The sequence below is a fragment of the Passer domesticus genome, chromosome 2 (genome assembly GCF_036417665.1).
Source record: "Passer domesticus isolate bPasDom1 chromosome 2, bPasDom1.hap1, whole genome shotgun sequence".
In the NCBI taxonomy this organism is placed as follows: domain Eukaryota; kingdom Metazoa; phylum Chordata; class Aves; order Passeriformes; family Passeridae; genus Passer; species Passer domesticus.
In genome coordinates this window covers 126,664,392-126,784,531 of record NC_087475.1, presented here as the reverse complement: position 1 = coordinate 126,784,531, position 120,140 = coordinate 126,664,392, and the positions used below count along the sequence as shown (strand labels likewise).

At 48.4% G+C, this 120,140-nt stretch overlaps 3 protein-coding genes and 3 long non-coding RNA genes across 8 annotated transcripts; 3 read left to right on the top strand and 3 right to left on the bottom strand.

Annotated features, from left to right (window-relative positions):
- Positions 1-833: 833 nt before the first annotated feature.
- On the top strand, positions 834-3,736 carry SOD1 (superoxide dismutase 1). The gene is made up of 5 exons (XM_064411171.1): positions 834-956; positions 1,337-1,430; positions 1,793-1,862; positions 3,091-3,205; positions 3,460-3,736. The coding sequence occupies exons 1-5, from the start codon at positions 882-884 to the stop codon at positions 3,568-3,570; spliced, it is 465 nt and encodes a 154-aa protein (XP_064267241.1). The 5' UTR covers positions 834-881; the 3' UTR covers positions 3,571-3,736.
- A 2,004-nt stretch (positions 3,737-5,740) lies between these two features.
- Positions 5,741-35,053, bottom strand: SCAF4 (SR-related CTD associated factor 4). Of its 2 annotated transcripts, XM_064411169.1 has the most exons (21): positions 34,895-35,053; positions 28,088-28,171; positions 27,452-27,496; positions 26,890-27,051; positions 24,659-24,794; positions 22,312-22,451; positions 21,633-21,809; positions 21,318-21,418; positions 20,788-20,835; positions 19,592-19,700; positions 19,085-19,252; positions 18,378-18,463; positions 17,525-17,715; positions 16,357-16,457; positions 15,287-15,400; positions 14,500-14,656; positions 13,732-13,886; positions 12,814-12,976; positions 12,644-12,724; positions 12,373-12,561; positions 5,741-6,887 (listed from the first exon to the last, which is right to left on the bottom strand). In XM_064411169.1, exons 1-21 carry the CDS (start codon positions 34,922-34,924, stop codon positions 6,061-6,063), a joined length of 3,264 nt encoding a protein of 1,087 aa, XP_064267239.1. In that variant the 5' UTR covers positions 34,925-35,053; the 3' UTR covers positions 5,741-6,060. The 2 variants fall into 2 exon arrangements, with proteins under 2 accessions (XP_064267239.1, XP_064267240.1); XM_064411170.1 differs by lacking the exon at positions 20,788-20,835 and having other exon boundaries at positions 34,895-35,052.
- Positions 35,054-39,695: 4,642 nt separating this feature from the next.
- LOC135295657 (uncharacterized) lies at positions 39,696-41,561 on the top strand. The gene is made up of 2 exons (XR_010357796.1): positions 39,696-40,604; positions 41,450-41,561. It is a non-coding gene; the product is annotated as an uncharacterized LOC135295657 (long non-coding RNA).
- Positions 41,562-46,351: 4,790 nt separating this feature from the next.
- On the top strand, positions 46,352-85,457 carry HUNK (hormonally up-regulated Neu-associated kinase). 2 transcript variants are annotated; one of them, XM_064411167.1, is made up of 10 exons: positions 46,352-46,703; positions 58,673-58,965; positions 66,128-66,183; positions 70,226-70,361; positions 70,588-70,715; positions 73,893-74,028; positions 76,454-76,622; positions 77,134-77,217; positions 81,459-81,639; positions 83,805-85,457. In XM_064411167.1, the coding sequence occupies exons 1-10, from the start codon at positions 46,455-46,457 to the stop codon at positions 84,431-84,433; spliced, it is 2,061 nt and encodes a 686-aa protein (XP_064267237.1). In that variant the 5' UTR covers positions 46,352-46,454; the 3' UTR covers positions 84,434-85,457. The 2 variants fall into 2 exon arrangements, with proteins under 2 accessions (XP_064267237.1, XP_064267238.1); XM_064411168.1 differs by having other exon boundaries at positions 46,354-46,703; positions 81,576-81,639.
- Positions 85,458-100,420: 14,963 nt separating this feature from the next.
- Positions 100,421-104,444, bottom strand: LOC135295656 (uncharacterized). The gene is made up of 3 exons (XR_010357795.1): positions 104,307-104,444; positions 101,507-101,925; positions 100,421-100,777 (listed from the first exon to the last, which is right to left on the bottom strand). It is a non-coding gene; the product is annotated as an uncharacterized LOC135295656 (long non-coding RNA).
- A 5,786-nt stretch (positions 104,445-110,230) lies between these two features.
- On the bottom strand, positions 110,231-115,576 carry LOC135295655 (uncharacterized). The gene is made up of 3 exons (XR_010357794.1): positions 115,264-115,576; positions 111,206-111,264; positions 110,231-110,355 (listed from the first exon to the last, which is right to left on the bottom strand). It is a non-coding gene; the product is annotated as an uncharacterized LOC135295655 (long non-coding RNA).
- Positions 115,577-120,140: the final 4,564 nt, after the last annotated feature.

Sequence of the window (120,140 nt, the reverse complement as noted above, 5' to 3'; positions counted from 1 at the left end):
TTAACTCCTATAAAATCTCACTTAGGAATTGCTCCCCCAAGGGCTTTATCCTTGCTCTAGGCCACATTTTACAGGACCTAGGGGGTTGGGATGTTTTGCTACTTTGTCACATTTTGCTGAAAAGTTAATTAACTTTTTTCTACGTAGCTTTGCTTGTTGTTAACCTCCACCACACAGAAATTATTTTATCCTTTAAACTGGCAGACTGGGAGAGAACCAAGATGCTTTCTCTTCTCCCCTCTCAGCTCTGACTCTGACACTCCAAACAGCAAAACAATCACGTCACCATTTGATGTGGCACGGTCAAACGATGATTTTTGTGCTGTCAAAATCAGCTGCACTGGGGGGGTGGATTTTCCCTACTTTAAGAAAGGGCTGTTTATTTTTTTAAAATCTCTTCTTGGCGAGATTTAAGAAAATAAAGGAGTTAAAAAGAAGTGTGTGGGACAAAACATAACCAAACCTGCCCAACCTCCCGATCCCAGTCCCTGTCCAGATCCCGATCCCGATCCCGGTCCCTATTCCTATTCCTATTCCTATTCCTATTCCTATTCCTATTCCTATTCCTATTCCTATTCCTATTCCTATTCCTATTCCTATCCCTATCCCTATCCCTATCCCTGTCCCTATCCCTATCCCTATCCCTATCCCTGTCCCTGTCCCGATCCCGATCCCGATCCCCGTTATGCGCCTCCCGCCGCTAGAGGGCGCCTCCCTCCGCCGCGCGCCCCGCCGCTCCCGCCTCCCCGCGCCGCGATTGGCCGGGCGGCGCGCGGCGCGCAGCGCGATTGGCCGCGTTGCCGGCCGCCCGCCCTATATAATGGTATGGAGGGCGGGGCCTGCCGGCAGTCCGCGGGCGCTGCGGGCGGGGCGGGCACAAGATGGCGGCGATGCGGGCCGTGTGCGTGATGCGCGGCGAGGGCGCCGTGGAGGGCGTCATCCACTTCGAGCAGCAGGTGAGGGCGCGGCCGGGCCGCTGCGAGCCCCGCGAGGCGCCGCTGCAGCCCCCTGCCCGCGGGCGGCGGGGCGAGCCCGGCTCCAAAGGGCCGCGGGAGCCGCGCCGCGCCGTGCGGCCGGCCCGGGAGCCGCGGGTCACTGGCGCTGCGCCGGGAAGTGCGGGATCCTTCTGGAAGGCCCGCTCAGAGAAGGGGTCAGAGAGCGGGTACTGCTTGCTCTCAGCGATAAGAGAGGGGCAGGAGCGTGTTGGAGCGCGTTAAACGGCCGCAGACGGGCGGACAGCGCTGCTCGCGGCGGGGCCTTCCCGTCACCTTCGCTTGACACGGAGCCCTGTCACGGCAAAGTCCTTGTGCTGATTGATAAACGCTCTCCTTTGAAGGGTACCGGACCGGTGAAAGTGACTGGGAAAATCACTGGCTTGGCCGACGGAGAGCACGGCTTCCACGTGCACGAGTTCGGGGACAACACCAATGGTAAGGTGTGCCCGCGGGCCCCGGGCTCTCTGAAGAGCCGCTCGTGGGTCTCACGGCTGCAAATCCGTGTGAGGAAATCGTGGCCATTCCCGAGGATCGCTTCCTGGAGCACACTCTGAGCGTGTTGGGGCTGGTGGTCAAGAGCCGGCATACCGAGCGCTCACCTGAACGCTTGGATAAGTCAGCGTTATGAAATAAGCAAGCTCCTGGCTGAGCCCGGGACTTGCAGGGCTGCAGCAGGTGATTTAGCTGCAGGGGATTAGCAGGGCTGGCACGGAGAGGAGCTGTTTGCTGTCGCTGGGAGCGGTGTGGGAGCAGCAGCTCCGTCCTGGGGTCCTGCTCTGACGCTGTGCTCTTTCCAGGGTGCACCAGTGCTGGCCCCCACTTCAACCCGCAGCAGAAGAACCACGGCGGTCCCAGCGACGCCGAGAGGTGAGTCCGGGCACGGGCACTGCCGGGGCTCAGGGCGTGCCAGAAAATCCATGGGAATTCCTGCAGGGTTCCCTTAGCCACTCTTTGGTAACCCCGGCAGCTTGTTCCTCTGAGAGCGTGCTGTGAAATGCTCTCCTGGGGGCATTTTGTGGTTCTGTCACGGCTTGGGTGGAGGGGACAGCGAGGGCCTGATGCTCCTGCTGGGTATCTTGAGAGGGGTGTGAGACCTGGCTCTTCCCCGGGAGCCCGGCTCAGGCAGCCTGGCTGGCACAGGGACCAGCCTGGCATCGGGATCACCCTGAGAATGCTCCTGTCGGTGGCTGGTAACCCCACCTGAGCCACAGGCCGGGCAGAGCTGGATGAGGGCCAGCTCCTGCATGACACAGCATGAAATGTGTGTTGGGGCCCTGGCTCAACTGCTCGGGGCTAAAGGTTGGGATTGCACGGACACCGGGGCTTCTGGAGCCTTGGCACATCCTGCTCCTGCTGCTGTGGGCAGGGGAGTTCCTTAGAGGGGTGCAAGGAGTGGATCTTGCTTCTATCAGTGTACAGAAGCAACTGGACTGAAGCTTCCTGGAAGCTTAAATCAAGAAAATTCCTCAGGGGAGAGCTGCCATTAACCCGGTTTTGTAGGACTTGATTAAAAATAATTTTTGTAGAAAGCTGGTTGTCAGCCCTGGGCTGGCTGAGCTGGGATGTGTCAGTGTTCCAGGTTCTGCATCTGGACACTGGACCCTGACAGAACAGGATCATTTTGAGGGAATGCTGTGCTTGGGGCAGGTGTGCAGGACACAGCACAGCAGCACGTCCAGGAGTGCTGTGAAAATTCACTGCTCGAGGCTCAGCTCTCGAGGGAAGCCTTAGCAGAGATGCAGCTCTGATAGAAGCTGTGTGGCAGAGCAGTGTGCCAAGTGATGGGGCAATGCCAGACTGGAATAATCATCCCTGGTGCTGGCTGGAAGAGAGCAGCTCCTGCATTGCCTTTGACCTGCTGCCTGACAAACTGCTTCTCCTAATCCTCCTTAAACCCAGAGCCTGCAGCTGCCTGTGGAATAGCTGAGCTGTCGTGGACAGCCAGAGCTCAGAGCAGTGGCAGTGTTCCACCAAATCTGCAGGAAAGGTTGTTCCACTGGATTTGGGAGCCTGTGTTGTGTTGTAACCTAAACTGCCAGCCTTCCCTGGGGAGAGCCTGCAGCCCAGGCCACTCTGTGAGTTTGTGTTTGTGCAGGCACGTGGGAGACCTGGGCAATGTGCTTGCCAAGGGAGGCGTGGCCGAGGTGTCCATGCAGGATTCCGTCATTTCCCTCTCGGGACCACACTGCATCATCGGCCGCACCATGGTGGTGAGTGAGGGGACCTCAGGGATGGAGAGGGATGTACAGCCATCCCTCGGTGTCCCAGTGTGGCACCTGGCTGCCAGCCTTCTGGAGATGGCCCTTTTTAACTCTGCCCCTTCCCGCTGTGGGTGCCTGAATGGCCCTTGGGCATGTCCGGCTGGAAGTTTCCAGCATGGAGATGGGTTTGGCTTTGTGTAACTCGTCTGGTGTGCTGCTGCTGCCAGAGCAGTGAGGACTGGACCAGTTCCATTCTCTTGCAGGTGCACGAGAAGCGGGATGACCTGGGCAAGGGGGGCAACGACGAGAGCCTGAAGACTGGAAACGCGGGGCCCCGCCTGGCCTGCGGGGTCATTGGGATTGCCAAGAGCTAAGCGTGGTACCTGCCGTGCTCTTCTGCTGCTCTTGCCCTTCCTCCTGCAAGTTCAACATGTGTCATTAACCTCCTGCTCCTCTGCATCCCGAGCAGCACGCACACGCCGGAGACTGACCGAGTTTTGTATGATGTACATTCAATTAAAGTGTCCCTCATGGAACGGCTCTCTGGTCTGTGCTCACGCTCCTGCTGCCACTATTCCGTGTCACATCCCTGCTGTCAGGGAAGATGTGCTCCTGTCCCAGCCCCTGGATGAGCTCCCCAGGCTCTGGCAAAGAGCAGCAGCCCCTGGGTGTGTCAGGGCTTCCTGCTGGGGCAGGGGCAGCATCTGTAGCTTCACACTTGTGTAATAAATGTTGTGGGCAGATACACCCGGGTCTGGCTGTCTGTGGACAGGGAAGCATCCCAACCCTGCCCCTGCTGGGAAAGGGGGCCTGGGCTTCAGCAGCTGCGTGGGTAAATTCCATCCAGGAGGTTCCAGGCAGTGTCCCAGGAGTGCCCACTGTGTGCCAGTGCCAGCCTCCATCCTGTTCTGGCATGTCCTTCTGAAACAGAGTTCAGGGTCTCTCTTCACGGAGAAAATGTCATTTTAATGAGAATTTGTATCAGTGTTCCTTTCTTCTGCACTTGAGGATGGATATTCATGGAAGGAGCAGGCTGTAGTGGTAACCCCACTCCACTGAGGCACAGTGCTAAGGGCACTGGGTAGCAGAGCAGGAATACTGTAAAAATACTTTGAACTTACGTTCCCTGTGGCTGCCAGAGCACTGTGTGAGTCTTCACCTCCCTGTGCCTTTCCAGAGGGTTGGTGCTGCTGCTGCTGCTGTGAGGGTTGTGCACAGGCACTGCTGCAGACGGTGCTAGAGTCATTCCAGTTTTCCAGGCTCTGAGGCAGAGAAGAGGGGTGGGATTTGCAGGAACAGAGCAGCCCTGTGTCTCATTGTCTCCAGCTCTTTAAGGAGGTGTTCTCAGTGAAACAAACCCTTCCTCCTTACAGAGCTGGGGCAGCTTTTTCCAAGGCTCAAACCTCGATGTGTGGGACAAGAGAATGTCCTGTGGGCCCAGCAGGAAACAACCAGTGAGGACACGAGTTTTAACACATGGAAGTTGAGGTCACTACAATCTGTAAACAGGTTCTTTCTCTCTTTATTCTGCTATTGCAAGAACATAAAAATAGATGTCCTCTCCCCAGTCCAGAGCTCCAGTGGCTCTCCCACCCTCTCCCTCCCCCAGAGACAATTCCCTCTGCTGCAGGGCAGCTGTGAAAAAGGGCTGATGTAAGGAAGCAGCTGCCCTTCCCTTGGGGCAAAATCCCCAGCTTTAAAGGTAGAACACACCTATAGCAAGGAGAAAAGAAACCACTGAATATGCACAGGATTCATACACTGGCACTGCTGGGAGCCCTGAGCCACGTGGGGTGGGCAGAGCTTCCCAAAGCGTCCCTGCCCCAGGGAGCGGCCTCGGAGAAACTACAGCTGCCAGGACATGGAGGTGCTCTGCAGAGGAGGTGCCACGACACCCAGGAGCAGCAGGAACACCCTCTGTGCCCAGCCCAGGGGAGCACAACCTACCTCTGGCAGGGTGAGGAGGGGCCGGCGTTCCCGCAGGAGCAGCCCCGTGTCCGTGGAGGAAGGGCAAGTCCTTGTCCAGCCTGCCTGGAGAGCCAGGCTGGAATTGTGGTGCCTGCGAGGTCTCACTTCCACCAAGTACAAAAGCTGTGGAGCGGGCACTGTCCAGCCTGGCACGCACTCTGTGACCTCAGAGCAGACCGTCGGTGCCTGAAGGTGTCACTTCTTAAAAAAAAGGCAAATTAAAGGCAACAGGAACCACAGAACCAATTGAGGGGGGAGGAAAAAAAATAAAGCAAAGAATGGATTGCATTGCAAACACTAAAACAGTTAACTCCGCAATTAACATCTTAAAACTAACTTTTACCCGGGGTGGTCAGGTAGCTCATTAAAACGCAGCAATCTAAAACTCCAGAGGACTGTTACAAATAAAAATTCACTTCTGTGAATCGCTACACAAACAAATGGATTTCCTTTAACAAACAGAACCGAACCAGTCTAATTTAGACTCCAGTACAGCATTAACAGTTCCAACTTTAGGCTGCTGAACACTCCTTTTCCACTTCAGTGCAGCGTAGGAAGAATAGCACACGTTAAAAGTTTGTTACGAAAATAGAGTTTATTAAAAACACATCCCTATTGTTTTGAGGAGCTTTCACCGTTACCTTTTCTTAAATTAAAAAAAAAATAGAAAGCACTTCTACTTCTGATTCGTAAACTTTTTAAAGTCAAAACTTTAAAAAAGTTACAGCAAAAATGGGTAATATTTTAATCATCTCTTCAGTATTTTATGTTATGTGGTGGCTATTTTAAATAGAAGGGAAGCAATCAGATTGCTCACAGTGCCCCGCGTCGGGGGCGCAGGGGCGGAAGCGGATTTACAGCACTGTACAACCAAAGCTCGGCGCCGGGCCGCGGCCCTAGCGCGCCTCCGCCGAGCCCGTGTCCTTGTCCGCCTGTTCCAGGGATGAGGTAGCCTCGGGCGCTGGCTCTGCCGCGGCTTTGGCGCCCGCGGGGTCGGCGTCTCCCGCAGCGAGTTCTGAAACAAGTTCCGCGCCCTCCGTTTTGCTGCCGTGCGACTCGTGGTTCTTGTCGCCCTCCGCCCGGTCTGTCACCTCCGGCTTCTCCTTGCCGCGGCTCTCCTCCTTGTCTCTGCGAGACTCGCGATCCCTGGAATCCCTCTCCCTGTCTCGGTGGCCGCTGGAGCGCCTGCCCCTGTCCTCCAAGTCCCTGTGCCGGTCGCGCTCGGGGCTGCGCCGTCCCCAGTCTCGCCTGTCGCGGCCGCCCGGCCGCTCGTGCTCCCGCTCGTCGCGGCCGCCGTAGCGCTCCCGCTCGTTCTCCGCCCGGCTCCCGAAGGATCTCCTCCCGAAGCGCTCCTGCTCCCTGCTGGGCGTGAACTGCCTGTCGTTCCTGAACTGCCGCCCGTCGCGGTTCTCCTCGGGCCCGCCGCCGCCGCCGGGGCCGCCCGCGGGCCGCACGAAGTGGCCGGGCGGAGGGAAGGGGGTCTTCATTCCGTGCGGGGGAGGCATCCCGAAGCCGCCGGGGCCCGGCGGGGGCCCTCGGTGCATCATGTGCGGCGGCATGTGGCGCGGCGGCAGCATGGGGAAGCGCGGCAGCGGCGGCGGCGGCGGCAGCCCCGGCGGGCGCTGCAGCGGGATCAGCCCGGGCCGGGCGCCCAGCAGCCCCGTGGACGGAGTCTGCAGCCCCACCACGGGCGCGGGCGGCGGCGGGGCCACGCCCTGGGTGCCTGCAGGAACACACAAGGGACAGTCAGAGCGGGCACCAGGGACGCGGAGCATTTCCCCAGCCTCGAACCCCACCTGCGGTTATCCCGGGAAAGGAGCATCCCAGAACCTGCAGCCGAGCTTGCTGGGCTCTCCACCTGCTGTGTGCCGCTGGCAGCAAGGACTGTGCCCAGGGCACCGACTCATCCCTGATCCCAGAGGCTGCCCTGGGGACAGCCTTTGCCCTCGTGCAGTCACGGCTGCCCCTCAGCCCCAGCTCAGCCTCCTGCTTCCTCAACCCAGTGCAGCCAAAGCCCCTTCCTGGGGTTGTGCTTCCATCTCACCCCCTCCAGTCAGATTCAAACATTTCCCTCCAAACAGCAGCTGAACACCCCACAGCTGCACCAGCAAGAGGCTCATGCACACAGGCAGCAGAGAGGAAGCTGGAACACAGCTGGAGCACAGCTCTCTGTCATTCCAGAGAAAAGGGACACCACAAAGACACATTTCAGTAGAATAAACCTTGCAATGTAAACTAAAAGGAAATGCAACAGGCCGTTCCTGGCTTCTTTTTTTTGTAATAGTGTTTCATCCTTTACAGCACATATCCAGCACCAACTATTTTCCAGTTTTATTCCTACGCTCTTCATAGGAGGAAAAAACTCCCTCTCCAAAAATACTGTCAGATAAAGCTCAGCCCACAGCTCCTGGACACCAACACAAAGAACCAGAAAGAAGGCTTCTGAGAAGAATTCTGAGCTCCAGCTGAGCCCTTCCCACCAGCCCAGGGCAGATGCCTCCCCAGTCTGAACCAGGAACATTGCCCGGTGTTCCCGGAGCCCTTGCACTGCTGCCCTCTGCTCCTGCTCACCAGCACCTCCTGCCCTGGGAACACAGCCCTGCCTGGGTAAAACCAGGATGAAATACTGTGGGAATGGATGCTGGAATTAGTGTCAGCAGTGAAAACTGCACTTGGGTGCAGCAACACAAGCAGTGACACAAGCAGTGACAGGAGCAGGTCCCCTTCAGCTGTGGTGTTCATCCCTCTCTTGTCCAGCTCTGGCACCTGTCCCCAGCTAGAGCTGAGCCTTCTGTGCTGCCCCCTCAACAAAACACTGACTTTGAGGGACATCTCTGACAGAAACCTTTTCACCTGAGTGCTCCTTAAATTCAGAGTGGAAGGAAGCTGTATTTTGCCAGTGAGAAGACTCGTGTGACATCTCCAGCCCATTATATCCTCTTCCCAATCTTGGAGAGAAATGGTCCAGTACCAACAGCATTTTTTCCCTGCATTTTTCCCTTTCTCTAAAATTCAGAGCCTTCTCTCCTCCTGGCCAATCACCCAGTCTGTAATCACCCAGTTTAAACTCCTCCTGTGACAGAAGTACAGATCTGACAAGACAGATTCATAGCTAATGATGTCTCCCGGGAATTCTGAGGTTTGGGGATATTCTTGTTGGTAAAAACATCTTTTAATCTTCCTCAGAAGATTAAAACAAGGCAGAATAGAATAACTGAGAACTAAAGAGCTGAAGTTAAGCCTGTGCTTCTGCTTAGAAGCAGCAGAGCAGATGTGGGTTACAAGGGCATGAACATGAGGTGAGGGAGGGAAGTTTCACATTTAATAAGTACAAGTCATTTAATTTCTCAACCTTATTTCCACACAAACTGCAGCACTGAAGCAACATAATTGTACCTGGAACTCCTTCACTCTGAACTGCACTGGCTAGAGAGCTGCATGCTTTTTATTTCAAATTTATTTCAAATATCAACTCCCTTCAGGGCTGAGGCTAAAGCAACTGTAGAACTGATGGAGTTTCCTCACTCTCCTGAAAAATCAGGCACCAACTAAAAACCTAAAGAGCTGTCCAGAAACACATCCCAGTTTACTCAAAAGATCGAGAAATTCATGGTACAGACACTCACACCAGGTCTGGGACAAGTTAAAGTCCTCTTTTGGTTTAGGAAGTACCTGACATCCAGCAGTTTCTTGAACTGGGTATGAACTCCCTGAGCTCTGAGAGAAACCCTGAGGGGATTTCCTGACCCAGCTCGTCCTACTGGAGCCATTCCCTCACACCTGACACCTGCTCCTCTGTCCCAATGTGCAAAACCACACCCCGCCTACACAACAGATTTTATTGGTTTCGGAGGAGCAACCATCACACCAAAGTGTCCCAAGTTTCCTCACCTGACTCCTACAACACAGCCCCAAGTGCTCAGGCTGGCCTGAAGGACCTCCTGTCCAGAGAGGGCACAGGAGCCATCCTTACTGCTTTGATAAATTAGCTATGAAGCCAGATTTCCACGTCACTGTGATCCAGACCTGCTCATCTCCCCCAGCTGGACAAAGCCGACATTCCCTTGGGATAATTCCCATGTCACCAGTGCTGCCACACCTGATTAACTCTTACATCAACTCTGCTAAGTGATTCCAGTAACTCCCAACCCCTGAAATCACTTCGCAGCACGTGGAGCTCAGTGGTTTCTGTCTGCCTCAGGACACAAACCTCCTGGAAACACATGGAACAAGCCAAAAGCTCACGGATCCAGCACAACAGCAGCAGTTTCACTCCACCTTGAATCTCTGCATGTTCTCCAGTGGGGAATGTGGCATCCTACAGCCAGAGCATTAAATACTGCCCGGGAATTCTTGAGAGAGGGACCATGTTGTCAGTCTGGTGGGTTTGTGCTGGAGTTTGCTACAGAATCTTTCACAGCAAGTCAAGACTGTAAAGAAAGAAGCCTGAACTAAAGGGCCTAAATGTGGAGTCACAGCTGTAAAATCTTACCAAAATCCCAGTCTTTTGGGACAGTCACACTCTGAGGGGCTCAGAGAATGGTGTGTTTGTGATTTATGATTTAATGAGATTACAAAAATCACTTCAGAACAAACCATCAGTGGAGCAGAGAGTAATATATGTCCTTGCACTACCTAAAGTGAATGCCAAATTCAATGGGAACTCCAGAATAACTTAGCTTTGATTACATGTTATGATCCTTGTAAGAATTTGGATAAAAAGAGCATTAGATCAAGACTTACAACTGCAATAGGGTGTACTTCATCAGGAAAACAGATCACAGAATCTGAGTATTCCAAACACAGCATCTGCAGCTTATTTCTAGCCAGAGCTACAGCATTTGCTCAATGCAGGGAACACGTGGGCCAATCCCAAAGGATTTAAAGGCTGTCATTTCCTGCACAAATCAAAGGAGCCTACAAATACCTGCTCTGCAGATCATTTCAAACTCCCTGAGCACACACTCACCGAGCCATCACAGCCTGGACTGTCCTGTTTCCATGAACAACAAGGTGTAGAGGCAGACAGTGAGGTCAAGGGCACAACTAAATCACAACAACCTGAGGGTGGGCTTAGGAAAAAAGCACAAAAAAATCCAGACCCAAAGTCCAAGAGGCATCACTCCTCTGAAGCACAACCATGTCCTGGCTGGAAGGGATGGAGGAACTACAGTGGAGGCACAAAGGAAACCAGTGGAGTTGAGACAGAACTTATGAAAAGGTATGAAAGGCTGCAATAATCCCTTCAGAATTACTTTGTAATGTGTCCTCCACAGAAAACTGCACCAAGAGAGAAGAGGCATTGTTTGAAGTTACAAAAGTTATTGAAGAGCTCCTGTGCTTTGTAGGGATTACAGAAGTGCTCCCAAGCCAGAAGTTTGGCTCTCACAGCCTCTTCCCAGCAATCTTCATCTCGAGTCCAGCCTGCTGCAGGAGCTCCCCCATCCTGCCCAAGTTCCCAGAGAACATTTCCTCATCCTTCCAGGACACTCTCTGGCCTCCCACATGCACAGCTACACTCAATGCAAGAGTGACTCCAAGTGCTTTTCAGAAGAGTGTAATTTGTGCTAACTTACTGAAAGGTTTTAAAAAACCAGGACAACTGACAGTACCCTTCTATCTTCAATCACATAGAATATTATCATCTGTTTCTTCTGGTTCTCCTCTTTTATCAGACTGAACAGTGCTCTGAAACTCCAGAATGCTCAGGATGGGTTTTACATAACCCTTTAATTATGAATAACTTCTTGACATTAGACACTCCCCAACATCCAGTGCTACTGCTTTTAGGCAAACACAGATTTCAGGACTGCTCTGGGAGCTCTAAACCCTCCCCTCACTGACACAAGTCACTCTGACCACACAGAGAACTTTACCTGCCTCAACCTCTCAGTGAACAAGTTAACGAAAGCAAAGGCAAGTTCTTGATTTCCAGCTTCTCAAACTCAGCTTCCTTGGATTTTAGAGAATAAAAAGCAGCTGCTGTTCAAGGAACTGATCTGGGTGTCTAATTTAGTTCAGTCTTCATTTTGTAAAAGCTTTTTGTTATGTGTGCAGAGATACAGCAAAGTGTATCACACACATTCCAAAGGCCTGGAATATGAAGTGCAGGTTATGCTGTCCAAGACACAAAACTCCAAAACTCTGCTACCTCCACAGAAAGTGTCATTCAGCAGGAAGGTGTGAATTTCTGAAATTCCTAGCAAAATTCCCTGACTAAATGGTGTCACCACTGAGTTTCTTAAGCTTTTATCTGTTTTGAAAGGGTCTTCTGTCAAGTTTTCAACATGCAGGATTCATAAATCATTAGTCATGGATGGAAAATTTAGCCCTCACATCCAATAGAGCAGTGAGCTCTCAGGAAGACAAATCTCTGATTTTCTTCAGTGATCACTGAAAATTCTGGGCAGAGACCCACTAACACAAAATTAGCTTTTCATTAATTTCTTAGGCTCTTATAAATGCAGTAATCTCAAAAATTTGTAGGTAACAAGTCTTTGGAGTAAATTCTTGACACTGGCTCACGCCATCATAAAATAAACATTTAGCAGAGTTCTGTAACAGTTCACACTCCCTTTCAAAACCTGACCAAGTTTGTATCCTATTAGGAAAAGTAATTTAAGCAACATACTCCCATTACCCTGGGTTTGCTAATCAAAAAAACATTTGGTAATATTTAAATAATATCTTCTTACAAAGGTTTCAAAACCCGTCCTACTGCAGGGCTGCACAAAAGCTTTTGGTTTTCTGTTCTATTAAAACAATTTATTCCATACCTAACAAGAATGTACCCCATCCTCAGAGATCTCAAAAATACACTAAAAATAGTTTTCCTGCATGTTAGTTTTATACATCTAATAGGTGAGTCCAAGAGCTAGTTCCTATCACACACATGTGTTGCTGTAAGTTCACTTTCTAGACTGTATAAACCTTCACTTGTTAAAAGTGGACAGCATTTGAATTTGTAACTTACACATCATGGTTTTGTTTCTTCAGAAAACAGATCTTCAGTATCAAAAAATACTGTTTCTTCTATGCAAAACTAGGCCTTTAATATTGATTTCAAAGCCAACAGTAGGACAAAAATTTCAGCAAGTTGAGAAGAATGTGCTTCCCTTTCCCCTGGACTGTAAGTCAGTAGCCAAACCAAAATGGTATTAAAATGCAGGGAACGATGGAGTGCAGAACTTACCCAGGAGGGAACTTACCAAGGAGTGGAACAGCCTGGGTGACGGGAGCAGGGACATTGGTAGGTGCTACAGGAGGTGGAACAGTGCCATAGATTTTGGAAGTGTCAGTACTTTCAGCATTCCCTCTGCCTCCAGAAACCACTGTTGGGATGGGATTTCCTACAGACGACTCCTTTGTAGTGTCCTCATTCCCACCAGTTGCTGTAGCTGAGGAACAAGGCAAGGACACATTGAACACCAGCCAGCAATTCCTGCAGCATCCCTGCCTTCCATGGGGCCCAGCACTTACAGTTTGGGATGTTCACTGCCGGAGTGTGCGGGACAGAGACTGGAGGAGTTATGGGAGGCGGTGGCCCGGGAGGAAGGAATCCTACAAAAAGCAGAGCAGAGCCCTGAGTGCCCCCCTGCACAACCCCCCGTGCAGCTCTGGGCCCAGCAGGGCTGGCACACCCCACAAACCTGGAGGTAAATGCAGCGGGTTGAAGCCGGGCCGGAGGAACGGAGGCGGCGGCGGTGGCGGCACCCCGGGGGCAAATCCAGGAGGGGGGATTCCTAAAGGTGCTGTGAAAGCAGGGGGCTGGAGTGCACCAACCACGGGAGGCCCTGATGGATGGGGGGGAACCTGGCAAAAAGGAAGGGGAAAGATGGGTTACCCCAAGAGTGCCCCAATGATTCTGTGTCCCGCTGGGAATCTCTCTCCAGGACATCTCAGCGACCTCAAATTCCTCTGCAACAAGGGGGCACCTGCACAGAAGATGCAGGAGCACCTCAGGAACTCCCATCACTGGAAATACCAACACCAGCCCTGTCTGCCTTTGTACTTAGAGAAGAATTTTCCTCTGTGCCAAATGGGTATTAATGTGTGTCAGTAACTCACCTCCACACACCCCTCACACAGTGCCTGGGATTCATGTGCACCCAGCGTGATGGATTTCCAGACAGCATCCACTGCAATGCTCACAACTTCAGAGCACTTAAAAACCTCTGCTTGTCTCCTTCTCACTACCTGAGTTTGCACATTAGAGTGACTGGTGTTTCCTTTTCCTTTATTTCTGATTTGTATCAAACTCTCAATTTAAATTAGCTCTGATTTAAGGGATTCTACTATTTTAACACTGACAAGAACTACTGATATAAAAGTAGTGGAGTATCTGCGAATAAGAAAAGCTTTTAGGGGAACGTTAATTAATAAAACAAAGAACAAAAAAAAGCCAATTACAAAACCTGAAGATATAATTCAGCCCTTCTATAACAAAGATTCTACTGCAGTAATTTCTCTGTGACTGACAGAACGGAGTTCCTATTCATGGCATTCCCTCCCTCCCTGAATTCTTATTAAAAGTGAGTTTCTGTTTGTTTCTGTGGAACAACTCTCACCTGTGGAGGAGGTACTGTAATTGGTGCAGGCATGGGAACAGGAATTGGGACAGGTAAAGCTTTGGGAATAGGTGACACTGGTTCATTGTGTGCAGCTTCTGCGCCTCCATTCTGAGCCACTTCATTTTCAGACTTCTTGGGAATTCCCTTCCACTCTGTCCAAAACAAAATCCCAACAGACAGGGGTCAGACAAGCAGTGCCACGTGAAACATGCTTAGTCATGTTTACAAAAATACTAATTGGAAATATTCAGGTAATAAGCAGCACAGAGCTAAGAAGCATTTATACTGTTTCTGACAATAAAAATTCCAAATTCATTTACACACAGCAAACACTGAAACAGCAAATAAACTTGTTCCTTTCAGTAGGCATGTAACAATCCTTTGCACTGACAGTGTTCATACACACCCAGGATTCTGTTACATTATCTATGACAAAAACTGTAAGGCTCTTTGGGACAAGCTTTCAACAGGTTCATTCTATTGCTCTCGGGCAAGAAGGCAGCAGCTTTGCCATTAATTTGAGAATTCATTTCTAAAAAACCCAATACCTTCAAGTCTCAAACAAGGAAAATGAGCATACAACTATAAAGAATTGCAGCAAAATAACAAAAATGTCAGATATAGCTTCAAACTTAATTTATGGAAGAAACAGCTCCTAGTGTCTGTCAGAACTCCTGGGAAAAGGCAGCTAAGCACAAAGAGGGATCAGTGAGGGGGCACTTTGGGAAGACAGGTTCAATAACAAAACATGCAGTAACACTGTACCTGGACTGAGGGTCTCGTTGTCCAGCATTCCTCCTTCACAGAAACTTTCAAGATCTTCAGGTTTGACTTTGTCCCATGGTATGTAAGTCACACCCAGTTCTACATCCCAGTACTGCTTGTAGTCTGGCTTTATTCCTTTATTCAGAGCCCAGGCAATCTTGGGTGGGGGAAACACAAGTGGTCAGCAAAATATTTCCATTCTAATGGATTTAATACTCCATTCTCACAAAACAGCATTAGAGGGTAAACAGTTCCTATTTCTTGGCTTGACTCTTGCACACCATTTGTAAAAATGTATAAAGCCAGCTTCTTCTGATGATCCCCAGCCACCAAGATTAATTCCATTTCCCTTTGGAGGACAGTGTCACACTAATTTGACATTCTACAGAAGGAAGAACTTCACTAATTGAGGCATATTTCCTTATTCATTAGTACTCTTTGTAGGATTATCATTTGTAATGAAACTCTGTTAGGAGACAAATAACAGGCAACAAGAAACACACAGTGCCAGTCCCCTGTAAAGAGCAAAAGGGCACCCTTTCTGTTGATTAAACAGATAATTATTGGCAATCTTTCAGGAAGCTGACACAAGGTTCCACTAATCCCACTACAGACCAGCAACAGTAATTCTTTCTCAAAAACCAGTTCACTGATTCATTTTTTCAGGATTTTAGAGAATATCATCTCCAGAACCCATGTAAGTCTGAAATACCCCAAGGCCCAGCACAGATGAGAGGATGGCAGTAATTACAGCAGCTTTGGAAAGCCTGATGCTTTCAAGCAGTACCTTGATGGATTTCTGGTTGACTTTGAAGTTGCCTCGGCTCAGCTTCTGCAGGGCTCTGTTGGCATCTTGTCTGTGCACCATGACAATGTAGGCACATCCTCTGGGCGGTATCATCTGGGTGGGGTTTGAGGGAAAAAGTTCATTTTGCAGGAAACAAACAGTGAACACACACAAATGCTCAGTTACAGCAAGCTGGGACATCAGGGGGTGTTCCAAAGGGGCTGTGGAAGCATGGAAGGAAATGTCAGTTTAGGAGGCTAAGAAAACCAGTATCTTCTGGAAATTCATACTTCTAGTGAACTGAAACTTCCACAACCCCTGAAAACCTCCAAAACTCTAAAATACAGCTGACTTTTGCATATTTAATCCTTTTAAATTGCTAAACAATAGTGTTCATGTAAATTCTAACATCTGGCAATTAGTTACTTTGTGGAATGCACAACAGTATTCCCCTTCACTCTGCCAGCTGCACCTCCACATTCAGTTCTAGCTGCAGATTTGGCATAATTTTTATTTGTAATGAATTTGAGGAAAAAACTCCTATGGTCTTTCACAAAATTTGGGAATAGGAAGAAAATTAGTCACTTATTTTTGTTTGAATGAATTAAATTTTTGAAGTTACTGGAACAGCTATAATTTATACATAAAATATCCTTAAATACAGCAAAATAAAACAATAGTTCTCTGTGTTTATGGCTGAAATGACAGAAGAGCAACAAGAACACCAGCTGAGAGTCCATGATTCTATAATCAAATAAAATGAAGCAGCCAAGGAACTCAGAAGCATGGGATGTAATTCTGCAGCCATCATCCTGCAGGGAAAGCAGGATTGTTATGAAAATGGGGTAATCTTCTGCCTTTTTATACTGCAGGAAACCAAAGCAGCTCCCTTCTTGTTTGTGTACAAGTCAGCCACATGATCTGAGTGCCCAGACTGCAAACACAACGCAGAGGAGATGAGAGGCCAGCTCTCTGGAAGGGATCAGAATAACTCTGCCTCAGAGCAGCCTGGAGAGATGCTCTGCACCCAAGCACACCAGAGCAGCTTACCCTGCACCCCTTCTACTCACATTGATGGACTCAATGGGGCCAAACTCCTCCAGGAGACTTCCCACATCCTGCTGAGTTGTCCTTTTGTCCAGCTGTCCCACCCAGAGTGTGGTACTGCAAACTACAAGCAAGAGTTAGCACAGGAGGCCAGAGCTCCTTACAGCACAGATAACCAGCACCCATCCCGTGCTGAAGCCAGGGTAATAACCAGGAAAGGAGCTCAAGGTATCCCCCAGGCTGCAGATTCCTGCAGCAACATTCAACACTCAGCCAGGTTTTCCACCTGAGAGATACAGAAGTGCAAACTTTGGCAGCCAACGTGACAGAGCCTGGGAAAGGTGCTGGCAGCAGCACATCTCACAGCATTGCCAGGGAGCTTCCACTGAGCAGCTACCAGGGCTCTGCAGGCTCTACACCTCTGGGACCACCACTCACCAGGTCTTGGCTCTTGAAACACCTCAGGTTTTTGTCTCCCTTATATAAGAGAGAATGTTTTTATTTTACTTGATGACCCTGAAGAAGATTCCACACTTCCAAGGAATATTCAGAATACAACTACTGTGTTTGGTCTATAAACACTGGCAAAGCCAGGATTGTATCAGAAATCCAAACTTCAGCCTGTGTGCTTTCCAGGTCAAATCTCCCCTTCGGGTTGGAGAGATACACAAGACTGAATACTTACAAAAATTGTAATAATTTACAATTAACTCAAATTCATTTTGTTCAATCTCCTTCACTTTATATGTCTTGAAGGAAAGAAAAGAAAAACACAGGGTTTCAGCTTTTTCATATTCTACAGCCAAAACATTTCAAACTTGGGAGATACTCCAGAAATGCTAAATATGAGTAAAGAAGCACAGGGAAGTGTGGCGAAATTCCTACTGGGAATCACAAGGCCGTTAATTTCTGTTCTGTTTGGATGAGCCTCAGAAACCACAAGAAGCAGCATTAAACCCAAGGAACACAGAAATGGTGAAAATACTGGGCATTACAGGAAGGTGCAGAGTGATCTAAATGAGAGGGGTGGGGACAGAAGAAAGAGAGAAGAGGAGAAAGAGAGAAGAGGAAGAGGAGAGAGGAGAGAGGAGAGAGGAGAGAGGAGAGAGGAGAGAGGAGAGAGGAGAGAGGAGAGAGGAGAGAGGAGAGAGGAGAGAGGAGAGAGGAGAGAGGAGAGAGGAGAGGACTCACCGCTGACAGTCTCTGCCTTGATTTGGGGCAGCCCCTTGGAGCGGCGCTCCTTCTCCCGCTCACGCTCGCGCCGCTCCTGGGAGCGGGACTTGGGCGAGCGCCGGCGCCGGTCGCGGGAGCGCGAGCGGGAGCGGCGGTGCCGGGAGCGGCGCGAGCGCGAGCCCGACCGTGAGCGTCTCCTCTTGGGGGACCTGTGGGAACCAGAGCCACGGTGCTCAGCGCCCGGCAGCCCGGCACGGACACGCAGCCTCGGTTATAGAGCACCCAAAGAACACATCAGTCCAAGCTCGTGAATTACTGCAGTAGCTGACTCCTTTCCCATTTCTCATCATGGACTAATTTTGTCCTGAAGTTGATCATCAAAACTGCGTCCACTTCAACACGGGGAAAGTCACACCCGCGTCAACGAAGCAAGTGTTTATTGCTTTTACAATTTATAAATAAATTCTGCCACTGAAATTGTATTCTGCATCGTGTTCCAGTTCTAACCCACTCCAGGTGTGGAAGACCTTCAGAGAAATCGTGTGGAGCTTGTGAACAAGATGACTGGCAACTAAACAGAGAGTGAAGCCAGATCTGCTCGGTCAGCTGGGATGTGACACATGGACTCAGTGGCACACAAAGTCACAGATCACAAATGTTTTCATAAGATAAGTGTTTTTAGAGCACAGGCAAATTAAACTATCACATTCTGCATCCCTAAAATTTACTCTGGACTGAAAGGCATGGAAGTCGCTCTCTCCCAGTGAGAGAGAACTGCACAGATATCATATTTTCCTCAGAAGGGAGATGACTTCAGAGGTTCATTAATCTGCTTTTCATTGCTGCACAAAAAGAACTTTCACTCATTTACCTTGATGCAGATCTAGACCTTGATTTCCTACTGTCAGAAACATGCCGTTTTCCCTCCTGAATGGGTGGCTGTTCCACTTCCATATCCTAAAACGTGAAATTGACAGGTGTTATGGGTGAGCAGGACAAGCATTTTATTTCTTTTTATGCTCAGACTAAATTAACAGCACTGAAATACACTGAATATTCAAATGTGTGAAATTAAAGAGTAATGTGACTCAAAAGCTTCACTCTGCAGTCACTAGCAGGGTCCAGTTCTGTGTGTACTTAACACAGCCACTGAAAAGGCACCATAGAAATAATTTACACAATTCCCATTTTCAATTTGCAAATTATTGGTTTTCCACATTTCAGCAACACCTGCATCTCCACAGAGTATGATTCTATTCCTTAAGATCAGTCAGTGGACCATGCTCCATCATCAAAATCCCAGGCAAAGTGAGATCTGCTGCAAGTTTTTCCCAAGATGTTATAAGGAACTACTTTAAGCCTGAATTATGCTGGAGACAGGAAAGGGCTGAGTCCTGGAGCTCTCCAGTGTCTCCCAGCAGAGCAGAGACAACTGGATGTCAAGGACAAGGATGTCTCCCCTCACAGCCAGCTGTGTCCTGGTCACCCTGACACTTTGCTCCAGGACAATCCACACACATTTGGGACAGACACGTTTGAGAGCATCTGAGTGGGTCTGTTCACTGCAAGGCTGCTCACCTGCTGGTGGGGTTTCTGCAGGTGTGGCTCAGCCTGCACTGGGAAGGGAGACTGGAAAGTTGGCTGCACTGGTGCTGCTGGAGGCATCACTGGCTGAGCCATGGGTGGGAACTGGGGGGTAGGCAGGAGACCAAAGCCTGGCATCTGCCCATTCGGAGGAAGCGGCACCTTGGGAGAAGAAAAAACACAGAATTCCAGCTAGGAGAAGGAATTACCTTTGCTTTCCCAGCAGGCTCAAGTAAAGCTTTATGTCTGCTCAGAAGTCACAACAAAAGATGGGGAAAGATGAAGCGGGCCAAGCATTTGGGTGTAGAAGTAACAATCTTGTCCTTCAAAGCCTGACTAGGACAGACACCAAAAATATTTATAATGTTTCTTTGGGAAGATGGAGGGCTAAGCCACACTCACTCTTCACCAGCAGGAAAATCCCCTCCTTCCTGCTGCACCACAGAAAAGAGCAAAGGATGGAAACCACAACAGGGGGACAAGGGAAAAGCCTGGGGTTACCTGGTGCCGCATCGGATCCTGCTGCATTCCCATCATCCGCTGCTGAAAAGGATCCATGTTTGGGAGCTGAGGAAATACTGGCTGCTGCATGCCTTCTCCTGGAAACCCACTAAAACCAGGAATATTTTGGTGAGACAAGTCAGTAGACGCACAGATTTGTCTTTATCTTACAGATTTCTATGCACATTGACACATTCTTGCTGTTATTTTAGACAGAACAATTATCTTTACTATGATCCTGTTTCCAACAAAAAAAGAAAAGGAAGAAAGCGTGGCTTCCTGATCTTTTCTCCACTCTAAGAGCAGTCCATTCACATTTAAAGAAATGCTACACAAAGGTTAGAGCCTCTCTCGCCCCTGCAGATATATGAGCTTGCTGCAGTTCTCAAGCCTACAGAAACATCTCAGGAAGGTTTTCTGCCTTGGGCTCATTCTCTTCCTTTGCAGTTCCTCCTTTGGGAACAAAAGAAGCAATGCTTTTCTCCTCGAGGAAAAGAAACTGGCTGTATTTTGCTGCAAGAAAACACTTTGGTTTGGGAGGAAAGAGGGCAGAGTAGAAGGGGGTGGGTATCACAGGAGGATTATTACAGGGATGCCCATCACTTCCTGATTCAACACACAGAATGGACAGTGCTCAGGGAATTCTGGAGGTCTGTGCAGGTAACAGGACCTGCTTGCAGGATGCAGCCTGTGCAAGAAACTCAGCAGGATTTCAGGGGGATAAAGCAATTTGCTGGTGATGGGAAATGGAACTTTGCAGTGTCTGAAGACAATTCTGAGAAGATTCTGGACAGATCAGTATTTTACAGAGAATTACTGAGCTTGCGTGCCCCAGACGGGGAACACTGGAATGCCACCCTCAGGGACACCTCACACAGCTGTGAGACACTGCCTACAGAACACAAACATGCCCACAAGCCTCCAGCTGGGCAGACCAAGCAGTGCCTGTGACCTACCTCATCTTTCTGCACTCCAGAGCTCCATCTGCATTCTAAGGCAAATACTTTCCATTTCCTTCAGAGACCCTTAAAGGAGCTACTACTCGTGGACATAAAGTGCTCGAGGTGAGAGACACAGTCAGAAAGCTGATGACAGAGTTAGTGGTTCTGGTTTTGAGAGCAGGGTTTAGATGCAGATACAGAGAGTAAGACATGGGGCCACGTACTGAAGCAGGGAAAAAAGAAATATGGACTAACCCCGGCATTGAGCACCATCCAGCCTGTGCACTGAATGAGAGAGAGGTCCTGTGGAAAAAACTGGGATGTGGTCATGTCATTCCAGACTTTATCATAATGCACAGCAAAAGGGAAACGGGAGCCTGAGCTTGCTTGTGTGGGGATGGAATGTTTGCCAACATAAAACTGTAAAGCAAATTTTCATCTCTTGAATACCATAAACTATCACAACGTTTGGGATAGCAGCTTTTTCCCAGCCAGTAAAGCAATCCAGCTGATCCAGTGATGCCCTGACACCCTCAGATGTACTGTAAAAACATGGAACTCATCTTGCAACCAAAACTCTGTAGAGTTTTTCTCTACAGAACACAGTCCTCCACCAATGAGGCAAAACCAGCTCACCAAAGTAATGAGACACAAAAATCACCCCACCAAAACCTGTTAACAGTGTAGCAGTTAAACTGAACTAACTTGGAATTTTAATCTAATTTCTAACCTAAAAAACGTTTTAGGACAAAGATTTCTTAGTTTTATTGTGGCACAGAACTTACAAAGCTGGCTGAGACACAGAAGGGGAAGGAGCTGAATCTTCTTTCTTTGCATCTTCCACAGCTTCTGGTTCATCATCGTAGTCAAACCGATCTAGCAGCTTCTGAAAGAAACCACATGAGGACAACTATTTTTTCTGTGTCTTACTCACTGGCAGCCAAAATACCTTTATTATTGCATTCTTACAACCAATGTAAGCTCTGCAACTAAAGACAGGGTTAGAATTGGGGAAAAATAGAAATCTGTATTCCAATACAAAATAAAAACAGTCCAAAACCAGATTTCTTCAGCTTCAGGAAATGCAAACCAAGACTTACTTTGTCAAATGATGTTTTCTGCTCAGGTGCTGTGAAAGCAGCTTTCTGCTCTGGGGGCTGTGCTGCTGTGGTTTTCAGCTGAGCAGTAATAGCTTGAACCTGAGCCATCACAGTGTTGTCTATGACCGGTGACTGGGGCTTCTGAGGCTGTTGGAAGGTCTGCAGGATTTGCTGGAGCTACAGGAACGTGAGACAGTATGAAGTGAATGTCCTCATATAAACACCAAGTATTGAAAGAGTTGTAGGACATAAATTTTATGTCAATATAGATTGTGGCAGGGGATGAACACAGCAACAACCAGACTGAACTGTGGAGCACTTACAGCAAGACCAAGAGCCCCTTTTTAAATACTTTGGTGGCAAAGTTCAGTAGATCCCAACATTGCAGTGTTCAGGTCCTTCAACACAGCAAACATTTAAATGGACTGAACAATAAAACTCCTCATTTTCTTTAAGATATTCCACCTGCTCCAGAAACCCTGTTACTGCGTCAATTCATAACTAATTACTTAGGGACATAAAGCTGAGTATCATCAAATATCACAACTACTGGATGGAAGAATTTAAATACTCTATCCCGCTGAAGACCTTTGTGAAGCTTTTGCTTCAAACCCAGGCTGTCAATCCCAGCATTCCCCCTCATTTCCCCAGGAGCTGCAGGGGATCAGTGAGCAGTTACCTGCTGTCCTTGTGTTGTCTGGAACAGCTGGGCTACAGCTGCAAAGGCGTCGGAGCTGGGCAGCTGTGGCACGGCGGGCACCGAGTTCGCGGTCACTTGCGGCGGCTCCGAGGGAACCTTGGCCGGGGGGGGCGGCGAGCCTGGGGGTTTGCAGGACACAGGAAGGGCTGTGTGACTCCACAACGTCCCTCTTGCTCCCCACAACAAGTGTCTGCTGCCTGCAGCCCCCTATTTATCCCAGAAGGGCCTACTTGCAGCACGCCAGCTGCCTTTTCTGTTCGTTCTGCCGTGAACTGCTTTGCTCACTGCTCACACCTGCACTGAGACAGAAAAGCTGGTCCCACACGGAATTTCAGCTCCCAGCTCCATGTCTGTAGCTGAGCAGGTTTAGGAAAGCTCTCACCACTCAAACAGCATTGGCAGTGAGCTTCAATACCCTGAACATGGTGGCTCTGCTTCCACAGACCTGGGCTCATCCTTTTGGATCAACACCTCATGGCTCACTGGAAGAGCAGTGAGTTTCTCTCAGTATTTTCCACCAGTAACTGAACCTTTGCAGGGAAGTCTGGCAATAATTAAAGGTTTTTAAGGATTACTTCAGAGGTAGTTTTCTTTGACAAAGTTTGTTCACATGTCCCTTTTGCACGTGCACATGCCACACCTGCAGCTGATGGATAAATCCTCCTACCAGGAAAATTATATTTACTCATTTTTCCAGGAAAAGACTCACAATTGTGAGATCACAATTTAAGACATGCTATTAGTGTTCCCATTCTCCCTGCCTTACAACACCTTTTTTAATAAACATCTTGCCAGTACCAAGTAAATTAACAATAATCCCATCAATTCCTACATACTGTGAGTAACTATTGTTCACCAGATCTGTTTTAATGGACATAATAAAGCTGTACAAGGAGTGAGTTAAAATAAACCTCTACAGACAGAAATATTTAGTTTGAAACACTAAGCAAACATGTTTGCCTTGCAATAGCAGCTCCTTTAAAGCCCTTCCTCTGTTTGCACTTCAAATAACTCCAGTGTTGACAGGCAGCAAGCACAGGCAAATGTGTTGAATAATACTTTCCCAGAAGTGAAATGAAACAGAAAAATAAAGCAAAAAAGGTATATGTTGTTTTTAAATATAAAGTAACTCCCCAATTATTTCCTGAATGCATTCAGCAGGATATATGCTTGCTTAAGGGAGAAAATTTGCATTTCTCTCTGTCTTTATGGGTGAAACAGACTGTACTTCACATAATGCATTAATATATTTATTATTATTATTCATTAGCATATTTATTGCAGGGCCAAATTAGCCCCTCTGTTGCATCTGAATAACCTCACTGAAGATCTCTGCAGAAGGCAGCCAACCTGTTCACCACTACTGAGGAGACACAGAGCTGGCCAGGCAGTGCCCCTCACCTGTCCCAAAACTCAACTGTACAGCCACCATTGTGCCCCCAGGCTCGGATGCCAAGGCATTCCCTGGCCCTGCCAGGTCCAGAAACCCTTTAATGGGATACACTTCCCTGAACACAGCTGGAATGATTTCATTGTTTTGCTGTCTCTCACCACACCTCACTCCCTCCGCTCCATTTTCCCAGTCCTGCTCCATGAGCACAGTAAATAAGGAGGTTACCACAGCTCAGTGTGAAACACAGAATGCAGAGCCAAAAGCTGCTCTCTGGAGAAAGAAGGAATTGTGGAATGCATATTCCCTGGAACCTGGCTCCCAGCTTTGCTGTGGCACTAAATAGGTCAGTGCAGGCACTGTGGGCAGGCTGGCACTGCTGGGCTCTGCAGGTCTGTGCTTCCCAGCCAGCAGCCCGTGCAAAATCCCAGGCACAAATGCTCTCTCTGAGAACCTGCATGTGAAACACCAGCCCAAGACTTCCAGGGCTGCACACTCAGACACTGACAGCTGCTGCTTTCAGCTACTAAGATCACTGAAAGGAAGATGAAACTATTTAACATCTAAGATCCCACTTACTTACCTGGATTCTGGCATTTAAATTGACATCAGAATCAGAAAATTGAGAAATCACATAAAAATATTCCAAACCAAACAGAAGAAAGAGTATCTGTTTAAGAGGGCACCTGTATATAAATGTACACATGCATATATACATGATAAACATTTAATATATTTCCCAAGTCAGTATTCACACACTGATAATTTCTGAAGTACAGTATCAGTACTTATTTAAAATGAGTTGGCTGCTCACTGTGACAAAGCTGACTTCACTGCTATGTCACTGCTGGAACTAAGAGCAGGCACTTGGTGCTGGAAGCAAACAAGCTGTTTCCATTTGCCCTTTGAGAGCAGAAGTTGAAATGTCATTCCTACCTTCATTGTTAGTAGCATTCTCTGCCATGGGTGCAGTGGCACTGGTTCCTGCTGCCATATCCAAGAGAGGCTGGATTATTTCAATTTTAAATACTCCATTTTTCTGCCAGAGGTTCAGGACACGAACTATTTTACTCTGTTGAAACAAAAGGAAGCACCAATGCTGAATCCAGCTTTCTTAAGTCACCGTTTTATCTTTGTATGCAGAGCAGGTCTGAACAGCACTTGACATAATCACACCAACTTAACAAACCCTGTGTCATCACAGAGGGCAGCAACACCTTTGAACTGGCAAGGATAAAAACTGCTAACTTATTTTACTGTCAAAGCAAGCCGTGACATTTCCCTGAAACTCTTCTGGCCAGTCAGAAATCCAGGTGTGATGTACAATCCAGGACATCATTTCAGCCCCACGTCCACACAGGGATGAAACAAGCAGCCCACGTGACCAAAAAGAGAAAAGGAAGATGAGCTGGAAAGCCTTCAGAAGAGAGTTAGGCCAGAAAATGCCACCACAACACTCTAAAGTCAGATTGAGGGTTCCTTGCTTGGTATTATCCCTAATTCTATGCTGAGGCCAGAAACTGCATCTCCATCCTTACCCAAAAGATGAGGAAAGCAAGTGAAAAACATGCTCACTGATCACTGCAGGATTAATTTAGAATCTCTGATTGTCAGCTGTTATTTTAAGCTCTATTTTTTTTTTTTTTTGACGTGAAGAACAATGCAGCTTCCAAGAACAAGCTGGAAATTGGCCTTTCCTTCTTCAGCCCAGCCTTCAAACAAAAATGTCTCAGTAGTTGTGCTGCTTCAGCTGGAACATGCAAGCAGGTAGAAGGCAGAACACACAGTTGTATGGCTGTCCTTTCTGCAGACTTAGTCATTCACTTGCACACACAGAAGCTTTAAGCACCTTCAAATGAATTGATTCTGTTCTTTCACTGTGACTCACTTATATACACCCATGTAATTCCACCTCTAACTAAGTGATTAAAGAATTTTACAAAATGTTTGCTAAAATAACATCCATTACAGAGAAACTTGAAATGTCTATTTTTAAGTAACATTTTGGTCTGAAAAACAGTTAACATTTTTTTTTTTTGCTCTGGGTATTCTATCTCTCCAGAAAACTTGAAAATCATTCAAAGGCCAAAAAATGGGTAAATGTAATACTCTCATTTTCAGTCACGTATTAATTTTACAGAAAGGCTGTTTAAAAATAAAAAAAAAGGTACCATTATACTCTTCAGATATCCCCCACATTTATTGAGAATCTGCAGATCAGGGTATTTTTTTTTTTTTTAGGAACTAGAACTTCATCAAAGCAAGTGTGTTTTAAATAATAATATTCCCTATTTCAAGTAGTTCCATGAAGGAGATGGACAATCTCACTCACTCAGATGAACCAAATGGTAATGCAGAAACAGAAAGGAGAAGGGACTGCTCTGTTTCACAGGCCAGCAAACCCAGGAGCTCCTAAATATCAGATTCAATGCCTGAAGGTCTAAATGTTCCACATTAGAAAACTGCAGAGCATCCAAGCCTTTCAGGAGCTTATTTAGAGAGCTAAAGAGGAAGTCAGGTAGAAAAGGAGGATTTCACCCTTACAGGGAGAAAGGGAGTAGCAGGTTTTCTGGAAACCAAGTGGCAGCTTCTAAAACACACTGTTCTTGGGAGTCTCAAAACGGTTCTGACAGAGGTCACAAAAACCATCTTCTCTGGACCATCAGGAACTCACACCACTTTCTGAGCCTCTGTTCTACTAAAAAGTACAGCAGAACTAAGAAAAATGAGGCCTTAGACCAGCCCTGACAGTGGAGAGCACCAACAAAACTCAAGTATGGGACTGGAAAAGTCTGAAGAAACCAACATGATGATTTTCTTAGAAAACATTTCTGAACAGAACAGTCTCTGCCCAGAAAACCATAGCTACTCCTGCAATGCTTTAGTGTTGTGGCAGACACTGCTTTCCAAAGGAAGTTCTGAAGGAGCCTCAAGAAGAACTTTTGGCACACTAACACGCACTGCTGAAGTGTGTGCATGGGCAAAACAAAACTGATAAATAAATAAATTTTGAAGTTGAATTTGCATTTAGCTGTTGCCTTTGATAAGTAACCCTCAGCAGCAGTCACCACCAGGGTCAGAGAGAACCCCGAACCACTGCCACAGGAGGGCAAGCACCACGGCAGCACCCATCAGTGCACAGCAACATGAGTGCAGGGCTCTCCTACCTTGTCTTCAGAGGGACACAGATACAAGTACTGGAATGTGGCAGTAATGTTCTTGGAGAACCTGGGCCCGAAGACGTCCTTGTCGGTGCCGAACTGGTGCCGGGACTGCCGCACGATGGAGTCGATGACGTACAGGCCTGGCACCTTGTACTCCGGCTTGCACTGCAACAGCACAGAGTGCCACGTGAGCCAGGGGACAGCCCCGAGCCCCTGCACGCTGCCCTGGCCTCAGGCACTGCTCTGCACAGCCCCTGCCTCTGCCGGCCGGGCAGGCATGAGCATGCATCCTCTGGAACTGTCTGCTGTCCTAGTGACGATTCCTTCCAAGTTCAGCACCTCCAGCTTCCCCCCCAGCTGCTGTGTAGGGAAGGTGGGAAATCCCACAATTTACTGCTCTCCTCCCCTTCTAAATGTATTATGGAAAACTACAATGTGGAACCTAACAAACCAGAATTTCCTCCCTCAATCCCGAAGTAACAGAAGTCTTTCTGCTTATTTACTAGCCTTATTAGCAATATCTAGCAAAGCATATCAATACATTTCTTTTTTTTTTATTATTTACCTTTTTGATAAACTTCTCCACAATCTGGACAACATGCTTGTAGAGCTGGAAAATAAATACATCCATTCAGTTATCATCTCCTCAGCAGTGGCACATAATTTTAGAAGCATTTTAACTCTTTGTGCTTACTACCATTTCAGAAAGGCTACAGAACATTGCAGTCACATGCAATGTGACTTTTTTTTTCCAAAAAGCAGAAAGTTCCCAAACAGAAAAATATTCCATGGGGAAACCCAGACAGAGCCAGAAGTGTGTCAGTGTGCACACAAGGCACAGAGCTTGCCAAGTATTAGTGAAAGCTTTCTGGATTTACTTTCTCTGCAATCCACACTGCTTTCACATGTTAAGGCGCAGTTGCATCCCGCAATATTTAGTTTTATTACACAAAATCACAACACTCGAGTGGGTGTAGCATGAAAAAGCAACGACTCAAAAAAATCAAGCTGGCATTTTGCTCCCAGTCCAAAACCAAGGGATGATATTCACCACCCACTTGTTTCTAGACAACAGCCTTAACAGCAACTAGAATAAACCATCCCCGAAGCTGAGGTTGGGAAATCCTGAGTATTTACTTACAAGCGAAATAATAAAACATTGCTGCTGTTACAGTTTCGTCTTTGTTCTGTTGTACTTTACCTTAATAGCTTTAATGGCAGCTTTTGTGATGAGAATCATCTTTGCTCGGGAAATAGGAGGTTTCATCTCCATCAGCGAGAAGAGCTAAACAGAGAAAACAAACATTAAAAACGCACTCTGAAGTTCAGCAATTAAGCAAAAACAACATTTCGGGTGGCTGATTTGATTAGTGCCACCCCACACTGTGCATGGCCACGCTGCTGGCTGGCCCTGGGAGAAGGGGCTGCTTCACAAAGCCAAGGAAAGCAGCACTGACCAGGGTACTGCTAAAAAGAAAGTAAAAACAAAGAAAAGAAAGTTAACTGCTCTGCACACTTGGCTGCCTTACCCTCCACATGGCTCCCAGGGGAAAAGTTCACTCCCCAAGGAGAACCTTTGCAGAAGTTATAGGTATTGTATGAAGTTTATAGAGGTTTATATGAAGTATACAGTGGTTATGTGTCATCTTTATAGGTGACACTGGCCATAACTGAAAATAAACATTAGCTCCACGTTTCAGAAACTGAGGGAAACCAGAACTGCACACAGAGATGGACACAGAAACCTGAGCACACACACACATAACTGTTTTTACCTTGAAATATTCCTCACAAATCACAGAAAAAAATGGTTTGTGTTACATAATTTCCTTTTTGTCTTCATCATAAAGAAAAAATTGAGCCCTTGAATGTGAGTAAAAAATGTCATCCATTATTGGCCACACAGCAAAGTAAGAGAATCAAAGTGTCTTCATTTGTCAGTGTAATGGAAAGTAAGATGTCATTTAAAACTTTGTCTCTTATGTTATTAATTAAAGTTCCAAGATATTGGTGAAGTGACCAACTTACACAGATTTATTCACTGTCTCAGTTAAGGAAAAAAAATCAATGAAGGAGATAAAAAATTGGCCACATACTCAGAGGAAAGGAAAGTGCTAACAGGGCTTTGAGCTGTACAAAAGGAAGCTTTACATCTAGAAAACACCAAGAGCAGGAAATTTACTTTCTTATTTTGCATTTACTTTCTTAATTTGATTCCTATTCCAGGAGACAGGACAGAAGAAAAACTGTCCTTGCAGACAGTGGCAGCCACACGCCTTTTCCAACACCAACACAAGACCGTGACTTTTCATTATTCATCCCCACAAAATGCAAGTTCCTGTGCCAGAACGTTGGGGTTTTAAAGCCATTTCAGCTGTAAGAGATACTTCAGCTAACATCACTGCTTGCTGAGAAATCACAGTATGGACAAATAAAAACTGCCAAATAAAACACAGAAGGAGAGAGGGCTCTGTGAGCTGATATGGGTTTTTTAAAAAATTTTGTTTTAAGTGCTTCAGAATTAAGTGCAGAAACTCTTGATGAACAAAGTCAGTGCTACCATTAAAACTCAGGAAAATCTGTCTGAAGAGGTAATGAAAGGGGGGAAAATCCAAACCCCAACACCCACAAACAAACCACTATAAGGCTCAAAAACTGAGATGGGGAGGACGAAAAAGAGCATTACAACAGGCACTCCATATCCCCTCCTTTACCCACGAAGAAGCAACTGGTTCCTCCAGGACAGGATCCAGTCCCACAGAAAAAGAACAAAGGAGCTGGTGTGGAAGCACTGCTTTGATGTTTGTGTTCCAGGAACACAAGGAGAGACCCCAAGGAAATTGGGAGAGCTCAGAGCAGGGCCCAAGGTGACAAGAAACGAGTGCAGCAAAGTAATAAAAATAAATGTCTTTAAAGTATCCCAAGCAGGACATAAACTGCCAGGGAGAAATAAGGCACATATATATGAATGTCCATATCTATCTATCTATCCTGATCTTTTCACCCCCTCCCACCATCTCCTGTAACTTTACCTCAGAATTTTGCTCTTCTTTTTGAAATTACCTAAGATCTCAGAACACCAAATAACTATTTTAGTCAATTTTTGTGTCATTCTAGTGAGTTACATGTGTCAACACCATGTTTTAGAGATGGCTACAGCTAAAATTCAGCTCCCTTCCTAGTTCCTCGTGGCTTCTCCCTGTTGGAAGGGACAGCCAGGTATTTCCAGTTGCATTCCTTCAATCAGACCTGGATCTTCTTTCACCCACACTTCCCAAACCAATCACCCAGCCACTATTTTTAGAGGGCTGTTTCACAATAATACATCCAGTTTCTCAAAGGACACCATGATCAGCTCAAGGAACAACTTGGACATGAAAACTTATGCTCTATTTACGAAAAAAAAAAAAGAAGTATGTTACAAAAGCAAAGAAAATTTACAGCTTGAGAGGTTTCCAAAGTCCTGCCTCACAACAGGAACCTGTGCCTGGAATGCTGAGACCTGCTAGAAATGACTTTCTGCTTTTACTGCCCCTAATTGCCTGTTTACAGGATGTTGGTACAACAGAAGCAGAGGTGTTAAAGGGTATTTAAGTCGAAATATGGATTTAAGAATATTTCTGGGTGCTCCTCCCAGCAGGATGGAAGTACACGGTGAAGCTTCTATAAAGCCAGGGATGCAAAAGGCAGGAAATTCACCTGCTCAGTTTCAGGCTAAAAAGGCTATTAAACCACAGCAGCACAGAGTGAGTGTCCCCAGATGCAAAGGGAGTGTGAAACACAGGAGCTCCACACCTGGCAGAGTGAAAAGAGGCCTTCAGCTCCCAGCCTGCCCCTGCTCCAGCCCAGGAGCCCTGCGAGTGCAGGTAATGGCACAAGGAACAGGGTGCTGATGGCCTTTACTTCTCAGCCTTGTGAGCAGCAAATTATTAATTTCTCTCATTCTATAATTAATGCCCTTTGCTGGTTTAGTTTACATGGAAATTTGAGAACCAGGGGGTTTGGAAGTAAAAAACTTTTGCTACTTTAAAATTTACCCAGCCTGATGTATGATCTGAAGTCTGTTTTAAGTGAGGTAACACAGTAAAAGTACCTTTTAGGACTTGAACTGACTTCCTTGGCTTTGCCCTCTTGCTCAAGTGTCTGTGCCATAAAAAGGTGTCTTTATTTACAAATAAAGAGCTGTGAGCCCATTTTGTACACTCACTAAACACACCCCAGAGCACAGCAGCTGCACACAGAGGAGCAGGAGCTACTGAACCAGTCAGTGGTTAGTGATCAGTGGGTGTCAAGCACCCGGGTCATTGTCAGGACACCTCATCCAACCTCCCCTTCTCCAGTTCCCAGAGCAGTCTAACACGCCCTCAACCATCCCAACACACCTTAGGTGTCCACCAGCCCTTCCCAAAGCAGGCTCCACATTCACCCACTGTCTTTTGGAATGTATTTTATTCATGCACTCAGACAGCATCCAGCCCAGCCAACCACCAGTGACTTACAGACCCAGCTGCAGTTTCTTGTTCCTGCACAGAAACAAAGGGCTCGTGGAGGACATGATACTGCACTATTTCGTTTACAAAACACCTTTATTGTTAACGCACCACCAGACCTCTGAAAGGAATTCTGCCAGCTCTATACATTTTCCTTGCTTTCCTCTCCAGGCCCCGTTCTTCCTCAAGGGAAGGAGAGGGATCTGTTGCTAAGCTGTATCTATCTCAGAGGATCACTGCAAGTTTGAAATGCTTGACCACCAGCTGTGAAGCACAGCGAGTGTAAGGTGCTGCTGAAGGTAAGAGAACAGGTAACATGCAGAGCTGTCAGGCTGCATTCTTCGGGAAATACAGTGAGATTTGATTTTGACCAGCTATGACCCCCAGGCAATGAAGCTCAACAGCACTTCATCAACTAAGCTACTTCTGCGGCCCAGAAAGACCATTCACAAATCCCGAGCCACTGGGGAGAAACATCTCCACAAAGACACTCATATGAAAATGACATCATGCGAGTGCACAGAATGGAGCTCTGTTTTCCACTCATGTGCTCTGGAAACGCAGATCTGGGAGCAGTGCAGGCTCTCCTGTCCAGCACATCTCCTGGAAAGCTGCTTGGCTCACTGCTTCTTCCCAGGAATCCCCACCAGAATGCCACAACTTCCAGTGCTGCTGGAAGCCAGTTCAGAGCAGAGGAGAGACTGCAGCCAGGCACTGGAACCGTGTCCTTTTCCTTTTCTGTGCGCGTGGAGCCTCAGTGGGGACCCCGAGCTCCAGTGAGTGCTGGAGAAGCACTGGGAAGGATATCCTGCTGAGCTCTATTTATAGCTCCTCAGGATGGAGGGGAAGGCTGTCACCGAGGGCCAAACAAAGTCCTGCCAGTGGCAGGAAACAGCCCCGCTGGATGCAAACCTCAACGGTGCAGCGCCCCAAGGAAGGGCACACAGCACACAAGGAACGTGCAGCTCCAGCTTTAAATAAGCAGCCCCCAGCTCCTCTCATCTGTGTCCCCAGGCACGTTTAGGTGGGGTACCAATTGTTTCAGGGGTGCACATTAATGACTGAGACGCGGGACTAAGTGAATGATGTGCATTACTCAACGCAAATAAAAGATTACAAAACAGGAAAGTTGACTTATTCTACTTCCAGCAGCAAGATTGTGAAAAAAATCTTTATTTCTAACTTTTACAACCAGTGAACTACGCCTCAAGTTTTCCAGAGTGAAGAAAAAGACAGGCATCCTAAACTAAGACATGCCAAGGATTTATATGGCAGATGTGTGGGTTTGGGGGGGCTTTTTTGTTTGCTTGTGTTTTGGGGGTGTGATTTTTAAATTTCTTTTTTAAAGAAAAGGGTTTCTTGCTTTCTTAAAACCCTAAGAAGTTCTGTCCCATTATCCAGCTACCTTCTGTGATTTATTTATACTGTATCATCACTGTAACATAACATGTACACCTAAGAGCTCACGGATTCTAACTGGTGAAACTGAACTCCCCAGAGGGCACACACTCCACCCCAGACCTGTCAAACCCCACCTGGAACCCAAACTGCAGCTGCATGGAAAAAAAGCAGCCAACACAAAACCCCTGCGTGCTCCTGTGGAAACACCAGGGCTGGGAAGGGGACCTTTGTTGGCAAAGCTGCGTTCAAAATGCAGGTCCAAAGAACAGGATTGGCACTGGCACCACAATAAATTACGTAACCCAGGAGTTCCCACCCCCTGCCAGAGCCAGGATCACTTCTCTGCCTCCCCAAGCCCTTCTGCCAAGAGGGGACACCAACCCCACAGCTGTGAGGACACCAACCCCACAGCCGTGGGGACACCAACCCCACAGCTATGAGGACACCAACCCCACAGCTGTGAGGACACCAACCCCACAGCCGTGGGGACACCAACCCCACAGCTATGAGGACACCAACCCCACAGCTATGGAGGACACCACGTTGAACTGTTACAGCCCCACTTTGAACTTTTGCCTCCCACCATGTTTGGGAGCAATTGCCACCAACCCCAAACCCTCCCAAACACCCCAAGTGACAGGACCACCCGAGGGAGAGGGTGGCATCTCCTGTTCCAGGCAGTGGCCAGGAGCTGGCAGGTGCCACCTCCAGCAGCCATGGCAATCCAGCACCGGACTGCAGCTGGATTTGCCATGGCAGAACCACAATTCTCCCTGGCTGCTCCCCTGAAGTGATTCAGGTGCTGCTCCGCACCCCAGCAGCTCCAGGGAAGCACTCAGGCATACCAGGAGTGCAGAACAGGGATTTTAGAGAGTGCTCTTCTCTCCCCCAGGGCTGAGAGCCGACTGACACCCCTTCAGCAGCCCCACGGCAGGGATTCCTGACTGCATCCCTCTCTGTTCCTGCATAGAGAGGAGGAGGCAGGATCCAAACACGGCGTTGCCAGGCCACGGGCTGCCAGCAGCACCAGCGCTGGGGTCACTGTCTGACAGGCCTGCAGCACGGCTCTGCCACGGCCACCGCTCACCACACTGAGGCAGGAAACTCACAATACTGCTGCTCCCTCTTCCTAGCAACACCCAAAATGGCACGCGGGTGCTGTTTTAGTTCTTGGGGAAGGTGGCTTTGCACCCTGCCATCCCCTGCTTCAGAGCTGCATAAACCCCCGAAGCACTGGCAAAGGAACCACTAACAGGAGCTGCATGCAAGCTGTCCACCTTGCACAGGTCTGGCAGGGACGAGGGCGCTCCCAGGTGCGTGTGTGACAAAGCCCAGCAGAGAGTGAGCCTCGCACAGCCCCGGCCCATGGCGGGGAGCGGCTGCCACTGCTCCTGCTTCTGTTCAACAGGCACGGGCAGCCTCCAGCACGAGCCTGGCCCGGCCTCAGGTGACTTTCTGTGCGCGGAGGGTCTGCAGAGCCGCGCTGCCCCACCGAGCCACAAGCACAGCTAACGCTAATTAACAACCACATTACAGTCACGTGTCGAAAACTTTACACAGCAGGGGCCGAACTGAGTTGCTGCATATCATGCAAAAAAAAAAAACAACCGCGGCCCTCTTCGCTCCCAACTCCTCTCGGCTGACTAAGAAATAAAAAAAAAAAAACACAGTAAAACCAGGAGGAGACAGGGAGGGACGTTCCGCGCGGCAGGGAAGGCGAGCGAACGCCTCCCGACCTGCCGGGTCCGGGGCACCGGGGCCGAGCCCCGGCTGCCACCGCGGGCAGGAGCAAAGCGAGGCCGCAGCGAGCGGAGGGAAGCACCGGGGCTCGCTCCACGCCTCCCCCGCGCAGGCCCGGCCCGGCCCGGCTCGGCTCGGCTCGGCCCGGCCCGCGCGGGGCCTCGCGGCGCGCCCGCCCAACGGCCCGGCCGCGCTCGCCTCCATTTTGCCCCGCGGCAGCGCCCAGCCCCGCAGGCCGCGGGCGGCGGCGCCGGGCCCGCCCGGAAGCGCGGGGAGCCGGGCACGCCATGGCGGCCGCCGTGTGTGTGTGCGCCCCCCCCCCCGCCCCGCCCGCCGCGCCGCGGCCCGCGCTCCGCCGCCCGCTCCGCGGCTCCCACCTCTTGGTTGAAGGCGTTCACGGCCTCCATGTCGGCGCTGGCGGCGGGGGGCGGCGGGAGGCGGGCGGGCGGTGCGGCGGGGCCGGTCGGGGCCCTCAGGGCGCGGCCATGATGGCGGCGGCCATGGCGGGGCTCGCGGGCAGCGCGCGGCCCGGGCCGACCGCGCGACGGGGCGGGGGCGCGGAGCACGCCGGGAGCGGCCGGGCCTCCTCCCGGCCCACGCGAGACGTTGGGCGGCAGCGATGGCGGCGCCACGTGACCGCCGCGCTCGCGCCGGCGCCATGTCGGCGCCGCCCCCGCTGCGGCGGGGAGAGAATGGCGGCGGCGCCGGTGCCCTCAGCCACCGGCACCGCTGTGGCGGCACGGCCCACAGGCGCCGCGGGTCCGCCCCTCAGAGCGGGCCCGGCTGAGCTCGGCTCGGTTCGTGTGAACTCGGCTGGGCTCGTGAGGTCGGACCGTCTCGGTTCGGCTCGGTTCGTGTGAACTCGGGCGAGCTCGGCTGGGCTCGTGAGGTCGGCCCGTCTCGGTTCGGCTGGGCTCGTCTAGGCTCGACGGGTTCGGTCGGACTCGGCTCAGATCGGCTCGGCCGAACTCGGAGCCGCTCGCTGCGTTCGGCTCAACTCGGCTGAACTCGGCTCTTCTCGGCTGAACTCGGCTCGGTTTAGCTAAGCCCGGCCCGGTTGGGCCCGGCTCGGTTCGGAAGCGCGGCCTTAGGGCAGCCCCGTGGGTGCAATAAAATTGAGCCGTGAAATGCCGAGCTTCGGGTCCTGTCAGCGCTTTTCTGTGGCGTGTAAGCGCGGGGTACTGAAGCCCGAGGAGGAATTATTGACTAATTAACTTTTTTTTTTCATTTTTTGGGCTTGCAATACGCCGGTTAAAAAAATTAAAAAATAAAACACAAATAAATAAATAAATAAATAAATTTTACTTTTATATATAAAAATGAAACACAAATAAATAAATAAAAAAAATTTACATTTATATGTAAAAATGAAACACAAATAAATAAATTTTACTTTTATATATAAAAATAAATATATATATAAATATATATGTATAAAATATATATATATTTTATATATATAAAAATATATGTATATATATATTTGTGTGTTTATATATATACACATACATTATATATACACATACATACATTTTTTTATATATATATATATATATATATATAATGTATATATTTGTATTGTATTTGAGGGAGGGAATATAAATCCCGTGCAGAAGACATCTCTTAGGCCAAAGATCAGAGATGATAAAGATGATTTCCTTGCTACTCTGGTGAAGCACCGACCAAACCCTGACCTGTGGCTTCTATTAAACATTCCGGGTATTGGGGAGCAAATAAAATAATTCCTGCCAGGCTTCACACCTTCAATTTCAAAGCTTTTTTTGTTTTTTTTCCCCCATTTTCTGCTGCTCCGCCGGTGCCCGCAGCCGCCAGGAGATGGCCCTGATGTCCGCACTAAAGAGGGAAAATACAATTTTTTCTCCCCAAACTGTGTCCGAGCAGTGCCAGCAGAAACCCGGGGCCGGTGTGTGAAAGAAGGCTTTGATCAGACTTCTCTGGCTGAAGAACAAAGCCCAGAACTTTTATTTTAATGCTTCTGTTTCCTGCTCAGGACAAATCAAATCAAACAAAATCCCCCGGTGTTGGGGGGACTGGTTTGTTTTTAAAAACAGAATAATCCCAGCGGCAGTTTGCAGAGATGGGGAGGAAAATAAAGATTATTTCTCGCTGGAAAAGTACTAACATCTATTCCAAATATAAATAATTCATAATTGTAATTATACACCAAATTTATTTAAAAAAAAAAAAAAAAAAAAAATCAAACTTTTCAACCTTTACTTTCCATCTTCTCCTCTCAATCCGTTACATCCCTATTAAAAAAATATTAAATTCCCCTAAATATTTAAAAAAATCTTTCTAATATTTACTCTAATAAACTTTTTCTGTACAATCTACAAATTTTCTAAAATAAAAACTAAAATTTCTAAAAAAGCTAATAAAACCCCTAACCCAAAAATAAACCCCAACATAAAAAATCCTAAATAATATTTTAAAAAAACATATAGATATATATAAACCAAATCCTTAAAAAATTCTCTAGCCCTATTATCTAAAACTTTCCATATAAACAAATTCAAAACTCAAGTAAAATTAAAAAATAACTTAAAAAAAGGCTTGAGCACCTCTGGGTTTTTTTTTTTTTTTTTTAATACTGAGCTGTCAGTGCATGACACACAGTAATGCATTTATATAATAATATAATATAATATAATATAATATAATATAATATAATATAATATAATATAATATAATATAATATAATATAATATAATATATATAATTAAATTATATATATAATATAATATAATATAATATAATATAATATAATATAATATATATTATATTATATTATATTATATTTAATTATCTATATAATTATATTATATATAAAACATAATTATATATTATATATTATACATTATACATTATACATAATATATATATTATATATAATTAATATAATATACAATATATAATATATATTGTATATATTATATATTAAATTTATATTATATTATATTATATTATATTATATTATATTATATTATATTATATTATATTATATTATATTATATTATATTATATTATATTATATTATATTACATTATACAGTGGTGTCAGTAATTACACACAGTGCCACGGTCCCTGCCCACAGCACCAGTTTTTATCCCTGCTTTACTTCCAGGATATTTTTCAGACCTGTTGCTGTGCTCTCAGCAGAAGCAGCATCCAAAATTCCCCAGCCTGTGTTCCTTTCAGTCAGAAAACCTGGTGAGAACGCAGAAACCTGTTCCATTTTCTCATTTAAAACATCATTTTTATATATACACACACACATAAACGCACCCACACACGCACACACTGCACCACGGCCACCAGGCAGATTTTTCCTTTGTGGTGTGCACAAGGATTCCTGCAGAGGATGATCATTTTTTGGGATTCAGGGCTGAATTAAATCATAGCAAACTGCAGAATGGCCTGGGAGGAACTTTTAGAGCCCATCCAGTCCCATTCCTGGTGCTTTCTGTGTGTATTTATATATATGTGTGTATATTTTTATATATGTATATATGTGTATATATATATATATATATATATATATACACACACACACATTCATATATAAGTATGTATATACATGTATATATATAAAAATATATATATTAAAAATTATATATATATATATATATATATATATATAATGTTTCATTTGCAAACCTCACTGCTTCAGCTCTGGTTGGGTTTTGGTTTTGGGTTGGGTTTTTGGTGTTTTGGTTGGGGTTTTTGGGGGGTTTTTCTGGGGGTTTTTGTTGTTGTTTTGGGGAGTGTTGTTTGTTGGTTTGGTTTGATTTTGGGGTTTTTTTGTTTGGTTGGTTTTGGGGTTTTTGTTTTTGGTTGTGTTTTTTTTTGTTGTTGTTGTTGTTGTTTTTTGTGTTTGTTTGTTTGTTTGTTTGTTTGTTTGTTTGTTTTCCCCAAGACATGCATTTCTGTGTTCTGATTTCCTGTGATTCCTCCATATCCACAAATATGGGTCATATTAGGAAAACATAGGGAAGCCTAGAGTGGATTCTAGGAAAAATACCTTGATGGTATTTAATAATTATTTTTTATTATTATTATAATGCAAGTACAGCTGGGAACATATTAATGCTGAATGCATGGGCTTGTAAATAAGATCTTTTATTTGGATATTTTGCTCAGCGTGGGGATTGGAACATGCCTCAGAAGTCATTCCTGCCAACATTTTGGGAAGATTCTTGGAGCTTTTGTGTATTTTTGACGTTTCACAGTTTGGAAAGCGACCATTTGGCATGGGCTGGGGAGATGTGTGCTCTGCTCCGAGTGACCCTGAGGCCTCCTAGCATCTTATTCAGAAGATTTAGCAGATGAAGCTCATGTAATTATGCCTTTTGTACACATTTTTGTGTTTTGGGGAAATGAGGCCTGAATCTGGCAAGGGGGTGGCTAATTTATTTACGTTGTTATTGGTTACCTGACTGCATAAAACCTTGGCTTTTGGTAGTCCAAACATTTCAGCAGTGGTGCTCAAGTGTAAAAATCATCCTGTGGCATTGCCAGGGTCACTTCTAAAAATAAACCTTTGTAAAAATTGACTGGTTTTAGATGTTAGGCTTTGTTTTTGTGCGGCTTTGCTCTGCCTAAAACCCACTTTCTCCATTTGTTTTAAGGTTCACTTAATCCACTTTTCTCAGCTGAGCTGTCTCTTATCCTGTTTTAATGTGTGTCAGGGGGCAGACTGAAGGGGTGCTGGTTCCAGGAGAGTAACTGGCTGGTAGAACTGGTTCCAGAAAAATAACTGGCTGGTAGAACCGGTTCCAGGAGAAGAACTGGCTGGTAGAACTGGTTCCAGAACAATAACTGGCTGGTATCACTTGTAACTGGCTGGTAGAACTGGTTCCAGAACAATAACTGGTTGGTAGAACTGGTTCCAGAAGAATAACTGGCTGGTAGAACTGGTTCCAGAACAATAACTGGCTGGTATCACTTGTAACTGGCTGGTAGAACTGCTTCCAGAAGAATAACTGGCTGGTAGAACCGGTTCCAGGAGAATAACTGGTTGGTATCACTTGTTCCAGAAGAATAACTGGCTGGTAGAACTGGTTCCAGGAGAAGAACTGGCTGGTAGAACTGGTTCCAGGAGAAGAACTGGCTGGTAGAACTGGTTCCAGAACAATAACTGGCTGGTAGAACTGGTTCCAGGAGAAGAACTGGCTGGTATCACTTGTAACTGGCTGGTAGAACTGGTTCCAGAACAATAACTGGTTGGTAGAACTGGTTCCAGGAGAATAACTGGCTGGTAGAACTGGTTCCAGAACAATAACTGGTTGGTAGAACTGGTTCCAGAACAATAACTGGCTGGTATAACTGGTTCCAGAACAATAACTGGTTGGTATCACTTGTTCCAGAAGAATAACTGGCTGGTAGAACTGGTTCCAGAACAATAACTGGTTGGTAGAACCGGTTCCAGAACAATAACTGGAGCTGCTGTCTGGTCCTGCTCCGTGGGTCCCTGTGGTCCCCTCCTGCTGACCCTGCTCCGTCCTGCTGGCCCCCAGAAAGCACATCCGAGCTGCATTTGGAGGTTTCCAGAGCTGGCTTTGCCACGGTGCCTCGCTGTGCTGCTTAATGACCCTCACTGTTAAAAATGTGTCTTGTTTTAGAGGCTGAATTTGTCTGGATTCAGCTCCCAAGCCCTGGATCTCATTACAGCCCTGTCTGCGGGCCTGTGCTCAGGCACACGCTGGGAGCAGGAGCCTCCTCCCTTTGCTGGACCAACGTCCTCCACTGGAAACTTCATTATTTAAATCTTCTTTTTCGCTCTCAGAGCTCTTTCCTGAATTTTCTGCCGTTTACCAACTCCTTGGCTTGTGGAGGTGCAGTTTTCCAGCTGGGGTTGCAGGAGGCTTGGATCCTTTAGCAGCCTTTTTTGTCTTCTTTCCCTTTTGAGAAGAAAAAAAATCCTTTTTCTTCTCGTTTTGCCTTAGTCCAGGGACCAAGATGTTATTTCTGACAGGCAGGAGGGCCCGCCCCTGCCTGAGTCACGTTATCTCTTCTGGCCACTGCCAGCAGACAGGGTCTGGAAGTGCTGTCAAAGCCGGAGTCCTCGTGAGTAATTCCTCTTCCCTGCCAAAGATTTCATGGCACGCAGTGCTCACCAGCCAGGTGGGTCGGTGCTGGTTCAAGGGGGAATGTGCTTGCTACAGAAACAGGTGCAGGAATGAAAAAACCCACTGGGTTTTGTAATAATCACCCTGGTGCTCAAACACGTCTGCCAGTGAGTCTGTAACCGTGTAAATATGCAAACCCAGAGCTGTATTTTTATCTCTCCTGTTTGCTTCTTCTTCTTTCTAGAAAGTCTGTCAGTAAAATATAAAAAAAAATAATAATTTGGATCATTCAGGAGCTCCCAGTTTTCCACTGAAGAATGTACAGGGATGTGTGGACTGGAACCTCTCTCCCCCTGAGGGTTTGAAGCAGTTCCCCCTGGAACCCCTGGGATCGGAGCCCAAGTGCCTGCAGCAGCAGCAGCCCAGTGGGAGCTGGGGGCAACAAACCCATCTCTGAACCCAGGGCACCAGGAGCAGAAAGAGCAACAAAATCTCACGGGAAATATGATTTCACCAACATTTTTTTTTTCTTTTCTGTTGAGGGGGAAGTTGGAACAATGGTCCCAGAGTTCCTCCTGCTTTGTGTTCCTTGAACCAAGGTGATAGGGGGCTTGAGATTGTGGGTAACTCTCCTGAGACTGAAAAACAAGCAAGAAAGGGAAAATTAACTTGGGAATAAATGGGAGCAGGGAGCCTCTGGAGGAGCTGCACCCCAGCCAGGAGCAGGGTGTGGAAAGGGAAAGTTCCTGGGCTAAAACACAGTGGGATGCAAAGGAGCTCTCTTGGTTTCTACAGAGACGGGGCAGCTGAGGGGCATTTTAAAAGGTTTTATTCCATTTTCAGCCTCGGTGAACAGTGAGATTCGAGAGATGTAAAACTCAGTGCCATTCCATCAGAAGCCAACTCAACACTCCTCACCGTTTACATACAAATATACCAAGCCATATAAACTTCCCATGGACTTTAAAGATCCTTCACAAGCCCAGGTCCCACAGAGCCGTGGGAGGGGGGCTCTGCAGCGTGGGGAGCAGCCCCAAAAAGCAGCAGAGTGTCCCTGTGAAATGCACATTCCGGGTTTGTTTCCAGGTTTGTTTCCAGCTGGGGGTTCCTGTCCCGGCTCTGATGCTGCAGCCCAAACCCCCCCTTTGGAGCAGAGAGGCAGGAATTTGCTCTTCCCCTCCTCTGGGAGCTGTCCTGACAGCTGAGAGCAGCCAGAGAGCTTTTGCTGACACGCCCTGAACTGGAACATCTGGAGAGCAGCGTGGCTGTGCTTTCCCTGCGGAGCATCCCCAGCTCAGGAATGTTCTCCTCCTGCAGCCAGCCACAGGCACTGACCCCGGGGCACGGTGCAAGATGTTAGCCAGGCTCGGGATAACTCATCCCGGGGGAGTCTGGGTGGGATGGTGCTTTTAGACCACGGCTGTCTGTCCGGGCTGTTACACAAACCGAGCAAAACCCTTTTACAGCAAATACATGCACTGAAATCAATAAAACTCTCAGATTTGGTGGCTGTGCCAAGGGGGTTCTCCGTGCTTTAGAGAGCAAGTGAGCTCTGCCAGGCCGCCCCTCCTGGTCCTGCAAGGGAAGTGTGGCCCAAGTGTCCCTGTCCCAGCAGACTGGCACGTGTGGCACCCTCAGGAATAAACCAACACTGAATTTTTTATGTGGAAGTGGTGCGGGTGACAGAAAGGATTTCGGTGTAACTAATAAGCACATTTCTCCTTTTTTTTGGGGGGGGGCGTTCAGCCCAGTTAGTCCTTCTTTTAAGCATGCCAAGGAAAAACCTTGAGATTAAATACTTGTTGATTGCAATATGTGTGGAATAATGCCAAGGGCAGGGATTCCTTCCACTATCCCAGGCTGCTCCAAACCCTGTCCAGCCTGGCCTTGGACACTTCCAGGGATCCAGCCACAGCTCCCCTGGGCACCCTGTGCCCACCCTCCCAGCATTCCTAATTTAGCACTGGATCTGTTAATTTGGAGCTGGTATTGCTGCAGAAATGCTTCATGGGTGAACAGAGGGCAGAGTATTCACCTGTAAATAACTGCACACCCCACAGCTGGGCTTGCCAGCCTTGGATGTGGAGCCCAGAGCAGGGGAAGGTGCACCCAGGGACCTGAGTGCAGCAGGCTGGCTGTGACTTGTGAATGAGCCTTGCAAACCTCACCAGCAGCAGCTCTGTCCCGGGCACACAGGAAAACGCTTGGAAAACGAATGTTTTCATTCTGCAAAGCACCCGGATGGATTTTCATAGCTGGGTACCAGACTGCGTTCATGCCAAGGATTTTTAAGCTGATTTTCCAGCTGCTCGTTCAGCCAAACAAAGTCTCTTGTGCTTAAACAAAACGTGGGGGTCTTTGTTCAGGGGGGAATCCTGCTCTGGTCACATTTCAACAAGGTGTTTGGAATATTTCTTGCAAGGAAGCATGTGAATATCTGCTTTTTTTTGGATTGAAAAAAAACACCCCTTGCTAGAGATGCAAGCACACAGCCAGTCCTGGGCTGGGCTCTGAGGAATTTGGATATTTTCTCACCTGTTGCAAGAAAAAGGAGGAGGGTAAGGAGACAGAACTGCACATTTTTGGGGTGTCTTGTCCCTGTGGTGTGGCACTGGCAGGAGGGTTGGGAGCAGCAGCAGTCCCTCCTGGGGGGTAAAGCTGTGTTTCAAGCCCATCTTTACCCTCGCCAGACTCCTGGACATCCCTGGCACCTGGAGAGGGTTCCCTTCTCCACTGCTGCCCCTGTTCTTGTGGCAGGGCCAGCAAACGGATTCTCCTCCGCCTGAGCTCAGGGGTTCCAACACCACAAACCCCTCAAAAATTATCTAAGAACAAATATACTCTCACTTCAAAAAAATCTCCTTTAAATTAATTTAAACTCTTTAAAAATCTGAACCCCAAATATTACAAAATTAAACAGCTGTCAAAACAACCCCCCCCAAAAAAACCTCAAACCGAAAACCTGCAAAAAAACACCAATTATTTTAAAGCAGGATGAGATAACCTGAAAAGCACAAGCACCAACATTGACTTTCTCTTTTTTCAGCCTATCAGCACCAAGTCAGGGTGTCATCTCCTGTGACCTGGCTGAAGTCAGCATTTACCCACTGCCTGCAAAAGGCTGATGTGGCAGGGAAATGTTGAATTGCCACCTTTAATCTGACCAGGACAGGATGTACTCCGTGCCCTCCTGCAGCAAAATTTTGAGTTCCCAGCAAGGATTCAGGGGATTGAGCCCAGGGGCCTCAGCCTCCCTCTGTAAAACTCCCAGTCCACAAGCCAATAATCCATTTTACTGCAGGGTTCTGAAAGGCTGGAGATGGCAAAGGACAATGCTCTCGGGGTGACTCTGAATTTCTCTGCTTTCCTGGGAATAAATCAAGCCCTACATTATTTTTTAGCAGCTTGTTATTACAGCTTTTGCAGCCCGAAGACAGACTACTGCCTTTAATTCATTAGTAATTTCAACAGTTAATCAGGAAGTGTCATTACCTAGAAAGTCTGCAGCTCAAAATAAAGCGTGCTGGAGTTAAATTTGAATCGGAGCTCGGCCAGAAATGAATGCAGCCTTTGATCCCCCTTTCATCCAGACTGCACCCTGATGGGCACAGCTGGACAGGATGGGAATGGTGAGGAGGCAGGGCTGGCCTGCTGAAAGGATACTGGCAACTCATTAACTCCTGCAGCTCAGGCAATTAAAAGGAAATATTCGCTGGCTTCTTTCAGAGCTCTCCTCCTGCTCGCTGCAGTGGAGGTTTCTCGCCAGTTTTATTTTTGAAGGAGGCTGGTTTTCAGGTGTTTGACTGCAAAGCACACCATTAACATCTGTTTCACCCTCCCCAAACCACAGTTTTGTCAGCCCAGACAAAGGCGCCCGGCGCTGCCTGCCTTCCTCTGAAGGGATATTCCTGTAGGCAGGGGGAGAGTCTGGCTCCAGACCCTCTGAGCACAGCCGTATGTTTAAATAAAACAGGATGCAGGCTCTTCCCAGCTCTGGAGCAAGCTGTACTTTCCACTCTCCCAGTGTAGCTATCTTCAGCACAGCTTTTTTTTTTTTTTTCCCCTTTTTTCACACAGAGCAATGTTGTTAATCCCCTCCCATGTGCCCTGCTGGCCAGAGGAGCGGAGGCACAGAGCCAGGCTGTGCACAGAGCCACCCTGCCGTGCCACTCTCCTCACCTGTGCCAGCCCCTGCTCGCCTTCCCTGCAGACACAGGGGCAGCCCTGGCACCTTCCCTCTCCAGCTCTGGTGGGGGAAACCTCACTGGGGCTCTGTCCTGGACGGGTCCTGCCCGATTCCAGCCCAGCTGCCATCTGCTCGGGCAGGGGGCATGATCCCGTGTCCCTGCTCCTTGCCACAAGGCACAAACCAGGCCAGGCCAGGTCAGAGGAGATCCAGACTCCTGCTTTAGGTGGCCGTGTGCTGTCATGCTTGTAGATGTACCCAGAGCACGCAGTGAGAGGCAGTGTCCTCTGGGTGGCAATGGCAGTGTAAATGGCAGTGTCCTCTGGGTGACAATGGCAGTGTGCTCTGGGTGGCAGTGTGCTCTGGGTGACAATGGCAGTGTGCTCTGGGTGGCAGTGTGCTCTGGGTGACAATGGCAGTGTGCTCTGGGTGGCAGTGTGCTCTGGGTGGCAGTGGCAGTGTAAATGGCAGTGTGCTCTGGGTGACAATGGCAGTGTGCTCTGGGTGGCAGTGTACTCTGGGTGACAATGGCAGTGTGCTCTGGGTGGCAGTGTGCTCTGGGTGACAATGGCAGTGTGCTCTGGGTGGCAGTGTGCTCTGGGTGGCAGTGGCAGTGTAAATGGCAGTGTGCTCTGGGTGACAATGGCAGTGTGCTCTGGGTGGCAGTGTACTCTGGGTGACAATGGCAGTGTGCTCTGGGTGGCAGTGTGCTCTGGGTGACAATGGCAGTGTGCTCTGGGTGGCAGTGTGCTCTGGGTGACAATGGCAGTGTGCTCTGGGTGACAATGGCAGTGTGCTCTGGGTGGCAGTGTGCTCTGGGTGGCAGTGGCAGTGTAAATGGCAGTGTGCTCTGGGTGACAATGGCAGTGTGCTCTGGGTGGCAGTGTACTCTGGGTGACAATGGCAGTGTGCTCTGGGTGGCAATGTGCTCTGGGTGACAATGGCAGTGTGCTCTGGGTGACAATGGCAGTGTGCTCTGGGTGGCAATGTGCTCTGGGTGGCAATGTGCTCTGGGTGGCAATGGCAGTGTAAATGGCAGTGTGCTCTGGGTGACAGTGGCAATGTGCTCTGGGTAACAGTGGCAGTGTGCTCTGGGTGACAATGGCAGTGTGCTCTGGGTGGCAATGTGCTCTGGGTGGCAATGTGCTCTGGGTGACAGTGGCAGTGTGCTCTGGGTGACAGTGGCAGTGTGCTCTGGGTGGCAATGTACTCTGGGTGGCAATGGCAGTGTAAATGGCAGTGTGCTCTGGGTGACAGTGGCAGTGTGCTCTGGGTGGCAGTGGCAGTGTGCTCTGGGTGGCAGTGTGCTCTGGGTGGCAGTGGCAGTGTGCTCTGGGTGGCAGTGTGCTCTGGGTGACAATGACAGCGTGCTCTGTCCGCTCCGCTCCACCCGCCGGGCTCTGAGCAGCGGCGGCAGCGCGGGTCACCGCAGCTCGGCCCGCTCCGCTCCGCCCGCCCAGCTCCGCTCCGCTCCGCCCGCCCAGCTCCACCCGCTCAGCTCCGCCCAGCTCCACCAGCTCCACCCGCTCGGCTCCGCCCGCCCAGCTCCGCTCGGCTCGGCTCCGCCCCGCCCCGCGGTGCCTCAGCCGCCGCCGCGCTGCAAGTTCGGAGCGCGGCCCGCGGGCGCGGAGCGCAGCGGGCGGGCGGGCGGGCAGAGCGGGCATGCCGGCGGCGGCGGGCGATGGGCTCCTGGGCGAGCCGGCGGCCGTGGCGGCGGGCGGGGAGGCGCGGCGGGCGGCGGCGGACGGCGGCTCCTTCCTGGCCGCCTGGCTGAGCGCCGCCGCGCCCCGCGAGCGGCTCCGCGACTTCCAGCACACCAAGAGGGTCGGCAACTACCTGATCGGCAGGAAGCTGGGAGAGGGATCCTTCGCCAAGGTCCGCGAGGGGCTGCATGTGGTCACCGGAGAGAAGGTACCGCCGCCCCCGGGAGCCCCCCGGGGCAGAACGGGGCAGAACGGGGCAGAACGGGGGGCTGGCTGGTGAGCGGGCTGCGCTCAGTCCCTGCCGGCCGGGAGGGTGAGTCCCGGGAGGATGGAGGAGCCCCCCAGGGAGGATGGTGGAGCTCCTTGGGCAGGATGGAGTAGCCCCCCAGAGAATGGAGGAGCCGCTTCTGAGGTGGAGGAGCCCCCCAGGAGGATGGTGGAGCTCCTCCGGCAGGATGGAGTAGCCCCCGGGAGGATGGAGGAACGCCCCGGGAGGATGGAAGAGTTTCCTCTGAGGTGGAGGAGCCCCGCGTGAGGTGGAGGAGCTCCTAGGAAGGATCGTGGAGTTCCTCCGGCAGGATGGAGTAGTCCCCGGCAGGATGGAGTAGACCCCCGGGAGGATCGTGGAGCTCCTCCGGAGGATGGAGTAGCCCCCCGGAGGATCGTGGAGCTCCTCCGGAGGATGGAGGAGCCCCCTCGGCTCCCGGCGTCCCGCTCCTGCCGTCCCCAGCTTCCCGCGGCTGCAGCCTCGCCTTCCTCTTGCGCTGCCTTGTCCTGTCTGCTTTTCCTCCAATTTCAACATTTCCCCCCCTTTGTTTGCTCACTTTTCCCGGCGAGAAGAGCGGGTTTTGGCGGCGCTGGTGCTGCTGGTGCAGCGCTCGGCAGATGTGCTCGGAGATGCAGCTGGGATGGCTCTCCCCGCCGTGCTGCTCGGCTCGGTTTTGGGCTTTATCCAGAGCCCTTCGGCAGAGCCTCCTGCCCATCAGCAGGACAGGGTGGCAGCGGTATCAGGGCGGTGAGCCCGGCGAGGATGAGCCCCCCGAGCCCCCAGCACAGAGTTGTGCTGCTCTTGTTTAGCCTCACAACTTCCAAGTGATGCGAGGAGCGGCTGAGGGAGCTGGGAAGGGGCTGGAGCCCCAGGAGGGGCTGAGGGAGCTGGGAAGGGGCTCAGCCTGGAGAAAAGGAGGCTCAGGGGGGACCTGGTGGCTCTGCACAGCTCCTGCCAGGAGGGGACAGCCGGGGGGGAACAGGGACAGGAGGAGAGGGAACAGCCTCAGGCTGGGCCAGGGTGGACATCAGCAGGAATTTCCTCATGGAAAAGGGTTTTAAACAGTGGAAGGGGCTGCCCAGGGGAATTTGGAGTGCCCATCCCTGGAGGTGTCCCAGGAATTCCTGGAGGTGGCACCCAGCGCTCCGGGCTGGGACTCGGTGTCTCTTCCAGCCCCGGCGACTCTGGGATTCTGTGGGCTCTGGGATTCTGCCTCTCCTGTATCCTTCACAGAGGATTCCCTCCCAGCAGGGTCGCTGCTGGAGCCTCCCCGGGGCGGTGGGGCTGTGCTGGTGTCGTTCCCTGTCCCTGATGGCATTCCTGCAGCTATTTTTTCATTCCGGTAAATTTGTCACAGAGAGGAATTTAACACGGGGCTCTGAGAATCTCATCGTGTGAAAAAATGATAAGGTTTGTGAATATTGTCGTGTAGGAATGCAGAAAAAAATAATAAATAAATGTTGCTGTGCTCTGTTACCAAGCGTGTGCTTCTCCTTGGTAACAGAAGCATCCAATGATCCTGCGGTTGATAAAAGGCACATGCACACACACGTCCTCCCCACCTCCACGTTTTGGGTTTGCTACATTTATCTCAGTCTGTTAGGAGGGGAAAAAAATAAAAAAGAGCCACCACACACCCCTCAGTCTCAGCTCCCAGGTCTGCTGCCTGATTCGGGTTTTTTTCTCCCTCGGTGTCTCGAATAGCACACGCTGTGACAAAGTGACAAGCAGAGCTCAGCCAGTCACTCTTCCTTCCTTCCTGCCGAGCCCTGTCCATCCCTGGGGGCAGGCAGGGACATCTCTGAGCCCTGTCTGACCCGACCCTGCCCTGTGGCACTTCCAAACTGTCCCCCTCCCAGGAATCCACCTCCTCCAGCCCAGCTCTTTGTGGATAAGCTGGAGTTAGGGGTGGGAGAGAAGAGTTATTCAGGATTTGTCCCTCTGAGCGAGGTTCCTCCCTCTCAGCCCTGGGGGAGTGCTTCCCATCCCACTGAGGATTCCACCCTCTGCTCTCCTGGGCACATTTCATGGTGTGGTCCAGTCAGAGGAGCTGGGATGAGCCCCCCATGGAGCCCTCCACAGGGGGAGAAGGGGAACATCTGCTCCTTCCTTGCAGGGCAGGAGGCTGAGCCTCCAGGGCTGGGCATGGTGGCATGGGGACACAAGTGCCTGCTGGCCACAGAGCAGGGGTGGCCTCCTGGGAGGAGGCTCTGGGGGCACAGAGCCCTGCTCCTGGCTGTGGATTTCAGCCATTCCTTGGGCATTTCCACCAGAGCATCCTCCCGTGCCATCCATCCATCCATCCATCCATCCATCCATCCATCCATCCATCCATCCATCCATCCTCTGCTGCCAGCAGAGCATCCCTGCTCTCCGGCACCAGGCTCTTCCCTTCCTGCTCCCATTCCCACCTTGCTCCTCCCAGGAAGGGAAGCTCACTCCTGAAGAGCCTGATGCTGTCCCCACTTCCATGGCCCGGGGCAGATTTTTGTCTGTAAAGCCACTGCTGAGATGAGGGCATTGCCTAAATCCAATAGGATTGCCCTAAAATGAGTGCAAAGCAGAGTTTTGCTCATGCTGAGCCAAAGGCATTGCCCAAATCCAAGAGGATTCCCTGAAGCAGAGTCTTGCCCTACTGTCTGTTCTGGCAGAGCCTGGGCCCTTGGGGTCACTGAAATGTCACACTTGAGTCGGGGGGGCCCAACAGGTTTGGATTTGCAGCAGACTTTAGCAACCCTGGAGGAGCTAATGCCTCAGAAAATGGTGTGTTTGGGGAAGAAATCCGTGGATTAACATCCCCCAGCCAGGCTGGGATCCATGGCCCTGGCTGCAGGCATTGTGCAGGCTCCAGGTGATGCCAGGCGGGTGCCAAAAATCTGCCATGCCCTCCCCCTGGCATTCCTGGGAGCTGCAGAGGATGGGAGGGTGTTCTGGGGGCCAGGCTCCTCCAGCAGCTGCCCTCGGGGTGACCTGTGTGGGATGGGGCTCAGCAGCTCCTGCCAGCTCAGGAGGGTGAGCTGAGGTCAGGTTTCTAAACCTTCCCTTCCCAGGTTGCTAAACCTTTCCTTCCCAGGTTTCTAACCCTTTCCTTCCCCAGATTTTTAAACCTTCCCTTCCCAGGTTGCTAAACCTTTCCTTCCCAGGTTTTTAAACTTTCCCTTCCCAGGATTTTATCTCTGGGCTCCAACCCACACCTCTCACGGTGCTTCTGGTGGTTTCTGCTGCCACAGTGGTATTTTTTTTTATTTTTATCTTTTTTTTTTGGCATGTTGTCGTTTCCTGGGCTTGGAAAAGCCCTTGGTGGGGCAGGAGAATGTCGGGCAGATTGTTCTTCCCGTGGCTTTGGAATGGAGCACAGCAGCTGTGATCTGACATTTTGGGGTAAAGGGCTGATTTGTCAGCTCCACTCAGGCAGCCTTCAGTGCTAATCCTAAGGCAGCACAGCTCCTCTGTGCAGAGTTTGGCTTTAAATTGTGAGAGAGATGTGTTTGGGTGACTTTGGGAGCCTCTGTACTCTTGGATTGTTCCAATCATTCTCTGGGTGATGGGGATCTGGCAAGGAGATCTCTCTCCTTTAGAAAGAGAGATATTTTTTATAAAAAGAGGTGTATTTTTAGAAAAATGCACTCATTTTCTGCATTCTTGGGGAGCTGAGAGCAGTGGTGGGGTGGTGTGAGGCTGTGTTATCACACTCTGTTATCTGTCCTGTTACCCCAGTGACTCTGAGCAGCACTGTGGAGTGGCAGCACACTGACAATCCACTGAGCCAAAGTTCCTGTAAGCAAACCTGAGCCAAGATTATGTGGAACTGCTTTTAGGTGTAATCTTTGGCACCACAAAAAAGAAAAAAAAAAAAAAAGAAAAGAAAAAAAAAAAAGAAAAAAAAAATCACTGAAGCAAATTGACTCATTTGATTTCTCATCCAGGGAAAACTTTGTTTATAATTTCCTTCAGTGCTATTGTTGAGCTGGAACAAGGTGCTTTTTTAGTTACACTTAGTCAAGAGCCTTTCAGCAACAGTGGGAAGCAGTGGCTAAAAATACAATTTACCAGTTTTGCTATGGAGGCAAAGCAATTAATATTAAAAGTGGCCTTTTCACTGAAGAGTTCACGTTCAGAATGCATTTCTTTATTAAAGAGGCAGAGAAAAAAATGCAAAGAAAAGGCACATTTGAGCCCCCCCCCACGAGGTGCAGAGCAGCCTCCCTGCAGGGACCTGGAAATGCCTCTTTGTGGCACAGAGTTAATTTTGCCAGGAGTAAATTGGCCCTTTCCCTGCCTGTTTCACCACAGGTTGTAGGGAAAGGAGACTTGCTGGCTTTGGGGTACATCCCCACGTACAGTTCTAGGATCTGTGCCTCTGTCTTCACCCTTCCTGAGTTTTGGGGTGTCACTTTCAAACCATCCTGCCAAGCACCTGGGTCAGCAGGCTGCCTCACTGCAGGCAAAAGTTGATTTTCCGGTGTGCTTGCAGGCTTTTCAGTCCCACCTTTTCCTCCTCCATCCCTCCCTCCCAGGGGTTGTGAGCTTGCAGGTGAAACTGTGAGACCTTCGTTGCTGTCAGGGCATCAGAGGATTGCAATTTGAAATTTGATCTTTTCCTTCCTGCAGTGGTACTTGTACATCAGCTTCCTGGATGGGTTTGTTGTGTTTAGTTTGTCATTTTATCTTTACCTGTTCCTCAACACATTTTCTCTCCATCCAAAATTTTTTTTTAAATCTTATTTTGAAAATCTCTGTCTGTGAATCCACAGGGTGGCTTTTTCCAGGATCTGTTCCCCTTTATTAAACAGCTGCCAGCTGTGGCACCTGCCTGATGTGCCACCCTCCATCACAGGCAGCGAGGAGACAAAGCCAGGCTGTTCCTGCAGCCTGCATCTGGGCATTCCCTTGCTCCTAGGTGTTGGCTTTCGCAGCTTTTCTGGTTTTTGTGCCGGAGTTTGTGCTCCGTGCAGCCCTGCAGGAAGGTTCTGGAGAGCAGGATGTGTCACTGTGGCGTTCCTGCCAGGTGAGATGGAGCAGAAGGCACAGTGGAGCTGATGTGCTGCCAGCTGCTCAGTCTGGGGAACAACCAGGTGAAAATTGGGTTTACAGCCGTGCTCTTCCCTCTGTCCCTGTCCTGTGAGGAGCAGGAATGAGCGGGGCTGGGCCAGGAGCCTGCTCATTTGTGCACAGTCTGACTTGCAGAAAGGTTCCCTTCGTGTTTTCCATCAGGCAGCTCCTTCTGCAGTGAGCTGAATGGATGCACATGTGGCACTTCCTTATCCTCTTGAGATAATCTGCTTCCAGGTTTGCTCTCAGCAGTTCTGAGGATGCCTCCTGTCAGCAGTGTGCTGCTTTTTTTTTGTTGCCCTTGCAGGATGGAGTGGTTTGGGGTTGAGCTGACACCGGGTGACGCTCACATCTGGATCCCTGCATTTGTTCCTGCAAGTCTGGTGGTTTTAACTGGTTTGGTGGAGCTGTGTGCCCGTCTCCAGAGGCACGTGCTGCCTGTGAAAGTCCTGGCAGTGTCTCCTGTGGCAGCAGTCAGCTGCAGGCTGCAGCTCCTGGCGTTTCAGCAGGCGCAGCATCTCTGCCCCAGGAGCTGGGAAAGGGGAGGTTATTGAGGATGTAACCCTGGCAGGGGGGCAGTGCTGGCAAACCTTGTGCTGCCTGAGTTGGGGCAGCCTGCCTGAACCCCGAGCTGCTCAGAGCAGTGGCACAGAAATGAGCTGAACGTTTCTGAACAGAAAGGAGCTGGGGGTTCACAGCTGGCTCTGCTGCTCTTCCAGGGCATGGAGAGGCATCCAAGCTGCCCAGGGCTACAGATGCTGCTGCTTTGGACATGTAGGACCAAGGAAAAATGTGTTTTGTGGGGTTTTCTTCTCAGAGAGGCTGGGCAGGGGCACTGTGTCAGCCCACCTGCCCCCAAAGCATCTCCTGCTGGTCCCTGAGCTGTGATCTGGGCTCTGGCAGAGAGCAGGGTCAGACCTCATCCTCATGGAGAGGGCCTGGGAGGAGCCACCCCGGGGAAACCACCCTGGAAAAATTCACAAAGGCTGACCAAAGTCTCCCTTCTGTGTCAGTGTTTGCTCTGGGTTCAGCACCTTTGGTGCTGCACCCATGGTGCTTCTCATGTGCCATGTGAGATCAGAGCACAGCGAGGAAAACCACTGCAACAAAGAGAACTAAAAAAAGCCAAGTTATATAAAATAAAGTTCCTTTGCTCTCTGTCTGTTGTGGAAGATTGTCATGGAAACATTTTTTTTTTTCAGAGAATAAATTCGTTTTCTGTGAATAATGTCCACAGAGCTGAGGGAGAGAGAGCGTATTATTTATGTAGAAAATCTTCACTGGAGACACCTTTTTCCTGGCTCCTGACAGTTGTAAATGTTTTATCTGCTGTGTTCTAAATCACTACAAAGGAGGGTATTACCTGGGCCTCAAGAGCAGGGGCTCAGGGGATGGGCTTGTTGGTTTTTTCTCTTCCCTAAAGCCAGAGAGCTGAGCTGGCATTAAATCAGGGGCACTTGGCCTTCCTTAACTCAGGGGTTTTTAATGGGAAACACACCCCACGAGCAGGGAGATGGGAAGATGTTGGCTGCCACGTTAGGAGGGTGAGTTATGGCTCATTTTCCCTGAGCAAAGTCTGCTGCTCCCACCTTGAGTTTAGAGCTTTCCTGCAGTGCTTTGGCCTGTCAGTCTTTCCTTAGGAACAGGGGTCAAAAAGCTCTTTTTTTGAGAAAACAGGGAGATTTCTGCAAGGCAAACCCATCTGTCCCAGGCACTTGGAGACAAGAGTGCTCCTTGCAGGAAATGTCTCCGGCCTGGAGGCTGGTTTTGACAGGGATCTGCAAGGATTTCTCCTGGAAGCTCTCCGTGCATCCTCGTGGATGTCTGTGCCTGGCTTTCTGCCACCACTGCTTCCATCAGCCTCTGCATAATCTCTCTTGACTCGAGCAGATATCCTGAGAGGCCAGGGAGGCAGAAATGTGCAGCTCTCCCTCAGGGCTGCCCCATTCCTCAGCTGGCCAGGAGGGCACTGGAAGGTTGCTGGGAGTGATTTCTTTCTGCCACAGGCCAGACAGGTCCCCAGCGTGACCCCCTCAAGATAAGCCACAGCCAAGTTCCTCCCCATGGACGGGGCTCCTGCTCCCCAGGCAGTCTCTGGAATCTGTGCCTGGTGCAAATTCTGCTGCTTTGGACATGTAGGACCAAGGAAAAACGTGTCTTATGGGGGTTTCTTTTCAGAGAGGCTGGTCAGGATATGTCTGTCTGTCCCTGTTTGGACAAGGAGGAGCAGAAGATGAGAGGGAAAGGCTCTATGGAAACAGGGAAGGATAATCACCATTGCCCATGGAACATGGCACAGAGCTCCCCATGAATGTGATGTGAGGTAACAAAATGTTGAAGAGGAGCAGCCTGAGTTTGCCCAATTTACCTTTTGGGATGTGCATTTTCATTTTGTTCAAGAGCTTTCTCTTACCAGAAATCTCTCCCCCATGCAAGTGCTTGCAGGAAATCATCAAGTCAGTGCTTGGCATTCTCTTAATTAAACATTTTGAGCTTCAGTCAGTACAGCTAACAGCTCTAGGACCTCAGAGTGTTCTGAAGCTCTTCTCAGAACTCTTTCCAAAACTTCAGCATAATTTTTAATTGCTGGATACACCGGAAGTGGATAGAGCACCCTAATAATAGCCCCCAGTGCCTTGGACAGGTGTGATTAATACCTTCCCTTACCTACCTGGCACATCCTGCTTATGCTTTTGGGGATTATGTTTCAGTTGGCTGTGGCACCCAGAGGCTTTAGGTTCATTTGCTTATCTGAAGTCCTCCTGAGTCCCTTTCTACCCCTTTCTGTCGTGTTTGGGCTGCAGGGCATTGGTGGGATGCTGTTTTCATCCCCTGGCAATCGGATTCTTTCCCTCCAGGCTAGCAGGACTCCGAAGCACATGAGTGAATGTACTCAGAGCTGGAGGAGTTTCTGTGTCTCCAGGGGCTGATTCCCAGCTTTCCTGGCTGGCTCTGCCTGCTGGGACATTTGTCCTGCCTCGTCTGCAGCAGCTGGGCTCGTGCACTGCTGCACCCCAAACTCTTGGCTTAAAAGAAAATATCTCAGCAGCGGTGACTCCTCCCTGCCTTTCCTGATTGCAGATTTTACTACAGCCAGAGCAGATGCTGAAACACCCTTTTCTGCAGTGCTTTATTTCCTAAGATGCTGGAACTTGCTGTATAAAAGCCCCACATTCCTTTACTGCTCTGTAAAATTTGCTAAGCTGTAGCAGTTAGAGAAAAGAATAAACTCTACCCAGAGAATGAAATTGGCATTTTCTAGTCCTTGGATTCGGTTGTGATGAACAACTTGTTCTGTGCCTGGCTGGGTGATTGCCCACAGTGAGATGTCCTTGGAGGGGTTGATTTTGGGACTGTGCTGACAATTGTGCAGGCTCCAGAGTTAGGTCTGTTTAGTGTGATTTGAATTGGCCACCCAAAATCACCAGCTGCTTTTGAAAAGGGAGCTCAGATTCTTGTGGCGAGAACAGTGGTAAACACAAAGCGAGCTGCAAGTGAAGCCAGACAGCTATGGCTGGAAATAAGAGAGGAAAGAAACTGGATTTATTGCTGCCTTGGGCAGCAATACAAGCCCAAGAAGAAGAGCAAAAAAGAAAAAAGCTGGAGATGGACTTGCAGCACTGATGGCTGCAAAATATCCCTGTGGTCTGGCTCTTTGTGTCGTTCTCCTGGCTGAGGTCAAACTGGGCAGTAAAGGTTTGTGATTTGGGTGCAGAAGCCCAAGTTTGTGATTTGGGTGCAGAAGCCCAAGTTCTCTTTGCCTGTGCCCCAAGCTGCAGCTCTGAGCTGCCTTGGCATGGGCAGGATGCTCCAGGTCCTGGCACCATGGCAGGCAGCTCTGCCAGAAGGAGACCCTGGGGGAAAAAGAAATAAAGGAAAAAACAGGAGGAAAAAGGCAGGGGGCTGTCCCTCCAACAGTGAAATAGTCCCTCTGACAGTTGGAGTTGCTTCTCTGGTGCTGTGCTGGTCTCCTGGCCAAATCCCTGGGTTCTTTTTCCAGCCAGTTCCTCTCAGCTGAGCTGAGCTCCCTCTGGCAGGAGCTGCCTCCCTCTCCGGCTGAGAGCTCGCAGGAGGGAACAAGCCAAGCTGCTGGGTGAGTGGGGAGAGCTCTTCCAAAGCCCTCCAAATGTCACACCCCGGTTTTGCAAGGCCATCCCCTGTTCTCTGCAGGGTTAAACCTGTCAGAACATTATCAGCCGAGCTGGGGCCACTGCATGGAAGTGCTCCTGCAGCTGTTTTTGCAGGAATCTGACCTGGGCACTGCTCAGGAGCTCAGAGAGTGAGGGAAGCAGCTGTGCTGCAGAGCTGGACTGGCCTCTGGGCAAGCAGATCCCTGCAGGAGCACGGCTGGGATTTTCCCAGGTGTTGCTTGGATGGCTTGGACTTCTTCTCACTGGGCACCCGGAGGTTCCTCCTGCCCCCAGCAGCAGGTCTGGGAGCTGCCCAGCAGGAGCTGCTGCCTCCTGCATGGCCACAGGCATGGGGACACCCCCAGGACGAGTGTGACCCCCTTCCCTGCCTCGTGGCAGCTCCACACTGCTGACAGAGGGCATGCAAGAGGTGTCATCTCTGCTGGCAGCGGCTCCCAGATCTCTCCAGGCAGCGCTTGGTCCCCGAAGCTGTCTCTTCCCAGGTTTATTTTTTCCCCCGGGGGCCTTGCTGTGAGTGTTTCTGTGCAGTTTGGTGGCAGGCAGCTCCAGCCTCCCCAGCAGGAGCTGGCAGTGTCCCCGTGCCCGTGCCTGGGGGACACGTGCTGCTCCCTGCCTGGGCACACGTGGAGCTGCTGGCCCTGCCCTAGCCCAGGCTCCTGCAGGCTCTAGCCCAGCCTGGAGGGCTTTTTGGAGAGGAGCAGCAGTTGCTCATCTGATGTGTCACAGCAGAACCTTCAGGAAAGTAATTCATTCCAACAGTGTAATTCTAGGACTCAGGAACCAAAAATATGGGCTATTACTCATCTTTGTATCTCATAACACAGAATAACCTGAGCCATTTATCTATTTACACAGCAGAGCTTTAGCCAAAAGCAGAATGTCAAGAGCCACTGTTGCTACATATTGAGAGTAATTGCTTGCTTTATCATTTATTTTTTTATTTCTGTGCCAGTGTTGGCCAGGAACTCAAGTCAGGAGACTTGAGTTAGGCATGATGCAGAGACAAAGAGCCCCTCCGTGGAGCTTGGGAGAGCAGAGCTGAGTAATTGGCATGTCTTGAGTGGGCTGTGAAAGCCCCAGTGTTTGTTTGATGATTACCCAACATCTACAGTATTTTCTCTCCCAAATGCTCTTCCCCTTCTGCATGAATGAAATTTCCAGGTGCTTGCACACACATCCACCCTGCACAGGAGGCTCTGTGTGCGAAGTGTGTCTGGGCACATTTGCTCCTCTCCTCCCTTGCTCTGCCTGTGGATGAGCTCAAAATCAGGGATATTCAGCTCTGTCAGCCCTGGGGTTCCTCTGTGCAGAGCTGGATCCCTAGAACAGGGTGTTGCTGCAGCAGATCTGCTGTTCCCACCTCGGCCAGCTCTGCAGGAGGATCTTTGGACCTGAGGGAAGGGGGAAAGGTGGCTCAGAGCTGGTGCTGGGATTCGTGGGGTGCCTGCCAAGGTTTCTGTCCAAATCAGGGGAAAAGTTTGTCCTTAAGGCACAGAAAGCTGATTCTGGGTGGTGATGGAGGAGTCCTCCATGGCTGGCTCTGGCTTCTGTGTGCGGGGGGTTCTGCACCTCCTGCAGCACACGTGGACATTATAATGTGCTTTTTTCTGCCAGTGAATTAGGGGTGCCTTGCAATGTGAATAATAGATTGCTGCTCCGTACTGCTGCCACTCCATGAAGCAGTTTTGTACCTTGCAGCTGTGATAAATGCCAGCTTTTAATTTATTTTTAAACTTCCGCAGAGATTTTGTTGTGCTGCCAGCTGTACAGTGTGGTGTCTCGTGTTTGTGTGACCTGTGAATCTGTTTGTCCTCACCAGAGTGACTCCTCTTTGCTGCCTAAACACTCCATGCGAGCCTCTGTGCTCAGTCCCATCTCATTAGCTGAAAGAATGTACTAATTTAAGTCTGTTTCCTTGGTGAATCACCTGGGGCTCTCACAAGGGCTGAAATCCAGCTCTGGTTTACCTGGTGTTTTGTCTGATGGATAAATGATGTCTCTCCAAAGTGAGTAGTCAGCAGTGCAGCTGCCAGGTGCAGAGAGAGGGGAGGTGCAGGTGACCCTGAACACTTCCAGGGATCCAGGGACAGCCACATCCTCTCTGGGCATCCTGTGCCAGGGCCTCAGCACCCTCACAGCCAGGAATTCCTTCCCAATATCCCATCTAGCCCTTCCCTCTGGCATTTTGGAGCCATTCCCCTTGCCCTTGTCCCCAGCTCCCACGAGAGAGAAAAAGCAGAAATGTGCCAAGATGGTTTTGTTTTTCACAGTACCTTTTTATGCAAATCATGCAAAGCCACCACTCGACTGTGGTTTAAGGAAATTGTAATGAGAGGATACCATCTCCAGTTGTGTGTTGGAAGCCAGGAAAAGCCAAAAACAACGCTTAAAAGTTGTAAACACCAGCCTGGAGGCTTTCTGAGTAAGCAGCTGCAATGAATGCCCAGCCTGAAGCTGTCAAGTGTTCGTGGGTGGTTAGTGGGACTGTCCCCTCTCCTTTGCTCCTGCTTTCCCTGCAGGGATTTTGGAGTGTCATTGTGCAAGGAAGTAAGGGATGGAGCAGTCAGTGGGGTTGGAGGAGCAGCTCCTCTTCCTCTGCCCAGCGTGCCAGCTGGGAGGGGACACCCTTGTGACTCCTGGGTGTTTCTAGTGGCTGTTTATGCAGGCTGTGGCAGCTAACAGCCCCGTGTCCTGCTCCCTCCTCAGGTGGCAGTGAAAGTGATTGACAAGAAGAGGGCCAAGAAGGACACGTACGTCACCAAGAACCTGCGGCGCGAGGGGCAGATCCAGCAGATGATCCGCCACCCCAACATCGCCCAGCTGCTGGACATCCTGGAGACTGAGAACAGCTACTACCTGGTCATGGAGCTGTGCCCTGGCGGCAACCTCATGCACAAGATCTACGAGAAGAAGAGGCTGGAGGAGCACGAGGCCCGCAAGTACATCCGGCAGCTCATCCTGGCCGTGGAGCACCTGCACCGCGCCGGGGTCGTGCACAGGTGAGCTGGGAGAGCCCCTGGAGCTGCTGTCAGCTCCTCTCGGCGCTGCTGTGGGAGTGCCTTGTGCTCCCGAGAGCCTGGGGGCTGCCCCTGGTGCTGGGGTTTGGGTGCTGTTCCCTTGGGTGGTGTTAGGCTGTACCTGCAGAGAGCGTCGGCAGCTCCTCAAAGGCAGCAGCTCCAGCATCCTCATGGATCCCTTCCAGCCCAGGGATCATCCAGCCCAGGGATCATCCAGCCCAGGGATCATCCAGCCCTGCTCAGGACACCCCAAAAATCCCACCCTGTGCCTGCCAGCATTTCCCAGAGTTCTGGGCAGAGCTGGGGGGTGCCACACGGCCCAGAGTGCCACAGGACTCCTCATGTGGCAGCTGCTGTTTGATGTGTTGCCTTTGATAACAAGATTGATTTGAAGCATTTTCCAGCCACTCCTTGAGCTCTGTGCATGAGCAGGATGTGTGTCCATCTCCTGTGCAGCTGGGAGCTCACCTGGGCTCCAGGGGGAGCAGGAGAAGCTGACAGAGAGGAGTAAAGAGTTCCTGAATCCCCTGAGCAGCAGTGGGGAGGGTGCAGGTGGAGATGCCACGTGTGACTGCCTGTCCCTGCACCTTTCTCCTCTCTGTGCTCTCTGCTGCCATGGAGACAGGAGGGTGGTGGGCTGGCTGGACCTTTGGAGCCAGCATCTCTGCTCTCCCGCTCCTAGGTGTATTTTTAGGGAGCTGTGCTAAGAAGGAGGCTCTGCTTTCTAAATTTGGGCCAGCTGGTGTTAAGTCTGGACTCCCACACAGTTCCCATATGATGCTGAGCAAGTTGTGTGGGCCCCATCCATCCTCCTGGGCTCTGTGGGCACGCTGCAGGAGCCAGACATCTGAATGCTTTTCAGGATCTGCCTCTGCAGCTCCTGGGCTCCTCTGGCTGCTCGGGGAGCTGCCCGCAGCCAGCCCCTCCCTCCAGCTGTGCCCAGCTGTGTGCTGAGCTGCCCACCGCTGTGCAGCGTGGGCGCAGCTGCCTGCCTGGAGCTCCGTGTGCTCTGGAAGCTGCTTTTTCCCCATCCTGGGTCTCTGTGTGCTCCCTGTGATCCATCAGGGATAATGCCATGAGCACAGGCTGCCTCTGCTCTCACCTCCAGCTGCATTTCAGGTGCCACTGTAACAGAAATATTTGAGCAGCCACCGGGCTCTCTGTCAGCCTCAGAACTGCTGATCTCTTTAAATTATTAAGCCCACAGCTTGAGGCAGGGACAAGGAAGGAGTTTGCTTGCTGCTTTCAGGGATCAGTTGACACCCAGTATTTAAAGAGAGGCAGAGATAAAGGAAATAAATCAGGTTTCTGAGATGGGCAGAGGAAAACAAGGCAGGAACAGATGAACATGTTTTAAGAGCAGGACTGGGTCAGCAGCAGCAATTCCTCTCCCTGCAAAATTCACCCTCTGCACAGTGGCCAAGGCACTTACAGGGGGCTGGCAGGCTTGGCTTTGCTCCTGTTCTCTTTCAGAGAGGACTCAAACCCACATTCTGTACAAAAATAGCCCGTTCCCTAAGCACAGGCTGGAATCAACAGGCTGTTGTGGTGAGAAGGAGGCAAGGCTTTGGGGCCAGGGAGAGAGAGCCTGGGTGTCTGAGTTGATCCTGAGTTCCCCTGTGGATCCTGAATTCCTGAGTGGATGCTGAGTTCCTGAGTGGATGCTGAGTTCCCCTGTGGATCCTGAGTTCCCCTGTGGATGCTGAGTTCCCCTGTGTGATCTGGGCTTCTTCTCCTGCCTCTCCTTGAGCAAGTGAGGGAGGAAAATTAACAATTACCTCAGGAGTTGTCCTTCAGCATCTCGGGCCTCTGACTGTGGCAGCTCTAAACACAGGCTGCTCAATCAGCTACTGAGGGAGGGAGAAAATAGTGCAGGAGTCTGATTCATTCTCTGCCTGGCTGCAGTGGCAGTGTTCTCTTGTTGTTGTTGTTGTTATTTTTATTTTTGCAGCAGGTAAAAATACCAGCACTTCCCTGTGCCTGGTGATGCGGGGGTGCTGGGCTTGGCCACGTGTGGAGCAAACTGCAGCATCCCCAGCCAGAAAAGGGGCTGCTGCTCGTGCCTCCAAATGCTTCCCATGGAAGGAGAAAGGCCCTGGAAAGCCTTTTGCTGGCATTTTTTATTTTATTGCAAAGCAAAGCAACCATGGGTTTTGTCAGCATTATTTGGGGAGTGGTGTGGATGGCTTAGCCTGTGGGGTGAAAAAGCCCCGATGGAATGAGAGTTCCCTGAAATTTGCCTGTGTTATTGGATGGGTGCTGCTCAGAAAGCTGCATGGCTTACAGCCCAGAGGAGCACTCAGATCACTGCTCTTTGGACCAGGGCAGGCACCCACAAGTCAGTGGAAATGCTTTTGGTAAGGGGCACTGATGTGTGAGCAGCCAAAAATTAAAGAACTCCAAGAAACCTCGCTTTTATTTAGAGGTGTAAAAATACCCCCCCAAACTAATTTTTGACTGCGTAGATGTATTTTAAAGTTCTAAATATGTCATCTGCTGAGGTGGGTGAAGTCTGCAAGCTCCAGAGTGCAGAAGCTGCTGCATCTTTGGAGAGGGGTGCCCAGGGTTCAGAGCTCACTGAAAGCAAAATGCCACTCTTCTATTTATAATTCCATGCTATCATTTGGGTTGCTTTCCCTCTATCAGGAGAGCTGCTAAAAATACGCCTGCAACGAGCTCAGCTGTGAATCAGGTAGGAATATTTATCTTTTCCTCTGCCAGAGGAAAACAGAACCAAATGGCAGGGTCTGGTGGAGCTTTCTCTTGGCAGAGGGTGTTTACACAGGTCCCCGTGCTGTCAGAAAGCAGCGTGAGCAATGAGCCCTCTGGGAGCACAGAGACAGCAGGGAAAATGAAGTGAAAGCCTCGGTGCTTGCCTCTGCATCCCACAGGAAATTCTCAGCCACCCTTTTAAGTCGTTTGAACAAAACTCAGCCCCATTCAGTGCAATTACTGTCAGGCTGTCAGAGAGAAGCGTTGCATGGTGTACTGGTGGCAGAGCTGGCTTGCAGCATTCCCCTTTTCCTGCCCCCCTGGCAGCAGATTTTGCCTTCCACTGCCATTTGGTGATGAGAAGCAGGTCGGGAGCTTGAAGGAGATGAAAACCCTTCAAACTGTGGGCAGAGTTAGGGGATGCCACGCGCTGCAGTTTGCTCAGAGTGCCACAGGGTTCCTGGTTTGGGACCTGCTGTTTGACATGCTGGCTTTGATAACTTGCAGCCTTTAATTGCCAGTGCCAGCAGTCTGCCTGCTGCTGCTGCTGCAATATTTATGACAGATCCTGCTCTGAGGAGCAAACTCTCCTTTTGAAGCACAGAGCTGGTTCCTTCTCTGCTTTATCTCAGATCTCTTTGGCCATTCTCCCTTGGAGTGCTCTGGTGTAACAAACTAAACATGATTTTAGTGAGGACAGTGGGCCAGATCCCTCTCTTACAGAGGCAGCCACGTGGAATCCAGTGGCAGAAGAGCTGGGATCAATAACATTTTGATATCAAAGCCTTTGGTACATAAATGTGGTGAGGAACCCGAATCTCTGCAGCCTCTCCAGCTCTTGCACAAGGCTTGGCCTTGAGGTTTGATGGCTAAGAAGTGATTTTCTGTGCTTAAAAATAAGATTCAGGAGAGAGCAGCCAGCCACTGCTGCTGTGCAGCTGCTTGCTGGTGAAACCTTCCTTCTCATCCTTCCTCCCCCAGACAAGAAACAAAGTGTGAAATGCAAAACTTCCCTTTTGCAGTGGAATGAACTGCTGTGGGAGCAGCTGATGGGGTCACTTGCTCCAGGGATTCACTTGTGTTCCCCTCTGGGGCCACTTGGGGTTTCCAGGGTGGTCCAGAGAGATAAACAGCCCCAAGGACAGCAGGACAAACTCCCGAAGGAGCTCAGCCCACAGAGATGGTGTATTTTAAATCCAGGGAATGCCAACTGTGTGCTGCCAGCTCCACGAGCTGAGGAGACAGAAATATCTGCTGTGGGAATGCAGCCTGGCCTGCCTTGCCTTCATTATTCCCAGATTTGACTGATTTGTCCCCTAGTTAGACACTCCCTTAGGCAGAGGTGGCACTTCTTGTTCCTTTTGCCTTTCATGCCTGAGACTGTATTTAAGTTTTTCAGCAATGAATGCTGAGAATTGGCTTATGGGGGGAAACCCAGAAATAATCCTGTAGTCATGGGGGGATACTAGTTAGTTAGTTAGTTTGTTTGTTTTTTGGGGTTTTTTGGGGGTTTTTCATTGTTTGGTTGGTTGGTTTTTTGTTTGTTTGTTTGTTTGGGTTTTTGTTGGATTTTTTTGGGTTTTTTTTGTTTCTTTGGGGTTTTTTGTTTGTTTTCATTTGGTAGGGTTTTTTGTTTTGTTTTGTTTGTTTGGGTTTTTTTGTTTGTTTGGGTTTTTTTGTTTTGTTTTGTTTATGTTTTTTTTGTGGAGTTTTTGTTTTGTTGGTTTTGTTTTTTTCTTTTTTTTTTTTTTTGAGGAGCCATGGCAGTAAAGGAACCAGATGAGATTTACTTCAGGGAGGGAAACTGGAAGTGCCCAGACTTTCTGCTTTGTTGCAGGGAAAAAGAAACACCATTGCCCCCAAAAGTGTTTGGAGACCTGCATTTCATGCAGTGTGGGATAAAGGGTTTGGGACATGAAAGGCAAATAAGACTCAGTGAAAGTTGGTGAAGGGTCTAGGAGCAACTCAGGTGAGCCTCCTTTTGTAAAAGACAAAGTTATATATTGGACAGAACTGACTTAAAAAGGCATTTGGGACGTTCAGGGAGATGGGTCCCAAAGCAGGAGTGCAGCTGGGCTCTGCCACCACACAGAGAGCTGTGGCAAAGCTCCTGGTGGTGCTCCAAAAATGAGAATTTTCCTGTTGGGGTGGACAGAAGCTGTGGTGCATATGGCCCATTAGATCAGTTACCACTCTGGCAGATCTGCTGGGAACAGACAGATGGGTAAACAGCTTTACCCAGGCCTGACTGCACTCTGTGCTCAGGCAATATTTACTTTTCTATCTTTTTCCTCTGATGGCTTTAAGATGCCCTGGAATATTTACCTTTTGTTTCTTTACCTTGACTCCTTTAAAATATCCTTTCTGGTGTTTTGGTTAGCCCCCCTGTCACTCATTTGTCATTCTGATTGCCTGCATGTCTTTCCTCCTTAACTTGCAGCTTGCTTTTTTCCCCTTTCCTTGCCTTTAAAGTCTTGCTTCTTCTTAGCTAACATTTCATATACTCAGAGCTTCCAAATGCTCTTTCTCTTTGCTCTGAGGTGCTGTACTGAGCACTGCAGTGCTTCTGTTGATTCCAGTTTAATTTGGGGTTTAGAGGTGGGGATGGGGGTTTGGTTTGGACTTTTTTGTCTTTCCCAGACTATTTTTTTTAAGTCTCTGGTGTTCAGCTCCCAGCCCTGCTATTTTCCTGGATCCCAATGAGATGGTTTGTGAGAAGCTCCACCTGCAAGCAGTGAGGATGGGAGAGGTGAAGCACTGAGCCCGTTTTAGGCAGCAGAGGGAAGCAGGAGGGGGTTGAGTTGATCCCAGTCCATCTGGCAGGGCAGGCTGTCCCTGGATTGAGCCCTTCCTCAGCAGCCCTGCTTGCCCTGCCAGGGAAGTGCCTTGTGGAGGATGTGCAGGAAGCCCTGGGACACTGCCAGGGCAGGGAATGGAACCTCAGAGGGGTTGGAATGGAACCTCAGAGGGGTTGGAATGGAATCTCAGAGGGGTTTGAGTTGGGAGGACCCTTAAATCCCACCCAGTGCCACCCCTGCCATGGCAGGGACACCTTCCACTGTTCCAGGCTGCTCCAAGCCCTGTCCAGCCTGGTCTTGGACATTCCAGGGATCCAGGGGCAGCCCCAGCTGCTTTGGACACCCTCTGCCAGGGCCTGCCCACCCTCCCGGGGAGGAATTCCTTCCCAAAATCCCATCTGACCGTGTTCTCTTTCTCTTTGAAGCCATTCCCCCTCCACATCCAGCAGCTCCAGGTCCTCCAGCTGTTGGACCCAGGGCTGGGGCAGCTCTGCAGGTGGGGTCTGTCCTCAGAGGGGCAGAACCCCCCTGACCTTCTGCCCTTCATGCAGAAAATCCCTCCTGTGCAGCTCCTGATCAAGCGAGGGTCATCCTGCCCACTCCTCTGCCTGTGTTTGTTTGAAACCCAGCCTGGGCAGAAAATGAAACAAAGAGGAACATTTTGGAAAAGGCTCCCAGTCTTTCTTTCACAGGAGATCCCTCCTTGTGGAAGTGCTTGGCTTGCTTTGGTTGGGCTCCTTGTCTTGTTTCATTAAGCCTGATATCTCCATCTGGGATGGAGGTGTCTTTCATCACTTACAAAGGCAAAACACCACGGGTGTCACTGACTTCCCATGATTAGAGCTGATGGCTTTATTATCCAGATTTTTCCCTTTTTCTTTCTGCTGGGAGAAGCATCTCTGTGGATATCCCAGCGTGCTGATTGCTCCAAATATTTCCAGTCTGGATGGGGGTAGAAAATCAGTGTGGTGAAGTCTGCTACACAACGAGCTGTGCAGCAACCAAAATCATGTTTTTCACATTGTGCTTAATGCTCAGGCTGCACAGCTTGGGCTTTTGGGGTGATTTTCTGGGTGGCATTGGACAAACCATCCCTCAGCCTTGGATTTTACCTGTGGAGTGTGGGAATGGCTGTGGTCTATGGGAATAGCTATGGGGACCATTTCTGCCAGGAGTCTGGGTGCTCACAGCAGCCTGGTTCTGGTCTCTCCTGTGGACACAGGACATTTGACTCCTCAAATCTCAGGTTTATCCCTCAGCTGGGGCCTTTGGCTGAGAGGAGCAAGGAGAAATCGACCTCCAGTTCCCAAAACATGCTTGAAATGTTTCCAGCTTGTAAGTTTTCTGTAAACTTCCAGTGCTTAAGGAACTCGAGGAGCCTGGTTAATTACAGGATGTACTGACAAGTGCTTGTAATGTCACTTTGTGCCTGAAGAATAGGTGGGAAGCAGAGTGTGAAAGCACTGTTAATTTTGGGCAGGATGCATGGGGCTTTCTGCTTTCACGGTGGAACTGTGTGTGCTGCTTTCATTGTACATTTGATTATAGACAAGCCCTGTTCATACCCTGATGAGAGCCAGGCAAAGCTGCTTCATTATTTTGGAGACTGACTCAAAATATTTTCTTTCTTTCAGAGACTTGAAGATAGAAAATCTGTTGCTAGATGAAGACAACAATATCAAGCTTATTGGTATGGAACCAGTTTGGCAATTCCAGTAATTAAAATTGTTGGTTTTATAAAGAGAGTTTTTGAGGCTTCATAATCCCCCATGTGACAACTGCTAATGTTGCTGCAGAGAGGAGCTGAGAGAGTATAGATAGCAATCAAGCTGTTCCTGACAGCATTTTGTGAAAAAAAAAATGATCCAAATAATTCAGATTTAACTGGGTATGGGAATGATCCTACATCTTAAACCCACATCTTTCATACTCAAATCGGGAGCTCGGGAAAGAATTTAAGAATTGACACCAGAGAAGTGGTTTATTTTATTATCATGATCATTTCTTGTTTGCTAGGGGCTGGATTCTGCCCCCGTGAACATATGCTTCCACTGAAGTCAGTGGGAGTTGCACACATTTTTAGCAGCTGGCAAAATGTGGTCCTATATTTGTATTTGTTAAATTTGCTTCCAGCACCCAGGACAAAATTGGTTTAGAGGGCTGTTAAAGAATAAAAAAGATCAACGGTGGAGCCTGGATTGTGTTTAGGTATCAGTTGTCTGTGGTGCTTGATTCATTCAAGCTGTGCAGGCATTTCAGATTAATCACTGCTGGGGATAGTCTCTCACTGCCTTGCATAACTCCCATTAATGTTAATGTGGGCATTGAAGAGAAAATATTCCTTTCATGAAAGAAGTGCCAAACATCTGTTTGTGTTTCTTGCCCTGCCTACACTCCTGCCAGCAGCAGTGTCTGTGGCTGCAGGCTTAAAAAACTCAACTGGCTCTCCTCAAAAAGTTCCATGGGCTGAGAAGTGGTGAGGAAAGCACTTGGCATTCAAACAGCCAGGTCAGATGGACACTCACTGTGACTCTGCAGTGCCTGCACCTCCCAGCAAACAGGGGGAGGATGATCAGTGAAATCTGAAATACCCAGGTCTCACTTTGGGAATTCAGGTTTGGAAATGCCACCCCGACTTCCAGGGGTTGCTGTGCAGCAAATCAACCTTCTGGCAAGATAAGAGCAGAGAGAGCTCTGTGTTGCCTCAGCTGAGGGTCAGGGGGCACTGAGAAGTGGCCATGAATCATTCACCAGGGCTGATGGATAGCACCCCTCATCCTGATCTAGCAGATAAGCCAGACCAGATGGAACTCCACCAACATCTGATGGATTGTGGGAGCTCACATCACTTCCCTGTCGCTGGGTGTCTGGTTAGAGCTTGACATCCAAACCAAGCCCTTCCCAGATGATGCATGTGCAGTTACAACCCAGGTGCCAAAGAAAATGACTCCAGGCCTGTTCCTGCAGTTTGCTTTGGCTGCAGGGAAGAGGAGGGGGAAGGATAGAGGAAAGAGAGGTTTGGTGTTCCACAGCCTCAGTGAATTGTTCTCAGCTCTACAGCCTGATGTCCAGGCAAGGCAGATTGCAGGCAGTGTGTGTGCTCAAAGTAATCCAATCCCACCACCCAACTGGGGGGGTTGTAGCAAAAGAAAGGTTGCAATATTTGGTGCAGCCTGCCTCACTAGAAATGATCACATCTCATAATCCTTCCCAGGAAGGTTCTTCAGGAGTGTGGAACATGTTTGGAGGGATTAAAGTGCTACAAAGCCATCTCACGTTACCTACTGTGGGATGAGCTTGGTCTCTGGGATTTCTACAGCAGCAGACAGGAGTAGCTAGTGAAAATAAAAATGTTGTTCTTGTAAGAGCTGTGCAAGGAAGACCAGAAGGTGAAGTGAAGGTTGAAGATGGGGTATTGAAGTCACTGCTTGTTCCTGCACTTCAGGGAGGCCTGGGTGCCTTGAGCCCTCAGCTGCTCCCAGGGCACCTTGGATTTGTTCCTCCTTTTGCCTACCTGACAAGGTGGTTTAGAGCCTGCTCTTAGATATTCTTCTTGGGAGAATTCCCTTTTGGCAGCCTGTTAATCAGATTGAAGGACACCAGGGTTGGAAGGAACTCACTCCCTGTTGTGTCCCAGCCCACGTGGTGGGTGTCACAGAGCACGCAGAGCTCCTGCTGGGACACCCAGCTCTGCTGAGCCCTGTGGGGCTCTGCTGCTCCAGGAGCTGGTGTTTGACAGCTCCTCCCCTGTGCTGACTGGCAGAGCTGCAGGGATGGCCCTGCATCCACAGCTTGGTGTGGATTCCCTGGAGGTGCTGAGGAGGAGCAGTGATGCTTCATGGCACAGCAGCGGGGGTGGTGGAGCTCCCATGTGAAAGGATTTGCTTTGGGAAACCAGGTGTGGCCTTTGATCCGAGTTCTGTCGTTTGCTGGGCTCCTAGAAAGGCAGAGGCAGGCAGTGGCAGTGAGGTTATCAGTGCTGGTGGTCACAGTGTTCTCCTCGAGATCAGCAGTGCATCCTTAACAGAAACAACAAAAGCCACGCTGTGATCACCATGTGCTGACAGTGTTGATAGCAATATCCTCATCTCCATGGCTGTGTCCCCAGCATGCTTCCATTTGCACACATTCTGCATTTCAGCAGGGAAAACAAGGCAGAGCAGCTGAAATGAGTGAGCTGAAGCAAGTGAACAAGGGGCTGACAAGTGAAGCAAATAAGAGAATGAAAATTGATAGTGGTGAAGGGCTGCTGACTGACCCCAGCACAGAGCACAGCCCTTGTACCCTGTGAGTGTAAAACATCCCAGTGCAGTCAATTGGGGCTGGCATGACACAGCAGGCTAAGGACCAGGAGCAATAATGTGTGGAGATGGTATTTCCAGGAGTTTTTAAAAGTATTTCACAGCTGACAGAACTCCTCTCAGGCCACAGCTAATGAACACGTTCATTAAGGTAATGGATCCTCTGCAGTATTTGTGGAAGGCCCAGGGATGATTAAGCAGTGCCCAGAGAGAATTGTTTTCCATCAGAGGCAAACTCTCCCTTCAGTTTTGACAGTGTTCTCCAGGAAAACCCCTCTTCAGCTGTGAAAGATGGGATTCCTGTCCCCCTGAGCCTGCCTGGCCCTCAGGGATGCAGAGATGCAGTGCAAAGCACTGTTGCCACCTTTTAGGCACTTCCAGTCACTGTGATAATTGCAATTTCTTGTAAGAATTTTTGTATCTTTTCCTGGTTTCATGGGGGAATGAGGCTTTTGTGTCTGCCCTGCTTCTAATCCCTTGAGGAACCTCTCAGATTTCAGCCAAATTTGGTTTTCAGCGGGGTGAAAGCTAAAAGGACAGGCCAGCACTGCAAATCCAGTGCAAGTAAGTGTGCAGGTGAGGAAAAGGGCCACAAATTAATGCCTGAGAGAGGATATGGAGGAGCTAATCAGATGTCAGTGTTCTTAGCAGTGGTGGTTTCCAGAGATTCACAGAGTATTCTGACTTGGAGAGGGCCACACAAGGACCAACTCTTAATCAATGGAATTTGTTGTTCCCTGAACCCATCTGAGCCTGCAGCCACACCAGACAGGAGGGAAATTTTGGGAACACCCATGGGCTGCCTCAGAGACCTTGGGAAACTGCAGCTTCTCCTGCTGAGAGGCTTCCTCTGGTCTCCAGTGCCAGCCCTAGCCAGTCCTTCCTTTTTATTGCCACAAATAGTGCCAGATACACCCAGGAATACAATAATTCAAGGCAGGATTCAGGGAGAGAGCAGCCAAGTCAAAACATTTCCCCTTCCTGCTCTGAGACCTCCATGAGCTGAACCCTCTGTGTTTGTGCCTCACCCAGCAGCCCCCCAGCAGATTTTTCCATCTGATGGCTGATTTGCACTCAGATTTTGAAGAAATCCCCCTTAACCTTGTCCCCTGCACAGCATCCTGCAGCAGTGTGGCAGCCTGAGGTGGCTCAGGGTCTGAGACCATGCAGCCATGAAATGGAGCTGCTCTGTGTGTGAAATGGAAAATTGGGCATGTTCTAAGGCTCCTCTTATTGTTTGTGGGAACCTCTGGTTATTTAGCACCTCGTGGAAGCAAATTACATCCAATTTTTGCATGTGGATGAGTTGTTTTTTTCTCCTCGGGTAGTTCATTGCTTTTGGAAAAAAAGTTGTTCTTTCTTTTTAACTTCTGCTTTAGCACAGTTTGACTGTGTCTCTCTTTCATAACTGTGTCTCTGTGCCTTTCACAGACTTTGGATTGAGCAACTGTGCAGGAATTTTGGGTTATTCTGATCCCTTCAGCACCCAGTGTGGGAGCCCAGCATATGCAGCCCCTGAACTTCTGGCAAGGAAGAAGTACGGGCCCAAAATAGACGTTTGGTCCATGTGAGTTCCTTCTCGAGTTTATAATTGTTATTGCAAAGAGCAGGGCCATCTCCAGCTGGATCAGGTGGCTCAGGGCCCTGCTCAGCCTGACCTGAAATGTTCTCAGAGATGGGGCATCAACCCTGCAGTAACTGCCAGACATTAAAGATGAAGTGCAGGCTGTAAAAACTGAATTTTCCCTTGTTCCTGATCGTTTTGGTTTCTTTTCCTGCCTGTTTTCTTTCAGTGGGGTGAACATGTATGCCATGCTGACTGGAACATTGCCCTTCACTGTGGAGCCATTCAGCCTGAGAGCCTTATACCAAAAGATGGTGGACAAAGAGATGAACCCCTTTCCCACCCAGCTCTCCTCAGGTAACGCTGCTCCGTGGGATTGTGGCTCCTGACACCACTGCTGACGTGTTGTGCTGGTTGGGAAAAGCTCCTTTCTTTTCATTTTGGCCTCTGCAAGACCTGCAGGAGTTGCTGTAGCAGAATTCCTTTTGCTTTGACTCCTGGAGAAGCACCAAGTTGTGCTGAATGTGAGAGAAGGAGCAAATCTGTGAAATTCTGCTTTTGCAGAGCAGTTGGTCAGTTTTGCACATCCAGAAGGTTCTAGCCTAGGGAAAGGATGGATGAACAGGTTATTTTGGAATAACTGATTCCTGGGCATTATCATGACTGGGGTTGAGTGACAAACTGCCTCAAATGATCTCACATTTATTATGGAATAATTGCATGCATTCAGAAAGTTATTTTGGGACAGCCACCTGGGATAACCTCTGTGTGTTCACAAAATGCAAACTAGTTGATGTATTAGTATTAGAAATATTAATTCCTGCTTTAGAGCCACGTCACTAGGCAACAGAATCACTTTGCAGCTTGCAGCAAGGCCACTGTCAGCATTTGGAACAAGCTGGGTTTTATTTTTCATGCCAAATTTGTTGTCTGTGGAGAGCTTCTGTCTCCTTCCCTGGCAGCCTGTTTGCAAAGGGCTTTTGATAAAATGAAAAGATCCCAAATAAAAAAAAAGGGAATGGAAACCCTTGGGAGTTGAATCAAGGTGAATTCTCCAAGCACAGATTTAGGGTTCCACCTCCCACCCTGTACAAGGCCAGACCCTGAGTAGCCAAAAATACAACACTGCTTTTTAACAGGCTTGGTTTTGCTGTTTCATCCATCCCCCCATTTAGCAGTGGAGAGCAGATTTTCTCCATTTTCAGCATCTGTAGCTCCCTGGACACTGTGGTCCTCAGGGAAAACAGGATTTTGTTTATCCTGTGAGAGCTCCAGCAGCCTGGACTTGCAGAGATGATGGCAGATTAAAGGACTAGATTTAAAGATGTTAACCTTTTCCCAAAAGGTACCCATCAGTCCCTGACCCCAGCCAAGGGCCTTGTGAGCCCAGAGATGTGGCACAGTGTGATTTATGGTGACATTTCTTCCTGCCATGTCAGCCTTTGGGTCACTGGGCAGGAACTCTGCTCTGGGAATTGCAGTGCTTGTTAACTTCTAGGGTTTATGGACCTTTTATTTCAGTCAGGTCTTCACTTCTGTAAATTCATCTGTAAAGTAGAGAATTTTCACAGCCCAGGACCTTGTCTTTCAATATTTAATTTCCTGGTTACTGAACACACAGCCCCACCACACAGTCTTATCTCTGAGCAGAAAAACACTTTCATTGGTGTGACCCACAATGCTGGCTGACCGTGGGCACCCAGAACAGCCTGTGTAGCAAAACAGGGAAATTTTGGAGCTGGTGTTTGATTTTCCCATTGGGAACCTGTTTCTCATTAAGCCTCTCGAACAGCAGCTCTCTGGTTATTGATTTTAGCTGAGCAGAGGTCAGGTGCTCAGGCAGTTGGTGTTCACCTTGCATATATTCATTTTCCTTCCTGTTTTCTCCCTGGGGAAATCGTTTTGCTGTCCCAGCTGTGTGGCTGAGCTGGCAAAGCTCCTTGTGCCATCCCCAGGTGCTGCTGCTCCTCTCTGCTGCCCAGCTCTGGGAGCTTCCAGGAGGGAACCTTCACCCCACAATGAGTTTCCCCCAGGCTGAATCTGCTGATCTGTGGCACTTCACAAGCTTCATTTAATTAGCTGGCCTTTTGGCAAGGGTGGGGGTGGAGAAGTAGGATTTTTTTTAAGGAGAATTTGGGTGATTTGGAGACCAGGCATGGTGGTGCTGAAGGAGGGAGTGTGGGTTTGGGGAGAGGGATTTTTCTGGCTCAGGGCCAATGGGATTGGAACCAGTGTGAGGTTTCTAGCACAGACACTGGAGCAAGAGGGGATTCAATGGGAGAACAAGGGTTTGTTGTTTGCTGGGGTGGGCGTGGAGAAAGGGCACACAGAGAGCAGCTTCCAGCAAGTTTGGGAACTTGGATGTAGGCTCTTCCTGCTGCTCCTGCCACATGGCTGCTGCAGGATAATAACAGAAATGCTGGAGAGTATTTAAGTAAAGCATCTCCCTTAAATCAGTGGTTTGTGAAGAGAGGCATTAGAAAAAAAACCAGCTGAACTGGTAAATACAGAGTAAGAAGCCTCTCTTGCACGTCTAAGCTTCTTGACACAGAGTTTCTCCAGCTGAAACCTGATTTTTGCAGCATATTGTACATTGAGGTTGCTCAGGTTGGTGGGGGTTGGCACCTGTTGGGTCTAACCCTGATTTATTTAGGGAGAAACCCTCCCTTCCTCATCCTCCACCTTCCCCATCCTGTCCCATCCCGCTGTGGTGTCACCAACAGGAGTTTTATTCTCCTCAGATTGCACCTAGGAGCAGTGAAATGCAGCCTTGATAACTTGAGGAATAAAGGAGGAGCAGACCTAGTTGAACAGAGTTTATTTTCAGCTCAGAGGGGCACTTCTTGTGAGGCTTTAGGTAGATCACTTGATTTCATTGCTCCTAATCATGTAAGAAGCACATGGCTTAAAAACTGAGCATTTTTGCAGGAAACCCAGGCGGAGTGGTTGAATGTCCTTGGAAGTTGAAGGTTCAGGAGAACAAAGCAAAGCCTGTTAATTTTGCTGAACTCTTTTAATTTGGCTAAAACATTCTGCAGGTGATTGTAGGTTGGATGGGAGCCAGGGAATTTATCCTTATCATGTAAAAGGGAGCCAAATTTGCTGTGTCTTCCTCCCCTCCACTCACCCCTGGTCCATCTCCTTTTGCTTTGATCCACAGATTTGTTTCTGACCTGGCTCCAGCCTCTTGCCCTCACGTGGGAATTAAATGAATTAAATGTTGGCTCACCTGCTCCAAAACATCAAATGAGCTCTGAGCCAAAAAGTGCCTTTTCTGTTATCCTTTCTCTATAAAATAAATACATAAATTAATGTATATAAATCATTGTGACTGTAAATCATTGTTTGTTTCAATTGCTAATCCCTGATCAGTTCTTCCATTTTCTCAAGGACGTGGGAGTGTGCAGTAAGGAAAATGTTCCTTTTCAGTGTGCTCTTGCTCAGGCTGCACACCTGCATTAACTCATCTCCTGTGCCAGTCCTAGAGCAGATGACAGAGCTCTTTTTGGGGGTTTTCCCTCGATCTCTTCACAGCTGCCATAAACTTCCTGCGCTCTCTCCTGGAGCCAGACCCTGCCAAGAGACCAAACATCCAGCAGGCCCTGGCCAACAGATGGCTCAATGAGAACTACCCTGGAAGAGCACCACCCAACGTCACCTACCCCAACAGGTACAGCAGGGAGGGGACAGGAGGAGAAAACCTGCCAGCACGGCCCTGGCGTGCCAGCTCCACTGGTGTCGCACATCCTGCAGTTGGGAATCCTTCCCAAAGGTTATGGAGATGGGCCCTGGGCTGCTTGAAGTGGCCAAGAGCAATCCCTTGAAGCTGGGCTGCAGTTGCAGTGCATTGTTTGCAGGGTGGGCTGGGATAGGTATTCTGATTCATTCTGATTAATTCTGATTAATTTGCTGCAGGCCTGGGAATGGGGAGGTGTGACTGGCAGTTCTGATTGATCCCTTGGGAAGGCTGAGCTAGAGCAGAGGCTGGGCAGAGTTAAAGAATAAAGTAGGGATTTATTAGCAGTCCACCTTGGGCAGCACAAGAGCCCAGCCAGGGCTGCACCCAAGACAAACCCAAATGGTCACAAAAATGGATGACTGCTCACGGAATATCTCTCACTTTGATCAGTTCTGCTCCATTTGCATATTGGAGTTAATTGTCCAGTTACATCTCCAGCCCATGAAATCCCATCCTTCTTGTTTTTCTCTCTTCAGGCCACGTTGTTTGTGCTCTTGGGCCTGGGATTTGGATCATTTGTCCTTGGTCCCCAGCTAAGAAGGAATTGTTTTGTCTCTGTGAAGAGAGCTCACCATCCCCTAACAGGGTATAAAGGTGGACCCTGTGATGAATTGTTTCCCAGGGGATGAGAACAGGCAGAGCCATTCTCTTGATATCATTCTTCCAAATTCAGGGGACATGTGAAGCTGTATAGGATAAAAACCTTTAACGGGATTCTTTCTTTAATTTTTAAAAAATAATGTTACTTTTGTTTCATTAGTTGATATCCCAGGCTTGATTTACCTAGACTTTGTCATACTGGAGCTTTATAGGGAGAATAATCTCCAAAGTTTTAAGTATTTAAAGGTGTGGCTTGGCTCCTTTTGAGCTTGTCTCAGAAAGTACCACTGGAGTCAGCTTCCATGGAATTTCTCCAGTTTTTCCTTAGTGTGCAGACATGGATAAGGTGTGGTGAAATGGTGTGTGAAAAACCCACTGCTGAATTTGCAAAGGATTAATTCCTCTCTTAATCAGCACACCAGGAGTTGTGTGATGTTCTTGCAGTGCCCTTCCACTCCTCTGGGGGTAACACCCATTGTTCTCAAGACAGGAGCGTGGCAGGAAGGGAAAAGAGTGGAGATAAGGTGGGAGAACAGCAGAAACTGCATTTTCAGGAGAATATTTTCCCAGGCTTTTTTTAGGCTTGCTTTTGTTGAAGAAATTCCCTGAAGGCAAGCAAAATTTTCCCATTTTGCTGAGCACTTCAAGTCGAAATTGCTTGAATTTCTTTTGCTGCCCAGATGTCTCAACGTGCAGTGGCCAAGATAAGTTTTGCTTTTGAACTTGTGAAAAAAACACCCAATCCCAGGCAGAAGGAGTGAACACTCCCAAGCACAGGGAACAAAGGGAATGAGTTATTTGAGATTTCCCAGACTGTGTTTGACATTTTGTCTGAGTCCTGTCCATCAGAGCCCGGGCAGGAGTGGGAAAGGTGGGGAGTGATCCCTTGGGAGGGGGAATCCTGCAAAATAAGCTCCCTCTGATATTGGGCTTGGTATTAGGAGTGAGGAATATCCTGTAGAAACAACTGGGACCCAGCATTTCTCTGGAGATGGGTACCTCTGGGAAGCTGGCCAGCCCATTTAGAAGTCTAAATAGGAGCAGAGTGCTTTGGAAAAATCTGGTTTTAACTCAGGCTGAGCCAATGCTTTGGCATTTCCACAAGACCTCTGTTCTGCTTTTCTCGCCTTGGCTGAGGCTGTTCCAGACTTTATAGAAGAGAGAGACATAAACATGGCTGGTGCTTGTGACAGCAGGGGAACAGCAGCGTTGCCATTCTGAGCTGCAGGAATAATCCTGTGCATCCCCTTTCTCCAGCAGGAAATTCCCTGGCTAGTTAGGGCATGGACACTGTGCAGCAGGTGAGGGGGTGAAGCTCAGAGCAGTGCTGTTTGATTATGAGGAAAGGGCTTTTCAGAGAGCCAGATGTGGGCTGGATTTTTGCCTCTTTTCCTTCAAAACCAGCTCATCTTCTTGATTTTAGTGCTCAGGTGTAGGGGAACAAATGGTCATGGTGCCATTTCCCATCAGAGATGGACACAGTGGAAAGAATTCTGTCCATTCAGCTTCCTGCAGCTCCTGTGCTCCCAGATATCTGTCCTTTCCCTGCCTGGCTTTCCTGGGTCAAAACATTTGCCCTCAGGTCAAATGCAGTGTTCTCTTGGGAGTCAGAGCCTGTCAGCACAGAAAGTGAAAAAAATTCTCAGTAACCAAGGTTCCAACAGCTCCAAATTACTGAGCCCTTGGGGCCTCCTCTTGGGTGTTCTGCCACGGAGAGGACAGCCCAAAAATCCTGCTCTGCCTCTCCCCTGTGCAGGATTCACCTGGAGGACCTGAGCCAGAGCGTGCTGCTGCACATGACCGAGAAGCTGGGCTACAAGAACAGCGATGTGATCAACACCGTGCTGTCCAACAGGGCCAGCCACACCCTGGCCATCTACTTCCTGCTCAACAAGAAGCTGGAGCGCTACCTGGCCAGCCTCAGGGTGAGCCTGCTGCCTCCTGCCACTGCTGGGGACAAAAAGGCTGCAAGTGGCCTGGCTTGGTGGCATTTGGTCCTAGGATTAGGAATATCCCAAGGATTGTGCATTGGGAAGTGCTGTGCCCATGTGTTGGGTTGGTTCTGCTGCTTGGAATGCCAGTAACACAGTTTATTGAGTCAGGACATCAAGAAGAAGCTTAAGAGCTCTTAAACTTATTTAGGTTTGAAGTGAAAACTCAGCTGAAAGTTTTAGCTGATGGAATGTCCCTGGCCCCTGAGCTCAGCCTTCCAATCTGACAACAGCATCCTAGTTTTTTTCTCCCCTCAGTCCTTTCCACATTAGTGGTGATGCCACAATGATATTTAAAATGTAATGGGCCAAATCCATCATCTCTGTGAGCTGATGCTCCTCCACTGAATGCCAAGAGTGGGTGCAGTCCATTAAGCAGTAATTAAACCTTAGTGTTCTCTAATTATCTTACATATTTTACTTTTCTGTGCTTTTCTCTCTGCAGAAGGCTGAAGGCCAGGACAGTGTTTGCCACAAGAACCAGCTCTACCAGATAGAAAAATACAAGGCCAGTAAAGACTCCTATGAGGTAAAGCTCAGCAAAGCTTGTTGCAGTGCTTTGGAAGCAGATTGAATTTGAGCATCCTTGGTGATGGTGATTAAAGTGATGGGTTTGTGGGCCTGTGGAGAAAAGAAACACCTGTGGTCTTGCCTGTGCAGGACAAATACCTCCCTTTATATCTTTTCAAAGAAACAAATAGTAACCCCCAAGAGAGGAAATAGAAAGGTGATTTCCAGGGTTTTTAAAGAAATTAAATGTTTTAAAATCTCTGTTTAGCAAAATGATGCAAACACAGGGGGTTCCATAGTTTCATTCTGGAGTGCAAGCTGCTGGTGTTACAAAAAGATGAAAACTGGGTGTTCTGGAGGCTCTGAGCCCGTGGTGCTGCAGGACAGAGAGCTGAGTGACAGCCAGGGTGACCCTCGTGGTGTCCTGGGCCAACCCTGCCTTGGCTGCCAGGAGCAGTGAGGCTGGATTAGCACAGCACTCTTCAAAGTCCATTTGCTCTGCTCCTTAGCAGAAGGGATGTGGGATCAGCCTCTGCATCATGAAGGAATTCCCCTGGGCAGACAAAAGATTTAACCTTTTGCTCTGTTGGTCTCCAGTCTTCTTGCCTGCAAGCAGAGAAGGTATTTTGTATTAAATCCTGGCTGAATTTCTCTTCCCTGGCTGATTCTTTGCCAAGCACTAAAATTACAGGAGTAATGTGAGCTGTGCAAGTCTTCCCTGCCAACACAAAGAGCAGCATTCTTGGGGAAGCTGCCTGTTCCAAAAGCTGCTCCTCAGCACTGGATTGATTATCTAATTGCAGGGGCAGATTTGTGTCGTGGCTGGTTTTGTTTATTATAAAGGCTGCTTGCAAGACAAGCTGAACTGCAAGCCAGATGGAAATATCAGGGCAAAGTACTTATTCTTTTCTTGAATAAATCAAAACCTTCTTGCTTGGAATGGACCAGCAGTGGGTAGACTCGATGAATGTGACATTTCACAAAGCTCTCACAACTTCCTCAAGCTGTTCCCTGGAAACGGGGTAGGTACTGGGAGCTGAAGGCTTCAAATCCTGTGTGGAGCATCCTGGTTCTGTCTGGTCAGCTGCTGGTGTCACTTCCCTGGGCAGTGACAGAGCCACTGTGCTCTGGGATTCTGCATTCTCCAGGGATCAGCTCACAGCTTCTGCTCCCTTCTTGTGCAGGGGGGGCTGAGCAAGGCCTGCCTGGAAAGTTCTCTTCCCTGAGGAAAACTGGGAGCTGACAGCAGTGCCAGGGTGTGCCCCAGTGTGGTTTGTAGGCTTGCTTAGAGAGGGAAGTCCCTCCAAAGCCTCTCCTGGACTCAGAATTAGTCCCAGGGGAGCTGTTTAGGGAATGAGGGGGTGTCATGTCTTTCTTGGAATACTTACCAGGATGCACTCGCTGTGCAGACACTGCAATAATAATAACAATAATAATAACAATAATGATGATAACAGCCTGCTCTCCCACTGCATGGGCACAGCGTGTGGAAGTGCAGGCCAGCTTGGGCTCGGGGAGGGTGTCCCTGCCCATGGCAGGGGGTGGAGATGGGCTCTGAGGTCCCTTTCACCCCATTCCCTAGTTCCACAACCTGGTTTTCTGTCACTTGAGCTGTACTCAGACAGGAATTGGGAGCCACTGGTCCCTAGGGAGCAGAGCTGCAGGTTGCCATGGGAATGGGAGGGGGAGGGATGGTCAGCTCCAGCTTCAGCAGAATTTCTCCCACCTCTCTCCAGCCATGGGAAATGAGGACTGGGCTTCAGGAGGGGCTGCCAGCAGCTGGGGCAGGCAGGGGCACAGGGCAGTGCTCGTGTCCTGCCCCTCTTCTCCAGCAGGTCTGCTGTGGGTGTGAGGTAGCCAGGCTGGGCAGGGGCAGGCAGGCAGGAGTCTGTGCTCTCTCCATCTCTTTCTTTGTGGAAGGGGGCTCGGGACGAATGGCTGTCCCTCCAGGGGAGCTCAGAGGGCTCAGGGGTGGAATTTGCAATTTTTAACAACTGGCGTCCTTGTCCTATCACCGTGTCAGACATGGCCAAGGCAAATACCCTTTCAAATCCATTGCTGGGACTAGGAGTAGATTTGAGGGTCAAGGTCAGGACAGGAAATAGCAGAGGATGATGTAATTCCCAACCTATTCAAGTACAGCATACCGGTGCAGCTCCTGAATTATGGGGCACAGCCTGCACTCTGCAGTGCAGGGGGGACTTTTGTAACTCCCCTGAATGAAATCTTCCTTCCCTTTTCAAATACGAGTGCGTGGCACCTTGGGAGTTCAGGTCCTGAGCCTCTCACAAGCAATGTTAGCACTTTCAGAAATACTCCTAAGACCATTTGCAGTGCTCATCCAGCGTGAAGTAATTAATTGGCAGCCCCGGATATGTGAGTTTCCTTTGCCAGGGCTGCTTTAATTGTGTGGAGTGGCTGTGTTGCTGTGGCTGAGAGAATGTGCCAGCAGGGTGAGGGCAAAGGCAGGAGCACTTGGCAGGTGAGGAGCTGCAGCTTGGCTCCTGCACCATCAGGCTAAAAATCCTGCAGCCCTGCAACAACATCCTGCACACGGACAGAGGCTGCAGCAGCCAGCACACTGATCCTCCCCACCTACCCAAGAGAGCTGATAGCTCCTACCAGTGTGGATTGGCTCCTGAGGCCTTCATACAGTCACCACGTAGTCTCATCCTCACCAGCACCTGCAGGAAAAGATCCCTGGGAGCGGCTGGTCTCTGCTGAAGGCTCAACAGCAGAGTTTCATGGCCGTGGGAGGAGAAGCAGTGTGGTGGGCTCAGAATCAGCTGCACACCTTCCCCTGACTGCTGAGGCAGGTGACACTCCCACAGCACTGTTAGCAGTGTTCTTGCTGCTGCTGGTTTTGCTGTGGTTGGCACTTCACCCTCACCAGGGCCTGATCCACACTGTGGCTCCAAGCACGGCATGCACAGGCACCTCCAAAGGTGGGCAGGGGTGTACAGCTCCACCAGTGACGAGGATCTCAGGTTCTTCTTCTCCCAAGTCAACCATGTTGGTATTAAAACTAAAAACTTTGGTTTATGAGTCACTGAAGGTCTTCTTTCCAACTCTGCATCTCCTGGAAGGTTGGTGAGCCCAGCAGTGCCCAGACATGCTCTGTAAAGGGAGCCAGGCTCCATCTGAGCTGGGAGTGTTCACAATGAGACCAGATTTTTGCCTCTTTGTGTCTGTCTTGCTTCCAGAGCTGTTTAGTGGTCCAGGAGAATCCAAGTTGTTTTCTGCATCTTTCTTTTCCTCTCTCATGTGTTTTTGTGCACTTTACTTTGAGGGTTTTCATGGACTCCACGTCAGTGAGCTTGCAAAAGAAAATCAAGAGCGGCAGTGCATAATTACCAGACAAAACAGGCACATAATTGGGGGAAAGAACTTTCCTTCACTTTTCAAAAAGACTTGTACTTGCAGTGACCTTTTAATCAGATGCAGCAAAACATGTTGCCTAAATGAGAACTGTGACCACAACAACAACCCCAAGCCAACCAAAACATCTTTTTTAATGAGAAATAAGGCTTTGGACTCTCCTAGAAATCAGTGGCAGGTAAAGAGTGTTAAGCAGTTCGCTGAATCCAGTGACTGAAAGAAGATGCAATGAATTTTCACTGTAGAACAGTGCTTTGAAAACTGGCTTCCTGTTCAGAGTCCTGCTCCCAGGGTCTGTTTTTCCTCTGTCATCACTGGAGATCAAACCTATCTTCTTCTTGCAGTCCCACCTTCAGCTGCCTTCCCCATCACAGCCAGGAGTCAGGGCTCAGGGAAGGGATAGCTCAATAATTTCCTCCCTCTTTGTCTCTTCTGCAGTTGCAAGGGCTGTGTTCCTCCAGGTCTTGTCTGGACAGAAGAGAAATGACTCAAAGGCTTTAAACTTCTTTAAAACTTTGCAGCTCACCTTTTTAAATCTCAGAGGGAGTGGAGTAAAGAGAAATCAAAGGCTTTTTTTGGTGCTTAAGTAGGGTATTTCAGGTATGGAGAAGCACAAACCTTCATCTGCTTTATCCAAGAGAAAAGCTTTCCTTTTCCTTTAATTTTCCAAAACCAGCTTTCACACTGCCTGAGTGTCAGAGCAGATGGGAGCCATGAAATCAAGGCAAACTGATTGGAGGAAAATGAGACATGGAGGGTTTGGTTACTCTGAGAAAAGTTCCTTGTAAATACATGGTGATTAATCCACCTTATAGGTCTGGGGGTCACTGCAACTTCCCTTGAGTAAACCAGATTGTTCTTGTTTGTTTTACAACCTTAAAGGACAAAAAACTCAAAGAGCAAGAAAAGAAAGGGGAGATCCTTCACCGTCAGCTCCCAAAGAAAACTGAGAAAAGTCCAGTTTCATATAGACAGCCTTCTTCCTGTCTTATCTCACAGATCCAGAACACCAAGGCTCTGCTGAAGGACCGGAAGGTCGCCAAGGCCGGGGGTCCCGACAAAGGTCAGTGGGAGAAAGAGAAAGACCATGGTGGGTCTGGCCTGTGTGTGCATGTGGGGTGTGGTGGTTTTGAGCCTGTCCTGTCCTGTGTGGTGGTTTTGAGCCTGTCCAGTCCTGTGTGGTGTGTGTTTGTGAGTAAAAACTCCGGGTTTGCCTTCCCTGTCGCTCCAGGGGTGGTGTGGGAAAGGAGCCTGGATAATGTCAGCACACGTGGAGTGAAATGCCCTGAGGAATCCACGGTGGTGCTCAGCAGCCAGGAGCCCTCCCTTTCTGTGTTTGACAGAATTCCTGCAGTGCTCTAAAAAGGCAGTTTCTTCCCCTGTTTACACGTCCTCACACAAAATCATCCACGCTCACGCTGCTGTTTTGAAAGCATCACCACCCACCCTGGATCACTGAGGAACCAGAGCTGGTAGCCAAGCTCCTTCCTAGCAGCCATTGTGTTTTCCTGAGAGAGGGCTAAGGAGAATCCCTGACCTCCCTGAGGAGTCTCTGGGAGGAGTGGGAAAGGGGCAGCCTCAAGGAAAGGCAGGTGGGACTGCCAGCCTCAGCATCAGCAAAAGGATGGGGGGGAAAAAATGAGCAGGGAAAGGAAAAGATGTGACAGCCAGAGGAGAGCAGAGCATTAATCACAAAGGGCAGCCTGAGAGGCTGGGTGAAAACTGCTGGCAGAGAAAGGAGTGGAGGAAAAGGGGAGTCAGCAGGGAAAATGGGATGTGGGCAATGCACACCTGCATGGGACACACTGAGCAGCAAGGTGATGTAGCCTCTGTTAGAGAGGGAACTAAACGAGGGGAGATCCAGTGATGGAAAACATTTACTGTGGTGTCAGGGGGTTATTCACAGTGGTGGCTTGTGATGCTTTCATGCTCATTGTCGTGACTTGATAATTTATCATTTGTTGTGCTCAAAGTGAGAAAAAATTGTCCAAGTTGTGTTTGTCTGGCAGCACAGGAACCTCTGCTGCAAGGTGGCAGGAATTCAGAGAGCTGGTCAGGAATGGGGCATAGTTCCTTTAAAAAATGTTAAAAAAAATTAAAATGCCCATTTTGCTCATATTTGCATCCCTTTTGGGAGGAAGGCACAGGGGGAAGAAAATCTATTTCATTTTTTTCCCTCTTTAGGTTTCTCCCTGCTTTTTTGTTCTGAAAATCATGCAGCTCTCAGCTAAAGCATTTCTCTGCTTATGGAGACTATATTGTGACACATCTTAATTTTGGCCAGTTTTAGAAAGAAGCTGGTTGGAATGAACTTCTTTCTACTTTTCCCAGACAAGTGTGAGATTTCATCCTGTTCATCCATTCAGGTCTCAACCCCTGACAAGACCATCCCTCCACAGGAAATACATGTGACATTTGTGGCTGGGACCTGAGTGCTGGCAGAGCTAAATTATTTCAGATCCTTTTTAGATGATTTTTAGGGAACTGATGGAATAGCTACCAGTTAATTCAATTAGGAGGGCCTGGCAGTCAGGTTCCTTGGACAGCTTTCCATCAAGGCAGCAAAACATGCTTGCTTGTGATTAGCTTGGCATGAGGCAGTGCCAGCGTTCTGTAGGAGCTGAGCAGATCTTCTCCACGAGATCTGTTTTGTTTGACTGGGCCAAATCCTGCAAAGATTTTGTTCCATTTATTTTCAGCCCTTGCTGGAGGAAGGTTCTTGCTGAAGTTGATGCAGCCAATCTGTCCAAACTATAACAGCTTGAATCTGGCCAGTGCTTCTCCATATTTACATGTGTGAAACTAGGAACAGATTTTGTTCCAAAATGCAAGGAGAGCCATCAGGGATTAACTCACTGTGCTCCCCTAGGTGTGTCAGGGAATACAGGCCCAGCAAGAGCCACACAAAGTGGTGCTGGGAAAGGAAAAATGTGAGGTTTCTCAGTGTGTTTGTGGTGTTTTGGATATAATTAATACAAACAGCTGGAGACAACTGTGCTTTTCCTTTTCAAGTCCCTGTCTCAGTTTAAGCACTTTTCCTGCCTGTGAGGAAGAGGGCAGATGAATTACCTGGGAAACAATGGTGTTAGTATTAAGTGAGGGTGAGGGAATTGGGGTGTGAGTGCATCCCAGACTGTTTCTTGCAGCTGGTGCACCACCAGGTTCCTGTGTTTGAGGTGCTGGTAACTGCAGTGTGCTCTTCTGCTTCCCTCTCCCATTGCTTTGCAGACTCCAGCGTGAGCCCTTTGCACGAGCCCCTGGCACCCAAGACAGGCTCCAGCTCCCTGGAATACCTGGAGGTGCAGCAGCCTCCCCCCAGGACCCCGCGGCTCCTCAAGAGGCAGGAGTCCCCACAGCCAGAGCCGTCCCGGATCGGGGGCCGGGCCAAGGACTCCCCTCTCATCCTCAACATCGTGCACTCCTTCGAGTCAGTTGACAGAGAGGACCAAATAGACCAGGTTTCCCCCTCTCACCAGTACAGAATTTTAGGCTCCCCAGTGAATTTCCCTTACAAAAGCTCCAGTGAAAGGACACTGTCGCCGCTCTTTCCCCCGAGGAGCACGTCCCCCATCCACCCCACCCAGGTCTCTTTCACCTATGAAGAGAAAGCGTATCCGGCAAAGGAAGAGGCGGTGTCCCCTACCCAGCTGGTCCCCAGCAACCCCCTGGGCAGCCCAAACTGTGTGAAAAGCAGGGGCAGGTTCCCCATGATGGGGATCGGACAGATGCTGAGGAAGAGGAACCAGAGCATGCAGTCGGTGAGCGAAAAGCCCCTGGAAGCCAGGATGCCTCAGCTGCAGCAGATGAGCCCCACACAGATTTCCTTCAACACAGAGGCTGTCAGCGGCCAGTGTTAGCCTGACATCCTGGGAATTGCACTGCTCTTCTCTGGGATCTAACCTTTTTCTCCTTTAAGCAAGAAGGGAAAGCCACTGGCGCGTTGCTGTCACCACGTGATACCCCGCGGTGGTGCAGCGCAGGAAATCGGAGGTTTGCTTGCAAGGAAGGCACTGTCCTACGTATTACAGTTGAAAGAAAAGGGCTCTGCTTGTGCTGTTAAGAAATATTCACATTTGGCATCTGACTGTACAGTAAAACACCCTGCAAGAGCTGCGTGGATCTGTATTTTCACTGCTCTCACCCAGGTGGGAGAACCACGAGCGCCGAGGGTTTGGTTCCTGCAGGGAATCAGTGCCGGGCCAGGATCTGTGCTCAGACTGTCCCTGCTCCACCTGCCTGTGCCACACAGCCCGTGCTGCTGCTGCTGCAGGCATTGTTCCTGGGGCAGGAGAGGGGGAAATGCCAGTACTCTGTCCAAAGTGAGCTTGCTGACAAGCCCTGCCGAGAAGATGAAGGTGGTAGAAGCTTGAGTAAAGGCACGAGTGGTCTAGCTCAGAAAAAGTGGCAGTATTGGAATTCAAAGCAGATTTTACTGTTAATTACATAAAGTAGGTAATAACACAATCATTTTTTTCTCATGAAGAAAACTCTGATGTAATGATGTCACAAGAAACAGGATTATTTAAAAACAAGTGTCATCATGTGGAAATTCACTGCATTGGTCCCTGTTACACCAAGGCAGCATTGGACACACCTGAAGGCTTTTCTGAGACTGCAGTGAATTAAAAAGACTAATAAAGGACACATGAAACTGTACCAAGTCCATTTTATACTCCAAGATTGGTAATGTAGTAGTTACCAAAACGGGGTATTGTTACAAGGAGTGGAGATTGACTTTCTTAAAAGACACCACGTTCTGTATACCAGTCTTGTTTTTCTAAGTAAATGATACATCTGACAGGTTGGCAACATTTTTTTTGGTTCTGTTTCTGTCCTCAAACCATTTTCCTATAAATTAGAAGGTTTAGCCAAAGACAAAGACTGCTCTTTTCTCTCGTCTGTACCCCCCGTGTACGTGTTTGTGTGTTCAGAGCAAAGCTTGTTCCAGCCTGGTTCTGCTGCCACCTCTGAATGGCATTTCAAAACCCAGGAAGCAGAGGTGGTGACTTCTTGTCCTTAGAAGATGGGATTTTGCCACTGGTGGGAATCCAGGCCCTATTTTCATCCGTAATTTTACAAACAATTTCATTGCCCCGTTGGTGTCCGTGCAGATGCTGAGGGAACTTCCCTGTTTGGGAAGTTTTCCTTCCAGTTCCAGGAGCAGGATATTCAGAGCCTGGGTCAGGAGGGGCATAGCTGAGCCTTTTACACGCCTGACTCCAAAACCTGCAGGAAAAAATTAATTTAGACATTAATCCAAATACTTAAAGATAACTGGGCTGCTCAGTGTTGGCAAAACCAGCAGTGATGCCCAGAGCACCCATCTCATCCCTGCAGGTGGAACCTTCCCTTCAGCACTGGGGTTTGGCCCTGGAGAGTCCATCAGCATCTTGGACCCTTCAGTGGAGTGAGGACTCCCACCTCTGAGGGAGTTGTGTAAAATAATACACATGAAAACCCCAATGTGATGAGAAAAGACAGCCCTGGAATAATTTTATCAATTTTCAGATCAAGAAGTGTTGCATTCTGTTTGTGGAGAGCACCTGTTCATCCCTGGGGGCCATTTTAACTCGTTCTTTTATAAATGTCAGAACATTTTCATTCTCTTCATGTTATCACATTTGTGCTGCCAAGCCAGTGGGCAGGGACCACTGAAATCAGGGATCACTGAAATCAGGGACCACTGAAATCAGGGACCACTGAAATCAAGGATCACTGAAATCAAGGATCACTGAAATCCCCCCTCTTTGTGTTCATCAGACTCACATACCCGAGCAGATGGCAGATGCCAACTTGAATTGCAAACTCAGGTTTATTTGGAACCCAATAAAAGGTTGGGGGAGGCAGGAAAGAGACATGTTTTGTTTTGGGTTTGGGTTTTTTTGTTTTTTTTTTTCATTTGTGGAAACGCAGGAAATATGTGTAAGAATCAGAATGAAAACAAATGTTAAGTATTTTATTATATTTATAGAGAATATATGAGTACTACACTGCTAAAACATAACCATGTATTCAGCATAGTCAGTAGCTATGTACAGACCAACTGCAGTGACCACAGAAGGGGCCTACTGAATATCACAGTGGAAATTCCAGGGGGGAAAAGCTGTATTTGGTATCATTATTAAATATATGTACTTTTTGAACAAGATTGCCACAGACTGCTGACTTTGTTTGCCAGGTCACTGCGTAGCAAAGATAAAAACTCAGGACAAAAACTACAAGGATGGGGCTTGGAGCAGCCTGGTCTAGTGGAAGGTTGAGATCTTTTTTTGGTGTTTGCCTCAGTCTTGGCACCAAACCTGTCATGAATGTGTTTGACAGCTGAAAATACACCTTACACTTCAGGCTGGGTGTTGGGAAAAGAGCAGTTCTGAGCTTTGGAATGGAAACAGCCCTGTGGGGCCTTTCTGAGCTGCTGTGAAGCAGGCACAGGAGGGTTGTGCAAACTGGCTGATCACTGGGCAGCAGTTCAGGAGCCAGACTGGTAAAAGTGGTTCTGTTCAGGCTCTTCTGCCTGGAAAAACAGGTGTTGGATTTATTCAGTGAGAAAGAGCAGAAACCAGCAGCTGTTGCTGAAGGTGTTGGTCTTTGTGCTTCTCCTGTAAATGGGCTGCTAAATACTGAAAAACCTTCACTGCTTGTAGCACCTCAAGCTCATATTGGCCACGCTTATCCAGAAGTGAGCAGAAAATCCAGGGGCACTGTTTCTGTGTGCAGGAGTTGGGGTTTTGCCTCTTCCCTGATTTTTCCATCCTCTGTGGCCACAAATGGTCAGTTTTCTCTCATGTATCCCCTCTCCACATGACTTCCTTGGAGCTCCACAAAACTCCTCAATATTTGATCCCAAAGGAAGGCTGTCATAGGATTCTTTCTGCTACTGGGGCACAGACAATCGAACAAAGGGCTTCTGGATAGATCCTAGAGTGGGTTTGGAGTTTGCAGGAGCATCTCTGCTTCTCCCCCCTGCCAGCTGAGAAGAAAATAAGATGTTTATTGAGTAAAGGTGAGGTGTTAAGCTTGTTTTAAAATTAAAAAATTATTATATTTATTAATGTTTGTATGAAAAGCACTCTTCCACCTGTACGAGGGAAAATAACCCAATTCCTTGTACCTCTTAAAAGCAGAAAGGACAGAATCCAGAACAAAGAAAGGCCATCAGAGGCTTTCTTTCCAGATGGCTGTTAGATAAAATGAGGTTTTTCTCTCCCATCTCTGCCTGCTCCCAGACAGTTTGCCCAAGTGTGGACTTGGAACCACGTTTCCTGTGCATTCCAGTGAGCTGATTGGAGTTTCCTCTACCTGGCCACTACTCCCCATAAAACCTGGAAAATGTCTGATTTCACTCTCTTCGGTCAAAAGCAGCCAGGATGGCTCAGACATTTTTTGAGGAGGCTGAGGGATGCTGGAATGGGATCTGTGACAGATGCTCCCAGGCATGACCTTTTCTGACAGCTCATGAACAGAAATCCAAGGTTTTTTATTTTGTTTAAACACAAAGGGAGATTTCAGATGTGAAAGAGCTGATCTGCAATGGGTCTGCCTCAAAGTTCCTGGCCCCAGAGACAGGAGATTCAGTTTTTTCCAGCCTGGGAGAAGGAGGACACAACAGGCTTGTGCAAAGGTGTCACTGCGGTTGTCAGGGACAGGCCTTGCTCTGTCAGCACAGTGACAAAACTGTCACAAGTCACCAACTCCCCTGGCCTGAAAGGCTCCCAGGCACATCTGAGAGGTTTCAATCTGCTGTTCGCATTTCTGGAGCCTCAGGGCTCTGCTGGAAGTGGCACTGCAGCTGGGCTGGATGTCTGGGTGCAGAGGCCTGGATGAAAAGAGCTCGATGCTTGTGCAGGGAAAGTGCTTCAGAATGTGAGGCTGGGGAAAACCAAGTGTCTGAGAGCACAGATTTAGGTAAATGGCCTCTGGTGCTTTTCCCCAGACTGAAAGCAGGCCTATGCTAACCTTTCCTTTTCCTAAATAAGTGGAATTGTGCTTTTGAGAGCGCGCCTCACCCCTTCCAGCAGCTGTGTTTGGGGTTTTTCTGCTGAGCCAGCACTGCTAGCAGCACTTGCTGTGCAATGTTCATTTTCAGGGCTGCTGCAACATCTGAAGCATGGAAAGGGAGCTGCCAGGGCTGTCAGGAGAGAGGCTCAGGCTTAGCCCAGGCAGATCTGAAAATCCCTGGTACACACATGCTGTCCCTGAGGGCATGGCGGGCAGGCTGCCCTGAGGACATGGCAGGCAGGACGTTCTGAGGGCATGGTGGGCAGGCCTCCCTGAGGGCATGGCGGGCAGGACGTTCTGAGGGCATGGCGGACAGGCTGTCCTGAGGGCATGGCAGGCAGGACGTTCTGAGGGCATGGCGGACAGGCTGTCCTGAGGGCATGGCGGGAGGGTCTCTCTGAGGGCATGGCAGGCAGGCTGTCCTGAGGGCATGGCAGGCAGGCTGTCCTGAGGGCTTGGCAAGCAGAACGTCCTGAGGGCATGGCAGGCAGGCTGCCCTGAGGGCTTGGCGGGCAGGCTGTTCTGAGGGGGCATGGCGGGAAGGTCTCCCTGAGGGCATGGTGGGCAGGCCGCCCTGAGGGCTCTGCGAGCAGGAGAGGGCAGCCCCACAGCATTCCTCTGGGAGCTGCTCAGTCCAGCTCACAGCCCAACCTGCGCTGTGCACAGGGGTTTCAGGGTGTTCCACCCAGAAATTGCTGGGAAATGGGGGAGGGCAGTGGCTGGGTCTGTGTCAGCTGCCCTGAGTGAACATCTGCAGAAATGTCACCGGAGCAGAGCAGATTGGTGCCTCACCAGGACGGTGTATCACCACACCCCACTTCCAGCACTCCATTCCAGTATTTCTCCTCAGGGAAGGGGAGGACATGCTGGGGTCATGGGCTACTGGGACTGTCTGGCCTCTGGTCCAGGCTGGGAGCCCTGCCATGGGGACCTGAGGTGACAATGGCCCTGCATGGACACACACATAGACCTGCAGACCTGTGGTTTCCAGTGATTTCCCTGCCTTTGATGGACCCCCTGAGCCAAGGCTTTACACACCGTGCAGGATTTTCCATGAGGTTAAAACCCTTCATCAGCATGAAGGCTGGGATAGCCTTCAAAAGTCCAAATCCAGCCATTCCTCTGACAAACAGCCCTTGATTCCCACCAGTGGCAGGGACCTGCTCAATGTCAGAGGGACTTTGTTGCCTTCAGGAAGTCCCACCTGCAGGCAGGGGAAGAACCTCCCTTTACCTTCAGGCACTGCACACCAGTGGAAAAATCTTTTTCCAAAAAGCCCCCCAGCAGCTGCTGCCTAGAGCTGGTCTGAGCCCCCGAGCCCAGGCTGGGGCTTGCAGCAGTCTCCACAGTGATTAATTGCATCTCTGCAGGCAGGAGCAGCAATAAGCCAGGCAGACACCTGCCCCTCCTGGTCTGTGCAAAGTGTCCAGGGGCCAGCACGGGGCTGGGGCAGAGATGGAGAATTCCCCCTGCCACCCGAACAGGTGATTCCATGGAAAATGGGACTTCCCTGCCCACCAGACCTGCTCCAAATGCAGGAGTGATGAGGCTGAGGATGGAAATCCTCCTGGCGTTTGCTGGTGCCTGTGCTGAGCAATCCTTCCAGGAAACAGGGATGTGGCATCCACTGAGCCCTCTCAGGGCTGTGGGATGCCTGGGCCAGCATCCCGTGGCACTGATTTAGGGGTGCTCAACATCACAGGGAAGGCAGGCTGTCAGGAAACAAACACCTTCCTCATTTCTGTCCTTGCTGGGAGAGCCTAATGCTGTGTGCTCAGGCAATTCCTTCTCTTCCCAGCCCACCCTTTGCTCAGATTTCCCAGTGCTTGAATTGTGGTTGCCAAGAGATCGGCTTGCCTGGACAGGATCATCTTTGTTGAGTTACCTGCAACCCCCTTTGAATAAAGACACCAAACCCCGAGTCACTGCCAGGCTGGGAACCTGATTGCTTATTTATTTATTTACCTGTGCCTCCCAGGCTGAGGATGGGATTACACAGCAATTAGGGAAGGTCACACTCACCTCCTCAAAGGGCTGCTGACACCTCAGAAACAATTCTTATAGGGGTTTCACACTGCCCATCCTCAAATCCTTTCAGGCACGGTAAATAAAACCTTAAAAGGCAACTTCTGAAGCCCATTGTGGTTTGTACTTTGTGCTGGGGTGATGAGGGGCAAGAAAGGCAAACTGCTGGCAATTACCCGTGTCACAGTGTCACACTCTGCCTCGTGTCCCAGGCAGCACCATGGTGACAGCCCTGCTCAGGCCCAGGTACTGACCTGGAAACATGAGATGGCTCTGGGGGGTTTTCATCTCTGAAAGAAAGAGTAATTGATGCCTTGGAGTGGCTGCTGTGCCTTCAGAAACTGAAAGAGCTACTGACTGTGCAGTATTTTTTAATAACCAGTCATGCAAACCGAGGGTTGCAGTCATGAATTCATGTATTTTAATAGACACGAATCTTATTGCTCCTTAATAGCTAAAAATCCTTGTGCACAACTTCCCCTTATCTCTTCCAGCAAGGGGCCTTCCCAAAACAGCTGTGCTTGAGCAGAGGGCTTAGACAAAAAATAACTATTAGGGATGGCTTGTCTCGGATAAAGCAGGACAGTGCTTTTGGTATCCTTATCTTTCCCTTTGATCCTCTCTCCAAGTGGTGGCTGATGCTGGTTTTAGTGGTTTAAGTTGGTCTGTGCACCACTTGAGGGTGGAAGGACTGCTCCTGTCACACGTCTAAAGGCATCACAGGGCTTGGCAGGACTCCTGATCTTCAGTGCTTGGTGACATTCATGTACGTGCAACTTTGTCCTTAAAAACTGTGCCTTCTGCCAAATTTTACAAAGCTTCCTGATTGCTGCTTTCCCCCCTGTAATTTGTGCACATCTGAAAGATAGCTGTACTCCTGAGGTTGCATATTTTACTCCTGAAGTTTATATTTTAAAGTTCAAAACTTCTGCTGGGATGCTTTAGCTAAGAGAAGCAAATTTTGTTTGCTGTGACGGTGAGAGGTACCAGGGGGCAGTGAAAGGGGACAGGAGGGCTTGGGGCGTGGCAGATGTGCTTGTCTGGAGCAGGAACACTAAGGGAAGAGCAGCCACAGGTTGTAAAACCTCTTGCAATGAAAAGCAGGCTGCTAGAGAGCCAAAATCCAAGAGAAATCCGTGGACAGGCTGCTCTGTTGCTAGGTGATGGATCTGTTATCATGCTAATGACAGTGAAGGATGATACTGCTACCAATAAAACATCTTTCATCTGAGAATCACCAAAGGTTTTCCAGACAGCAAGGCTGTATTATTCCCATTTACTAGAGGCACAGACAGAGATGAATTGATTTGCCAAAGGTCACTGACGGATTTCGGAATAAGAAATTGCCCTATTTGAGTTTTATTAGGCTGGGGATTGCCATCAACCCTTTCTTTGCCATCAATCCTTCCCCCTCCCCTCATCCATCACCCCCACATCCCTCTCTCTTGAGGGGACATGCTCCTGCCTTGTTTGTCACTCTTGTCCTGTTTAGATTACAGGATCCCCTGGCCCTCGAACGTAACTGAGCAGGGGGTGTGGAGGCAGAGAATTGCATGGACCAAGCTCAGGTGCTTTGGGGCTGCATGAACAAGAAGAAAACAACCATTTCTCCTTGGGAAAATCCAAGGGGCTCCTCGGGGACAGTGCTGTGACTGTCACAGTGCTGTGACTTTGGGTTGCAGGGCTTTGAGGTTTCCCCCCTTAGACACTCACTCCCAGCCCAGCCCTTGAGAGGCCAAGAGGCAGTGTGAGGAGAAATGCAAAGTCTCCTAAACCCCCCCAAAACATCTCTCCCTGACTGTCTGCAGGGCTCTTCCCAGTACTGGGAGTTCTCAGGTGTGAATCAGTGCAGCCATGAGTCAGGCGTCACTTTTTATTAGAGATCGTGAGGGAAACACAGGCGAGCCTGAATTCTGGCACTTGGCGGAAAATAACCATTTGATTTCAGCTGGAAGAACAGTGTTTCCATGCTGATGAGGAGCAGCCTGCATTCCTCCATGAGCTGGTGTGGTCTGGGAGGGGAACGGGGTGGGAACACTGGGAATGCCTGCAGGAGAGGTTTTATGGAGCCTTCCTCGCCTGGGGTCAGAGCTGGATGTGTGTCCCACCAAATCCTGGGGGTGTGTGTCCCACCAGGTGCTGGATGTGTGTCCCACCAGGTCCTGGATGTGTGTCCCATCAGGTCCTGGATGTGTGTGCCACCAAATCCTGGGGGTGTGTCCCACAAAGTCCTGGATGTGTCTCCCACTAGGTGCCTCCTAAGATGCTTCCAAAGCCAAAACCCAGCATCTTCCCCCGTCTCTGAAAGGAACTAGGCAGGAAAAGAGCCTTTTCAACCTCGGTTTCCTTCCCTTGATGTGTAAAGTGGGGAAGCATCTCCTCTCTGTCTGACTGGCACGGTGGGAAATTACCTGGTCTTTCTACAATGCAAATTGCATCCAGGGGAGGTGTTAAGCATTTGAATGACTCTGCTCCTGCTTTTTCTGTTTCCCAGAGTACTGGCAGGTTTCCTCAGCTCACTTCAGGGCGGGAGGACACAGCCCAGAACGACTGGAGCACAGGAGCCACGCAGCAGCTTTGTGGGATTTGTTCAATTCGTGTAAAAGACCAAGACAATTTAAAACCTCAGGGCATGTCTGTCAAGTGGATCCTCCTGGGCTGCCACATCCTCCTAATTGATGTAGGGCTGCCACTGACTGGCTAAGAAAGAAATCTGTGTTAGCTCCAATCCTGAAAAACACGTGTTGTAGACATTAATTTAATGTTAGTAGGTGCTCTACTGGATTGGGGCTGGTTTCCTTCACCATGGGAGAAACAAAATCAAGTGAAAACATCCCCGAATCAAAGCCCAAAACCCCAAAACGTGAACTGACACTTTTGAAGGTAAATGCACACTCAGGGCAAGCAGGGATATAAGGAGCAGGATAAAGTGAACCAAGGAAAACCCCTCGTGGCCCTCAGAGTCTTAGACTTTGGGTTGTGCTTGAGCCTGGCTTGCAGGAGAGCCTGGAAGCTCTGCACTTGATTAACTCCTTCCAAAAAGTCACTTCAAAGCAGGGACAGGGAGCAGCAGGAGGGAGGCAGAACGAGCTGATCTCAGAATTGTTTAAAACTTGGCAGCTGGGCCAGCCTTTGATAATGAAACTCCCACCACTTCACTCTCAAATCGTGACTGAGAGAAACAATGCTTATCTTCAAACCTGCCCTGCAGCCTTGATAAGGGCTTTGTGAAGCACGCTTTGGAACCTAGGAGGAGGTTAAACAGAAAAAAATAACCTTAATCTGCCATGTTGTTATTCTCATAGGGACAAAATAAAAAAAAAAAAAAAATAGACACAAACTGGTTCAGGTTGGCTCCAGGCTTGCAGCAGTTGCTCAGTGTGAACCCTAAACCTAACCCTAACCTCACCTCAGCAGCAATGGAGGCTTTGGGAATCCTGGCACTGCTCTTTGTGAAGATCCCACGAGGTGTGGGAATGAGAGAAATTAAAATATTGCTTTCTCCACTGTTTGGAAGGAAACAAAGAGAACAGGATTTCAGAGGAATGGGCAATGCACTCCTGTCCCAGCCAAGCCCTACGAGGGAGCAATTTGTTGATTTTATAGTAGCTGGAGTGCCTGGAAGACTTCCCCAGGGCTTAGCAAGGAATTTATGGCAGGTACTGCTGTGATCAAGATGGATCCTGCACCCTGCACGAGTGGAGAAGAGCAGGATAACAGGGAGTTAAAGTTGGTTGGTGTGGTAATCCTCCTGAAGTGATGTCTACTGTCTGCAGGCCCTGCAAGAAGGAGCATTTGCATGGGGGTTAGGAGGAACAGCCTAAATTGGTTTTGCAGATGCTTAGAGAGAATTCCCCCTCAAATCCACCAATATTCATTTATTAAACAGGTCCTCGTACACAAAAAACACCCCTGGCCAGGTCAAGATCCACCCGAGTAGAAAAGAGCTCACAGCAATAACACAGCCACACAAAAGAAGCTAGATAAATGTAATTTATTATATTAAGATATAATTTCAGCTATCATATGGATTATAAACCACATTTGTCTCAGTAACCTGAGGCCTTGCACAGCCAGGCTTGAAAGGGAATGGTTTCAGCCTCAGCCTTCCCAGCAAGTGATGGCAACTGCTCCTGAATCCAAATATCTCCTGTCACCAAAGCCTGAAAAACCCTTCCGTGGTACACTGTGTCTCTGTGTGCCTCTGGCTGGCTTCTCCAACCTGTCTGTGATGTCTGCTTCAGATCCTCATCTTTTCCTGGATTTGACAGGTATAATACAAGCATAATGACGCCTTTTGCTGATTCTGCACTTGACAGGAGCCTGCAGGATTGCTCTGCGTGGGCTGGGGGTTTCTGGGATTTACAGGGGTACCTTTTGCCTTGGAGGAGGAAGGGAGACAATTCCAGCAGCTTGTTGCAGTTCATTGATTGGGTTCTTTTAATCACAGATGAAGGTGGGGGTTCTGATATTTTCAGATGGCCCCAGAGCAGATGACCAGGGCCTGGCTGGAGGCAGCTCAACCATTAATGCTGGCAAAGGTTTCACTCCCAAAACCTCCCTGGGGAAGGGGTTTCTGTGTGGTCCCCTTCAAGACAAGGAGGTGCTAAACTGCTGCATGTGAAAGGTTATTTTGGGCAGCACCGTGTGGCAGGAGAACGGTCAGAAGCCACCTTCAGAGATGATTTTATGGTGTTCCCTCTCCAAGCATCAGATGTGGAAAAGTCGTTTTCTTCATGCTCAGCACAGGGATTTTCATAGGAGATGGATGCTCCACTATATATAGGAATGTCATGATGCTTGTAGGACATGTTGGCATTACACATCCCACTTGACATGCCCTATCGACGTGGGCTGAGCAATTTCAGGTTGTGTTTAAATAAAAGTGACTATATTTCTCCTGCAAGCACAAGTCAGTTAAAAATATCCCGTGGTTACTGCTTGGAAAACGCCTTCAAACCAACTTACTCCTGTCAGGGAGACAGGGCGATGTGACAGCCACACTCAACCCTCAGCTGAGAGCCAGCTTGTCAATGGGAGCAGCCCTTGCCATCGGCAGGGGCGGGGTGCCTTTCCCTGGCCACCACTGCCACCAGGAGCTGGTCCTGCTTCCTCTTGGGCTGCTGGTGAGGCATGGCCAGTGATAGCAGGGACTACGCACAGGGCACATTCTGCCTGTGGACTTTGTAAATTTGTAAATTTATATATTTATATATGTATATATTTATATTTTATATGTTTATATTTTATATTAATACATTATATATTTTAATTCTTAATATTTATATATTTTCTGTTTAGATATATCTATATGTATGTATTTTTATATATTTATATGTACATATTTACATATATATATTTATATATATTTTTGATATATTTATATTTTCATATTTTATATATCTATACGTTTATATGTATATATTTTATATATTTATATTTTTATATTTTATATGTTTATATGTATATATTTTTATGTCTTTTCATATTTCTATACTTATATATTTTAATAATTTTATATATTTATATATTTGTATCTTTTGATATTTTGACCATTTTATATATTTATATATCTGTATATTTATATATTTGTATAAACATAAATGTTTCTATTTTAATAATTATATATTTTTTATATCTGTATTTTACATATTTATATATTTCTGTTTTACATTTCTGTATTTATATATTTGTATTTTCTATTATTTATATATTTATAAAGTCTTCCTCTGGCTGACAATGAATGTACAGCCCACACATTGTACTTCCTGCCCTGGAACAGCTCCACCATGCACAGAGCCAGGATAAGCCAAGAGAAGTGGATCTTGTTCCTGTGACGCTCACGGTCACCGTCCCACAATGGGGTTTTGTCACTCCTGGGTGTGTTACAGCAGAGTCAGCTGCAGCCCCAGCCCCAGCCCTGCTCTGGGGGCTCTCTGGATCCTCCTGAGCCCAGAGCAGGAAAGAGGGGCCGGCAGAACCCTGCATTCCCTGGGGGCTGAGTGCCTTTGTGTCCACAGACCCAACCCTGCTCCCACCTGCAGGGAAACAAGAGCCTGGATGTGTCCAGGAGCTCTCCTCCGACCCCTCTGCTGAGGCCGAGCAAAAAGGAACCTCAAACCTCCAAAAGCAAGGCTCAGGGGGTGCAGGCTGCTTTTTGAGGAGGCTCTGGGTGAAGTACAAGGTCACTGAGCAGTCACTGGGGTTTGGCTGCAGCCCCCGGAGGGCTGGTGCCCCTTGCAGAGATTTGTGTGGTACAGATATCTGCTGTGTACACACAGGCATGCTGAGGGGAAATGAAAATATGCCCTGTCAGCTTCTCGCACAAAGACGTGTTAATTCACACTCCTGGCTCTTCAAGCAGAGCCAGGGTGACAACCGAACAGCCCACCCCAAACAAAGAATGTCTAGCAGCTCTCAAAAAAATCACAGGAGTGGTCAAAGCCCCTCATGTCTTTTTATTTCCACACACACACATTCGTAATTTGCACTGGACCGATTGCTTTTGACTGATTGATTTCACTGCTTTGAGACAGCACACATATGGAATTATTCAGGAGGCTGCTGTGTGTAACACTATGCTGGAATAATTGTTCCATTCAGCTTTATTCCCTCTGCTTACAAAATCTTAGAGGAACTCAAAACACTCCTAACATTTGTATGGGCACGTTGGCATGCTTGGTTTGTGCATCTCAATGACAGAGAAAAAATTAATGTAATGCTACACCAAAGGCAGATTCTACACACAGAAGTCAGTAGAATCCAGATTGAACACTCTTGCAGCATTGTTCATATTCTAAAGGTATAGGTCTCCTTAGGATCCACATTTGATATCCTCTTTTGGATTCAGCACCGCTTTGCTTGCAGAGTTAAGGACTTGCTGTAAGTACCAAGGGCTACATCCTGCCCAGTTTGTCTGTCAAAGAGTTAAGGAAAAAAAAAACAGTGGTGGTTTAACAGACAATGATGCAAAACTCAGCTCATTTATAGAGGAACAGGAAGAGGAAAATACACACAGACCATCTCTCCTGTGGCGAGTTAGGGTTAGGTTCTGCACAGTTAAAGAGGAAGGAAAAGGGTGTTTGCTCTTGCTATAGATTTTGTGTGCTGAATGGGGATGATGTCAGGCTGCTTGTGTGGTGTGTGTGTGGAGGGAAGACAGATCTCTCAGACCCTGCTTGGAACTGTTGGAGTTCCCCAATTAGTTTGGGGAATTGTTTGTCCAATTCCCCAGCTGGAGTTCCCCGATTTGTTTGCTCTTTCTTTGGGGCCCAGGGAAATATGTCTGACCCCCAGTCTTCATTGTGGAGGGAAAAAAACTGTATCTGGTTGGACACCTCAAAAAATAGTGTCCTGAATTTGTCAGAAAGGCCAGCAGACGAGAGGAAAGGCTGTCCATGACAAACCCACTGGCATTTTCAGCACTCCCTGTCACTGCAGCATTTGGCTGGGAAAGGCCTGCCCACCATCCCACCTCTAAAAACAGCCCGAGCCAAAAGGCTGGGGTATTTTTAGTTGGACAATAAAGAAGGAATGTCTGTGAAATCTCTTAGGAGATGTAAATTGTTCCAGCTCCTTCAGCAGCCATGCCAAGGGAGGATGTGCCAAAATGTTCAAGTTTTAACTGTCCTTCACCACTGGTGTTCTGAATTCTTTTGCTCATCCAGAGCTCACCCAGTTGTTCTGAGGGGTGACACGTGTCTGTGGTGGAAAGGAATTCACGAAGGGCCAAGGAAGGTCCCTTGTGCCACCAGTCCATCGGCCCCTCGTGCCAGTTCAGCTGCTCTGGGTTGGGAAGCAGAGGAAAACCATTATTTGGTGCAAAGTGCATTCCTCATCAAAACCTCATCACCAGAACAGAAGCCAAGCACTCCACAGCCTCCTCACAGCTGGTGGGCTCTCCCACTGCCATCTGATGAAGTACAGGAAAAGGAATTATCCCTTTTTTCCCTGCTTCTATTTCCAAAGGATTTGATTAACATTTAAATAGCAAGTTTAGCAATTGCCCCGTGTTGTGTATCATGCACATCTGCAACCACCTCCTGTGCAAGGCTGCGGACTGTTCAACCTTTTGCCTTTCTTTTTATGGATCTCTTGGTAGCTTCCTTACCTCATTAGGCTTTTGAATCCCGAAATAAAAACTTGATGCCTGACTTCTCTGTCCCACCTTTGTTTTTAAAGCCCCTTTTGAGGACATTAAATCAAGATCAGGGCCAGTAACATTCTGCTTTAGGAGCACACAGTGACTATTTAAGGTGTTTGGGACCTCCATGTGATCGTTTATCACAACATTATCCCAGTTCAAATGTTTAATTATGGCATATTTTCAAATCCCTTTCCAGGAGCTCTATAAATACCTCAGCAACATCTAAAGACCAATTTAGCTGCCAACACCTAAAACTATCTTTTTTTTTCACCCAGCCTGGCCTGTGCTTTCTCTGCTGCTGAAGGAGATTCTGTTTACATCTGTGTTCTGGGAGCCCATAAATGTTGTGTCCTTTCTCTGGCTGCTGTGTGCTGCCTGCCAGGGGCTGGATATTTTGTTTTGCAGACGTGGCTCTGTGGTTTTGCTTTTCCAAGTGGGAAAACAAAGGTCTTCCAAGGCAGATGAAGGTGTCAATCGAAGGCTTCCCACATCCAAGCTATGATCTCCACATATGCTTGGTCTTACTTGTTTGCACTGCTCAGAGCGTGGGAAAACAACTTAAAAATAGAGATTTAACACATTGGCTTAGTGCTATTCAGAAGATTCTGTGCTAGACGGGGGCAGAGCCATGTATATGTATTATAAAATAGTAAATTCATTGAAAAATGTGGCCTCAGTCTTTCTGGAATCATCAGGGTCTTGAGAACTGTCTGTGCCAGTACATTTATTTGGGGAAAATCCATTTATTTCAGAAAAATATTCCTAAAATTGCCTGAAGTTGAGAGATGGGAGGCAATTCTGCTCAAGCAAAAAAAAAGAACTAAATTTACCCACATCCCAAAGAGTCCTTGCAACCCTGGAATGGGGGACATTTCTTATTGCAGATTTTAATGCCCTAGTTTTCCTTTTTGTTTGTTTTTCCTTTCACAAGGCCAGAAATCAGCATTTTGCTCAAGCTTAAGGCCTTATTTTGTACAGAAAATAATGCCTTTTTGATAGGGTTGGTTTTATTTTCCCCCCTCATGTAAGAAATGAATTTGAAATATTTGATAACTTCATTCACTTCAGAGGGATTTTGAGCTGATTTGCTTTGTTTGGCCAGTGTAATGAAAGATCACTTTTATTTTCTCCGCCCTGAGCAGTATCCAGTCAGCTCTTCTGAAATGCTCTTTAAGAGTTGTTTTCATCCTTGGTTCCCAGGAAGAGCCAAGATAGCACAAGGGCCCCAGGTCTTGGAGCTCTGGAATTTGTTTTGTCTTTCTGCCTAGGGAAAAGCCATGGAAAAGCAGTGGGAAAACTAGTCACCAATACAACAGGCTACAGAGCCACAAATATATGTGTGAAGAATACAAAGAAAATATAAAAGGAAAAAAGGCAAAACATGAAAGCATCATTTAAAATGTTTTTTTCAGCCCTGTGTTAAAAGTGGGTAGTGGGAGACCCAGCTGGAAATGCATGGACTGGGAAGAGCCCTGCACTACCAAAGGGTGATACAGGGCACAGCTCAACTCAGCTGCAATCAGGTTTTGGCAGGAGTTCCACAGTGCTGCAAAACCCATAGGCACGTGCCCAACTCCTACTCGGGGGAAAAAAACCCTAAAAACAACCAAGAAAAAAAAGAAAAATGCATTAAAAACATCCCTCCTACTTCTAGGAAAATGTCAAGCTGCTCTGCTTAAAACTTCAGTTTTCTGCTGAAGACTAAGGGGATGATACCAAAGCCTTACACCCACCTCACACCAAAACGCTTCAAGGTAAGTGTCAGAGCTCAGTGTGTGGGCAGGTCCCACAGACATCACATTGCTTTGTTTTGTGCTTTTCAAGACTCTTTCACACACCTTTGTGAGAGCACAGAGCCAAGTTTCCTCCTGGCTGGGTGGCTTGGCAGGTGTGACACCTCCTCTGGGGCCTGCTCCTGTCTGTTCCTTCTTTCTAGGAACTCGCTGTGATTTTTCTGGTCTGCTTTTTCACCTGGCAGGTGGGACACCTCAGCCCACGGATTTTAGAAAACGAAGGAGATGTTTGTGTTGAACTGCAGAATAAAGAGAAAAAATAACCCTTGCTAGAGAGCCAAAACATGAATGTGTTGGAGTCAAGGATGACACCATCTCCTGGCCCTATTTCCACTGGCTCTGCTCCAAGACCACCCACTTTCAGTTCTTGGTCCACATGATTGGCCAGCACCCAGCAGAATTGCTTTAAACCTCTGGCCCCCTTTTTTGCTCCCCAAACCTCCACCTGACAAATAGTATTAAAATTCCCATCAATAACTCTGCAGTTAATCATAACAGCGAAGGGAGGTTCCCTTTTCCCCCTGCATTTGGGGACCTGGAAAGAGCCCAGGTCATAATTCAAGCATTGTCCATTCTGGTGGTCCAGGGCAACCTGGAAATGAGGTTCCTAGTTTTGCTGCTTCCCCGAAATTCCATCTAATAAGCAGCAATTTTCCAAAAGTCTCCACCTTGATATGTGTGTTGCGAAACCTGTTTGGGGGATATAATCCTAAAAGAGACTGCAGCAAAGGCAAAGGGATAGATTAGCATCTCATTAGCATATTGCGGTGACTTTGGTATGTACAGCTGCCTGATTGCAATTAAAAGCCATTTCTATTTCTGCTTAAGCACATTCAATGTATGATCAGATAGATACAATCAAGATTCCGAACCCTGTGGTGACTTTGAAACAGCTCTGAGTCATTTGGCTGCTCCAGAGCTCACAAAACTTGTAAAGATACCTGATCACTGGAACTGCAAACACACACCTGCAATAGCACCAGAAGTGCTGGTTTGGTATGATTTAATACAACTCTGCGTTCAGAACACGTATGACTTTGTAGGGTTAAACCTCCTGAAGCTGCTGACTGACAGGGCATTTCTCTTCCTCCTCCTGTTGGCTACTTGATGAGGGCTCTCCTTCAGCTTTGCAATATTTTAACCAAAACTGGCCACTTTCTTGGAGTGTTCCTTGTGGGCAGGCAGAGCCCAACACAAGAAAAAGGTCTTTTGAAAGTAATGATGAGCAATATTAACTCTTTTGGCATCAAGAGGTCTTTTAGTCTTGAGAAAAAAAGAACAAAACCAAATGTTTTCCTTTTGGAAAAACTGTGCCCTTCAACACACTTGTCTAGAATTGGAACAGAAAAAATGTCCTGGTGCTTGTATTTCACCTGAAGTCAAGTTTCTGCAGAGAGAAGAACAATGTGAATTAGAGATAGATAGATAGATAGATAGATAGATAGATAGATAGATAGACAGATAGATAGACAAACAGCTGGCATATGGACCTTCAAGTGCAGGAAATGAATGCCAACTCAGAACCCTTTTCCTCTCCAATTTCCTCTGTTAATGCGCATGAACTGGTTCGAGTGCACAATTAGGAGGAGGCTGCCTGTTTTCAATTAGGTCAGAGGAGAGGTCCTGCCTCTTTCCTAAATGAATTGCAGATAAAGCTTCCCAGGAGTGGGCCTCCTTCTCCCCAGGGCTGGCATAAATCAGGAAATGCAGCAGCTGCCTGCGGCTTTACCCCAGGGAAAGCAGGGTCCAGCCTGCCCACGGGGCTCATCCTGCCCTGCAAAGGCATCGTGGCATGGCCAGGAGAGCTCTGCCCTCCTTTTCCCCACCATTTTCCAGCATTTTGTGTTTGTCCTGGTGAACACATCTGGGTTTCATTCCCTGCCTTCGGTCTGATAGGGGCTGGGGGAGGTGGTCTCTCTCTCTCAAAGTCCTTGTCAAGAAGATGGAGGTGCTGGAGCCATCTGAAGGGGAAGAGTGAGTTATTTTTGTTGACAGGGTTTCAACAAGTAACAGTTCTGGCTAATTACACTGTAATTGATTTGGCATGTTAATCGAGACTTCCAGGGAATCTCGGTACTTTCTTGTCCATTACAAAGGGATTTCCAACTCCGGGCTGGTTTGCTTTAAAAACAGAAACACAGCAAATAAAATAGAGCAATTGAAGTAATTTGCTGAAGTCCCTCAGGCACAGGGAATAACGGTAACCACAGGAAAACCAGATACTTCCATAGGAGGAGCACTCAGGAGCTTTAGGAAAGCAGATGACCAGGGCAACTGGGCACTCAGCATTAGCTGAGCTCTAGAAATCACCAGAGAGATTTTTCTGTCCTTTTAATGTTCTAAAACCTTTGGTTCACAACGATTTCTTTTTCCTTGATGATGTTTAATATGAGAGAAAAAACCTCTGCATTCATATGGGAAACAAACCCCAGCATTTCAAATCTCCATTAAGGGGAATTAAAGTGCAGCCTCGCCCCTTCTCTTCCCCCCACATGCTTCAGAACTGGGGCCAACTGGTGCTTCAAACTAATGCTGGGGAAAACCATTTCCTTCTATCCAAAATGCTCTAAAATTGTCCAGCCCTTGTTCTGCAGCATCTGGCATCGGTCACTCCTTGGAGCCAGGCTGCAAAGGATGAATTGGAATCTAAAGGAATGGGATCAAAAGCTCTGCCTGTATGAGGACGTATTAGCATTTTTTCCTAGAAACCATGAGCTTTCCAGTGCAGTAAAAGTCCCATCTGAGGGCCTCGAGGTGCTCAGCCTGAGCTGCAGGGACAGGAACACGGTGAGAGCACCGTGATTCACCCACCACAAAACAGCCAAGTCACCTCACATACCTGAGGCCAGGATTATGCTTTCCTCTGATAATTAATGCATTTAAAAATAGGACATCCAAAAGCTGATTTGCAGCATCCCTCACAGATAACTGTGATTTTAGTGTGACACCATTACAAGTGATAAAATGTGCTTATTTACCTTTTCCCTTAACTGGCACCATCTCCTGAACAGTCCCATTTCTTTTGTGGGAAATCTGTGCCCTGAAATTTGTGGGAAGTGCAGAAGAAGCTGCAGCTCAGAGCCCTTTGGAGACCATTTAGTACTGCAAGGTCACCACTTATTGAGCTGAGCTGACCCAACTGTGATAAAAGGATGGATCACACTCCATGGGCTGCTCCACCTCTCAGCACTGAGTTAAATCTCACCCAGTCTCTGGAAATGATGGATGTAAGGGACAGAAGAGATGATTGGGAGGTTTATGTGACTTCATGGTGCTGAGCACCACTGCTAAGCCTCTCTGAAAAATCATCCAAAGCGTGTTTGAAGGTCCTCAAAGGCACACAGGCCTCGAGGATCCTCTGCGTGGGGCTGGATTCCTGACCTCTGATTTTTCCCTGGGAGGAACAACGAGTGGACGTGTCCCTCCAAGCCCCGTGGCAGTGCTGCTGCAGTGGGGTGTGTGGTGCAGTTTGATGAATTCATGTGCTGATAGCGATGGAAAAACCTCCATGCAAGGAAACGGGCTGGAAGCCAGGCCCACAGCGAGGCCTTGTCTGGAGCTGTTAGTGTGCTGGTGGATTCTGTAACAACTGTATCATAAAACACTTTACAAAAGAGTCATGAACTCTGGCAAAGAGTGAGGCTTATATATTCTGTTTAAACAGAGGAAGTTGCTCAGTGACTTGGCAGCCGAGCACGACCCCCAGTTATGGGTAACCCAAGCCAACATCAGAGAAACTAAAAGCAGAGAGTTAACATCAAGGCTCACATCTTTCCAGCCTGTTACTGATTCCTGTGAGTATCTCTGAGCTGGATCTAGAGCTGCAGGAGAGGAGAATGAAAGGGCTGTGTGATGAGGGTGACAGCCCCCTGCACGCAGGCAGCCTGGGCACAGGTCTGTGCAGGCTGCCAGGTCGCTGCTTGAATTTGCTTTTTCAGGGAAATCGATACCCAAATTCCCCTTGACGTCAGCCAAGGGGCCAGAGTTTCCCATTTTTTGCCTAATAAAATGTCAGGGGGTGAAGTGAAGTAGCTATCACAGACAGAAAGAATGCAAATATAAATAGAATGGGGAAAAATTAGCGGCTGACAAATATTCCTTCTTTGTTGCGTGGAAGATCTGGAAATTAAAAAAATCCCCACATTTCTTTGCATTCTGTAAAGAATAAATTAATCCCCAGGTTTCTGGTTTTGGATGATAAATAAATGTCTGAATAAAAGGCAAGAGAGGAAATGAGAGGCAGGAACACATAACTTTTCACTCAGAAGGGTCTGAATCTTGGCTAGGACCAGGCAACAGCGTAAAATCATTTTCTTGTATTCTTGAGCCAAGGTTTGATGGAATGGAGGTTTTAGTGACAGCACTGCCTTAAATAAATGCCTCTCCTGGCCTCTAATTCCCACTGCTGAGCAGCAGCACATGGGGTCTGTGGAGCATAAAAGCTCTGCAGGAGTGTTGGGAAGTGGTTGGGAAGATGGTGATGCCATTGGATTTGCCACCAGGATCCCTGACCTGTCTGAGCAGGTTCCCTGGGTTTGCCAGCCCTCCTTGTCCCCATCCTCCTGACCACGGAGAAGGCTGTGGGATGATGGGATGGAGGCAGCAGGTTTGGGACATGAACTGTAATCAAACTCAGGACTGCCTGGCATGCAGTTTGTGAAAAACACGTTTTATTCTCTTGTAAAATTTAAAAAGTTTAATAAAGGACGATAGGAGATAAAGACAATAAAGTAAAGATTATGGTTGGGTGCATCTTGGCACTTAGCCAAGAGCACACTTGCTATTTTGGAAACACTCTTTATAGATTATTGCTATTACGTCAGCTTGTTGTATATTCATAAACAATTCTCCATATTCATAAAAAATTATGCACAGTAAACTTTTCTTTAAACTAGTTTCCATGCTTTAAGAATTGCTTAGCATATTTCTTTTTTGGGTTTGTTTTTTTGGAGTATGTGTATTTTTTGGTCGTGTTCTATTATTACTTGTATGGGTTCTGGTTTATACTGTTTTTAGACAGTGAGTGTTGATAGTTGGTATATCTATCTAGATAGTAGGTGTTTCTATCATATGTTTATTGGATGTTATCTTATTTAAGTAGGTCTTGTAACACAAGTATACTTATATTAGTTATTTCATTACTATATTTAAGTTTAATTAACAACAGATACAAAAGCTATCTCTTTATAGCAAAGTTACTTCAACACCACGCATATAAAATCCATTCTAATATTTGCAAAAAGCCAATATTATTCTGTGCATCTATAACAAGCTCTTCATCCTCCTTTTCCCCCATCCATAAATCCTTCTTTTTCCTGTGCCGTGCTTTCTTCCTCCCCCATTACTCCACCCACCTTTAATGAGTTTTTCTTAACATGGCCCAGCTTTGCCCCCTCTGCAGCGAGTCTGGTGTTTGTGACACTGGTCCCTGGGTGATATTGTCTTTACCTGGGTAATATTGTCCTAATTTGGGTGATATTGTCCTCACCTGGTGTTTCTGGGTGTGCCAACCCGTGCATCTCTGCCCTTGCATGGTCCTAGGGATTCACTGCAGCAATCTGTGGCTTCTGGCCACCCTCACTCAACACCTCCTTAGCCACCTGTAGAATCCAGCCCTTATCTGGAATTTCCCCCACCTTATCTGTGCTTATCTCTCAGGGCCAGCAGTTTCTCATGTCCTGTCCAGCAGTTTCCCACGTCCTGTTCAGTCACCTCAGCTCCAGGCCAGGGCTCAGCCGGTGGCTTTGTCAGCTGCCCACAGATCCAAAAATAGAGGGAGGAAGAGGAAGATGGTGAGATAACACTTCTCAGTCGTTCACCATCAGCCTGGGAGACTGCCCTGAGCTGTCCCCACAAGCACTGGGCAGAACCACCACCTGCAGAGTGGTTTTGCAGGAGAAGTTTGGGTTCTTTAGTGGCTGCAGGATGAACGTGGATCAGTAATGACCAACTGCTGAGAAGGAAGCACCCAGTGGTGAGAGGCACAGGCAGGAACACCATGAGCTAAGGCCAACAAAAACAATCATTTCACACTGCTGGGTCAGGTTGTGATGATGTTGGCTGGTCTGCTCTGTCTAGGGTTAGGGACTGTTCTCCAAGAAGGATGTGAGGTGGAGGCTATTTCAAAGAGAGCTGGGTCTAAAAAACAAGACCTGTGGGGAAAGATTGAAGGGAGTGGAAGTGTTCAGGCTAAAGAAAGGAAAAATGAAGGAAAAGTTGCCAGTATTTTCAAAATGCACAGAGGAAAGACTAAACTGCTCTTCCATTGCTCAGGGCACAGAGGAAGCATTAACAGGCTCAGGGGAAGATCCAGGTTAATTGTGAGGAAAGTTTCCTAATAAGCTTTGGACAAAGATCTGGACCAGCTTGCCATGGAAGTTCCAGCAGGGAAAGTTTTTGGGAACAATCTGGAGTAACCTCTGTCAGGGAGGTTAAGCCCAGCTGATCTTGCATTAAGTGTGGGATTGTTCTCTTGAGGACCCTTCCAGCCCTGTCCTCAGTGAGCCCATGGGATTCCCTGTGAGGAGAGGAGAATTTGCTCTGTATTTCCTCAGCCCTTCTGATCTGAGCCATCAGCAGCCATCAAAGGAGGAGAAACTGATGGTGGAACTGAGGACCTGTTGACATTATTATTATTATTATTATTATTATTATTATTATTATTATTATTATTATTATTATTATTGACATAAACCTCTTTGTTTGCAAAAGACAGACAAAGCTCTGTGTCACTCAACCCAGCAGAAATCCTGCAGGAGAAGCCAATTTCTTTGCTCACAGTTTTCAGGCTCCTTCCAGGCAGCTCTCACATCAAAAATATCCCCACAGGAGATTCTGTGCACCCCCAGTGGTAAGTCAGGCTATAGTGGGGTTTTTACTGCCTTCCCTTTGAATTCTTTCCATCTTCCTGCCCTTCTCCTTTAGAGACACCAAGCCTTTTCCTTCCTTTCTTCCCTTTGTATCCAGGTTTTCATTTTGGGAGGGGATGCCTGGTGACATGTGGATATTCCTTTCTTTAATTGGAAGCAAAAAGCTACTTGAACATGCACATTCATAAAGATTTAATTCAAATCAAACCAATACTATGAATGACTAAAAAACTCCCCACAACCTGTAAAACATGCAACGCATGCAGGCAACAAGAATGACTTAGTGTTAGTCATGGCTGTGAATGATGCTTTAGGTGGAAAATTGTGCAGAGGAGCTTACAATGAGTGAGTGGAATGAAAAATAGGTGAATGAAAAATAAGATATTTATTCTTATACTGTCAGGTGCTTGAGTTTGCACAGGGTCCTGAAATTATGCAGACGAACTCTGCTTCGACGAGGAAAGAAAAAAACCCACAAAAATCAGCTACAAAGCAGTTAAAGCTCATGGCAGATGCTCTGTTTGTTTAACAAGCACTTTCAGGCTTTTTTTTTGCCTGGAGAGCAGTGTCTCTTTTTTCATGTTAATGGGGATGGCTCTTTTAAAAAACACCAAGTTAAGAGGCAAAGAATAAAACATATTTATTCTAAATGGAAAGGCAATTACCTCAGTGATATTCCCCTGGGCATTAAATCTCCATGCACTGCTCAGTGGAGCTCCAGTAACCACTTTAGAGAGTCGTCTGCATGTGGAATTGAGTTGGTTTTAATTGCTTGTTGAATTACCTGGGTTCTAGCCCCCAGCCCTTCCAGCTGTAAATTGGTTACAAGCTTGAAGTGGGAAATGCTGAGAAGTTGTGGGTTTCAAAAATAAACCTATAAAGGGCTTTCCCCTACGTGTAAGGAACTTCCAATTTGAATTGGTGCTCACCCATTGGACAAAAAAAAACCAAACCCAAAACCAAAACAAACAAACAAAAAATAATTCTGGGGATGCACCATTCAGACACCAAAGAGATTTTTCATTCAGGTTTTTCCAGACAGAGGGAGTAGAACTTTTGGATAGTTTTGACTTTATTTCCACCTATCAGAGGCAATAGATTCCCTCAATGGTGTCTGCAGCTCACAGGAAGGAACAGACTCACACCCACAATAACTGCTGGTGTTTGAAAACTTCTGGCACATTAAAAGAAAATGAGATAAAGCAGGATTTTTAAATGGGTGGGTTTTCTTGAGTTAACTGAAGATCTTGGTTTGCATGCTGAGAATTCCACTCCGATCCCTGCTGCGACTTCTGGGCAAAATAACATTTTCAGCAGCACCAAAAATGCAATCCTGGGAGCTGGTCTGGAGGAGAAATGGTATCACCACAAAAAGTCAGGAAGCTGAAAGCCAGCTGCTTGAGGCTGCGCTGAACTTTGCTGGTCTGTACAGCTCAGTGCCTGGAACTCCCACCAGATTCCAGGGCAAACCACCACGGATTCACTGAGAGCCCTGCCAGGAGGGAAATCTCCTTTGCTGCACCCTGCCCTGCTCTGGAGCTGTGGATGTGGCTTCATCCCAAAGCTGCTGGGATTCTGCTGCCCAGCAGGACATCATCCTCATCATCATTATTGTTATTATTATTAATTATTGAAATACTCATTTCAAACAGCCTAGGAAGCTGAGATTCCACCCCATTTGTTGTCCACAAGTAACGGGGTTTTTAAAGAGGGTCACAGTGAGCTGGAGGAGCACAAACCCTCCCCAGGGAGCCTGCACAGCCAGGTGCAAGCTGAAGCTGGAGCAGCCACAATCAGGTGTTCCAGAGGGGCAGCCAAGGAAATCCAGAGTCTCCGTGTGCTGCTGGCTCTGCCAAGGAGCTCCTGCAGCACGTGCAGCACACACAGACCCTCCTGGCCCTGCCCCGAGGACTCAGGGAGGGACAGTCCACTCAGCACATGAGTTACATCACACTTCTATTTTCCTTTTCCCTGGCAAATTTTAACTGGCTGCTTTTTTTAATTATTATTATTATTTTTCCCACATCTGGCACCACACATCTCTGCTGTGTGATGTGGAGCTCCCAGTTGCCTGCTGCTCTCCATCCACACCCCTGCCCTGCATCCAGCTCTGCAGAAATGTCCCTGTGGAAGGGCTTTCCAGCCTGTGACAGCTGGGACATTGCAGCCACAGGGCTGCTTTCAAGGCAGAAAGGGGCACCGAAAAATTCCTCTCTCTTTTCTAGTTATGTCTTCCTTACAGGAAGTTTTTGATATGGCTCTGGTCCAGCTGGCTCTCTGAGGAAAGGAGAGTCTTTCCACACATAAACCTGCCGTGAACTTTATGATTTTTTTTTTTTTAAAAACCAACATTGACAAAGTTAAACATGTCAATTGTCAGTTGGTTTAATGAGAGCAGCGAGGGGAAAGGTTTTTTTAGGCATGTGAGACTCCTTGTTCTTTAAAAACAGAAAGGAAACTTAAAACCAAACAGTGCTGCATATGGGCCCAAATGATCTCTGCAGGCAAGGGGGCTGCAAATAACGAGGGTTATTTTAAGGACTCAATAAGTAATGAAGTTCTCCTTCAGGCTGGGCTGATCACAAGGAAATGAATGGTGACTCCAGCTTCAGAGCACACAGCCCTGGGGAAGCCACAGCCCTGCCTGCATGGCCTTTAAAGTACTGGAGGCCTCTCTGTGAGACTTAATTTGAGGACAAAGGGAATAAAATGGGAAGCACATCACTTTGTGGATGCGTGTCCTTCTGTTACAGAAATCGTTCTCCCACAGGGAGGAAAAAGGACTCATCTTCCCTGGCACAGCAAGGCCTCTCTGCCAACACGCTCACAAAGGGTCTGGAGCAGATAAAAACCTCCAAAATCTGTCCACATCATCCCTGCCTCGTAATGTTTTGTGAGGAATGAGGACTAGAGAGAGCTCTTCATAAAGGAGCATGTAGTGCCACTGCCTCCAAAAAAAAAAAAAAAGAAAATTACTCCTGAGGCTGCTTTTGGTGTTGGAAATGCTCATTTTGGTCCTGTGCAGTGGCAACAAAAGGGATCTGGCTGTGACTGCAGTGCACCTATCTGGATTGGCAGTGAGGCACTTGAGTGGAGAAAAAGGGATTTATTGGAATGTGGGCATCTGAAACAGGAAAGGGCAGGACTCCCCAAACGGGAACGATGCCTTTCTCTCAGGGGAACTGGGAGAACACCAAAGGGAGAGCTTGGAGATCTTTCCTCCACCACCCCAGCAGAGCCAGCACATTCCTGAGCTCCTCACAATGCAGATCTGACTTTCTTTCAGCCTCTCCTCTGAGGCAAACCAGCTAATTCAATCTGCAAGTCCAACTTGAGGCAGAGAATTTTGTACCCAGGTTACGCAATCATTCAATCGAGTTTCTGTTGGGGATTATTCCTGGAGCAAATACAATTATCCAGACATGTAGCAGGAATTCAGGATGGGCACAGTGTAGAAATTGGTGGTGTTGAGTGATATTCCTGGATGTCTCTTAGCTGCACACATATGACAAAGATGTCTAATCTAGTGCCTGAGGACTTACATCACTGTCTTCCCAAAGTGAGGGCTGACACTAAGAATTTTCAAGCCATGGAAAGCAGAGAAAAATGGGCAAAAATACACAATGAGCAGACTGACAGGAATTTGTGGTAAAGCCAAATTGCTACGAGTTCTGTTTTATTTTTGTTCTGCTGCTCTGCAAGTCAGAGAAACGAGTTGACAGGCACAGCAAAGGCATTTCTGCTGGTCTGTGTGCAGGTATAGGTGTTGCTGTGCACCTACTAATGCACAAAACTTACCCAGAACCTGTTTCTCCTCTGAATCAGCAACCCACAAGGCTCAGGGCTAAGTGCAGTTTCTATTGAAGAAAAGGATAATTACAGTTCATTAGCAGATGAGGCACTCAGTTCTCTTTAGAGAACACACTTCAGAGCCCTGCCTTTGCTTGCTCTTGAAGCAAGGCAAAATCAGGTTTTAAAAAAAGGATAATCAAAAAGTGCTGTATAAGTCTAAATGCCAGGAGAAGGAAACCACTTTAAAGCCTAAAGAAATCCTCTTGTTCTTTATATTCTGTGGGTAAAGCCTTGGGCTTACAGCAGCCAAAGGCAAGGCTCCCACTCATTTTAGTGGGGCCAGCATTTCAACATGCTTTGTGAATTCCCACCATGTATGACTTGAGCCCCTCTAAAGAGATTTATAGCAAGCAGGAGAAGCTACAACTCCATAAAATGTTGGTGTGTGCACATGAAGTGAATTAGCAGACACAGAAGATTTGGACACTTAAAGTTGGGTTTGCAAACGGAGCCCTTTATCAGCCTGAGCAAATGCAGTGTGGTAAATCCAGATAATTCCTGGAGAATTCCCGAGCCTGGGCTTTCTGTGTTACACCCTTTGCCTGCCAAGAGCCTGGCTCTGCAGCCAGCACCAGTTGTGTCCCAGTAAGGACTTGAGATCACATCCCTGGGTATTCCATTCCTGCTGTGTCACCTCCACAGACTGCAAGGGTGGATCTTCAATCTTTTCTGTAGGGAGCTCAATTGATTTTCCATACAGAAAAACACCCCCTGTACACTGAAATGCATGAGAATCACTCACCTGGGTACAAGGCAGAGTTTTAAAGTATCCTGCCATGAATTTTACATGAAGAGGCCTAAAAAGCCAAACTGTGGCTTTTCAAACAAACAGCCAAGCTTTAAATTAATTTATCTGGGATTCCTCTAGCAATAAAAGATAAGGATCATGTTGACCGGGCTACACAGATGGACTAAAATTAACCTTGAAAAAGATTTTTAAGCAACCTCAATTCCCTCCTTCCCCACCATGGGCTTGGAGCTGGGGCAGCAGTGGGGCCATGGGCAGGTTAAATATCCCAGCTAAATATTATTATTTAATTAGGATTAAATAATAATCCCAATTTATTATTTATTTAAATAATAAATCAGGTAATTTGTTATTACCTAATAATAAAGGTACTAATCTGAAGTGCTGCCTATGCATTTGGTCAATGCTCATAAACTGTTAGGCTGCAAAAGCAAAATGTTTTATCTAATTCCAAAGCAGGCTGGCATAACCCCAACCCTCCATCCTGGTGGAAGGAGAAGATGGTGTGTAAATCCATGTGTGAAACCAGGCTGCCTGACATCCAAAGGCAGAACAGCCTCAGCCTCAGGGTTTGCCACAACCCTTGTGCTTGGGGCTGCAATTAAACTTTTCGGCTTCAAAGAAGAAATGTTTCTGAAAGCAAGAACAACCCTCCAAATGATCCTGACACGAGCTAGCATATTTACTTTGCATACTTCTGGAATATTTCTGGGCTTTTCAAAACAGGGTTCAGAGTGCTGTGAGAAATTTGCCACCTCCAGCACTCAGGCCCAGGCAGCGTGGGGAGTGTCCCAGTGACACCAAGATTTATTTTCTCCTGCCTGTAGCAAATGGGTTTGCTAGGATCTCGGAGCTATTGGAACAGAATTCCTAACACTTTAACAACCCGGGTCATGCATTATGTACACCATACTCCCTTGCATGTCTTACAGGGGATTAAAATGAGCAGTAGAGGCTGGAAGCTGCTGACATGAGCAGGATGTGCTGCAGATGGCTGAAAGGCACCAGCAGGAGCTGGGCTCTGATTGACCACTGGGGTCTGGCTGCCCTTCCTCCTGAGCACAGAGAGACACTCTGAGAGCTGAGGAAAGCTTTCAGCCTAATCAACACTTGGGCCAGGATTCATCAATCATTAAATGAATTTAACAATGAGGGCAGGAGGAGAGGCTTTTAGCGTTTGGAGCAGCGTGGAGGGGAGGATGTTTCTGGGATGAGGCAGCAGGACAGATGGACATCCACTCCTGGAGGCTCTCCACGAGCTCACCTGGCCTGTCCACAAGCACAGAGCAGGGTGGGAAAGGTGCTCCTTCCCCAGAGCCCACCTCTGCCTCCAGGGATCAGAGGTTAGGGAGCACAGGACACAATCCAAATCACAAAGCACAGATTTGCTTTGAAGTTTGCTCTAACTGCTTGCTTCCCCCATAAATCCTTCCATATTTTTATTCCCAGGGTACTTCAATACTTTTCACTTGTTGAACTATTTCAGTTCAATCCGAGTTTAGAGCAACAACTTCTCTGTTGCACTCCACTCCCAGTTCTTGCCCTGCCCTGTGAGCAGGAGCAAGCTGTGATGCTGAGCACCCAGGGTGCTCTTTTGGGTCATTTTTTTGCCTTGTTCACATGAAAATGAAGGGATCCTGACCTGCCTTGGGCTGTGTGTTCACCTCGGTGCAAGCAGGACGTTTGCCCTCCTGTGAGTGACCAATTGACCCACCAAGAAAAGCTGCTTGCAAAAACAGTTTAAACTATTCGGCCTCTTCAAAGTAAGATTTCTCCCTGCTCCTGCCAGGCAGGGGAAGAGTTATGTCCCCCTTTTTGTGACAATTTTAAGAGAAGCTGGTTCAAAGCAAACAGTAAAATGAGCTTGGGGGCCTTCCTGAGTGTGTCACAGGATGCTGTGTGCAGCCAGCTGAAAGAAAGAGCTGCAATTTGGAAGAATCAACAAGTGGCCTCAGGAATGAAACCCTGCACCTGACAGATCATTCCAGGTTTCCTCGGGCTCCCTCTGCCCTTCACTGCCTGGTCACATACTTATCTCACAAATTCTCTGAAGGAATAACCTTTTTTTTGAACTCCATTTGCAGCATCCCCAGCACAAATGGGTTCCAGCTAAGGCTGGTGGGTGTTGTCATCATGGAAATAATTGCAAGGATCAGATTTACAGTGGAGCCTCCATAGCTCTTCTTGAGGTTACGCAGCAATGTTTCCCTTGGTGTGCAAACCACACTTATTCTGGGGAGTTTCTGACAGAAACTTGGCTTTTGGCAAGCACTTAAGCCCGTGAGCTGTTGCTTTTGCCCTGGACTGAAATGCTTTCTCGAGCAGGGCTGCACTGAAGCCCACACGTGCATGCTTTGCTGGAGGTGTTTTTTAAAGCCCCCTTCCCTGGGAGATGTGTTGCCTGTTTCACCCCTCTCCAGACCCAGATTTCATGTTTTTACCAGCCAGATTGTTTCCCCCAGGTGACAGAGTTCCTCTGTGGGCTCCCAGCATCAGTGCCCGTGGGGAGGAAGCGTGACCCCTTGCAGAATGGAGCAAACTTCCTACCCTGGGCCTTGAATTAACACCCCAAACAATTTGCATTATTCACAGCAAGCAGGCCCTTCCTCAGGATCCCTTCTACCAGCATCAGCTGCACTCCTTGCTGGGGTTGTACTGATGTGCATCACAATGAGAAAACCGCTGCCTCTTCCTCATGACCGGCGGGGATTTAAACATCTCCCTCCTGGAGAAAACAGGTGATTCATCTCTCCTGCTGGGAGGAAAGACTGACATATGCTGAACATATTGTACCCTGGCTTGTGCAGTCATAAAGCTTCCTCTGTGGGCAAGGATCACTCAGAGGAAAAGGCCTCCCTCTGCTCTCCCTTCCCTCCAGAGGAGAGCGTTTGATCCTGGCCAGGCTGCACACAAAGCTGCCTGTGTGCCCTGGGGAAGGGCTGCTCCAGGATGGGACATGTGCAGCTCAAACCAGCCCCGGGGAGAGCGGCTGGGGCTCGCCTGAATTTGATTAAAGTCATTCCCTCGCTAGGGCTGGGAACCCAGACAAGCTAAAAATACTTTGGTCCTTTCCTCTGACTCTGATTTTAGGTCTGTGCTCTGCGTTTCTTTCTGTTTGGTGACAGAAAATGTTATCTAAGGGGTTGTTGGGTCTTTTTTTTAAGGTATGTTTTAATCTACAACCATTTGTCTCTTGAAAAAATGCAGGTGCCTGCTTTCTGGTGGGATGTTTTTAGGCTGAGGTAAAAATTCTTACCCTGCCTTTTTCCAGCATGTGGCACAAGCCTGATGCCATCAGCTCAGCTTCTGCAAAGAGGTCCCAAAAGTGTTAGCACCTGAATTTTCTCTTTGAGCAGAAGCACTGGATGAACAAAAAGAACTCTGCTTGCCACCAGGGTGATGTCTGTGAGTGCAATCTCTGAGGGCTGCTCTGCTCTGATCTCTCTGGCTAATTTTGAATTAAGGTGAGGGGAATTCTCTAATTCCCTGAGACTCTTAAAAAGCCCCTCCACAGCTCAGCCCCACATCCCTGTGAGCTCTGTCCAGTTCCCTGTGCCCTTGGGTGCAGAGGAGACCATGGAATGCAGAGATGGACCTTGACTTGTCCAGGGCTGCACATTAGGTCACAATTGCAGCTCAGAGACAGCCCCGGGCTCTGTGTGAGCTGAAATCAATCACTGCCACTGACAGCCTGACAAGAGGGTCAGGGGAAAGATTTCAAGTTATTTTCCACAGTAGTGGCTGCTCAAGTACTGAAATCTGGCTGAGATCCTGGCTAGTTAATCACTGCCAGGGAGGCTTTAACCTTTCGGTATCAGAAGTGGCCACCCATAACTGAAATAATTTGAATTTATGGTCATATTACAATGGAGAGCTTGTGGGGCTTCCCCCCACCATTTTTATGTGCTACTGCCCTGTTGGAATCAGGCTACATAAAAACTGACAAAATACCTGCAGAGAATGGACAGGAAAAGGGAAAAACAATTGTATTTTAGAAGTATAAATACACTCAGAAAAAAAATCAGAAGATTCCAATAACAGCTGAAACTTGCAGTCAAAATAAACTTTATAACATAAATACCTTCTCCTCAAAAGCCAGAACACTTAAAGCAGGTGATTGGGTTTTTCCCAAGCAATACAATCACAGAAAAATGTAGTTCTAGGTTAACCAAAGCTAGTCACAACTTCAAGTCAAAATATCATACATTGCTTCAGTGGGGGGAAAAAAGAAAAAAAAAAGGCGTTCAGAGAATTTGAAATGTTTCAGCTTCTATTTTCAGCTCCTCATTTCACAATGACATTTTCATTTCAAATTGACCTTAAAACAGGTTTTCAAAAAACGAGAATGAAATATCAGGCAATCCCCTCCTTTCTCCTTCCTTTCTTTCCTTCTAAGGATCCAAATCAACCCCCCAAACCACGATTCCTTTTTAAAGGGGACACAAATCTTCTGAGAACTGGGAGTATTGTGCATACCAGGCACCTGATATTTTTCTCCCGAGTTACAGAAGTGACTGGTGTAGCCCCAGATCCCATGAATGCCAAACTCATCCACCCCAGGATCCCTGCAGCAAACGCCAAGCATGCCCTCATTAATATTCTGTGGAGGTTTGGGGATCAACAGTAGCATGCATAATAGCATTTAATGACAGCAGGGCTTATTATCAGCATGATTTGGCCTCATCTGGCCTCTGCTGGCAAAATCATGTGCATAATAAGGTTTGTTAATGCTGGGCTCCTTGGCAGGTCCTGGAAGATGAGGCGGTGCAGCTGGCAGGACGGAACGGGAGCAGCTGGAAGGGGAAGATTTGGGTCCTGCATATTAAAGCATTTGACATTTGGTGTCTGAGGGGAGCGCTGGTTAGAGCTAATAAATAACTCACCGGTGATGACAACCTGTAATGACAGCTTTTATTAGGGTCTGCTTAATCCTCAGATCCAGCTTTGTCCTTCCAGGCCATCTGCCAGCCGCTTGTTTTCCAGGGTTTTTCCTCCTGCTTTGTTAAGTGTGTGGGGTGTGTGTCTGGGGCTCTTCCCTGCCCCAGGAGCACCAGGGCTCCCAGGGGAAGGGCAGGAAGGGGTGCACAGAGCATTCAGCATGGGATCCTCAGTGCTGCACGTCTGGCTGAGTGATCTTTGCAAGCATCCACATTTCTAGGGATGGGAAAACGCCTCTCTTTTTCCTACGTGGCCCGTTTCTGCCAGAGAAATGACAAATTCTCTCTCCCCAGCAGCAGCACCAAGGATTCTGCCACAGCCAGAGGGGATAAGGAGGCAGGGCTATGGAAATTCCCTGTGGACACATGTCCCTGTGTCCTCATGTCCCTCGTTTTTGGAACCTTGTCAGCTCCAATAACTCTGCCTTAAGGACAACAATTTTCCCAAATCATCTCCCAAACGCCTGGGAAACCCAGAGCAAACTCCAGAGTTTGTCAGGACTGACTGCAAGGTGTGCACAGTGTCCTGGGTGTGCCTTGGAAGTGACAAACTCCTGCAGACATCCCACAGGGCTGATTTCCAGGGGATTTCCAGGTGCACAAACCACCCCAGCCAGGAATGACAGCAGCTCTCAGAGCAGGACCTGTGCTAAAGGAAAGAAACAGTGATAAAATATTATGAAAAGTGGGAAGGGCAACACCCAGAGCATCTCAGGAGGTGTTTGTCACCTTGTTTGTCGTTTGGAAAGAGCCTCAGAAATTGAACTTGCCAGGTTAGCATGGGGAAAAGAGCAGTGGAGAGGGGTTTGGAAAGAAAGCCAGTTGTGGACAGGTCTGGAAGTTGCTTTCTTCATAAAGCAGCCCAGTTCATAGAACAAGTTCAAACACAGGGCCCAAAAAAGGAACACAATGAGGAGAGAATTTAGGTGCCCATTAAAAACAGCAGTCTGCAGAAAGGATTGTCCATCTCACTGGGAAGGGCCACCCCACACCCTGAGTGAGCCCCAGCAGCAGCATCCTGGGAAAGCAGCATCCAGCACAGAAGATGTACGATAAAAACAAATGCTTGAGACCAAAAAAGGAGTGTTTCTAACACTGCAGACACTTTAAAAATATTCTTCAGCTTCCCTTAGGGAAGAGATGTAAAACTTCCAGATGAATGGTTCAGCCCTCATCTGTGTGGGTGCCCTTTTGTTGTCTCATGAGTAAGATCCCAAGGAAGAAGTGGGTGCCCTTTTCAGACACTTTTGCATGTACCAGCCTATTTTTCCACCTGGTAATTGATTTGCATGCCATCACTCACCCCGTGATGCTCCAGCACCATCCCAGCAGCCTTCTCTGAACACGAAATGCAATCCAGGGAAGCAGCTCTGTCTCCTGATCCTGCACTTAACCACAGTTAATAATTCCTAAATGCTGATAAATTACGAGACAAACACAAAAAATAATCCAGGGCACTAAAGGCTTTTCCACATTACTCATGGCATGATCATTACAGAAGCATAAGTAGAACAAAGCCTCATACCAGATAGTCTTGGTTTTTTTGGGGTTTTTATTCTATTTTTTTTTGCACTAGATGAGCCACAGATGTCCTTCACAGAATAAGTTATAAAATACATGTAAACATTTGTCACTGTGTGGGTTTTTTTTTAATGTCTCACTCCTGTCTTTCAGTGGGACTGTGATTGGACTCCTTAGGAAAAGCAATGAGAAAACCTTAATTAAAATTTTGCTGCTCCCTGGACATCTGTTGTAGAGAGTTATATAAAATATTACACGTGGTTATAAATACACATTCATCTTTTATTTTAAACACATTACTAATTGGGTTTTATGGGGCCACGGGGATTTATTAGGCAAAGGCTTGCAGCACTGAAGGCACACACAGGGATGGGGACATGGATGGGATCCTGGGATTTTATACATTTATTTTAGAATTTTTTTTAATTAAGAAAAAGCTTTTTTTGGGCAAGCTTTTTGCCAGCTCCCACGTGAGCAGTGTGTGCTTTGCTTCTGGGGTTCCAGCCACGCTCCCCACTGCCCTGCCATGCCCTGATGACTCCAGTGTCCTGTGAACCAAGGGTGTTTGGGGACAGCCGTCACCCACAGCAGTTGTGGCCTTTTCTGGAGCTCTATAAATGGCTGTCTGCTCCCAGGCATTCCATGGAGAGCAGCTCCTCAGGACGTGTTTGCTACCCCAGCCAGTCAAGAGCAGCCGTGGAGAGCTCTGCAGTCAGTGCTGCCCCTCTTGGAAACTGCAAAGAAGCTGTGCAGGCTCCGCATCCCTTCATCCATTGGGATGGCCCAATCCCCAAATGGGATCAGGTCCTTCCCAGAAAATTCTGAGAGAAGTTGCAATGAGTTCAAAGATGCAAAATAAAAACTCGCCTGACAGCGTGGCTGCCAACACAGCCCGTAAGCATTTCTGGACTGTCTCAGGCTCTGTGCAGCTTCTCTCTGCACATCACTGACCAGTGCATGGCTAATTAGCAGCATGATTCCTGTGCTCCGTTAATTACAGCTCGAGGTGCAGCTCCTGGGGCGTGCTGCTCCCTCTCCAGCAGGAGAGAGCCCCAGGGCAGCTCCTCTCCCACCCCGAGCTCTCCAGCCCCAAAGCTGAGGCTGAAGGATGGGGCAGAGCAGTGCAGGCAGAAAAGGAGCCTCATTTTCCCCCCGGTGTCACATCAGAGCACGCAGCACAAGGGCAGCAGGGCAGGTTTGGCACATGGGTTGCTTGCTCGCTTTGGGACCTCCCATTCCTCTTTATTTTCATTCTTTCTCCCTTCTGCACCATGCCCAGAGGTGTCTGTCACTGTGGCCTCTCCCAGCCTGGGCAGATGAGCTTTGCAGCCCCACCTGGAAGCAGCCTGGCCCTGCATAAGGAACATTTTGTGTGAGACAAGCAGCTCCAGTGAGCTCATTACCCATTACCCAGTGCACAGAACACAGACAGGAGCCTGGCTCAGACTCCCAGCCTTTCCCTAGAGCTGCTGTCCCTGTGGGCTTGTTCCCTCCCCCAAATGCACTTCAGGAAATCCAGGCTGCTTTGTAAAGTTTCCCAGCCGTGCCAGAGGGATTTCCAATAATTCCTTATAGCTAAATCACAGAATCCCAGAAAGGTTTGGGTTGGAAGGGACCTTAAAGCTCAATCCATCCCACCCCTGCCATGGCAGGGACACCTTCCACTGTCCCAGGT

Coding starts and splice junctions, on each gene's coding strand:
- SOD1 (XM_064411171.1), top strand. CDS start 882: ATGGCGGCGATGCGGGCCGTGTGCGTGATGCGCGGCGAGGGCGCCGTG. Junction 1,863..3,090: donor GGTCCCAGCGACGCCGAGAG/GTGAGTCCGGGC, acceptor GTGTTTGTGCAG/GCACGTGGGAGACCTGGGCA. Junction 3,206..3,459: donor TCATCGGCCGCACCATGGTG/GTGAGTGAGGGG, acceptor ATTCTCTTGCAG/GTGCACGAGAAGCGGGATGA.
- SCAF4 (XM_064411169.1), bottom strand. CDS start 34,924: ATGGAGGCCGTGAACGCCTTCAACCAAGAG. Junction 28,172..34,894: donor TGAACGCCTTCAACCAAGAG/GTGGGAGCCGCG, acceptor TTCTCTGTTTAG/CTCTTCTCGCTGATGGAGAT. Junction 15,401..16,356: donor GCCCCATTGAGTCCATCAAT/GTGAGTAGAAGG, acceptor AACCCCACCCAG/ATGATACCGCCCAGAGGATG.
- HUNK (XM_064411167.1), top strand. CDS start 46,455: ATGCCGGCGGCGGCGGGCGATGGGCTCCTGGGCGAGCCGGCGGCCGTG. Junction 66,184..70,225: donor CAACAATATCAAGCTTATTG/GTATGGAACCAG, acceptor TGCCTTTCACAG/ACTTTGGATTGAGCAACTGT. Junction 81,640..83,804: donor GGCCGGGGGTCCCGACAAAG/GTCAGTGGGAGA, acceptor ATTGCTTTGCAG/ACTCCAGCGTGAGCCCTTTG.